A 121,370-nucleotide genomic window follows, 5' to 3' on the forward strand; every position below is an offset into this window, starting at 1 on the left:
GTTAATTTCTAATGCAAATTGATTAACAATCTCTCTCTCTCTATTTTTTTTCTATTAAGTGTTGGTACTTTGCGCACTGAAAAAATTTTCTGTTATTACTAGCCAGCTCCGGAGTATGAGGGTATGGGGAAGAGAGCAATCTCCTATGTCGACTTCACTTGTAACCAGTGGAATAACTTAGCCAAAAGTAGTCTGCTCTTAATATCTTTACTGCCCTCTAAGCTGTTGCAAGAAAGGTCAGCATTTGAAGGGGAAAGTAACAACATTACTAATAACAGTATCAATAATAATAGTCAAAATCAGGTAATAATATAGTAATAATAGCAGTGATCACAAGACGAATAACAAGAGAATGAAACTATTAACAATGATAATAATCTCTTGCATTTGAGAAGGTATTATGATGTTAAAATGCCTCCAAGTGTGTCATCTGTTTTTACAGATAACCCTCACAACAGCCTGTGAGGTGGGGAGGTATTATTATCCCCATTTTACTGATGAGGAAACTGAGGCACACCAAGGTCAGGTGACTTGCCCAAGGTCATACAAATGGTTGAGTCAAGAAGGAAACCCTGGTCCCCTGACTCTGAGTCCTGTGCTTTTTCCATTACAAATACCATCCTGCGTCTACATCTAATCCAAAGCACAGAAAAGCTGTACAGTGAAAGTCATCATACCAGTCATGTTTCTCTACTAGGAAGTGGACATGCACCAGATTCTTTCAGTTGGAGAGGCAGGTTGTATTGGGCCATCCAGTCTCTGCTCAAGTCTATTAGGTCACCAAAGGCCTCGTATTTGGGGTAAAGTTTGTGGCCATGAATAAAGCTGTCCTCTATGTAAAGTAATCTGAAATCAGTTCGCAGTTCACTGTGAGCATGGTTTATTACCAAGATTGTTTTTTTCAATTGCCCTTTAGAAGTTTTATATCAATTTTTCCTGGTAAATACTGTTTAAGAAACTGCCTCTGAGTTAAAAATTACCTCTTAGAGAATATATTACGCCTATCAAGATTTAATTTCAGAAAACAAAGTTAGACAATAGATATTAATATTAATTGATGAATAATATTAATCATGCTAATGGTATTGTGAGATATCGTATTTTTTATACTATTTTATTTATTGCATAAAGCATTATTACAATTAAGTCTCACCGTGGATCATAATTTTTATCAATAAAAAATAAACTCTGCTCTTATAAGTGCTTTTTTTGTTGAATTCTACATTTATAGTAACATTTCTCCATTGGTATCTTTTTGTTTGGGTGTATTTGCTATATTTTGTCATCATTTCTCTTTCTTAAAACTTTCTTATTTTTAATTTGTCTTCTATGTTTTTTTTGTGTGTGTGTGTGAGGAAGATCAGCCCTGAGCTAACATCCATGCTAATCCTCCTCTTTTTGCTGAGGAAGACCGGCTCTGAGCTAACATCTATTGCCAATCCTCCTCCTTTTTTTTTTTTTTTTTCCTCAAAGCCCCAGTAGATAGTTGTACATCATAGTTGCACATCCTTCTAGTTGCTGTATGTGGGACACGGCCTCAGCATGGCCGGAGAAGCGGTGCCTCGGTGCGCGCCCGGGTTCCGAACCCCAGCTGCCAGCAGCGGAACGTGCGCACTTAACTGCTAAGCCACAGGGTCGGCCCTCTTCTATGTTTTTTGGATCCCCTTCACCCTTCCTACTCTTCACCCCCTGCTTCTGACAACCACCAATCTGTTCTCCATATCTATGAGCTTGGGTTTCTGAGGTTTTTTTAGATTTCACGTATAAGAGAGATCATACAGTATTTATCTTTCTCTGTCTGACTTATTTCACTTAGCATAATGTCCTGAAGGTCCATCCATGTTGTCACAAATGGCCCTCTTCTATGTTTTTTGGATCCCCTTCACCCTTCCTACTCTTCACCCCCTGCTTCTGACAACCACCAATCTGTTCTCCATATCTATGAGCTTGGGTTTCTGAGGTTTTTTTAGATTTCACGTATAAGAGAGATCATACAGTATTTATCTTTCTCTGTCTGACTTATTTCACTTAGCATAATGTCCTGAAGGTCCATCCATGTTGTCACAAATGGCAAGATTTTATTCTTTTTTATGGCTGAATAATATTACATTGTGTATATATATCAAAATTTCTTTATCCATTCATCCGTTGAGGGACACTTAGGTTGTTTCCATATCTTGGCTATTGTAAATAATGCTGCAGTGAACATGGGGGTGCATATATCTTTTCTTTTCTTTTTTTTTTTGTGAGGAAGATCAGCCCTCAGCTAACATCCATGCTAATCCTCCTCTTTTTGCTGAGGAAGACTGGCTCTGAGCTAACATCTATTGCCAATCCTCCTCCTTTTGTTTCCCCAAAGCCCCAGTAGATACTTGTATGTCATAGTTGCACATCCTTCTAGTTGCTGTATGTGGGACACCGCCTCAGCATGGCCGGACAAGTGGTGTGACGACGTGCACCCGGGATCCAAACCCAGGCCGCCAGTAGCGGAGCGCGTGCACTTAACTGCTAAGCCATGGGGCCGGGCCCCTATCTTTTCAAATTAATGTTTTTGTTTTCTTTGGATAAATATCCAGAAGTGGAATTGCTGGCTCATATGCTACTTCTATTTTTATTTCTTTGAGGAAATTCCATACTGTTTTCCAAAGTGGCTGCACCAATTTACATTCCCACCAACAGTGCACAAGTGTTCTTTTTTCTCTACATCCTTGCCAACACTTGTTATGTCTCCTGATAGTAGCCATTTTAACTGATGTAAAGTGATAGCTCGTTGTGGTTTTGATTTGCATTTCCATCGTGACTCATGGTGTCAAGCTGACACATAAAATTAACCATCATAAGCACCGACATCACCTGGGGCTTGTTAAAAATGTGGAGTCTCAAGACTTGCCCCAGTTCTACTACATTGGAATTTGCACCTTAACAAGATGCATAGGTGATGTCAGTCTGAGAGGCCTTGGTCTTGGTGGACCAAAAAATCTCGAGCCCAGAACTGAGATTAAGGTGATTCTGGATGGCTCGTGCCCCTAAGCACCTGGTAAAATAAATAAATAAAATATAATGTAATATAATTAACAATCCTCTTAGGAGAAAGATAATAGATCTCAAATTATTTCTACAAATAATTTCTTCATACACAATGTCCAGTACACAGTCAAAGATGACAGAGCACACAAGGAGATAAGACACCATAAACTATGATCAGCAGAAACGAGACAAGGGCAACAGACATACTGAGGCTTCAGGTGTGGGATTTATCAGATATAGACTATAAAAAACTATGTTTACTGTGTTCAAGTACATAAAAGCCAAGCTTGAACATTCTGGCAGGAAACTAAAACTGTGAAAAGTGACATAGCAGGTTTGAAAAAAAGAAAAATTCTAAAATTCTCAAAAATATGATAACCGAAATTAAGAATTCAGTGAAATGGTATAACATCAGAATAGACAACTGAAGAACTGGAAGATAGGTCAGAAGAAACGCAGATCCAGAGACGGAAGGCTCCCAGGGAGTAGGGATAAGGGGAAAATGCAAATACATCTGTTTAATGTTTGCAAAGACCCTGTCTCTGTTCTACATATAAATAAGCACATATTTAATCATCCTTTTACACCTTCATACAATAGTGTGCTTTGTGCAAGTCAAAGTATACACCTTTCACTAGTTTTAACAGAAAGTACATGGAGCACTAGTGTTATGTAATCCCCTTTAACCTGATGATTGTTATTCCAATGCAAGCACAGTAACTCAGAGTGCCTCTAACCATCCCGGCCTGGCACATGCTTGCTGTTGCTGAGTCTGGACAAAAAATAAAGACCCTGATGTTTTGGGTGGGGTGAGGGTGTGGCTGACCACAGTTTCTCTGATCATTGGCCCTTCTGAGAGACCCTTAGACTGCCTTGGAGTAGGAGGCTAAGGCCGGTGGTAAATTGAGGGCAGGGAAGGTTGCCATCCTAGGAACTCAAGGGGGTTGCTTTGGAGACTTTGATAATGTGGCTGAACTTGAGATGATTAGTAAACTGTTGTAATCTGTCAACCCAGCAAAATACAACATGCTCTTAATGCTCCTTATTTTTAAGGTTTCTGTGGAAATCTATAGATTAGAAATTAAGGGGCCGGCCCCATGGCGTAGCGGTTAAGTGTGCACGCTCTGCTGCTGGTGGTCCGGGTTCGGATCCTGGGCGCACACTGACGCACCGCTTCTCCGGCCATGCTGAGGCCACGTCCCACATACAGCAACTAGAAGGATGTGCAACTATGACATACAACTATCTAGTGGGGCGTTAAGGGGAAAAAAATAAATAAAATCTTTAAAAAAAAAAGAAATTAAGTCAATTCTATGGAAATTTGGGGTTCTTGTTAACGATAACACCAGAGTTCATATTCTATAATTGGATCCAGGATGATTGGATTCCTCTTCAATTCCAGTTTATTTTGTAGCGAAGGAAAGTGTGCAGATTCCTCATGTTTGCACTGCTTTCTAGCAGAGTAAACACTATATAAACATTGCTCTGGGCTTTTTTTCTTTCTTTTTTTTTTTTTTTTTTTTGGCCATAACAGAAACTTTCTAACCATATCTCTATAAACATTTTTTAACATTTCTGGCAGTTTTCCACTTAGATTTTTTTTTCCCTTAAAAAACTTAGCTAGCTAGCAAGATGTTGAATATGGTTTTTGTTTTCTTTTTTTCCAGATTCCTTTTAAATTGAAGATGGGAATTCACTTGTTTCTTGAGCATGCCCTTAGGGGACAGGTATTACAGACTGAATGTTTGTGTTCCCCCAAAATTCATGTTGAAATCCTAACCCCTAATGTAATGGTATTAGGAGATGGGGCCTTTGAAAGGTGATTAGGCCATGAGGGTGGAGCTGTCATGAATGGGATCAGTGCCCTTAGGAGAAGGCTTTCTCCCTCTCCTCTCTGTCATGTAAGGATACAAGGAGAAGACGGCCATCTGCAAACCAGGAAGAGGGCCCTCATTAGATACCGGATCTGCCAGCACCTTGAGCTTGTAATTCCCAGTCTCCAGAACTGTGAGAAATATTCGCTGTTTAAGCCACCCAGTCTATGGTAATCTGTTATAGCAGCCCAACTGAAAAGGAGAAGGGGTCTGATAACCCAGTGACTCTCATCCTGGGGTCAGGGTGGTCTGTAGAGTGAAGAAGCCATTCCTATAGGGGAAAATGGAAATTTCCAAAACTTTCCCCCTACTTTACAGTGGACATACTCTTTTTTTTTTTTTTGTGAGGAAGATAAGCCCTGAGCTAACATCCATGCCAATCCTCCTCTTTTTGCTGAGGAAGACTGGCCCTGGGCTAACATCTGTCCCCATCTTCCTCCACTTTATACGGGACGCCGCCACAGCATGGCTTGACAAGCGGTGCGTCGGTGTGCGCCTGGGAACCGAACCCGGGCTGCCAGCAGCGGAGCGTGCGCACTTAACCGCTACGCCATGGGGCCGGCCCCTACAGTGGACATACTCTTAATAGTCGATGTCTCCTCCATTCTGGAGATCAGGTGCTCTTTTCCTTACCAGCTCTTTGGCCAATTTTCCACTTAGTGGAATCTGGCAATTCAAGAGTTATGTCCTCTTGCCTCCCATTTCTTCTTTATTTTTTGAATTCCAGTATACTTTTTAGTTGATTAGATGGATTCTGGGGACAATGGAAGAGACAAGAAAAAAGGGAAAAGTGCTTATCTGCTGCATTGTGGACTGGTGAATTTATCTTATTTTATACAGTTGGGTCAGTAGCTATTTTCATTCCCCTGTATTTGGGAAGTATCTGATTATTTTAGCTATAGCTTCCTCTGAGCTAATAATCCAATCTCTCTTTTTTCTCTCTCTCATAGTTAGATTAATAATCCAATCTCTCTTTTTTCTCTCTCTCATAGATTAATAATCCAATCTCTCTCTTTTTTCTCTCTCTCATAGTTAGATTACCTTAATCTGTACTGAGGAACTCTAGAAGGGTTAATGCCTTGAGCTGCCTTCAGTATGTGAGCAGCTAATACGAACAGTAACAGTAATTTCAGAGTAAAGACATCAAGGAAGACTCTAGAATGAGAACCACTTAGTCAAACATTGATTGATGACACAAATAATCAGATACCCTTCATAAACTATAATTTTTCCCTGAACTCAATTTTTAAGCATAAGAGGCAAATCATAAGAGAATATGCCCATTTCAGAATCCCGGAATTCATAATCACAGGGCTGGAAGGGAACCTAGAAATCATGTAAGTCAGCTCTCTTGCTCTGCAGATGAGAAAACTGAATTCCTAGGCACTAGATGACTTACACAAGGACATGGCTAAATAATAGAGAAGCTGGAATGAGAATATAGTTTTCTTGACTCCCTGGTCCAGCATTCCACCTTCCATATGTTACTGCCTCTTATAAAATTTGGTGGGGAAAACATTTCCAGGGTATATCATGAGGATCTGATAGGTAGTCCAAACCTCTATACCATAAAAACTGATGTTCCAAATTGAGTTGTACGTCTGTCTTACACATGTCCCAGATACACAGACGGTGCCCCAGCCCCGGACTCACCACCCTACTGGGACCTTCCACCTGCATCTGTCTCTCTTTCCCTCCCCCCACCCCCCAGGCACTAGTGCAGGGCCTGTATCTCCAGTGGGGATGCCTTTCCCATCCACCTCTTACTTCATCTCTCCCCTTCACTTTGTTAGTCCTAGCGTCAGCAGCTCTGTGGAAATTCTACCTCCCCCGTCTTGTGAGGTCCCCCAACCATAGGGAGCCCAAGCCCACTCACTGGCTAACTTTGTCACTGACAGTTCGCCTGGCTGGCTGGTTAGAGTTATGTCCTCTCGCCTCCCATTTCTCATTTGTTTTTTGAATTCCCGTACACTTTTTAGATGATCAGATGGATATTAGATAATCACAGATTTTAGATAATCAGATGGCTATTAGAGTTCTTCCCTCTCCCTCACTCTCCTTCCCTCTTCTGCTCCTCCAATGTCATTCCCTTCTTAAGGATCTTGCCTCTGCTGGAAGCTAGAGGGATGGAGACTCAAACTCCTTCTTGTGTCTGAGGACATTTAGCTCCCTCTACCCACAGCTGGGCTCCTTCTTTGAGATAGGGGTCTACCTCTGCCCTTGCCTCGGTTCCAGTGACTTATTTGAAGGATTAGGCCAATGCTCTCCAAATGTTTTGATGTGTGCAGCCCTATCAGTGAAAAAACATTAGAGCGTGCATTCTCAATATATTTACTTATAACTTACATATGTGTACTACTATAAATCCATATATCAAGTATACGTAGAGCTTAATTTCTCTCCAATATTTTTGAATAAAAAGAAATCTAAATAGAGGTTGTAATAGTTTCTCCTTGCATGTCCCCTTTCTGCTGTCACTCCCCTAAATTGCTGAATTGGGCAGTGGATGCTCTGGGAGCCACACATGAGATAAGTCTGTGTTCAGCAATAGTAATAACAATTGCTGCCACTTTTGGAGCACATACTGTGTGCCAGTGGTTGTCTAGTGGTTAGGATTCTGAGCTCACACCGCTGCGGCCCAGGTTCATTTCGCAGTCAGGGAACCACTCCACCCGTCTGTTGGTTGTCATACTGTGGCGCTGCGTGTTGCTGTGATGCTGAAAGCTATCCCACTGGTATTTCAAATACCAGCGGGGTCACCCATGGTGGACAGGTTTCAGCAGAGCTTCCAGACTAAGAAAGACTAGGAAGAAGGACCTGGCCACCCACTTGCGAAAAAATTGGCTGTGAAAACCCTACGAATAGCAGCAGAACATTGTCTGATATGGCACCAGGAGGTGAGAGGATGGCACAAAAAGACCAGGCAGGGTTCTGCTCTGCTGTACACAGAGTCGCTAGGAGTTAGAATCAACTGGACAGCACTAACAACAACAAACTGTGTGCCAGGCAAGGTCCCAAGCCTTTATAGAAAATGTTCCACCGAATTTTTGCAGGAGCGCTGTGTGGTAGGCACTATTGATTCTCATTTTATTCTTGAAGAAGCTGAGGCTTAGAGATGCTGAGCTTTGCCCACTGTTGGCACTAGCAAGAGGCAGGGCAGAATCAAAGCGAGGTCTCTCTGACTTGAAGCCTGTCTTAGTCCCTGTGCCCTGCTGCCTCAGGGACCCACAGCAAACATTCATTGAGTGCTAGGCACTGCGCTGGGCCCTGGACATACACAGGGAACAGGGATGCAGACTCTGTCCTCTTAAAGCTGCCGTCCTCCTGGGCTCTGACATCGTGAGGGCTCCATAGGTCTGATTGAAAAGGGCTGGATAGTGTTGAGTATGTTTTATGAGGCTTAAAAAAAAAAGATCTCTGCATTGAATTGGTTGTGGGAATGTTTTTTAAACCTTAAAATATATAATTATGAAGTATTGTAGCACATTTGGAATTCTATTGGCTTTGTGTCTTGGGGTCTTATTATCATTTATAGCATTATTTCAACGGGAAAGTGCATTTTAAGTTTCAAAAACTCAACTTATAAATTAACTTTTCACAATCTTTTCAAATGTTTGGATTTCCTGAATGGCTTACTAAGGCAAGAAAGTTATTACAGCATTTTGGAAAGATTTTCAACAAGAAGCATTGATGAAATTTTCAGATAATTAGAATACTAAGTTCTTTGAATATTCTGGTTAATTGAGATTATTACTTCAAAATACTCTAAGGTGAATACAGTCATAGGAAAAGAAAAGAAATCATTGTTCCAATTCCTTAATGAAATAAAGACCTTAAAGCCTGATGGTATATTCTCTTCTCAGCTGGAGTTTGTATTAGTATCCCTTACTCACAAAGCCCTGGCCCTTGTCAGAGTGAAGAACTAGAAGTTGAATGTATTTCTCTTCATCTCTACCACTGTCACAGATGGCGATTGACTTTGCATCCCTAAACAGTAATGGCAAATGTCACAAAAATTAATAATTATAAACTCCTGTGTTGAGAGACTATATTTGTTTTTATATAATATTGACAACACATGTTGCTTTGTAGTGTACAAGTCCTTTTCCATGTACAATTTCTTTTTGATCCTCATAGTCATCTTTTTCGCTAACGTTCTGATGATTTGTCATTGTGTAATAAACTATGTCTCGTGATTTTGTGGGTTAGAAATTTGGGAAGAACTTGGCTGGGCAATCTTTCTGTTCCATGCGGCACTGATTCCATGGAGTCACTTGCTGGCATGTGGGTGGTGGCTGGGCTGGACCAGAGGGTACAAGCTGGCTTTATTCACATGACAGTGCCTTGATGAGGATGGCTGGAAGAATGGACTCAGCTGAGCCCCTTAGCTGTTTTCTCCATGTTGTTGAGTAGTTGGACTTTATATATGGTGGCTCAGGGCTCCAAAAGTGAATATTCCAAGAGATAGAAAATGGAAGCTTCCAGAAGAGTAAGGCCTAGGCTCAGAAATTGGAACAATCTCTCTTCTGCCATATCCTATTCACCAAAGTAGTTGCTAAATTCAAGGATAGGGAACCAGGACCCTACCTCTCAATAGGAGAGGTGTCAAAAACTGTGTGGCCATCTTTAATCTGCCACAGCTAGATTTCAGGAGGTGTTATTTGCATTTTCTAGATAAGGAAACTAATACTCAGACTAATTGAGTTGATGTGCCCAGAATGGCACAGCTAGTAAGTGGGGATGGTGGGACCTATCCCAGGACTGCTGATTCCGAGGCCAGTATACATATATTGCTGGGCATCTTCTTGGACTGAAATAAATAATTTCTGAACAATGTAATACGCTAACACTGCTTCTTTTTTGCTCTTCCTCTTTTAAAAGTTATTGGGGGAGTCCAGGGCATCTGAGGTCCCAGAAGGGCCCTTAAGTGTCTGTGTTTCTGATGGTACATTTTCCCAATGCCTCTCTTTTCCAATTTGACCTATTTCCTTTCTGAGGTGGGAATGAGAAGAGGCGCAGGATAGAAAGGGTGGAAGACTTTCCATAGGAGTAGTAGCTCTGGATGCTGCCCTTAGTGTTTGCTGCTGGGTTAACATTAGCTTGAGTTCTGAGCAAGCAAGGGGCTTAACCCATGGAAGAAGCACCATTTATTTGAAATTAATGGGGCAGGAGACTAGTCAGGAAATAAATACCCATGGGGTGAAGAAATAAGTATGAGCCATTTTGTTGACCAATATAAATCAGTCCTTTGGACTCAGGTTTTAAATGAGGACACTATCCAACAAAAGCATGTTGCACAGCAGTTTTCCTGTACAGTACAAATGGCTTTTTGAAAAGTACCTCCCAGTACATGACATTTGCTCTATTGCTCAGATTTGGTCACAGGAAATCCTGGGGTTATCTCTGGCAGAAGGCACTTTGTCTTTACTAATAAGCTATGCTTCCACTTTCCTGTATCTCAATATTTCAAAAGATGCTTCTTTTCTCTTCCAGTGAAGCAATGGCTATACTAACATTTTCCTTTTCTTTTATTACAGTGGAGCCTATTGCTATATTATATAATATTATTATATAATATATTATACTATAATATTATTAATTATATAATGTACATTTTTATTTATAATTATATTGCTATAATAGCCTATTGCTATTGCTACTATAGCCTATTGCTATAGTATCCTTTAGATTTAAATTTATTCACCGAGTCTTTGCAAACACCTTGTCTCTCCTCTTTCAAAGTGCTAGGATTTGTTTTTTTTACTGCATATAAACCTGCCCCATTTTTCACCCAAGAGCAAAAGCACTGAAGAAATCTACAAAAGCACCTTGGAAATCTACATCATATGTGAGCAGGGAAAAATTCCCTTCTAAGTGCTTCTGAATATAATCATGCTGAACAGCACATCGCTTATGCAGAGCCAGGACTTCAAAGTAACAGCAAAATTAAAGTTCAATCACAGCATCGTTCACTCGGAACATTCTTGCTTTGTGGCTATCAAGTACCACGTGTACTTGCGGTGGCTAGAATTTCCATGAAAGGAACAACAGGGGTGCTAGATTGCATTGCCTAAAAGTGATGGTAGCTGTTATCACAAAGGGAAAGGAATTAAAGCAGAGGAAAGATGATAGGAGTCGAGTCAGATAAAAATCAAAGGCAGAGTGCACTTGAGCGCTACGGGGGGATATTAGTGGGACTCTGAGCTGTGCCCATCTGATGTGTCCCTTTATTATCTCCTTTACTCGCAGTGTCTGAGGTTTGGGAAATTTCTGTGATTTATGAAGTGCCCCCTAGCTTGCCTCTCTGGCAAGGAAACCAGTGTGGTTCTGTTTAGTGCCGTGGTTTCCAAGATGGGGTCTTTGATTCCTGGGGCTGCATGAGACAATTATCTGGGGTGTAGGAAAAATATGAATTAGTATTACTGTTTTATTCCATAGTATTTTAGTGTTTTAAATTTCTATTTTGGGGTTATGCTTATAGCAATGCTATTGAAAGTGAGATCACAGACAGTATCGATGTCAACTGGGAACATGTTAGAAATGCAATTCTTGGGTCTCATTGCAAACCTACTGAATCTTTGGTGCTCTGGGGGTGGGGCCCAATGAGCTGTGCTTGAACAACTCTCCAGGTGATTCTGATACCCACCAAAGTTTGAAGAGCAAACTGGTTTCTAATGTATATAACATGTTTATAAATAAACACACACGTACGGAGTTGCACTCAGAACTTTTTACCAATGGGATGCTCAAACCAAAAAGTTTGAAGATGATGCTGTGGTGGAAATATGCTGACTCAAGAACCACAAATTCTTCCTCCCTTTTTTCTATCTTGCTGATTAACCCTGGAGTGAGGAGGGTCATTTAGCTTCTTTTACTTCCTGGGTGAGCTTAAGCAGGTTACTTAATCACTCTGGAAAATGAGAATAAAGTGAGATGTCACTCTCACAGGACTGTTCTGAGAGTTCAGTGAGCTCGTGTATACTGGAAGCACATAGTGAGCCTTGAGCACAACATAGATTCTCGGTTCCTCTTTTTCCCTATAGCTGCGGACCCGACAGCATAGCAGTTTAAGTTCTTCTGCCTGCTAGGGTATATCTATTAGTCCCCAGGCCATCAGTATAAGTATGGAAGCCAAAAAAATCTCTTACAGTCTACAGACTATAACCTGATATATTACACTTTGTGAAGCCTTGACAATAAAGACCAGTGAAGAGGGCAGCTAATGAGTTTATTCAACATATTTACCCTTTCCAAGAGCTGCATGTAATTTTCCATTGATATTCCAAGCTGCAAAGAATAGCAGTGTCGGAGATGCTGTAGACTGTAGCAGTTCAACATTATGCTATTGTGAGGAACAGCTAGTAAAACCACATTCCCGATTGTCTTGACAGAGCAAGTAGCCTCTGCCTCAAGCTGTGCATGCTTCAGCCAGGCAGCCGGACACAGTTGAGTTAGTTCATGGCACATGATGAAGAGCATTGGCCAAAGCTTTTCCCTAAGAGACCTGGGAAATGCTCCTAACCTTTACTGTTCATAAGAATCACCTGGAGAGCTTGTGAAATTGGCACATTTCTGAGCTTCATCTGTGGAGAGTTTTATTCTACTGGTATGAAGTGGGCCCAGGAATCTGCTTTGTTAACAAGCTTCCCAGGTGATTCTGTTGCAAGTGGTTCATGCAGAAGCGAATTTATACACCCTGAATCGCAGATGTTTTCGAGCTGATAAGCACTTTAGAGCTCATTTGATGTACAATTTCTTAACCTTTTTCCCTTCGTAAGAGCTAAGACGATTGCCATTAAGATAAATGCATGACACATTCTCATTAATATATTCACATTTGACAAAACCACAAATGTTGGGAAGGACTAAAAAATGCCACAACCATTAGCAGCACTAATTCACTGCAGACTTGGGGCATCGATAAGGTTATGTTTTACTAAATTCCCTACTGTGGAATTTAACACTGCCTCTCAAAAAAACTTATCAGAATACAAGGGAGAGACAATAAGTGTTAACACAGGGATGACCTTGAATTCATTCATGTTTTTAAAATAATCCACTAGTAATCTCGAGTACTTTATTAGCAATAGATTTCCTGGTGATACGAATCACAATCAAGACATATCATTGTGGCAGAGCCTGCTAGTTGTCCCCTCAGATTTCTTTTCCTCTGTCACCTGTAAGAACCTACAAATTTTAGCAGGGCACATGGACACCCAGAAAAAAAGACTAAGTTTCCTAGCCTCTCTTGAAGCTAGGAGTGATCATGGGACTAAGTTCTTGACAATGGGATATAAGAGGAAGTAGTATGCGAGACTGCCAGGCAGTGTCCTTAAAGGGGCGGCTGTGCCTGTTCTTTCTGTGGCTGGAATGTGGAGGTGAAAGCTAGAGCAGCCATCTTGGACGATGATGGGGAAAACACGTGTTGAGAGTGGCAGAGGAAAGAACCCAGTAGAAGGAGGCTGGGTCCCTGAAGATGCTGGTGCTGTCATGGGAGTCTTGGGCTGCTGATGTTATGTGTGAGAGAATTACGTTTCCATCTTGTTTAAGCTGTTATTATTTCTGGCTTTCTGTCACGTGTGGCAACCCCAAGGTTGAGAGCCCCTAATGTAGCCAACCCTCTCATTTTTTAGATGAGAACACAGAAACCTGGGGAAGTGAGTGGCTTGACTGAAATCACATAGCTAGTGAGGCACAGATCTGGAAGTAGAACCTAGGTCTCTTGGCTTCTGGATCAGTGCCCTTTTTTTTTTTTTTTTTTTTTACCACCCCAGGCTTTCTCGAGTTCACTATTAGCAGCCATGCCTAGAACTGAGATCATAGTTCTGCAGCTGAATTGATATGACAGACTAAACACGTGTACCTACCTGCCTCCTATCCAAAGTCTCATTGACAAGGCAGAGAAAACACTTTTTTTTTTTTAAAGATTTTATTTATTTATTTTTTCCCCCCAAAGCCCCAGTAGATAGTTGCGTGTCACAGCTGCACATCCTTCTAGTTGCTGCATGTGGGACGCGGCCTCAGCATGGCCGGAGAAGCAGCGCGTCGGTGCGAGCCCGGGAGCCGAACCCGGGTCGCCAGCAGTGGAGCGCGCTCACCCAACCACTAAGCCACGGGGCCGGCCCGAGAAAACACTTTTTAAAAGAATAAATCCATAATAGTGTGGGGATACAAGAAATGGTACTATTAGCAGATCAGAGATTTTAAGTTTTCCTGGGAATATTACTGAGAAATTCATGAAAGGCAGAAAACAGATGGGACTGAATTGATAGATGTAGCAGCTGGCTACCTGCGTCCACATCCCCTTGCCGATCTCTGACTGTGATACCACTCAAGTGTTGCACTGCATGTCTCTCCACTTTTCTGCCTTGAGGTTTTCTCAGAAGCAGTGGGAGCTGCATCAATTCTTCTGGGGGTGTAGGGATGACAGCACTCTTGGAGACCCTTTTCCCGCTGAGGCAGGATCCAGTGGATAAGTACCCCAGCCTCACGTCTTTTGTTCCCAGCAGAGTTGAGCCCCTGTTGCCCACAGTAGCCTTGATATTGCACCCTTGATTGGCTTTTCCTCTCTGTGGTATCATTTTCCCTGCTATCTCTCTCCTGCTTCTTGGGATTGCCTCCTGAGTAAACCACCTGCGCCAAATCCTTATCTGAGGCTCTGCTTTTGTGGGAACTCAAAGTATGACAATGGAGAATCAAGGGCAGAGAAACCACAGCCTGAAACACACATAGGAGAAAATTACTAAAGAGGTAAGCAGCTTTCCAGGGGTCAAGAGATACAAAGAACAAAAGGGGACCTTGAGAATTTACCAGAGTAATTAAGTAAAGTTCTTTGTTCAGAATGCATGGGTCAACTTGGATTCCCTCTTATATTGAGCTTCTAGTGGTAGTGACTTTTCCTCAGACCAAAGGCCCCCAAACTACTTTCCAACCAAAATGAGTCTCTGTCTGTGGTGAGCTCCTAGCATGGGGGCTGGGGCTGTAGAGAGAGAGAGCAGGGCAAAAGCAAAGCCAGTGCATCACAAACACGGGCAACAGAAAGAACAAATGGAAGGGGAGCAACTGACTTGGTCATTTGGGCCCAAGATTGCTCAGTTTTCAGTAATCCTGGAGTGGCTTTTGTTCTACCAGGTGCAGTTCTACCTACCCCCTCAAGCTAAGGGGGTTAGTACCTTCAGACAGGTGAGGATAGCATCCAAGCCACAGGAGCAGGTAGGGGCTACAGGTCCCACAGGTAACGGGAGAGGGATGGGGCAGGAGGTGGCATTGGTGTCCTGAGAGTCCAGGGGGCAAACATATGCTGGACAGGGCTCCTTGAAGTTGAAACCTCTTTGGCCACCAGGCTGCAGAGGGGTAGAATTACAATCCAAGGAGAGTGACAGGTCCTGGCATACATATGACAAAGCTGGGATGGGCAAGGGGTTAGAGCAGAAAGCTGTAGGATACAGAAAGGAAGATAGAGGGTAGAGATTTGACCCAGCCTGGTGAGTTCTCTACATCTATTGTTTGTAGTGCTAAGAAATCCAGGCACTGGCCTTGAAAGCTACCCTGGAGTGTGGTGTTGAAGAGGGGGCTGGGTCCAGGTGCAGGTGAAATGACTGTGGCCTGCAATGATGTCCTGAGGCCGATTCAGGATGGAATGCAGTGAGGAGTCTTTACCTCCTATTTCAGTCTGCTCAGGCTGCCAAAACAAAATACGATAGACTGGGTAGCTTAAGCCACAGACATTTATTTCTCATGGTTTTGGAGGCTAGGAAGTCCAAGATCAAGGTACTGGCAGGTTCAGTTCAGGGTTAGTGAGGGCCCTCTTCCTGGCTTGCTGATGGCTGTCTTCTCGCTGTGTCCTCACATGGCAAAGAAAGTGATCGCTGGTGTCTCTTTCTCTTCTGTAAGGATGCTAATCCCATCAGGGGGTGCCACCCTCATGACCTCATCTGAATCTAATTATTTTCCGAAGGCTCTTCCTCTAAATACCGCAACATTGGGGGTTAGGGCTTCAACAAATGAATTTTAGAGGGACATAAACATTCAGTTCATAACAACTATCCACACCAGAACCTGACTCAGGGAGATTTGAGAAGATATTATATCCACAAAACAAGGAGAGAAAAAACCCTTCACCAATGAGTTATTAACTACCACACAGCTAAAGGTTGAGTTGTTGAGCTGGAAGATCAAGCTAAGAAGTTTGCCCAGAACTCACTAGAAATGGTTAAAGAGAACCAATGAGGAAAAAAAAGTTAAGACACATGGTGGATAGATCTAGAAGTTTATGTGTTTGTGTAGTGGTAAATAACGAAGAGAATGGAAAGGAAGAAATAATCAAAGGAATAATAGAAGAAAAATCTCTAGGGCTGAAAAAAGAGAAATCTTCTGATTGAACATATCCTCCAAATCCTGAATAGGAAGAAGGAGACTAAACCCACATTAAGAGACACCCTGGCAACATTTCAGAAATCACAGCCCTTGTTGCCACAGGATGCAGAGAGATTTCAAATTGCTTCAGACTGTGGGATTGTTATTTCTTCAGTGCCTTAACTCTTGAAATAAGTCTCCTATTCTCTGTTCTCAAGGTATAGAACAAGCAGCCAATGAACGTATCTTGATCGATGTGTCTCAAGAGGAAAATGCCCAGAAACATTATAAATTTAGATTCTAGCAATAGCATCACATATAACAGAATGTAAAACAACAGTAAGGGAGATAAACAATAATTCATAGAGGAAAATAACTATTTTATATCTGCGCGTGCTGTTGAAGCCCCACAGACAGCACACCAGGGAGACCTGCAGCTTACGCAAGCTGAGTTGATTGAAATTGCTGAGCGAGGAAAAGCACGACCTTGACCGAGTCTCAGAAGGGTCTCCAAAGGGGGAAGTGAGAGAAGGGTGCTTATAGAGTTGGGAGGGCTGGAGTTAGTCAGAGAGTGGTGGTTTAGGTCAGGGATTGATAGAATTTGTAAATCTGGCAGGTTGCTAGAACTGTCCGTGGTCTTTGGAGCACATAAATCCATGTGGAGTTATTGTTACTATGGTCTTTTCTTTGAATATATGGATCTGAAAGAGCTGGTGTTAAAATAATTTGAGTTGAGATAGTTTATGTTGCACATTATGGTTTAGTACAGTTAATCTATTTTGCAAATCACAGTACAGTTTTTTTGCAATGCAGGAAATTGTGGTTTCCACTTCTTCTTTTTTTGTGTGTGAGGAAGATCTGCCCTGAGCTAACATCTGCCAATCCTCGTCTTTTTCCTGAGGAAGACTGGCCCTGGGCTAACATCCATGCCCATCTTCCTCTACTTTATATGGGACCCCGCCACAGCATGGCTTGACAAGCGGTGCATTGGTGCACACCTGGGATCCGAACCGGTGCACCCCGGGCCGCTGCAGCGGAGCATGCACACCCAACCACTTGCGCCACCGGGCCAGCCCCTGCACTTCTTTTCTCACTGTAGTATCTAGCATAGTGTCTGGGTGGGCTCTCAATAAATGTTTGGTTGAATCAGTTAGTAAACTAATTATTAAAGGGGAATCAAGAACAAAATGAATGGACTCAAATGTCTACACACAAAAGCTTATGGCAGTGTTGCTTAATAAAAATGCAGATTCCTGGGGTCACCCCCCAGATAGTTTGATTCAGTAGGTCTGGATTTGAGGCTGGTGATTCTGATGAAAGTGGTCCACAGATTTCACTTTTGAAAAACACTAGCATAGTGGCCTGGTGATAAACAAAATGGGTTGAGATGTTAACACGTGGAAGGAAATAAAACCTCATAGGTATCTTTGAGACTTGGTAAAATAGGATTGATCATTGAACTAAAGAAATCAAGAATTATGTCCCCTTCAAAATAAGCCTGCTGATAGAAAAGGAAACAGAATGAATTGTTTATCTACAAGTACACACCTACCTAACAATCCATGCATCCTAATGTGATACACAGCGGAGAGCACTTAGTTGAGAATTAGAGAGAAATAGAAGCAATATTGTTATGGTAAAGAACTTTAGATTACAGTGTCTTAACAGTTTGAGATATGTTACTAGGTCATTTCTTATTAACAATAAAATACCTAAATTTGAGTGCTTTGTTTTTTTATTGAGATGAAATTAACATAGCATCAAATCAACCATTTGAGAGTGAACAATTCAGTGACATTTAGTGCACTCACAATATTGTGCAACCACCACCTCTAATTCCAAAACATTTTCATCACCCTACAATAAACTATCTACTCATTAAGCAGTTACTCCCCATTTTCTCCTCCCCTCAGCTCCCGGCAACCACAGATCTACACTGTCTCTATAGATTTACCATTCTGGATGTTTCAAATAAATGGAATCACGTGATCTGTGACCTTTTGTACAAGTCTGCCTTCCTTCATGGAGCAAAATGTTTCCAAGGTTCATCCATGTTTTAGTGTGTATCAGTACTTCATTCCTTTTTATGGCTAATAATATTCCATTGTATGCATATACCACAATGTTTATTCATTCATCTGTCCATGGACATTTGGGTTGTTTCCACCTTTTGGCTATTGTGAATAGTGCTGCTGTTTGTGTACAAGTATATACCTAGGAGTCTACATCTAGGAGTATATACTTTTAGGTATATACCTAGGAGTGAAATTGCTGGGTCTTATGATAATTCTATGTTTAGCTTTTTAAGGAACTGCCAAACTGTTTTCTGCAATGGCTGAGCCATTTTACATCCCCCCCAGAAATGGACGAGCCTTCCAATTTCTCCACATCCTCACCCATGCTTGTTATTTATTTATTTTTTATTATAGCCACCCTAGTGGGTGTAAAGTGATATATCATTGTGGCTTTGATTTGCATTTCCCTAATGACTAATGATATTGAGCATCTTTTCATTTGTTTGTTGGTCATTTGTATATCTTATTTGGAGAAATGTCTATTCAAGTCCTTTGCCCGTTTTTAAATTTGGTTGTTTGGTTTTTTTTGTTGTTGAGTTATAAGAATTCTTTATATATTCTGAATACCAGGCCCTTATCAGATATATGATTAGAAAATATTTCCCCCAATTTTGTAGGTTGTATTATGTTCTTTAAAAAAATTAATTGAATAAATTCAAAATTATGTTTATACTAACATTAGTTTCATTCCCTTGCATTCTTGAGTGGAAGACCTAGTTAGGGCCACGTGCATACACCCAAACCTATGGTGTACATTGCCTCACTCCTAGTCTTAATAAGTTTGTGGGAACAAGCTGCTCATAAGAACATATTTTTAAGGTGAATCATGGCAGAAAAAAGATGGAGAATGACTTTTCTAGACCAAGTATCCAGATTCAAGAATAGGATGACGTATTCCTGATTCCTGCATATCAAAAACTGGTACAAAGGTGTGAAATAATAGCAAGAGGAGAAACACCAACTAACCTGACATAGAGGAAGTCTCCCCGCCACATTGGCTTTGCTGGTCCTCAACCCTTGGATCTTGAGATACAGTGAGGGAAAGCAACCTAATTCTATAATTCTTTATCCAGATGTTGGCTTATCCAGCAGCCTCCATAGGTCAGTCTACATCTCAAGCCAGTAGAGTTTGGCTTGTTAAAAGGGGACATGAATCTCACAAAGCCTCAAATACCAGCTTCTTTAACAAAACTAATAGCAGCAGCATGAGATGTAGCATGAAGCCAAAATTCTTCAGGCCCTGGAGTTGGAGAAGAAGGATATGCCCCAAAGATTGATTGCCCTTAGTTTGGGAATAATACAAAGATCAGTGGGAAAGCAGATGTTAAGCACAGAGTGAAAACCATCTTGAACATTCAGCTATAGACTTTCATATTTGGAAAGTGCTTTGTCTTAAAGGTGGCCCACTGGCACTCAGCACGCAGATGAAGAATAAAACCTGCTGACTCTTCCTTAAAATCAACCCCACTAGCTATTCACAGCCAGACTCTAGACAAGTGAGAGCCATCTATTCATATAAGCTGGAGACTGCATATCCTCGGGGCCAGTAGAGACCGTGGATGAACGTGGTGGGTGGTGAGAGAAGTATAGAAAAGCCACTCTGTCTTCTATTGCTTTGTCACTTCTTCCAGTCACGGTGGACCAAATGACCACCAGTAGAAAGTTAATCAACTCTTGATTCGTGAAATGTTTGCTGAGTTTCTGTTAGATGCTGGAGACAGTACTAGATCATCAAAGACAGCTCCTGCTCTGAAGGTGAGGTCGCCACACAGAGTAGAGGTTTCTAACATGGAAAGATGGGGCCTGGCAGAGTGGGGAGGCCCACTGAACTTGGGAGGACGGAGAGCTGGACCAGCTTTGCTCTATGAGCCAGGACCCTCCTGGTTGCAAGTGACAGAAACCTAATTTGAATTACAAAGAGGGAATATATTGTCATGAAACCAACCCCTTGGAAGGGTAGGGGATCAGCCAGGCTTCAGAAGTGACTGGAATCAGGAACTAGATAGCCATCAAGACAAGGCCACTGCATGGGCTATTACATGTCTGGGAAGCTCTTCCCTCCCACTCAGTTTATCTACTACTCATTATTCATGTGTCTCCAGTCACCTCCTTGGGGGAGCCTCCCTCTTCCCCCACTCATTTCCCTGACTGAATCACACCCAGAGTCCTTGCTGCTCTATTCAAGACTTTGAGGCAAATTAGAAAAAGGTGACTCTTTCGAGCGGCTAGTGCCAGTGTGTGAAGAACAAGGTGCCCCTTCTTCTGGGCAAATACAGCTTCACACCAGGCCTCATGGATTGGTGAACAGACTGTAAGTGGGATTTCAGCCCACTTACCCCCTCAGCTGTGCTTCTTTGTGCAGTGCACAAACTGTACAACTGTACAAAGTAGCTGAGCCAGATCCCCTATTACATGTTCTCAGAAGATTATGTTTTTCTCCTTACTACTTGTCAAAATAGCAGTTTTACTCTGCTTGTATGATTATTTAAGGGATGTCTCCCCTGCAAGCTCGTAAGCCCCACGAGGACAACAGTTGGGTCTGTTTTTAATCAACGTGTTTTTCCTATAGCCCAGCAATGTCTGGCACATGGAAAGGCCCTTGAAAAATAATGGTTGTTTCATGAATAAATAAATGAGCAAGCAAATGACTGTTTGTTTCTTTATTTCTCTTGGACTGGCTTTTTCTATGAGGTGGGAGCCATAGTTGCTGGCAGCTTATGAACACAAACCGAGAAGGCTGCTTCTCCTTAATTCTGACTTTTAAAATTCTAGGAAGGATGCTAATAGGCCAAGCTGAGATCATATGTTCACGGGGAGTGGGAGGCACCCTGCTTGGCAACCTCTATCAAAGCTCTGTTTGATGAATGGTGGGGTGAGCAGTTCCTCAAAAGAAGAGGGGGCTCTTCCCAGCGGAAGAGAGGAGGGCTAGGCAGAAACAACTCCAGATGGCCCCCATACTGCCCTTGACTTGCCAGTAGGTCAGGTGGGCAAGTCACCTCTATGTCTGTTTCCTCACCTGTGAAAAGAGGGAACTTGCGAGCTCACCTCTGAGATGGTGCAGCCCAACATTCTATTCCCTTTATTCTGCTTCTGGTTCTCTTGCCAAATTCTGTTCTAGTGCTGCACGTGTTAAGTGGAAAAAGACATGACTGGGGGCAGCCTTAGTCAAGGAAGGCTTAATGGAGGTGAGCTTTAAGCTGAGTCGAAAGCTGAGGCGGAGTTGTCAGGGAAAGAGGAAGGAGGGGAGACTTTTAAGGATGGGAGGCTGGCTGGGGGAAGTATGTTAGCTATTGCTGTTGAGCCATTTGTTTGTCAAGAGTCTTTTTTGTTTTTTAATGTAAATATCTTTGTAAGGAGCACTGTGTTAACTCATCGATATTTTCCCCTGAATTAGTTTATCCAAGAACAGCAAGGTGATCATCCACAAGGATCTGAGGGAATGCGACATTGGACAGGTAAGTTTTGATAATCAAAATAGGTCCTGAGTACAAGCATGTTTAGGGTATGAATTAGGCTGATCGCCTTGGGGTCTGTACTTTGCATGTGTGCTGCTGGGTGGCGGGGGTGGTTTTGTTCCAGCAGTGGGAGAGTGACTCAGGGAGGCAGAGGAGAGAGAAGTGTCTCCATTCATGATGCTGAAACGGCATGAGGCTCTTCCACACACAACTGGCCCCCTGCGCATCATCATTAAGTACGATAACCTCTTGGCGCCTGTCCTTCCCCTTCCAGTTTTTCAGATGACCCCCTGTGGCTTTCTTCAAGGATGTCATTTAAGCTCGTTTCAGTCTTCCTCAATCTTCTGCCTGTTGGGGAACAGTGAGGTTTGCCTTCACTTGCTAAGGATGGGCTTCATCCTGAAAATGGGAGCGGTCTGTCCAGAAGGGCTGTCCACCAGGCACCACCATGGGAGCCCTGGGCACCTGGAAGGGGAGCTGGAAGAGGGAGAGAAGGCTCACCAAGGGGAAGTGGGAGGAGGGGACGAGTGGCGCAGCTTTGATCCGTGTACAGTGGCAATCCTTTAAAACCGCATTGCCTGTAACAACACTCTGCTACTTTGGGCCCTACTCTTCCATACCCCAACGTGCAGTCCTGTTGCTAGATCCTCAGACCTGTTTAACAAGGAAGAGAATAAAGTTCCATCCCCTGGAATTGGGGGAACTGTGTTTCATGTTACCACTAAGGATGAACAGAGAAAACACAGGACATTTGCCCTGGCCCCCTAGAACTATGCTAGATGTGACTGCCTATTCGTGCTAGAAAAATAGCTACAGCTTCCACATTAAAGGACTTGGAGTTTGTGTTGGGGGAGGGGGAATAGGGTGGGCAAGCAGCCCTCTGTACAATGCTACACAAAGAAGCCATATAGCATAGTGAATAACAATACAGATCTGAAGCCAGTCTGCTTGGGTTTAATTCTCCCGGTTCTGCCACTTACTAGCTGTATGACCTTGGGCAAGTCACTTTACCTATATGTGCCTTAGTCTCCTCACCTGTAAAATGGGTTTAACAAAAGTTTCTACCTTTTGGGATTGTTGGGAGGATTCAGTGAGTTAATACCAGCACTAGAACAGTACCCAGTGCCAAGTGAGTGGTACTTAAGTGTTTGCTAATATTTGTGTTCCCCCATCTATTTTCTGTGAATTTGAAATGTTTCCCAAAGCTAAAGTTATATAAAATTTGAATGGAGACTTAAACAGACTAAGGTTGTGGTGCTAGAGCTTTGAAGCCGGAAAAAGTGATTGTGAGGTGGAAGGATGAAGAAAAAAATGGAAGCAGTTGTAGGGGGTCAAGGTCGGAGTTTCAGGATAAACTGAGCAGACCGTGGGGGTAGAGGCAGGACGGCTGGGAAGCCTGGAGCGCAGTGGGAGCTGATCAGGCCCTTGGGTTGGGGGATGAGAGGATCAAGCAATTAGATAAGAGAGAAGGCAAAGGGCAGCTGTGGGCAGAGTTGAGCTCAGAGTCTAGGTGTGGGTGGCTGCAGAAAAAGCGGTTTTGACTGCAACCCAGTTTGAAATTGGAGGTGAGCAAAATTTGGAAAGAGAAGTTTATTTTTGGCATCTCCTCTCCAAAGAGCTCTGCTCCTCTCCTGCTCTTCATCCAGTCCCTCCACATTGCCTTGAAAATGCCACCCAGCCCCCAAGCCAAGCCTTCCCTCCTCTCCCACTGCTCCACGGCCTGAAACTTCTCACCTCACCCACCAGTTCCCTAACAAAATTCCCATTATTTGAGCGTAGGCTCGGATGTCAGAGGAAAGCTGGCGGAGTGGAACTCACCTCTCACTAACAAAATTACTGATAGGCACTGACTAGTCCCTAAAGCGCCTGGATTTTAAAAAGGAAACCCTCGTAAACTCAAATGAATGTCTAATCTAGGAATTCTTAATTTAGGGGGTGATGGGGTGGGCATAGGTGCATTTCAGGCCTTTGACAGACAGTCATCGTTTTCAGTGATTCTTAAAGGGGCTTCTGACTCCCAAAATGTTAAGGGCATTTGTTTTAACCTATTATGGCTAAGACAGTATAACAAAGAAAAATGTAAGCATTCAGGTGAGTTGGAAGAAAATATTTTTCCATTGGGTAAATTAGTGATTTGTGTGTGTGTGTGCATGTGTGTGTGCCTGCATATGTGTGTGTGTGTGTGTGTGTGTGTCTTTCCAAATTGTTTTCTCTTTTGGAACCATATCTATTTTTTGATGCTTGGATTCATTGCTTTCTCCCACCAACATGGCTCCTGTAGTAGCTTCAACTGGGGGTTCAAGTGTGAGTGTTGGGAATTGTCGTGGGGCAGCTGAGGCAGGTATATCCAGGTTGCAGGGGCTGGAATCTGCTTAGTCATAGGTTTTTCACATCCTACATCCTCTTCCTTTGTAGAACAGGAAGTTCTTACTTCCATAACATGTTATCATCACCAAGGAAGTGAGCATATATTTTCCACAGCTCCCGTCCTCCTCTTCCCTCCCCCACTTCCTATTGCAGTCTGCCGTCTCCATCCACTCTCCCAGAATGCTTCACTTTGCCATAATGAGATGCTCGGCTGCTGTGCAGCCACCGACGTCTGGAGATGGATGGGGCCTTCTGTACTGCCCTGAGAGGGATGGTAAAAAGACGTTGTATTCATGGAAGCAGGCTAGAAAAGGCAAGGAGAAATGGAAAGCCTGACAACACACAGAAGCAATTGTCCAAGTAAAATGGTTATTCTTTCTGTCCATCCCCCACTAGCTGTAATAACTGAAGCAATGCTATATTTATGAAAGTCACTATAAAGGTCATGCATTGTTTAGATTCAATTGGAAAATTATACCTTCCGAGATCGAATTTAATGGCAACATCATCAGGACTTGATTAGCTCAATGCGAATAAGGTGAAAATACCCGATTCAGAGAAGAACATATGGTAATGAATGAACACATTTTTATTCAAATCCTCTGTTAAATCCCTAGGCAGGTGTGAGTTCGGTAAAATAAAAGGCCCTGGATAAAAAATAAAAGCGTCGGTTTGAACATCCTATAGTTGTGCGGGAGAAAAAGATCAGCAAAAAAAGGCTTATTAACGCTATCCGAATAGTCATGTGTCAAGAAATCTTGGAAATTAGAAATAGTTTTAAAAATAAATGAAATTCTCTCTGTATCTAGGAGAGGCAAAAAAATTCATTGTTAAATGAAATTTAAATCGAAACACTGATGTCAAATCTCAGTATAATTAGAAAATTCTTAGCTTTTCTAAGAGATCCCTAATATGGCTGCTTCATAAAGAAATAAACCAGGATTTTCTAGATATTTAGAAATACAGATTCATTTTTACTTGAAATAGTCCCAAGCATAAAAATTAGCCAACTGCACCTCACAAAATTGCATTAGGTTCACATGGCAATATGTGGCAGCATCACATAATGGGTGCTCATGAGTTCATTCCTGCTTCCCTCTCCTACTTTCTTTTTTTTTTTTCGTGAGGAAGATCAGCCCTGAGCTAACGTCCATGCTAATACTCTTCTTTTTGCTGAGGAAGACCGGCTCTGAGCTAACATCTATCACCTATCCTCCTCCTTTTTTTTTTTTTCTCTCCCCAAAGCCCCAGTAGATAGTTGTATGTCATAGTTGCACATCCTTCTAGTTGCTGTATGTGGGACACGGCTTTAGCATGGCCGGAGAAGCGGTGCGTTGGTGCGCACCCAGGATCCGAACCCGGGCTGCCAGCAGCGGAGTGCGCGCACTTAACCGCTAAGCCACGGAACCGGCCCTTCCCTCTCTTACTTTTATAAATGCTTTTACATATTTTATTTTTTTTAGCCCTTATTTATCCCTTGAAGGTATTACTCCTATTTTCATAGATAAAAGAACTGAGGCCCAGCCAAGTTTAATGCCTGTTCAAGTGTTTAAATAGTAGGGTTTGAGTCTTAATCTAGGCTGGCCCAAGGCTAATATTGAAAGACATTTTGCCTTTGCCTCTGGTATAGCAGATTGAAAATCTTTTATATCCGTAGCTGTGGCTCTCAGGGAAAAGTAATATTACTTCAAAGTGCAAGGAAGAGAAATTATGCATTATGGGAACACAATATGTGTCTCTACTCATGTAGAATCCCCTTGTAATTTTTTACAATCTTTTTGTGTAGGATGCTCTCTTTCTGTATTTATAGGAATTTCCTATATCCATTTGCACTTCAATGATCAATCAATTTTCATTAAACTAGTTTTAAACTAGCTCAAACTCCTGCTGGACTTTGAACACCGCAGTATTGATATTGGGTACTCATTTTTTTCTTTACTGCGTAAAGTCTCACATTTCAGTTCCAAACTAGGCACGTCCTGGAGATGGAGGTTTTTGTATGCTAACTCAGTGTTCACCGCGAACTCTAGAAGGGAGGGAGGAAGCTAAGTCAATAAAACAGAGTGACTGTGGAGTCAGAGACTGGCTTACAGGAAAAGCCAGATTTGGGATGACCAGCTGGATGTGAGGGGAAGAGTTTATTCAAGGATGTGATGAGTACTGGAGAGTGTCATGACAACAGCAGCTAACATTTATTGAGCATTACTGTGTGCCAGGTACTTTTAAGTGCTTCACTTGTATTTATTCATTCATTTATTCCTCACAACATACCTATGAAGTAGGTCCTATTATTTTCACCATTTTGCAGATGAGGAAACTAAGACACAGAGGCATGAAGTAATTTGTATTAAATGGTGGAGCCAATGGGATTTTAATCCAGGCCATCTGATCCAGAAAGCCTAAATTCTGCTTCAGAAAAAATGGTAACACTGCTCCCAAGGCTAAAATGCCCAGTGTAGAGTTGGTTCCAGAAAATTCCATCTAAGGTTTTTTATATTCAGGTACATGCTATAGCCCCAACGGAGGCTGATGAAAAAATGGAAGTCTCTTGAATGTGCATTATGAGCCCACATGACAGGAGCATATCAATTCTATGGAGTAACCTGTAGTAATTACAAAGAGGTTACTTTCTTGTGTTTAATAGTCAGTGTTCTGACCTGTAGGGTAAGATAGGCAGGAAAAAAGGAAGCCGAAAATGTCTACTTCTATGCTTTTTTCATTAACCTGATAATTGGGACCTGACTGTAGGCAGGTATTGAAAAATGAAACCAACATTTTTATTACCCTAGTAGCATCTGGCTATTTGCAAAACTGTCCTATGTGTACATGTGAAAAGCAACACATGTTACAGTGTCATTCTTATGTAAATAAACGCTTAAGAGCTGAAACTCTTCTCAATAACACAGGCCTCAATGGTTAAAAGGTTAATTCCGGTAGGCTGAAGAGGCCGCCCTCTGGCACTGACAGATCAGAGTAGAGAATTGATTGGATTCAGCAGAGCCTCCTTAGATACCCTGGATAAATAATCTCGTTAATAATATACCATGAAGTGGATAGTTGCTGTTGAAATAAGGTCAAAAGGTTAAAACAAATAAGAAAGATGTAGTAGTCTGGAAATAATCTCTCTGACTCATATTTTTCATAATATATATCTACAAAGGCAGCCTGAGTTATTCAACCTGAGCCTAGATATTCAACTCCACAAAGAGGCCAGGTTTCACTTTCTATCTTTTAAAAGCACATTCACATCCATATTATTGTGTCATTATAAATAAATCTCTTGGGTATATAGGGCATATATTAACCTGATTAAAAAGAGAGGGAACTGAAGCACAGCATGGGAACATTATAACACAGGGAGTTACTTAGGGGCACATTACTTATTCGCTGAGTGGCAAATTACTGGAGCGCTTTAAGCCTCAGTTAACTTATTGTAAAGTGGGGATAACAGTAGTACCCCACTGGGGTGGTGTGAGGGTAGGTAGAATAATTTACAAGCAAAGCACTATACGAGTAGTGCCTATCACATTGGAAGCACTGAAAAAAGTTGTCATCATTTGGGTCAGCAAACTGTCAGTTGGTTATGAGTTTGGAGAAATAAACTATCCTGACCTCTATGGATAGATTTACTTTTTGTTTGTTTGTTTCCATATCCTGGAAACCCACTTAGCTTGACTTTTTGTAACTAGTGGAGTTCTATATACTCTCTCACTGTAATCTGAGGCCGAATTAATTCCTCCCTGCCATGTTTTCGTTCTCATTCTCTTCAGATCTTACCAGGGGCACATTTATCTATTTGAGCAGGCCCAACTTTATTTCAGTCTTGAGGACTACGGCATTCTCCATTCTGTACCCCCAACCCCAACACATGCAGTAAAATTGTGCTATGGTAGGATCTGTGGAATTTGGGGAAAAGTTTTAAAATTTGATTAAAGAGCTCTGCTGTTCTTTCTTTCACTAGATTTTTCCACATCAAATTTTAATCTAGGCTTAGGGTATTTAAAATATATGTGGTTAAAATGAATATTGTACAACTAATAAAATAGAAAAATTCCAATTCAATTAAGTATCAGTTGACACAAGGTAACTTCCTTTAACATTACTTTAAAGCAGTAACCAGGTGAGGCAAAATGGCATAGAGACTGCATTCCCAAATATCTCTACCCATCACAGTCCCAAGACAATTATTAACTTTTTCTCTAAGGATTTGAATATAAATGCACAGAAGCATAACATTATTATCGCAGTAAACATCCCCTTAGAGATCAAGTTTTTTGGGAATGCTACCAATGAGAAAAAATTGAAATGTATTATATATTGAAAAAATTCCTCACTGAATTTCATAAAAAAGAAGGCGCTATTCCAGCCATGAAGTAGAATTTGTATTAGATTGATATAATACCTTTCAAATGGAAAGGGAGAGTAGTTTACCGATTTTTGGAATTTGAAGCTTTAATATTGGACAGTGTGGTTCAGGGGAAAAGACCTGGTCTAGGAGTTGGGAAACTTGAGTTTAGTTAATGCTTTGTTATTAACTAGCTCAGTGACTTGGACTAGACATTTAACCCTTTTGGACCTCAAGTCTCATACTCTTAAAATGAGGAAGTTGGATTTGATAATCTCCAGGGTTCCTTCCAGATCTAAAATTTCACATTACAGTCAACATTCAGTTCACTGTAAGAAACTGTAAACTAGTACCTACCATTTGAAAGCACTATACTGGGTGTTAGGGACATAAAGATAAATATAACAAGTTTCCTGCCATCAAAGCTTTATAATCTTGTGGATTATTAAAATGACAGGGTAATATTTGCAGAATATTATATAGTCATTTCATTATACCCGTTTTATTATTCATAAAACATGTGGGGCAGTGAGGCTTAGCAGACTAAGAATGAGCTTTGCTTCTCAATCTCCAGCCTGTAGCTGACCCACTACAAGGATCTGTGTAAATTACTCTCTAAGTCTGTTTTTTATTGGAAAATAATCATACTAACCCAACTGAAAGTGATGCTGAGAAATAACAAAGGTTGTACATTCTGTAAATTTTTATGGACATCATGTGCCATGATGGGTGCTAGGGGCAGAGCAGCTGGCAGGTCATCATGTAGCTTAACCATTACATACACTATTACAAAGTTTGCTGCAAATAAATCAATATGGCAAATGGCTACCTAAAACAAATTAATTGTGGGCTTATTTTAATTTAGAGGTGTCAAGAAGCAAGCCCATTTCTGTGTAAAATAACATGTGTCTCGGCCCTTGAAGTACCATGATAAGCAGTAAAAAAAAAAAAAAAAACTACAAACGTACAAATATTACATATACAAAATATTATGAACTTGTATAAACTATATATAATTTATTATTTCCTAAGTGTAGACTAGATTGAAAACATAAACGGGATGAAGAATGTAAGAGCAGCTTTTCTGCTCAGAGTAAGGACTGACATTCTTGCAATTAGATCTGCCCATCAAGGAAGGGCCTGAGAGTCCAGAGGTACCTACCCATCTCTGTGGGGCCTAGCTAAGGCTCTGCCAGGTGACAGGTCACCAATATGGATGAGATTCTTGTCTCGAGAAGGAACCTGAAGTGGATAAATTCAGGTTCAATTCTGAGATTCTATGATTAGGCAAAGCGATTCATAAATGTTTGAATGATAGAAATAAGATAAATATAAAATTATAAGGATGTAATTTATTAATGAGACATTAGGGATTAACAGGCTTGGAGTATATTACAACTGGAGTGGTGTGGGACAGAGGAACTGGTTTAATCCCATTCTTTCAAATATCTTATTTTTTATATAACATTTACCCCCGATTTGAAACCTAAATTTCGGAACCCTGAAACTCAAAAGCCTTGGTTGTAGAAATCTAAAACCAAAACGACTGATGTTTTGTTACCAGTTGTTTGTGGTGTCATCCATTCTCTGAGGCAGGATCTGTATAATGCTCTGGCTGCCGGCTGGGGCAGGGCTTTGGCATACAGGGAAGTGGTGTTACATGTGCTGCGGTTGGGGTAGGAGGGGGAGATCCTCCATTCATATCTCAAAATAGTATTCTGCTGCAATAATATGGTGAGTGCGATGAGCTGGTTTGAAACCACTGATAAAACTGGTTGGCAGTCATGAAAATGGTGCAAATTCTTGATTTAGGAAACTCAGTCGTCAGAATTCACCTAAATTTACGCCTTCCTCTGCCAAATAATAGACAATTTTGTTTTCTGGACGGCCTCTCAGCGCCAATGGCAGATTCTCTTAGCTTACGCTCGTTGTCCTTCGAGGGCTGGTGACCCGGCCCCTAGACTTGCCGACGTGCCACACTGAGCCAGAATCTCAGAGCGTGGCCCTGGATTTCCTGTATGTAGTCTGAGGCGGACAGATGTGTCTATGACGGACAATGCCTGTAGCATTCGAAGCCTTTAGAACAGCCCATTTGTAACGAAGGGACAAGAAGTGTGTTGACTCTGGAAAAGAAGTGCATTTCGAAAACGGGGAGAGAATGGATTCTTGTACAAGAAATGGGAATTTGTTCTTCACCAGAGGATTTGCTGGAAATGAAGACGCAGCAGTTCTTTATCCAGTTTCCAGCTGTAGGAAACAGCTAGCAAGAGAAGTCCCAGTCCAAGTTCGGCGCGAACTGGGCTCCTGCAGAGAGCCGCTCTGAGGCGTGCGAGACAAGCGGGAGGCCCCGCCGCGTCGCGCCAGGCGCGAGGGATGCGCTGACTCCCCGACTCCGTGCAGCGGGATCCAAGCTGCCCCAACCGCGCTTCCTCTCCTCGGTTCTTCGGGTAACACTTCGCGTGCTTTGTTTCAGACGCCGACCCATCTTTCTCGGTTGGTCTGCAGCTCCACCAATCCCGCCCGCGACAGGGCGGGGCTTTAGGGTCAAGGTGGACCAATTACCCTGCCTCGCCGCTACACGCGCTTTCGGACCCCCGGGGATGAGTGACAGCAACCGGGGCCAACCTGCTACTCAAGAGCGTGGCCTCCGCCAGGGGCGTTACGGGGACGAGGGGCCAGGACCAATCCTCTTAGACCTCAGGGGGCGGGGCCTCTTTGCCAGCTCCAGACCCGCGGTCTCTGCGCTCCTGTTGTCAAATGAGAGACGCGGCGGGGCGGCCCTTCAACCGAGGATCAGCCAATGGAGGAGGCGAGGTGGGCGGGCCGGGAGTGCCTGGCGGCGGGTCCTCAGCTCCGAGCCGAGGTGCGGCGAGCCGGTGGGGGGACCGCGAGGCAAGCGCGGGAGCCTGGGCGGCGAGCGGGCTGTGAGCTGCCCGAAAATGCACTCGGATGCCGCCGCTGTCAGTGAGTAACAGAGCTAGCGGGTCGGGGCCGGGCGGCTGCCAGCACTCTCCACTCGGCTCCCGCAGTCCCCGCCCCGCGCCTCCGGTCCCAAAACGCGCCGGGAGCCCCTGCCCGGGAGCCACCCCTTCCCCTCCCGGGGCCGGGGCGGGCGGTGACGCTGAGGGCGGCGCGGGGGGGGGGCGGGCCGTGGGGGGAAGGGGCCGGCCTGCCGGGGGAGGGCGGAGGTGAGGGGGGTGGGGACTGGCTGCATTTCAGTGTTGGGGGAAGGGGAGGCGGGACGTGCGATGAAGGGCCGGGACCGGAGTGTCCGGGGTGAATGGAGGTGGAGGCGGCGGCGGGCGCTAGCGGGCAGGGCCAGGGGGTGGCACCGGCACGGGGAGAGAGGGAGGGAGGGAGCCAGCGAGCGAGCGGGGCGCAGGGGTGAGGATTTCCTAGGGGCTGAGTGGTGCGGGCGGCTCGGTGAGAAAGGCGGGTGAGTGCGAGGGGAGCGCGGGGGCGGGGACAATGGGAAGAAGGGCTGGATGGCGGGGGTGGGGGAACAATGAGGTGGGGGAATGGGGGCAGCGGCCGAGCGGGGCAGGAGGGCGGGCAAGGAGATGAGGGCTGATGTAACGGGAGAGCGAGATGGTGGGAGGGGTTGGGGTGCGATGGGATAGTTGGGGAGTCCGGCGGGCAGAAGGGGCATGGGAAGGGTGGTGGGATAACTGGGAGTGGTGAGAGGGGGCAGACGTTGGGGTAATAGGATGGAGCAGGTGTTGGGAAGATAGGGTAATTGGGAGCAAGAGGAGAGAAAGGAGGGTTTGGGGTGATAGGATGGGGGCAGGGGTAGAGGAGGTGCGGTGCGGGTGAAGAGCTAGTTGGGAGGAAAGGGAGGTTGGGAGGGGCGGGGGCAGGGGGAGAACTGTCATGTCCAGATTAGGTCAGCGCGGGGCTGCCGGGGAAGGTGTCAGACTCTGTGTTTGTGGGAGGTGTCCCCGCTCCTCCCCCGATCAAGGCAGGGTCCCTGGAGGGGGGAGCCCTGATCTTCGGGATGCGGGGAGAGGAGTGGGCGGGGCTGAGGTGGAGGGGGGGAGGTGCCCCGAGGTTGGCGCTGGCTGCGGTTCCCCCCGAGCGGCGGGAAGCGAGGTTAGCGCTGGCGCGGGCTCCGGCTGCGGGACTGGGAGGCGGGGCAGGGGCGCGGGCTGCGGGTTTTCCGCGGTGGGAGCCGGAGGGGTCGGGCCCTGGAGGCCAGGTGTGGGGCTTTGTGCAGGGGAGGTGTCGGGGTCCCTGTCGGTCCGTGGATTTGGTAGTCTGTGACGCAGTTGTCTAATTTCTGGTCGTCAGGTGTGGAGGCTGGTGCCTCGGGACCCGCTTCCCTGCAGGGAGCGCCGGGCCAGAGGCCCCGCGCAGCGCCCCGCGGGGCGCGACCTCTCCCAGGCGTGCGGGAAGGGCGCTTTAGGGGTTTCCTTTAGGATCTGGCTCCAGTCGCCGGGTGTGAAGGGGAAAGGCGGTCCCGTGGATTTATGGGACTTGTAGTCCGGGCCGCGGTTGGGTTGGGTGCACGTGGGTAACTGTGGAAACGAGTCCCAGAATGCAGTGCGCCGCTCAGAGCCTCCCGGCTCTGCTACCTCGTGCTTTATGCCCGGCGGACCCGAGCGCGCTCTCTGGAGGCGCTCCTGTTCCCTGGGACTGGAGAGGTTTACGAGCCCCCTCCTTGTGTCAGCGGGTGGGGGAGAACCAAGCCCAGTGCAGTCCTTTCTCGCTTGAGTTCTTGAACCCCGAATCGATTCTTTCCCCCTGCATTTGGTGGCCTTCTTTGTAGAGTAAATGCTTAGTCTTGAACCATCTAGCACATAAGGTGTGGGGAAAACATTCAAGATGCAACACAATCTAAAGCAGCGTCTAGGATGGTGTATTGTGGATGCAAACACTAGGTTAAAAGGTTCGGTCTTATATAAGGACTTATCTGGGAACGCGGTGGAGACAAATGTAACCCTTGTGAAGTTAATATAAATTATGTTTGTATTTCGTGGGTTGTTTGGATTGCCCAGGGATAAAGGGACTTTTTGAAAAAAGATGGTCTTGAAATGAGTTGAGTGATGGAGGCGGCTTAATGAAATTTAGGGTGGAAATGAAAAAGCCAGCATGAAGATGAGTAAAGGGAATATAGGATGTCTTCAGTTTTCCAAGAAGCCTGTGACGCAAATGAGACTAGAGGAACATAAACTCAGTGGAGGACCTTAAGAGGTTTTCGTATTTTGTTTTTAGGTGTGGTCTATAATTCTTTCTCTCTGCCTCTTTAATATTAGAGACCGTCCTGTCAGTCTGTAGACCCCCCAACATCGCATCCTTTGCTGGTCCCCTTTACCAGTTATATGCGATGACTCCAAAATCTGTAATGTAGAGGGCCATAAGATTAGCTCAGAGATGACGTTATTTTTCTGTGATATGTAAGGGATTATGAAAGTATTGGTAGTATAGTCACTAGAAGAATATTATAGGGGCTGGCCCCGTGGCTTAGCGGTTAAGTGCGTGCGCTCTGCTGCTGGCGGCCCGGGTTCGGATCCTGGGCGCGCACCGACACACCGCTTCTCCAGCCATGCTGAGGCCGTGTCCCACATGCAGTAACTAGAAGGATGTGCAGCGATGACATACAACTATCTACTGGGGCTTTGGGGGAAAAAAATAAATAAATAAAATTAAAAAAAAAAAAAAAAAAAGAATATTATAATGACTCTAATGATAGAAATTTTACCAAGAAGTCCTAAGATTTGGAAACTTTCTAGTATGGTTACAAATATACGGAACTTGCATACCTGATTGAATGATGGTTCTTTTGGTAATAGCTGAGAAATTGGGCAATGTGTGGCTTTTTTGGGAAATGATTTATATCTCTCTTCTATTTTACTTAAGCTTGTGGTGAAATATCCCGGAAACCATTTGTGATATGTAAATATGTACTATGGACATGTTTTTTAAAATGTGCATTTAATCCTGGAATTTGCTGTTGTAAAGGGTAAAGTGTATGAGGTTGAACACAGGACTTGTAATTGTCATCAAGCTGGTGTTTTTAAAGAAAATATTAGGCTAGTCATTTCTTTCCCTTTTTCTTTTTTCTGTTACATCCCAAAGGGCTCTTTACACATACACAGCACCCCCCTCCCCCACCCGTATGTTCCTCTTTGATTTTTGGCCTTTGGGGAAGTCCTTGATTTTCTTGTGAACTTAGTTAGCTATGCATTTAAACAGATGTTTCTTACACTTTACCTAGATTTTTTTGAGTCTTATATTGGGAAGGATTTTTAGGTTATCTTGGCTATAACAATGTCAGAAAAGAAAGTCTCCCGCATTTTCTCTACCTTAGAGGACTTCTGTACATTTACTGTTTTCCTCTATTCCTGCCTCCAAGAAATGCCCCTACTAACACTTGATCACATTTTTTCAAATGTTATTTATCATTATATCCTTTCCTGTTTTCATCTTTAGCTGTTCCCAGTAACTCTTATAAGCTTATTGCTTTCTTCCTGACTATTAATACATGTTTGAATTATTCTCATCCCAATAATAATAGTCTTGTTAACTCAGCAGTATAAAAATCAGCCTGTCAGAAACTGACCTCATGATGACCTCTGTTGTATCAGGATGCCTTTGAAAAGTAAAAATACTCAATGAAAAAATGGCTTAAGTAATAGAGCTTATTATTGTCTGATAATAAAAAGTCTAGAGATAGATGATTCCAAGGCTGGTGCAGTGTCATAATGATGTCTTTTAAGTATCTTGGCTCTCTGCATCCTTTTCATCCTCTATTCTTAGTATTTTGGCTTATCAGAAGCCTCAGGCTCATTGCCTCCTGTTTGCAATATGGTTGCTGCAGCACCAGACATCATGCCTGTGTAAGAAAGGGAGGGAAGAATATTTCCTTATAACTCCCTGTTGACAGAAAGGAGTCTTTTCCAGAAGGCACCTTGGAGACTTCCCCTTCGGTCTCATTGGGTAGAAGGAATCTCATGCCACTGCTAGTTGTGAGGGAGGCTGAGAAAGTGAAAGTCTGACATTTTTCAGCTTCTCTTGTGGAATGTGTCCTTTGCTAGGGTGGAAGAAGGGTAAGGAGAATGCTCTGGGCTGGCAGCCTACAGGTTATATCCCTGAACCAGCTACTTTGTCCAACTGTCTCTCTCTTGGTCTCAATCTTTTTAATCTGTTGATTTATTTTCTGTTTCATTCTAAAATAATTAGAGGTGACTTACTAAATATAGATAAAATCCTTTCAACAGAAGCAAAATAAACTATAGATTTATAGGCTGCACATAAGTGCTTGCCATACGTTAGAAATAGGCATATATTTGGCTCTGAGCTTCCTAGTAGCCAAAACAAAGAGGAAAACAAGACCAATTAATTTTATTCATTTGGTTAATGAAACTGCAGTTCATTGAATAATGCAAGCTGGAAGCCTAGACATTTCTCATGCTCTCTTTCCCTGGCTGGGAGTGAGAGTGCCTCTCTTCCCAGGCCTATCCTTTCTTTCCCATACATATTGTCATTGCCTAGGTCTGATCCATCCTTTCTTACATTGTAATTACCAGTAATCCTTTCATCAGGCTCAGCCTCCTCTAACTTTATGTTTTCCATCTCCAGTTGAATCATCTTTGTCCTTATGATTCCCCTGCCCCAAAACCTTCAGGGCTCCCAGTTGCTTACTGAAATACAGACCCCTGAGAACCGGGGGTTGAACCAGCTTCTGTAGTTTAAGCTCAGTTTCTTCCCCCTGGACTCTCCCTCCTCACCCACGGCCCTCAGTGCAACTTTGCTTCATTGAGTTCCTTGTTCCCTCTCTAGCCGACTCTGTCTCTCTCTCGAATCTCCAAAGTACTGTTTACTTCTGTTCTCAGTTTTATCTTATATAACAGTAGCTGCTTGTTTACTTATTTGTCCCCTGCACAATTAGATTATTACCCCCTTGAGATCTGGGACTGTGTCTTACTTATTATCCACTTTATGGTCCAGAATGATGCCTTGCTTAAGTCCTCAAATGTGTATTGAATTGGACTTAAATGGTCAACTCTTGGGGCTGGCCCCACGGCCTAGTGGTTAAGTTTGGCACGTTCTGCCTTGGCGGCTCCAGGTTCGGTTCCCGGGTGCGGACCTACACCACTTGTCGGTGGCCATGCTGTGGCAGTGACCCACATACAAAACGGAGGAAGATTGGCACAGATGTTAGCTCAGGATGAGTCTTCCTCAAGCAGAAAGAGGAAGGTTGGCAACAGATGTTAGGTCAGGGCCAATCTTCCTCAGCAAAAAACAAAACAAAATACAACAAAAATGGTCAGCTCTTGAATAGTTAGTGAATTATCTGGAAAATTTTAATTCTTCCTCTTTCTCTCTGGCACGCTTCTGACTTGTCTTTCATTATCTTTGGATTTTTCTTCAGGGAATAAAAACTTTCACAGAGAAAACATTCTCTGCTTTTTTTTTCACAAAGTCAGATGTATGCAAACCAATTTAAATAATATATCTTTTTAAATACATGCAGATACCAGTTTTGAAGAATGTATGGCATGGAGAAATTCTCAAGGAGAGAGTAAAATGCCAGTGATGTACTGGGGGACCAGGAGTCTGTGTCAAAGTGCAGTGTCCATTTCAGATCTGGAATGTAACAGTCCTGTGTGAAGGAGGCTTGACAGGTCTGACCTTAAGGGGCCTAGAGTATTTCTGCTTTCTGCCTCTTTTTGTTTTATGACCAGGTTCTGGTCCTAAGGGTTTATTTCTGGATGTTAACAATACATTGAGATCGCTGAAAGGCATTCTTCGTTTAGAAAGTAAGCTTTGTTAGTTGGAGGTGAATTTTCTCAGAATCTGGCATTAATGCTGATGTCTTTTTGTAGTTGGTCAGCTTGAATTGGTGTTAATAGCTTTTCATTGCTTGTTTCTTATTCTGAGATTCAGGTTAAGAGAAGTACCTCTTGAGAATTCTTGTAAGCAGAACATACATTTAAAAATATGTTTTAAGGTCCGGCCCTGTGGCTTGGTGGTTAAGTGCGTGCGCTGCGATGCTGGTGGCCCGGGTTCGGATCCCGGGTGCGCATCGAGGCACCACTTCTCCGTTCATCCTGAGGCCGAGTCCCACATACAGCAACTAGAAGGATGTGCAGCTGCGACACACAACTATCCACTGGGGCTTTGGGGGGAAAAAATAAAATAAATAAAAAAATCTTTAAAAAAAAAAATATGTTTTAAGTAGAAAAAGGTATTGGAGTACGTTTTAAATAGAATCATGTATGTTAGCAATCATTGCATGACTGTTTCAGATGTAAGGATCTTTTTTCCAAAGTGTCCAGTATTCTAGCAGAGTAGGTATCTGCTGGTTTAGATTTGAATTTTTTCTTTTGAATGGATAATTCCTGTTAGTGAGTTATTTTCAATCTAGGAAGGTAGGCTTGTAGTTTTTGAAACTAATTATTATACTGAGTAAAACACTAAATTATATGAAAAAGACCTTCATTCTCCCCAAATAGCATTACCTCTGGGTATGATTCTTTTTAGTTCCATCTCTGAGGATTTTTTTCTTGCGAATATTTTTTTTGAACACCCTTCCTTACTTGCTGGCCTGTGTCACTGTTCGCAGAGGTGTGCCATCCATCTCTGTCTGTGGTTGGCATTGTCAGTCTTCAGGGCCCTGGCTCCTCCTGATTGAGGAATTCCTGCCTTCGTGGGCAGAGCTGCTCAGACCCCGCCCCGCAGTGTGAATCTGAAGCTGGAGGCAAGTGATAGGAGGCCTGGAGGCCATTTGGAGAGGATGAACAGTGGTGGCAGCTGTTTCTAGAGGCTGTGGGGGCTGCAGTCCCAGGGGCCAGGTGGGGCCAGGCTGTGTCTGTAGTGTACTCTGCTGTGTGCCCTTAGGCATTGTTTTGGGTGTGTTGCCCATACATTTGGTTCTCTGGATTTCCTAAGAGATTCTGTGAATTTTCCAATAGCCCTTTAAAAAAAAAAATCACTGTTCTGTTTAAAGTAGCTAATTGGTCTCTGATGCTCACAATTAAGAATTCTGACAGATTCAACATCCAGACCTGTCACTGGTCAATATGTGGCAGAGCCCTTGTGGAGAAGAGGAGAGATCTGCCTTTGCACCCTGGTTGGACTGTTCAGAGTCCGGGTGTCCTGGCCAGAGATGACCCAAAGAACTGCAGGAGCACATAGGCGATGGCGGTTGTGAGGGCTGCCGTTGCTGGTGGTCAGGCGCGACTCTGAGCCCCACAGCAGCCACCCCACTGGATCTCACTATGTGGAGCTCTTTACTGCTGTCTTTTCCTAATTACCTGTTTGTCCCTAAAAAAAAAAAAGTCGAGAGCTGTGATGTTCAGGAGCTAATGTATAACTTCTTGTGTATCTTTTTGGATTTGACTTGGGAATTTTAGCTATGGAAATAATATTTGTGGCTTTTTTTGGTGGGATATTTGTTTAGCTAAAATTCGTATCTGATAGTCCTAATTGCGTTTTAGTCAACTTTGTTGAATATAATTTACATACTATAAAATTGTACTTATTTTAAGTGTACAGTTTGATGAATTTTGATAAATGTCTCTACTACTGTAACCACTACTAAAATTAAGATATAGAACATTTTCGTTACCCCAAAAAGTTCCCCTTTGCCCCCTCACTGTACTTCCCTACCTCACACCACAATTTTTGGCTTTTAATATATGTCATCTTCGGCCTCCTCCATCTTAGTTAATGATTTGTCATTTTGCTGTTCATGGGGATATTACAGAGTAAAAAGTATGATCAATCTCTCTTTTTTTTTTACTGAACTGTTAAATCCAAAGAAAAGCTATCAGTGCTGTATAAATTATAAATCTGGTAATTAATACTTTACCATGTGGAACTGTCTAGAGTTAGATGACTTGTTCTCTTGAAAGGTTTTCCAGTGTATGGCTTTTCTCCAAAGACATACAATGCTAGGATTTGCTCCGTGGATGTGATGATGTCTTTTAATTGTTATCTGGGTCAGGTTGGGAGGCAGGAAAGCATAGCAGTTAATTGTGCACCCTAGAATCAAAATGTCTGGGTTTGGATCCTTGCTCTGCCATCTCTTAGCTGTGTGACCATGGGTAAGTTACTCCCCTTCTCTGTGCGCTTCAGAGTCCTCATGTATAAGAAATAGGTACTGCAGGGTGTGGAGTTGTTCAGTCAACCAGTATTTATTAAGCACCTGCTATATATCAGTCCCTGTTCCTCATCTTGCATGAAGTTTTCATTCTAGTGTTGGGGAGGTAATAATAAACAGGTAAATCATGTGGTATGTCACATGCTGTTAAGTTCTGTAGAGAAAAATAAGGCAGGGAAGGGGGAGAGCACCTGCACCCCTACGTGTGAGGGGGGAGGGGAAGAGGAGCAGGAGTGGGAGCAGACGATGCTGTGATTTTAAATAGCATGGTCAGGGAAGGCCTCACCAGGAAAGTTTTAGGGTAGGACCTGATGGGGGTGAGGGGGCAGTCCACGCAGAGGGAACACAAATACAGAGGCTCTGAGGGGAGCAGGCCTGTGTTTGAGGAACATCAAAGAGGCTGGGGTGCTTGGAGTGGAGGTGGGGGTTGGGCAGAGAGAAAGAAGTAGGAGGCAAGAGCAGAAGTGATCCCGAGGATTAAATGGGGTAAAACACATCAAGTGTTTAGAGAAGTGTTTGGCACTTTTCTGTTTTGTTGCTAGTGATTACTGTGTAATGACAGTCTCCTCATTAGCCTTTAAAAGGAGACCCTCAAGAGGAAGAGAGGTTAGAAGAAAGAAAAGAACCAAGTGAGCATTCCCTCCCTTAGCCATTCAGCAAACATTTGAGGTTTTTCTTGTTGTCAGGCACTGCTGTAACAAACATGGCTGAGCCAGGGTCCTTGTGTTTAAGGAGCTTCCTTCCAGTAGGTTCAGTGGCAGAGGCCAAGAAATAATGGACGGTTGGAGTATGGGACAATGACAACTGGATGGTTAGATGGATGCCCAGGGCACTTTGGGAACAAATGGGGAGTCATTAAAATTAGACTTCAGGGAAGGGTTAGCAATTCCCAGGTGGGTTTAGCTTTTGGAATTTTATTGTGTGAAGAAAAGGGTCTGTGTGTGCCTGGGGGGTGCTGTCCAAGCAGAGGGAACAGCATGGGTGAGAAGACAAAACTGTGGCAGTGGAATGGTAGTTGGTAGGCCAGAGGGAAGGGGAGGAGAGGGGACGGGGAGCCTGAGCCACATGGGGAAGGGCTGAAAAGAGGCACCAGGGAGAGGCACCGTGCATGGAAGGAAAGTGGGAGAAGGAAAGAGAGAAGCCAGAGAAGGTGGGGCGTGGGGAGAGAGGAGGGACTGACACACAAACGGTCATTATTCTGGGGCAGCTCCAGCTGCTCTGCCTGCATTAACTCATTTAATCCTCACCAGGACACTCTGAAGTGGGTTAGGTACTGTTTTCATCCCCATTTTACAGAGGAGGAAGCTGAGGTGCCGAAGGGTGTTAACTGAGCTTCTCAAGGTCACACAGCTTGTAAGTGGTGAATTGAGATTCTGACTCCAGGGTCTAAGTGCCCCATCCCTGCCTATGAAATAATACTCAACGTCCTATTTATGCTTTTCCTTTAATCCTTATGGTAACCCTGCAGGTATACTGGAATTCCATATTTTGTCACTGGCCTATGAATGATAACACAGTGCCAGTTGATATAATTATCTCCATTTTGCTTTTGGTTCTTTCCTTCTTGGAATGGGTCCCAACAGGATCAGGATCCAGGATGAATTCCTCTTTTCCCACTCCTCTTCTTTCCCTCATTTCTGCCATCTTACTCACAATGACAGTGGGCATTTAGAAACAGATTCTCACCGGACAACTGATGGTGGCAAAGCAAAGTATTTCCCTACTTTTCCTGAACTCACTAATGACATATAGTCGCTTTTAGTCTTCTTAGATTTTATTTTAAATAGACGTCTATTAAATGCTTTTTAAACACACGCTTTTTATATTATTTTTAAATACAGGAGATATCTAACAGTGTTGCAGAAAAACCAGAAAACATAAAACTTACCTTTTAGGAGAGCTCCTAATGTAGTTTTTTTTTTTTTTCCCTTTTTTGTCCCCGAAGCCCCAGTAGATAGTTGTACGTCATAGTTGCACATCCTTCTAGTTGCTGTATGTGGGACGCGGCCTCAGCGTGGCCTGACAAGCGGTGCATCGGTGCACGCCCGGGATCCGAACCAGGGGCCGCCAGTAGCGGAGCGCGGGCACTTAACCGCTAAGCCACGAGGCCGCCCTGTAATGTAGTTTTGTGTAACATCTTTGAAATTATTTTCTTCTCTTTTTCTGTAGTTGAGGGTGAGTTTAAGTCTTGTTCCCCTCTAAGATTTCTTTCTACAGATGTCATTCCCACAGACCAAGATTAGACCACAGATTACCTGTTCTCAATTAAACAGGAAGCTGAGGGTAGTTGTACATTCAAGTCTAGGCAACTGGCTACTGAAGTCCGTTTTAAAGACCTGATACCTTGTTATCCCTTCTGCTCTGTCTTTACTTTTTGATCTTCTAGTTTCCTCTGTCTTAGTCTCTTCCACATTCTAATGATAATAGGGATTAGAATATTGAACCTTTTTTGGTGCCAGCACTGTGCTGGGTGCTTAGCATGTTCCATCTTGTTTAATCCTTGCAGTAGCCTTGTGAAGAGGGGCCTGTTACTCTGGCTCTGCAGATGAGGACACTGAGGCTCAGTGAGGTTGGGTCACGGGCGGGGTCACTCAGCTAGGACGCCAGCCCAGGGCTTTCTGATGCTGGTGCTGTACTCAACCTAAATCTGGCCTCTTGTAACATTAGTGAGACTAAAGGGTGGTTTTTACTCTGAACTGCCGAGTGGATCTGTGTTTTTCAGTGGGTAGGGTGGGGTGAAGGGCATGAATCTAGGGCCCTTTGTTCCTTGTCACATTTGGAGTGCAGCCAGACCCGGTGTCCTGAAGTGGCCGACTCCTTTGAGATGGCACCAGCAGGCACAGGCTGTGCGGTGGATGACGGGTGCTAGGTGGCACGCTGGCTCTCTTGGGTGGGTGGTTTCTCCTCCCAGCCTCTTTATGGGTCCTGTGAGCGTTAGGAGGAAAAAGCCAGCAGCCATATGCTTGGATGGCTTTAACTTTGGATCGTGTGTTCAGTGAAAACGCTGAGTCACCTGTGATGACCTGCTTCCCTCCCCTTATCAACGTTCCCCTTTCCAGGGCTCACCTTTTTGGCTTTTGTCCATTATAAATAGCAAATATTTATTGGTGAGGAGAATGATGTTAACACCTTCCTCTCTGCCATTTGGTTTCTTTTCATTTTCGCCTGGCTTTTCAGCCTTGAAAAGCCTGGATCTTGATCCTTTTTTCATGTGCTGGTGGAGTACTGGGGAGTGAGGTGGATTCCTGTCTGTGCTGTGCTGAGGTTGTTCCAGGAGTGCATTGGCCGTGGAGGGTTGGGGGTTGAGTCAGGGTGGGGCTAGAACTCCCCTCTCTGGTTGCACATTAGGATCATCTGGGCTGCTTGAGAAAGGATCGACCACTCCCATTTTTATTTAATTGATCTGGGTTGGTGCCCTGGCAGTGGCATTTTTTTTCAAGATTCTCAGGTGATTCTGATGTGCAGCCACTGGATTAGTTTTAAATAGCTAAATTTGTGAGCTGGGTTTGGTTTGGGCTGTTGGGGAAGGGGACTCAAAAGATGCAGCAGCTCTTCTACGGGCCCTGCCCTCGGAGGATAGCACAGACCCTTCCTGCTCACCATGTGACATTATAGCCAGGGCTCAGGTAGCGCTTACTGTGTGCCAGGCTCTGTTCTAAGCGCATTGCAGCATTAACTCATTTAATCCTCACAGTATGCTTATGAGGCAGGCACTGTTATTCATTTTATAGATGAAGAGATTCCTACTTCTGGCAGTGAAGGGCATGTAATATGAAGCTGTCCGACAAACCTAGCTTTTGGTTTTTCCTAGTTTTGTGGTATAAAAAACTCATTTCAAATCTTTGTGTTTTAATAATTTGGCCTTAAATGTGAATATATTTGTTTTTACGAATGAGACATATACCTGTGCCATCTCGTATAGGTAAATGACTGTCAGCTGGGATGCATAGGTGTAAATTGATATTGTAGATCATTTAAAACTACTTTTTATAGTGTCAAAAAAAAGTTGACTTCTCTTTATAGTAGATTTTATATTTCAAGTCATTTTGAGGTAGAATTCATTTTAATGATCTTTTTTACTTAAAATTGCATTTTGTACTTTTTTTTTTGCTGAGGAAGAGTCACCCTGAGCTAACGTGTTGCTGATCTTCCTCTATTTTGTATGTGTGCTGCCGCCACAGCATGGCCGCTGACAGACAAGTGGTATAGGTCCGCACCTGGGAACCGAACCCAGGCCACTGAAGCGGAACACGCTGAACTTAACCACTAGGCCGTTGGACCTGGCCCACTTTTTATACTTTTCTTTTAAAATCACATGTACTATGTATGTGCGAGCTCATATGTAGATGTGCTCTGACTCCTGATCTGGCCTGCTCTTTACACTCTGGCTACTGTAACCTTCCAGGATACTAAGCAAATCAGCATTTTAAACATGCTCAAGTCTCACCATCGTAAAACCCAAATGGAACATTCCCTCAATCCCATGTGCATTTCTAGTCTCCCTTTCACAGTCAAACTTCTGGAACAAGTTGTTAAGCTTGACTTAGTGTGTCCCTCACCTCCTGGTCTATCCTTAGCCCTCTTCGTTCTGACCTCAGTTCTGGCATTGAAGTCTTCGCTGAGGTCACGGAGTAACATCCACGTTGCTGGATCCATTGACGACTTTTAAAGCATTCATTCCCATATTCACTGGTCTCTGTCATGTGTTAGGCTAGCTATGCTAGGTATGGGGATACAGTGGTGAGCAAAGCAAAAGAAAGTCCCTGCCCTCCTGGAGCTTGGGCTTGAGGGAGAGTGACAAAGGACAAAGATTATTGATATTATAAAATATAACGTCAGCGTCACAAAAGACCTCATGGTGTATGATTCCATTGATATAAAATGCCTAGGATGGGCAAATCTGTAGAGATGGAAAGTGTGTTAGTGGTTACCTAGTGCTGAAGAGGCACGGGCAGGGATGGGGAGGTATTCCTAGTGGGGTGAGAAAAATACCTGAAGATTAGACTATGGTGATGGTTGCATAACTGTGAATTTACTAAAAACCATTAAATCGTGCACTTTAAATGGGTGTATTGTGTGGTATGTGAATTATATCTCGATAAAGCTGTTAAAGAATGTCAGAAAGTGACGAGTACTATGCAGAAATCTAAATCTGGTGGAGATGGATAGGGAAGTCAGAGGAGACCTCTCTGGTGAGGTGACATTTGAGTAGATATTTCAGTGAAGTCAACTGTCAGGCCTTGGAAACATCAGAGGTCATCAAGGCAGAAGGTATATTAAATGCAGACGCCCTGAGGTAGGAATTCACTTGAGTATTCAAGGAAGAGTGTGGCTGGAATGGAGTGAGCAAGGATAATGGAATGAGATGACTTAGGTCAGATCATGTAGGGCCTTGTAAGGACTTGTTAAGGATGTGGATGTTTTTCTTTTATGCTGCAGTAACAAATCCAGAATCTCAGGGGTTGAAATCAAAGGTTGTTAATATCCTTTGCAGGTTGGCAGGGGTCTCCGCTTGACATCATTGACATTCTCATTCTCAGTCTATCTGAAACCCATAGGAAAGAGGCCTCCTGTTGCTAGAAGGAAGGAGACAAGGCAAACCTAAAAAATGGCTCTCAAATACAGAACACTGTTGGCTTTAACAACGAAGTTTTTTTCTTTTTCCATATCACTGAGCAAAATTGATGTTTCAGGATGGGCCATGTAACCTGTTGCTTAGAGAACTCCTAAGCATTCTGTGTTGAATCCCATTAGAGAGGCCTTGCCCTGCTCGACTGGATCGTGTTCTTTTTCTGTCCCAGAAACATTTAGGATGAATGCTGATATTGATAACCTTTAATTTTGTCTAGTTTTGTTTCAATATTTTGGCACTAACATGGTCATTATTCTGCACCACCCCACCAGAGCCTTTACTGGTTTAGTTTATCATTTTCGTTGTCATCAAATATCTGTGCATAGTGATGCATTAAAAACTTTTATACTTGAGAGCATTGCTCACTGACTCACCCACTGGAGTTTAAGCTAATAATAAAGTATTTTTATGACTCGATAGTGACCAGAAGAAAGAAGTGTACTTGAAATAGAAATAACATTGGTGTTATTGGTGATATATTTTCTGCACATTTTTTCTCTTTTTTTTTAAAAAAAAAAACTTGGTAAGTTGTTTTAGATTTAGCCAGTTTTAGAACTTTTTTTTTTTTTTTATGAGGAAGATCATCCCTGAGCTGACATCTATTGCCAATCCTCCTCCTTTTTTTCTCTTTTTCTCCCCAAAGCCCCAGTTGGTAGTTGTATGTCATAGTTGCACATCCTTCTAGTTGCTGTATGTGGGACGCCGCCTCAGCATCAGCATGGCCGGACAAGCGGTGCGTCGGTGCGCGCCTGGGATCCCAACCCAGGCTGCCAGTAGCTAGTAGCGGAGCGGGCGCACCCAACACTAAGCCACGGGGCTGGCCCTTAGCCAGTTTTAGTAACTTTTTAAAAAATATTACTCTTAAGTTTGTGTGCTTGATTATTAACAACTTTAGGTGGGAAATGCTGATTTTTCCCTTTATGGAACATGAAGATCAATTTTTGCTCTCGTTAGAAATAAGCTAGAAGGAGGAATGGACTTTGAATTGGGAATTAGAAGATGTGCATTATTCCCGGCTTGGCCACAGCTAGCTGTCTGACCCTGCTTGAGCTAATAAAACGAGGAGAATTGGACAAAAGGACATGGAATGTTGAATGGTACTCTCTCATCTCCCGAATGCTGTCTTAGTGGTTTTTCCTTACGGTACCATCACATACATTTTATATAGAAGTTAGTTCTAAAGTCCATATGTAAGGTGACGATCACCTGTATTAAAAATATTGCTGGAAATACGTTCAGATGGTGCCCATTGGAGATGGTTTCGGATACAGGCAGCTCTTCCTCCAGCGTTGGAACGGATGGCTGGCTCTGGAGTTGAGCACCAGTTGAAGCAGCTGGCTTGCATTTAGGGACCATGTTTTATTAAAAAAAAAATCTTTAAATACTAGACTCCTAGAGTGTTGTGAGATGCACAAAATGTGATTGGCACATGGAAACTGAGGCGGACCGAGTGACTGTGGGATTCGTGTTGCCCATCTCCTGCTCATTAAGTAGAAGGGAAGGCAGTTCTGGGACAACTGAAATTTTTTTGTTCTCTCTCCCTCCTTTTTTTTTTTTTTTTTGCCAAGTGAATAAAGTTGAATTTGTGTGAGTTAAATGTGGATGTTCTGCAATCCTGCTGTACTCAGGATTTCTCTTCTCCGCTTGTATTGCTGCTGTCTAACTTAAGGCCCTAATCATTTCCTACTTCAGTCTCTTCCAGTAGTCTTCATGAAAGGCCACTCTAAATCCGGGCCACCCATCATCCATGCCACACGTTTGCCATAGAGGGATCTTTCTAAAAAACTCCGGGTTTTAACACTTCCACGGCACCCAGAGCCATAGCAGTGCTTCTCAAACTTCTCCACCAGCATTCCGCTGTGGCAGAAGTTCAGTAAATTAGGTACTCGCAGGGTGCTTGGAGCGTAGTTTGGTGTGGTGAAATTTCTTTAAAGTCTTGTGCCATAATCATGTTTTTGTTTTTATGTAAAAGTGTTGTAGGCAAATTACCATTGAGTAAAATTGATGCTGCTTGAATGCACCATGTTTGTTTGTTACATTTGCATGCCTTTGGGTGGCTCAGCTGGAAATACAAGTCCTTAGGAGATTAAATCTAAACTCTTAAGCAGGGTTCACAGATCCTTGTTTTCTGACCTCTGCCTTCCTTTTGAGTCTCCTCTTTTATCATGCTGCTTCTCACATTTGAAGATCTAATGGTGTGGATGCACTTGAAATGCCCTGAATATATCGAATTTAAGACTTAGTGCCTTTGTACCTGCCTCCATTCATTCATTGAGTGTTTACTGAGCACCTAATATGTGCCAGGCATTGTTCTAGGTACTAGGGATACAGCAGTGGACAAGACCAAGTCCTGACCTTCATGAAGCCTGCATTCTAATGGGAGAGGAAGATGACAAACAACTATAAACAACTGTATAATATAAAGAAAAGTAAAATAAAAAGAAAGGTAAAGCAGTGTAAGGTGATAAAAGAGTAAAGAGGGAGTCCTGTTGTTGGTCTGGCAAGTTTCTGTAAGAAGGTGATATTTACATGGCAACCTGATGAAGTGTGAGAGCAGGCCATGTTACTATGTTATTATGAGAGGGAAGAGGGCTCAAGGCAAAGACAACAGCGTGTGCAGAGGCCCTGAGGTACGAGTGTGCTTGGAGTGTTCACAGAACAGCAGGAAGGTCACTGTGACTGAGAAGAGGGAGCGAAGGGAAGGTGAGTAGGAGATAAGATTGGATAGATGGATAGAGGCAGAATGTGCAGGGCCCTGAGTCTGCAAGGATTTTTCATTCGTGTTGAATGCCTTCCCCTTCCATCTGTAACTATTGGGTGAGGTTGGAACTAATTTTAATTTGTTCACATTTGCTTCTCCATTTACTAAATAATTATCTCTTTGCCATTGATTTGAAAGGCCATTTTATCATACGTTAATTGTATGTGTGTTTAGACATACATATATATTCATGCGTACATACATATGTTTATCAACTCTTTTCCATTGATTTTTCTTCTTGCACATGTACCATACTATTAAAATTACTGTACCTTTATATCAGGCGTTGGCAAACAATAGTCCATGAACCAAATCTGGCCCACCACCTAGTTTTCATAAATAAAGTTTTATTGGAACACAGCCACACTCTCTTGTTTATGTATTGCTTGTGGCTGCTTTATGAGTTACAATGGCAGAGTAGTTGCAACAAAGATGGTATCGTCCACAAAGCCTGAAATATTTACCATCTGGCCCCCTACAGAGAGTTTATCAACCTCTGCTTTACGCTATGTATTGGTATCTGATAGGGTAAGTTGTTCCTCATTCTTCTTTTTCAACAATTTCTTGGCAACTCTAGCATGTTTGTTCTTTCAGATGAACTTCAATCTGCCAAGTTTCCCTGACTCCCTTTTCCACACCTCTTTTTTGGGTGGGGATCTGGGAGGCCGAGAGAATAGGAATTTGACTGCATTTATTTTGTAGTTTAGTAAAGGGAGAAGTGATCACTTTACAATACTAGGTCCTTCCATTCCAGGAATGTAATATCTCTACGTTTATGTCTTTTGGTAAACTTTTATTGTTTCTTCATCGTATGTTGTGTATTTAAGTTTATTCCTGTAAGGATTATTGCTTTTTGTTGCTATTGTAATTGAGATCACCTCCCAGCTATGTTTAACAAGTGACTATTTATGGTATAAAGGAGAGGTTTTGATTTTTATGTATTTAAATTGTTTTTGACCCTCTTATGGAAGTAAACTCTTTTAGGACTGTTGATTTTTAAATTTGATTCTTTGGGTTGACAGTCGTTGTCTGAACTTACTGATAATTGTTTCATTCCTAACATTTGTGTCTCCATCTATACTGTGGGATTCTATGCCTGGGTGGTTTGGGGGAATGGATTTAGACCGTCTCACTGGCATTCATTTTTTTTCTTTTATATTATGCAGGTCACAGCAAATGGTAATTACAAAAAAACTCCCCAAATCAGAAAACTTGATGCCCGGTCTACATTTGTTGGTAGTTTTAAGAATACCTGGAAGACAGTTTAGGCAAGCTGTTTATTAAGCAGGTTGTGCCTTTTTGCAGAGCCATTTGTTACAGGATATAGGGTTTGCATGTCACGCTGGACTTGTAAACCTGTGTGACATGCAAACCCAGTCACTGCTTTACTGTGGAGAGCCATTTGATCTTGGAATAAAATTGATTTAACCTAGCATTTATCCTTTGGAATTGAAATATGAGCAGAAGGAGATTTTTATGAATCAGTTAGTGCTTTCCTAAATACGTTCTCTGTAAAGCATTTGATCTTTACCCTTAATATCTGTTCCTTAAGGATGTGAAATCTATTTTAGATTTCAAGGTCTGTTACTTGCTCTGAGCACTGAATAGATGAACCATAAATTCAATATATGTTAACCTTTATGGGTTAATCTTTTAATGCCATTTTTGTCCTTTTTCCCTGAATTTGTGTCTCCGCCTTAGCTTCTTGGTGAAACTAAAGATAAATTATTTGTGTTGCTGGTTCCTTTTCTTTTTCCTGTTTATTTTTTTTTTTTTTTTTTTTTTTTGGTGAGGTGATGATGGAGTGGTAATGGTAGTAGACATTGGATATGGAAATGGAGAATTGCTGACATACGTGATGTGTGAAATGAACTTTGTTACTCTCGTTGCCTGTGAAGTGAAACTCCGTATTTAGAACCTGGTCCTAAATGCTCGTGTATATTTTTTCCGCTGTGTTGAGATTCACTTGGACCATCATTATGAACATCAGCTGGTGGTGTATGAACATAGCAATGCCATCATGGTCTGTAGAGATGTATCAGGCCGCATGCGTCAGTCATAGAAGAAGCTCCAACTCTGGGGTTTTTGATGTAGGGCTTTACTTGGACCTACGGAAGTTAGAGACCATTTTAGATAACTGTGGGGTGTGGAAAATGGTATAAGCGAATTTAGTGATAATGATATCTTTTATTGAGCACTTATTGTGGTCCAGGCATTGTAATGGTTGTCTGCCACATCTAGGCATTGTAATCTCTTTTTACAGGTGAGGACGTCAAGATTTCAGTTAAATACCTGGTAGACCTGAGGTTCAAACCAACTGTCAGACTCCACAGTCGGGTTGTAAAGCGCAGTGGTATTTTGGCAGGAACTGTGTGTGTGTGTGTGTGTGTGTGTTGAAGAATTTTGCAGTTTTGATTCATTTAGATTCTCTTATTGCATTTTGACAATTGAATTAACATCAGGGTGGTAGAAAAAGCTTGAATGATCTTTGGCAAGACACTTTCTTCTCTCCTATGTGGCCTCAGTGAAAAGAGAATCTAGATCCTTAAGTTTTCTCAGTTTCATTTTTGTTTTTTGGAGGGCTCAGGAGTTTAATTTTTATTTCAAGATCAAAATGGAATGTTATCATTTGTCTTCCTATTTTTAAATTGAGAGAGTACAAAGAGAGGGGTTGTGGCTTAGTAGTAGATGCAGGGGAGGGGGCGGCGTGTGTGTAAGCTCCCCATTGCCTCTTGCGGGTCAGGAGAGGATGGTGCTTCTAGCTTTAGAGACCCCATCCATGTTTATTAAATACAAACGTAAGTAAATAAATACACACACGTACATACACTCACACACCCCAAATGCTTTTTAAACCTTTTCTCTGCAGTTGTACTAATTAAGATGGAAAATCAAGGTTCTGTGCCATGTTCTGTCATCATTTACCTTAAATATGGCTAAACCATTCAGATGCTAAACAGTTAACACTTGTCTATATTCAAGGCCCATTTAGAGCCTGAGACCCTGCCCTGATTGTCTCTGAGCCAACGACTCTGGTTCTTTGGACCATTCTTGATGGCTGTGACTGTGGTGGCAGGCTGTTGTGCCGCTGGATGGGCCCATGTACGTGTACAGGTGTGGCCTGCTGCTCCTGACAGGGGCGTGTGAATCTCAGGGGCTCTGCTGCCTGCCAGCCCGTCTGCCCTGCAGACCAGCCCAGAGCTGGCTTCCTGGCACGATTTAGAAAAGAAAGTACATAACACTTTCTAAATACTGGCAGGGAAGTCAGCTAGCTTTCCAGATTCAGAGCAGCAGCCCAGAGAGTCCAGGCCCTGCACAGACAACTTGTATTGTAGCGTCTGCTCTTTGGGTCTGTTCTTTGCATTTGATACATGTCCCAAATAAAATATTCCAGTGAAGGGTGATTTTTTTTCTTTTTTATCAGAATAGCATAACTTGGAGAGTTACAGTATCTTTTCAAGGTTACTTTCAGACTAACCTTTATGGTCGTAAAGAAAAGGAGCTAATGTAAATCCTGATATTTTATAAAAATACTTCTATTGATGCTTATTCAAATATGAAGTTATTCATAGAATTTTAACTTGTATTTACATAGCCTAATATGTATGCAAACATACTTACCTTTACAAAAAACATTTGAAATTAGAGATTCAAAAGCCTAATGGTTTAACTTAAAGTTTTATGTTGTGCAGGATTCTAAGATGGAGCAACTTAGTTCGTATTGTGTGTGTGATTTAGTGCGTAATTCTGAAATTGTTAGAGATGATATGTGGCACTTTCTTTGATTGGGACATGTTTCTCTAGGAGTGTGATTTCTGCTCCTGTGTGTCTGTTCTGGGGCATATTTCAATATTGCAGGGCAGGTAGCTGTAGGTTCCATCACAGGGCTCTGGCCTTGGGTTGGGAGCTTGCAGCCTCATTGTTTGATTTGTCTATTTCTTTAATGGGAGGGGGAGGGGCTCAGATCCCCTTTTTTTGCGTTCTCTGTTGTAAAAGAGCCAACAAAAAAAATACATTGTAAGAAATGCTGAATGGTTGCGATGCTTTTATTTTCTTGCCAGGAGCTTGATATTGTACTGGTAATTCTGGGGAATAGAAAGGGAAAGAGAAAGTGAACATGCTTCATTTGAGATCTGTCTTCTATTTGTGTGACTTGTTTAATTTGTTAACATTGTTGACATTTTTCTCTTAAGATCAAGTTCATTGCTGGTAGGATTTTACAACTACTGAAGTATTTTTTTTTCCCTTACAAGTCAAATGAAAATTTCATGAACTTTAACATTTGGTTGGGAATTTAACTTTATTGTCAGACTCGATTTCTAGGAGATAGGCCAGTAGTTGCACGTTGGATTTTATTTAATAAATATCAAATTAATGGAGATAGTATTCGATTGTATCAAAACATTCGTTTATCTTGGCTTCTGAGCTTTCTTTTTACAGTCTTTTTGCAGTACGGGAAATAAATAACACTGAATTTTCCCCTTTTTCTTTTAAAGACTTTCAGCTGAACTCTCATCTCTCAACACTGGCAAATATTCATAAGATCTACCACACCCTTAATAAACTAGTAAGTCCATCTTTTAAAGACAAAAGTACCAACTGTTTAAAGTAATCCTTCTAAGTGTATTTGATAAAAATTTAGATTACGGATATTAAGATATCAGCTGCTTATGAAAATACTGAATTTCAAAACTTGCTGTATATAGTATGTGATTTCTTGGTAATAATGAACATATTTCTTGCAGAATCTAACGGAAGACGTTGGCCAAGACGATCACCAAACAGGTATCTGTAAATGCTTAACACTACTTAATTTTAAACAAACTTCCTGATTTAAAGTGATGAAGGAGAGATACTAGCTGAGAATGTTCTATGTTGTTGTAATACACTCTATTAACAAGTTGTTACCTTGTTGAGGATGTTTTTCAGGGTGTACGAAGGCAGCCATGTTACAGCTCCTTCCCAGGAGGAAATCTGCACTGGGGCTCTGGTTTAGGACAGAGTACTTCAGTCCGTTGAAAGGATTCTCCCCAGTGGTTACAAGATATTGTTTCTCTACTGAAGTATTTTAGTGTATACTAAAAAGTTACTACAGTAATGCAGTTTGAGAGGTATTCCATAAACGTTTGTTGAATTGAGATGACAAATGATTTGATAGGTAGGTAGGGTTGTGTGTGTGTGTTGTATAGGCCCTGAGGATTTACGAATGGGAAAATTGAAACTTAATTATTGCACACGATTGTCTAGCCCTGTGGTCTCAAGCTTTAGCTAGCATTTTAATCACCTGGGGAGGGCTTGTTAAAACAGATTGCTAAGCTCCACCCCTAGACTTTCTGATTCTGTGGATTTGGGATGGGGCCCCAGAGTTTGCATTTCTAACAAACTCCCAGATGATGCTGATGCAGCTGGTCTGGAGACCACACTGTGAGAACCACTTCTCTAAACTGTTGATAATTATAAAGTTTAGAAACTTGCATTTGATCTACAGTTATTAAAACTTCCAGCAAAATTTATTAAAATATATTTTAAATTTTTGAAAATTACCATAGTAATATATGCATACGTGCTTGTTGGAGAATTTTGAATAGCACAAAAGTAAACGGAGTAAAAAGTGACAGTCCTCCTTCATGTCTCCCAATCCAGCCTTCCTTCAGTATGCCATTTATTTATTTATTTATTATTTGTTTTTTTGAGGAAGATTAGCCCTGAGTTAACATCCATTCCAATCCTCCTCTTTTTGCTGAGGAACACTGGCCCTGAGCTAACATCTATTGCCAATCCTCCTCCTTTTTTTCCCCTTTTTCTCCCCAAAGCCCCACTAGATAGTTGTATGTCATAGTTGCACATCCTTCTAGTTGCCGTATGTGGGATGCGGCCTCAGCATGGCCTGACAAGCAGTGCGTCAGTGCTCGCCCAGGATCTGAACCCGGCCGCCAGTAGCGGAGCACCCACACTTAACCACTAAGCCACGGGGCCGGCCCCCAATACGCCATTTAATATTTATCCTTTCACACATTTTTATTCATGCATATATTTTTATAGTACTGTTTTTTTTATTTAGCAGCAATGAGATCATACTGTACATAATATACAGCGTTTTCCTTTTTTCATTTAATGGTATATCTTGGAGGTTGTTGGGATTTAGAACTCTCCCCCTCTCCCCTCCAAATGGGTTCAGAATGAATTGAAAATTAGGCACAAGATGGAGATTGAAGTAACAGTTGTGTTAGGAAACACAGCTTAGATGTGCAGCCAGAATGTAGAGGCTTTTTAGTATTTCACCTGAATTAGATAGCTGTACACCCAATCACTGTCACAACTAGATAAGCACAGGCCAGTACACCCACTGTCCCCTCTCTAACCCACCACTTAAGACAGTGGAAGGATCTGAGCTTCTGCTGGCAGGCGGTTTTGAAAGGGAGTTCAGAAGGGTCTGGGCTCCTCTGCTCAATTCTTTCTCCCTGGATCACCAATTACATCAGAAACTCCTCCTTCCAGGGGAAGGAGTGAGAGGAGTGGGCAGCCACTGTGCCAGTAGTGTTCTGGAAGGCCAGGCCACAGAGGCTCCCTTCACCTGATCTTTCTGTGTCAGTAAATATAGATCAACTCAGGGATAGTCAAAAACAATTTCCTTAATAATTTTAATGTATGCACATGGTTTTAAAAGAAATGTCAAAAAGGTATAAAACAAAAAGTGAAGGTTTCTGTTTCATTTTATGACCTCTAGCTCCCATCCCCCAATAGTACCCCACATTTGACTCTCCAGAGGTAACTCTTACATTCTTATATTTGTTTCCCAAATGATGATGATGATGATAGTTTCTTCCCCAAGTACAGTATACATTTGTATGTGCTTTTTGTTTTTGTCACTCAGTGTATCTTGGAGATCTTTGCATAGTGGCACATTTATAGAGCATCTGCTTTATGTTTTTACATCTACACAATTTTCTAGTTCATGGATATATCATACTGTGTTTCTCCAGCCTCCTACTGGTATACATTTAAGTGTGTTTAATTGTTAGCTACTACCAATAATGCTGAAATAAGATTTTTCAGGGCCAGTTTTAATAGTTAAGAAATAAAGCACAATTCTCTCCTATTCTGGAACAATATGTTGGTGGGCTTTGAGGATTTTTTAAACTTAAGAGTTGATGTAGTTTTGATTTTTTTTTTTCTTTTGGTGAGGAAGATAGGCCCTGAGCTAACATCTGTTGCCAATCTTCCTCTATTTTGTATATTGGAGGCTGCCACAGCATGGCTCGATGAGCAGCGTGTAGGTCCATGCCCAGGGTCCAAACCTGCGAACCCCGGGCTGCCAACGTGGAGCACCACGTTGGAGCACAACCACTATGCCACCACGCCGGCCCCTAGTTTTGATTTTTAAAACTGAATTTTGTGTTTCTAAAGCCTCTGGATTGTCTTTCTCTTAGCTGAGGTAATAAAACCTCTAAGTTCTGGATCTTGTACATTATATAGTTAACTTTGAACTTTGGATTTAAATCAGTATTGTTACCATAGTAATTTCACATCTAAATATTTAACCTGGATGTGGCAATTTAATAACTGTAAGCTATAATTAAGGAACCCGAAAGTGTAAAGTGTGTTTGGTCTCATGCCTCCTCTTTTGCCCTTGGGGACAGTGGATGATATGTCTGATGTTTGGAATATAACACGCTGGTGCAATGCCTGGTACCTTGTAAGTGCTGGTCAGTGTCAATTAGAGTTAGTAATTTCTTACAATAGTCCACTTCATTACTATTTCCTCATTTGGTTATAGCATCACTTGTGATTGCCATAGCTGACAGAGTATACTTTAAAAATTAAACAGCATAAAGTCTATAATGTTTGGAAGTCTGGGAAAATTAATCACTGTAGTGCTGCTTCGAATCATTTGTCCCAACAGTAGTCTGAGCAGTATCTGTAACAAACTGTGTGTGGAAGAGCCAGACCTAAGTGCAAAAGAGGCTGGCATCTTCTTACTCTGTCTCCTGCAACACTTTTCTTTGGTGCTCTCAATCTTCCTCCCGCCAAAAAAAAAAAAAGAGACAAGGAGAGTTAATTTTGGAGAAATAGCCCAAAATACACAATACGGGGAGTGAATAAAAAGTGACAAACAGAGAGGACCAAAAAAATGAGTAAGGAAGAAGATGATAGATGTTGGAAGTCAATATTATTTACAAAAAAGGAAATTTTTTTTGTCTTAAATAGATAAAAATTACACATTTAGACACTAATATTTCACTCAAGCAAGCAAGTAGTTCAGTGATCTGTTCAAGAAAATGAAATAAAATATTGGTTACTGGTAAAATGTCTTAAAATGAAATCCATTTATCAACTTAAATTACTATATCTTTGTGACATTGTTCAGTGAAAAGTGAGGTGAAATGGTTATATAAAAAGTATTGAAGTGGCAGAATGAACTGTGTGAAATGTTAAGTGAAACAAGGTTATGATACAGCAAACTCAATAGCGTGAAAAATTAGACAGTGAGATTTTTGTATTGGAACATGCATTTATGCTATGTTTGGAAGAGTCAGAAAATTTCTCTAATTTTATAAACCTCTTGGGGATGGCTAGAAATTGGGCACACAATTTAATATCTTACAGAAAATGAATCCTGAATAGAATTTTTTCAACTTGAGACCCACAAGCGAAAGATTTACGGAAAAAAAGGCAGTGGAGCACCTACTTAGATGCCATTTATTAAGAAAAGCATGCTTAGTTAGGTTATCATCACAACAGCAACCTGGATAGACAGGAAAGGGCCTTTGGTCTGATCCAGGTGAACTCAAGTTCCTCTGTAAAATTGATTTTATGGGACCAAATATTAGAATAAACATGTTGAAAAATATTGGCAGTGTTTCTGGTTGTTTAATGTAGAAGAATGGCTGTATTCATTGACTACCCAATTTGTTTGAAAATACAGTTGGTCAGTTAATAAAATAGTTCATTGTTCTCTTTAAACCCTCCACCAAAAAGAAATGAACCTGAACTCAAATCTTAACCCTTGCGTAAAAAATATAAACAATTTTTATTGCCTTTCTAAGGATCATATAAACACCCCAGCATCAAGAAAGAGCTTGGAATGATGGGAGAGTTGGGAGTGTTGATTTCAGACTCACTGTCCGTCTATGTAGGTGGACTGATAATATTAAGGAGCGTGAATTATAGTTTAGGATTACTAGTTGAGATTATTCTTCTCCTGCTCTTCTTTCTTCATTATTATTATTGTCAAAAGGCTTTTCTTCTTTGATATGTACCTGCCAAGTATTTCTAATGAGATTTATGATGGGTCCCGAAAGTGTTTTTTATCACTGCTTTTTCTTGGGTGATTGGCAAAGCATGAAAACTTGCAGCTCTGATCATTTCAAATGAATTTCTGGATTTCTTAAAGTTCGTTAGGAAGTCACTTTTATTTGTTAGGTATTTATTGATCTAGGAACTTTCATTGCTCAACTTTATCGGCCAGTTTTCTTATCTGTAGGATGGTAATAACAACCCCTCAAGTTTGTGAAGATAACTTTGAAAGTGCTTTGTAGTTATTATTTAAAACATCACCTTAATATTTTGCCTCTACCTGTAATGTGAGAAAGCTCATTCTTTGAAGCAGATAAACATTGTTGTTTATATTATTTGCTCATTAAATTTTTTTTTTTTTTTTTGGTGAGGAAGATTGGCCCTGAGCTAACATCCGTGCCAGTCTTCCTCTATTTTGTATGTGGGATGCTCAGTTAAGTATTTTTATTATAAAAACACTTATCACAGTTATTTTGAGAAGCAAACATTCTCAAATATTTGAAAAAAATTCCTACCTGCTGGGAAACAAAGTCAAGTGCTTGTTTTACTGACAAATGGGGGAAAAAATTCTGAATGATGGTGTATTATCTATTCATAGATGTTTTAAATCACTGCAAATGTACTGATTTTTTAGCAGAACTTGATTTACACATGTGTTAGGAACACATTTATTCAACAAATATTTATAGAGTCCACTGTAGGACTCACAATAATGTATATATCTTATTATTACTGTACTAAGATACTGTATATGCACAGGTGGACCCAAGTGGGGCCCTGCAGACCAAGGTGTGCCTTTTTTTTTTTTTTTTTAAAGATTTTATTTATTCATTTTTTTCCCCCCAAAGCCCCAGTAGATAGTTGTATGTCATAGGTTCACATCCTTCTAGTTGCTGTACGTGGGACTCGGCCTCACGTTGGACGGAGAAGTGGTGCCTTGGGGCGTGCCCGGGATCTGAACCCGGGCCGCCAGCATCAGAGCGCACGCACTTAACCGCTAAGCCACGGAGCCGGCCCCCAAGGTGTGCCTTTATATGTGCACTTAAAAACCCTAATTGTTGGGGCTGGCCCGGTGGTGTAGTGCTTAAATGCGCGCGCTCCGTTGCTGGCAGCCCGGGTTTGGATCCCGGGCGCGCACCGATGCTCCGCTTGTCAGGCTGTGCTGTGGCAGCATCCCACATAAAGTGGAGGAAGATGGGCGTGGATGTTAGCTCAGGGCCAGTCTTCCTCAGCAAAAAGAGGAGGATTGGCATGGATGTTAGCTCAGGGCTGATCTTCCTCACACACAAAAAAACCCTAATTGTTGCTCTTGCTCAGGTCGCATCCCTGGAGCCATGTTGCCACAGGGGGAGCAGGTTTGGGGCAAACAAGCTTTGAATTGTGCGCGCTCTGTGTATTTTGTTGATTTCGTTCATGTTGGCAAATTATCTTAAGTAAACTTGTTTTCCTCAGCATTAAAAAGTTGCTTTTTACATAGCCTGAAACTTTCCACTGTCATCATGGGTTCTAGGCTTCTACCTGTGGAGCTGTGACGTGTAGTCTTTGTAACCTCACTGGGTGAGTTTGACTCATCCTTCCTGGGAGGCGGGGGTGAGAGGGTCGTGAGCCAGTGAGGGCCCGAGCTGTACCCGGCATCAGTGAGGTGAACAGACGTCACTTCTTTGTGAAAGATGGCCCCCTAGCATCGCTTACGCTGATGATTGGATGGAGAAAGCTAAACAAAAAGCCGTGGTTCTTAGCTAATAGTTAAAAGTTTTGAATAAATGGAAGAATAAAATGCCAAATTTGGGATGATTTGGGGCCCAAATGTCAATGTTTTACTACACAGACATGAGAAAAAGTGGTTTGTGAAACTTTTTAACAGAAAGCATTCATCAATAAGGAAAAAAATGAGAAAGTTGAAAAAGTTGGTTAACTTATGACGTTAGTGTGTTTACCAAAAACGTGATACTCTTAACAAGTAGGATTCAGTGAAAGCCAGACATTGTATGTTTCTGTGCAGAAGCAGATAGTAGAAGAGCTAGTGGATTAATCTTTATTGGTGAAGACACTGTTTTGTTTTGTTTTTTTTTTGTGAGAAAGATCAGCCCTGAGCTAACATCCATGCCAGTCCTCCTCTTTTTGCTGAGGAAGACTGGCCCTGGGCTCACATCCGTGCCCATCTTCCTCCACTTTATACGGGATGCCACCAAAGCTCAGCCTGACAAACGGTGCGTCGGTGTGCGCCTGGGATGCGAACCCCGGCGGCCAGCAGCAGAGCGCGCGCACACTTAACTGCTGTGCCACCGGGCCGACCCTGGTAAAGACGCTGTTTTATTGCTCATCGTCCCACGAGCTGAGGAGATAAGTGCATTTTCCTCTGTGTTCTGCAAACACTGGTGAAAGGGAGAGGTTACTGCCAGACCAGGTGCTTGGAACGGAACCATGACCAGTACTGGAAGAAAATGTCTTTTCTTCACGCATACACATCCAAGGAGGGAGAAACAAGCCTGAAGTTTAAGACAGATTGTTATTTCTGAGCAGTGTGGCAGACTTGCCACCTAGGTGGGGCGTACTTTTTCATTCTGCAAGCCCCACTACAAGGCATTAATGGATAAGAATAACAATAAATCCTTTTTCTGCAAAAGCTTGGGTCACTCTGCAACTCTTTGGACCTTTTTGTATGCTTTAGTGTTGTTTGTAAACTGGACCACCATTTTATATGGAAGGTGAGTGGGGTGTGTGTGGTGTGGGCAGCACCCTCTCTGGCTCTTTCTTTTTCAGTTCTTGCTGCTGTTGTCGGGAGGGAGATGTGGGTGTGCCTTATGTCTGAAGAACTCTCTACTTCTGCTCTTGGAAGGACAGGGCCTGGTTGGGCCCCTGAGAAAGGTGGCTGAGGGTTGTCCTTTTAGCCCTGTTTGGGGTCTGCTTCTGTACTACAGGAGTAAGCAGGATTCTCAGGCTCATGTGTTGTCCAGTGCCTGGCACTGGGTAGATACCTCATTTGGGCAGTAGTCCTGCTTTATAACAGAAAAGGTGCTTTTGGCTGGCATGTTCCTGAAGTGTTTCACCCTGGGAACTTCGCACAGTGGTGGAAGCCTAACTGTGAACTGGGATTTAGGTTCCAGCCCTGATCATTGCTCTTACCAGGATCATGACTATTAGCTACTGGCAGCTGTCTCCCTGCCTTCAGAGCAGGTTTCTTGAAATAGTTGTCCATGTTCACGTGTTCACTCCCTCACCTCACGTCCTTCCCCAGCCCATTGAAATCTAGCCTGCCCCCTCACCAACCTGTTGCTGCTGGACTTGCTTGCTCAGTCCAGTGTGTGCCTTCACTCCTTCCCTGAGCTGACCTCTGTGTGCACACTCTCTCCTCCTTTGGCTTCTAGAAGAGGGTACTCTCTTAGATTTTTCTCTCAACCCAGGTTTTTACCTTCTTTTCCCAGCCCCTTCAATATCCACACTCCCCAGGGCTCTGTCCTTGGTTCTGTGGTTCTCAGTCTCTGCTTTGATGGCCTAGTAGGGGCAGCAGGGAGTAGTGGCTGAGAGCTTGGGCTTTGCTACTGGGCTGCTTGGGTTCAGTCATCAATTTCACTTACTGCTTTCCAGTAAGTGACTCTGCGTCAATTTCTTCATTTGTGAAAATGGGGCTGTTAACGATACCCACGTCATAGGGTTGTTGTGAGGGTTCAGTCGCAGAGGTCCAGCCTGAGCACTGCCTGCAAACCTCCCTTATGGCCCTCAGAAAGTGTATATCCCCGTCATCTACCTACACACAACGCTTGGCACATAAACTCAGTGGATGTTTTTTCCTCATAAAAATCCTGAGAGGTAGATACCACAGTTCTCATTCTTCAAATGATGAACCGGCATAGGTCAGTGATTGACCAAGCTACATAGTTAGGTGAAGAGCTGGAGCTCATTCACTGGATGCAGATCATCCAAATGCAAGCACCTCTGTGCTCTCTCCTGTCCCGGTGACTCGCTCAGAGCCCAGGGCCTACCAAGGGGCCAGTGGAGGAAGAGATGTGGAGTCCAGAATTCACCACTTAACACTTCTGAGACCTTGGAAGGAAACTCGAATGCCTGAGCCTTAGCTTTTCCCATCTGTCAACTAGAGATGATTATCTCTGCCCTGCCTGTCATTCAGGGTTATTGTGAGAACCAAATGACACAATATGTATGATGGCACTTGTGCCAAGATGGAGTATTTTAATTATCTTTTATTGTTTTGTAATTTATAATGGTTTAAGTCAGTCTGAAGCGAGACTGTCTGGGTTTGAATCCCAATTTTGCTGCTTACCTAACCTCTCTCTGCCTCCATTTTCTCATCTGCATAGGCAATAATGCCAGTTCTCTTTTCATAAGCTTGTTATGAGGTTGAGTTAATACTTATAAGCGTTAAGAACAAGGCCTGGCTCACAGTAAGGTCTCAATAAGTGTTCCATGTTGTTATTGTCTGTTGTTCTTACATTTTATTATTTTTTACCGAATGCAAGTTTGGTAAAAACTTGAAAATCCTGACTAAAAGTGGCAGAATCTTCTTCAAGTGGCTGAAACAAACTAAAAATTATTAGGAAATTTTGCTCAAGATTATGTCAGGCTTCTGCCCCAAAAATCCAAATCCTGTTTTTTAAAAATCAGATATCGCTTGAAGCTTAAGAGTGTTGGGACTTGTGTGCTTGTGTGTATTTTAGATTCAAGGTTACCGGTTGAGCTGGCCTTGCCTAATGAAGTACGTACATGAGATAGCGGTGCAGTTCCTTCTGAGGGAACAGTGGCGTGTAAAAGGAGCTGAAGGCTCAGATGATTTATATTAGTATTTTTGGAGAGTGAATTTAAGTGGTGATAACTTCCTTTTCTGGTATAGTTTGCGAGGGGGGGGAGTATTAACTTATTTGTGTCATTGCAAGGTTTATTTCTTGACTAGAACATTTTCTCAAAGAGGAACTAAAAACTATTTTTTCACTTTATAGCATTTAAAGATAACATCTAAACCCTTTACAATACAAACCATGGACGTTTTAATTGGGGGGTGATATTCTTTGGAGGTGTTGTGCTCTGGCATTCCTTACTGTTGTGCTCTTGGCCTCTGTGTTTGTAGGAAGTCTGCGGTCTTGCAGTTCTTCGGACTGCTTTAGTAAAGTGATGCCGCCAAGGAAAAAGAGAAGACCTGCCTCTGGAGATGATTTATCTGCCAAGAAGAGTAGACACGATAGGTATGTTGCAGAGACAGGAGATCAAAATTGACCACATGCGTGTCGAAGATGCACGTTTCTACCTAATCCAGTGTTAGTCTTCTAAGTGTACAGATGCCAACTGGAATATTGTTTTGGTTCTGCCAGGTGAACTTTCAAAGTGTAATTATTTAGCGATACTTATTTTATGTATGGGTTTATAAAACAAAAACAAATTAGGAAATTTGAGTTCTTAGAAATTAACATTTTATCTTAGTCCATTGATCCACCAAAACTGGTGTAGAGTTTCCTTCTTTCCTTTTAAGGGCTTGCTGTCTTTGCCTTTTGGGGACCACAGGATTAGTATGTATCTGTTCTTTAAGAGGGTCTCACTCGCTAAGTACAACCACAGGAATCCCACACTTGCCTTTGCAAGGGGCTTGGGCTGGGTGGCTGGAGAGAGCTGCCTGTACTGAATGCTCAAAGCCTGCCTGGAATAGTAGCCGAGCTGAGGTTCATTCTCAGAAGAGTGAGAATGTGTTAGAAACTGTGAAAAACAAAGACTGTTTAAAACCACTTCTCTTTTACACAAGTGAACTGCTAAATTTGGTAACTTCAAAGGTCTTTTTAATTTCAGGCATCTTTATTGTTTCACTCTGATTGTAAAAAGTTATTTTTTCTTCTCTTTCTTTTTTTTAAACAATGAACAACAAATATCATAGTTTTAATTTTTTCTGCCTTTTTCCATCTTCCTCTATTCTGGCTCTGCAGGTCGCTTCACTAATGAGCCTGAATTTCCACATTTTTAATCAAGGGGATTAGATGCGATTTTTCTGTTTCTTTCTTGCTGTGATACTTCATATGCTGTAAGTCAGTTGGAGGGTTAGAGATGGACTCTGAAAATGTGAAAATAATGTCGCTATTCATATCCCAAATGGTAGAAAATATTATCTGAAAGAAGATAGCAGTGATTTAGAAGATAATCACTGAACATAATCACAGAAGATAATGTCTAGACCAGTGATTTTCAGCTCTGTGAAGCCAGGTTATTTGATACGTCTTTGGTGGTGTAGATGTGATTATCGGGGAATTGTTAAATTCTAATAATCACATGGCATTTCGTGACTATACATAACAGTTGTCCACCACAGTCTAATATAATTTAGTATGATAAAGCCAGTTTAAAAACTGGTAGTGGAGTTGCAGAAGGGTGTGAGGTACTTTTAGTGATAGCATTTCAGTGGTCACCCAAGGGATGGGGATCTCTAGCATTATCTGAGTTTCTTTCTTGGTCTTTTTTTTTTAAAACAACTTTATTTACGTACTGTAACTTTCTTTCATTTTAAGTATACAATTCAGTGATTTCTTAATAAGTTGTTAGAGTTGTGCAACTACCGCTACAAACCAATTTTAGAAGATTTCCGTCACCCCAGTTAGATCCTCATGGCCATTCTGTTCCCAGCCCAGCCCCAGGCAACCACAAATCCACTTTCTGTCTCCACAGATTTGCCTTTTCCGGATTTTTGGTATAAATAGTCTTTTTGTATCTCAATTCTTTCTCTTAGCCTAATGTTTTTGAGGTTCATCCATGTAATAGCATGTATCAGTATTTTCTTTTATTTGCTGAATGGTATTCCATTGTCCTTTTTTTATGTAGAGTATTTTTAGTTATTCCAACATTGCAGTGTCATATATAGGTCACCAGGTTATTGACCAGTTACAGACTTTGAGCTGAGATAGGAATGTCCAGGCCCAGGCCTGGAGCATATCTGTTTGAACTCTTGACCAGTATCCACCTCTGTTTCTAGGTAGTATGACTACCTTTTATAGAAGAAACACAAAACTGGTGGTTTGCAGTTTCAGTATCTTAACACCCTGTAACCTTATTCTTTTTTTGGTATTAAAACCCAGAATCTCTAATCAGAGGTATATACAGATATTCTGGTGAATGTCTAGGTCATGAATAAGTGCTCATTAAAAAAGAACTATATATGATTTTTATATTATATACAATGTAAATAAAAACTATATTCAAAAATGTTTATGTATATAACTATTTGTGCAGTTTATATATAAGTAAGGGATAAAAAGTATATATACTCATTTTTCTATTGAAATGACTATTTTAAAGGTAATGCCTCCTCTCCCCTTCCCAAGTAGTGAATATCTTGGTTCTGAGCCCCAGGTCATCCTGAAATAAGGCATTCCTGCAGAAGGTCACACACACAGTGTTGCAGGAGGGGGATGCTGTGTTTTCTGATTCAGTTCTCCAGTCTATGCTGGCTGTTTCCACAATACTAGCGGATTATAAGATAATGGCAGAAGCCAGGGTTTCTCTATGCTTTTCTCTCCTGAGATTTTTTCTTGGAGGCTTGGACATAATTTGATGTTTCTTTTTATTTGCTTAATGTTCCCTCGAGGTGTCTAATATTGACAGGTTCTTCCTTAGACTGTGCTTTGTGCCCAGCCTGACTTGTAAGACACAGAAGTAGGAGAGCTTAATGCAGAGACATGAGTGAGTTCTAGGGCCATGAATTGAAGAAAACACTGTTGGCATTTCTTGCTGTATCTCACTATTATTCTGTAGTTAGTTCTGGCTACTGAGGTTGAAGGGAGTATATCAAATACCTGTTCTATTCAGTTCTTACTGATTATTTGTTAATCAGAGAAAAACCTGTATTAAGTGTTTACTATTTAATTCTATATTGGGTAGGACTGTGTTTAAAACTGTAGTTATAAAAAGTTGAAGCTTCCAAATGCAGGAAGTAAAATGTTTAAAATATACTTGAAATAGTGATTGAATAGATGTCTGGTTTGAGTAAAATAAAAACTATCTGCTACTTAAGAAGAACTCTGTATGTTTACTTTAAATAACTTAAAACTGCTTTCTCAATTTCTAGCATGTATAGAAAATATGATTCAACTAGAATAAAGACTGAAGAAGAAGCCTTTTCAAGTAAGAGGTGCTTAGAGTGGTTCTATGAATATGCAGGTAGGTAATCATATCATCTGCAACTGATCCTCATGAAAATAGGGGGTACCTTAGAGGAGATTAAAGAATTAAAAAATGTGTACTTTTTGAATTTGGTGTGTGTTTCTCCCTGTTCCCAGTAGGGAAGGAACATAGTTGAAACAAATCACCAATGTCCTATTTATAGCCAGCAGCTAAGCCAAAGAATTCGGAACACTAGAAGGGAACTGAAAAGATGAAATGCACTTGGGAGAGATACTTCAGATTGCTAGGAAACCTATTTAGAATGCTGGTAATGGGTGATTATTTGGTTTACACATCAAAGTTAAAATAAGCTTTGCTGCTTTGAACCTTTATGTAGTGCAACGGAATTTCTTATGTCGTGTCTCTATTTTGAAAGATCATTTGGCAGAAAATGTTTATTCTGTCATTTAAAACGTCTTAAATTCAGTCCCATTTTTGCAACTTATTATAATTGGTTAGATAATGTAATCCTGAAACCTAGCGGTTTTTGTTATTGTTGCTGTGTATGGTATAAAAAGAGAAAAAAGAAAATTTTTCAGACCAGTTTGAGCTGAGGCCCTTTTCCCTTTCCTCTTCTCCACCTTATTTCTGTCCCTCTCATAACCCGTCAGCTTGATTATTCCAGCAACCTTCACACCAATTTTCCTGTCATCAGTCTCTGCTCCCAACCAGGTTCCATGTGCCTCCTGTGGTCATATTTAAAAAAAAAAATAAACTGAACAGATCATACATGTCATTCCCAACAATCCACTCCACCCTCGGCCACTCCTTAAAAACCCCTGCTACCACAGGATGAAAGACAACTAACTTGCTGCCGACCCTTTGCCTGGACATTTTTCCATCTGACAAGCTGCAGTCCATCTTTTAAGGTCCCTAATTAGCTTAATAGCCTTGTTTGTACTTCCAGGACATTTTTCATAACTAGTTTTAATACCCTTTTATAAAGTGAGGATTCCTCCTGTGGCAACTTTTCTCTCTACCACTACCCTTTTTCTGATAAGAGCCTCGCTCTTTTGGCCACAGAGATTGTTCCAGGGGCCTGGCAGGTAACCCAGGCCAGGCCAATCAGATAAAATTTCCTGGGATTTTCAGATTGAAGCTGGGAGAAATGTGTCTTTCTTTTCTAGTGGTGGACTTGATAGAATGTGCTCCTGATTCCTCTAGTTCTTTGGATTTTTTGAGCTACCCCAACATCTTTCTAGTGAATTTTCCTTCACTACTTGAAATTAGTTTGAGCTGGATTTTGTTTGCCGGGCATGGACACTAGTATAAACACTTATAAAGTATTAGAATTATCTGTTTTCGTGTTTACGTTGTGAGAATGTGAGTCTCTTGAAGACATTTTGGATTCTTAGTAAAGTGATTGGCACTTTCCAGGTGTTCAGTATACGGATGATGAATGAATGAAGAGTCTTCTCATATTGGTATCACTTTGATTATGAAGATTTTTTGCTTTCTTATGTTGGTTCACATTTATTATTATGAAAATGTATTATAAAAAGGAAGTTTTAAACAGAGAAAAAGTACACTTAATCCCACCATCCGTAGCACAGTTATTTTTATTTTTTTGTATGTCTTCCTTTACAAGCAAGTAGAAATTTTTCCATAGTATAAGCCACAGTTCTGTTTTCTTTGAAAAGAGAGCAGGCTATAATTTTCCTTCTTGTTTGCTTTTCTCTGGCTGCAGAAAGGTGACATTTGGGATAAAGATTAAGCCACATTCTTTAGGTTCCTTGAGATCCCTGCTGGGTGATTCCTTGGTTTCAGCCCTGCAAGAAGCTTCTGTGGGTGTGGCTATCCCTATTTTTACCCCCCCCCCCCTTTTTTTGCCTCTTTTCCTCTATGTTATCAGTAGGGAAGATGGCTTGAATTAGGAATAATTAAAAACCCCAACTGGTAGCTGCTTTCACTTTTATATCCCAACTTCATGAATAAAAACTGTAGATCAGTATTATTCAAGAAAAACTAGTGAGAACAGACAGGATAACTGACAGGTTGTGGGGTAGGACGAGTCTGGGAGCAGGCTGTGAGGCCACAGGGTCCCCCCCTTCCCCCAAATGCTAGAATGAGGAAGGCTTTACCACCCATGGTGTGTTCCTTTTCCCTAGGAGAGAGCCAGCTGGTTTTGGCTGACTCCCCACACTTTAATCCAGAGTGAAGTGGAGGGGCCTCAGGGGCCTTTGGGAGTGCAGTTGTTTCCCATGGATGGACCTTGAGTTCTTTCCAGGGTGCTCAGTTCCACTCCTCTCCCTGCCTTCTGCTTTCCATGGTCCTGCGGCCTGAGCCCTGCTCCTCCCGGCTTCTGCCTGGCCAGTCAACCCCAGCCCTCCTTTGCATATTGTAGGGTGCAGCCTCTCACCTTTTTAAAACCCTGTCAACTCAAATTCTGATTTTCAGAAATTTAATAAATGAAACCCGCTCTGCTGGGGGTTTTCTCCAGGTTTACTCTTATACTTTGTACTTTGGTGCTTTAGTTCTCTTTGACTTGAGAAAGGATTGGTGGGCGGAAGGAGGGAGAGTATGTTGTTCAGACCTCCATCTGAAACTGGGATCCCATTTTCTTTTCTTTAGAATGAAAATAACCAGTTTTACATACATCGTTTATCTAATAACTTCCACTTTCTGAAATACATCTAAGAATAAGGAAATTAATCCAAGTACAGAGCTATCAACATTGATTTCAGAATTACACTAAAGCTCACATATGTCGGTCATAAACGGTTCTATAAGTCCTGACTGTAGGCCCTTAGTCTCATCTCTATTTTGGATTAAGTTCTATGGCAGAATTGTTTTTTGTTTTACCAAAATGAGTTTAGGGACCAGGAGGAGGTGCTACGTGCCAAATGTTCTATCAGCAAAGGAAGAGAAGTTAAAAACTACCAAAGGGGACAGTGTGGCCCCATTTGCCTCAGTGATACACAGCATGGTATCATTATGGAAACTTTACCATGATGGTCTTGGGCCATCATGAAAAGGTTAAATGTATTTAGTTAGGGGTTCCTGTTTAAAATGGCAGGGAAAGTGGGAGAACTACTTTTTTCTAGATTATTGTCAGTCTATCTGCCTCCCAAATACACCTCCAGTATCTTGTCACCAGGGTATTCCATAGCTTATTATTTCAGATATAATTTTTTTTAAACCATCTCCCTCAAACCCCACTTCTAACCCACTTTGTGTTAGCCAGTGGCATATTTGTTAGAATTAAGATTGCTTAATTCTACAGGTCAGTTGATAAATTTAGTGTAAATACAACCATAATCCCAATGAACAATGTGATTACAACTAGATCTAAATGTATGCATGGGAAACATAACAAGAAAAAAGGAAAAGTTGTTTTAGGTAGCTGGATTATGGGTAGCTTTTAAATGATGTTGATTGGCAAGGTATATTTTAATATTTTTAGGATAAAATATTACTTTTGGCAGAGTCATACCATTACAAATAATACTGTTAAAAACTTGCTCCTTTAAAACACACAGGGGCCGGCCCTGTGCCTTAGTGGGTGAGTGCACGCACTCCGCTCCTGGAGGCCTGGGTTCAGATCCCAGGCGCGCACTGACGCACCGCTTGTCCGGCCATGCTGAGGGGGCATCCCACATACAGCAACTAGAAGGATGTGCAACTATGACATACAACTATCTACTGGGGCTTTGGGAAGAAAAAGGAGGAGGATTAGCAATAGATGTTAGCTCAGGGCTGGTCTTCCTCAGCAAAAAGAGGAGGACTGGCATGGATGTTAGCTCAGGGCTGATCTTCCTCACAAAAAAATAAAATAATAATAATAAAACACACAGAGGCAAGTGTATACAAGTAATATGACAATGGCATTGCATAAAATGTGGAAAAAGGAAAAAAGTGTGGATAACTTAACATTACCACTGCATAGGATACCTCAGCAAACCTTCTTTGAGGGCTCGCTATGTGCCAGGCTCTGGGGTGCAGTCAACAGAAGCACTGTGCTCAGAGCTCATTTCATAGTGTGACAAACAGACAAAGAAATTGAGAGGCGTCGCCTTTTTAGAATATTGACAGAGAGAGGAGCGGTAGCCAGGTTGGAGGGTGCCAGAGTGGGAGAGCAAGCTGGGAGACACCCAGGCCTTGTGCACTGGCATGGGAAATGCAGGTGGCTTGCTAGGCTCAAGAAAAGGTTGCAGTAAAAGAACTTTTTTAAATCAAGAAGAATAGAAACCAAAGACAGAGGAATTGTAAAAGATTATATAATAAAGTAACTTTTTTTCTCTCAGCTCTATGCAGCTACCTCCCAAAGAGTCCTATCAGTAGATACCAAAAAAGCATCTGTTCCTAAACACAAAACCTCTTAGCAAAATCGGAATACATGGATATTTCCATATGAGAATAATTATTCTTTAATCTCATAGCCTAAGTACTTTACAGTAATGGAATGATGAAAAGGACTATGAAACATAGAGAGACATACATATTCGCATACGATGAAGTAACGTAAAATGTGACAGCCAACAAGAATAAAGTAGATGTATAGGTACTCTCACAGTAAGATTATCACACACATTCAGTGAAAAAAGCAAGGTGTAGAATTTATAGGTACTGCATGAACCTATGTGTGTAAACAAGTTTAAAATTGTTTCATTGTATACTTGCACATACCTAAATACATAGCGAAAAGGTCTGGGAGGATACATGCCTAACTGGTAAGGAAAAGGAGAAGGCAGGCTTTCTCTTTTTCCTCTATTTTACTGGGACTTTCTCTAATTGAACATTTTATAGTGTGAATGTAATAATGTATCATTTGTGTAATATATACATGAGCTGCACATGTGGGTATAGGTACTCTCAAACCCAAAGCTAGCAACGTTTCACATGATAAAATGCTAAAATGCTACATGCGTTCCTGTGTGAGTCAAGAATGAGCTAAGGATGCCCGCTCCCACTATTTTATTTGCCATTGTTTTGAAAGTTATTAGCCAGTGTTGGTAGATAAGAGAAAGAGACAAGGGGCATGAATATAGCAAAGGAGGAGGCAAAAAACGACCGTTCACTGAAGATGAAATGATTAAATTATTGTCTACCTGGAAAGCCAACGAGAATACCTGGAAAGCCAAACTTAGAAACACTAAATAAATATGTATATATTCCATGCATACAGAATTCTATAAAATGGCTTATTTGGGGAAGGGTTCTTAAAGAAACTCTTTAATAAACAGTTGTCTATGGGGAGTAGGGAGAGGTTAGAGGGGAAACTTTTGCTTTTCAAACATTTTTATTTTTCATTTTCACTTTTAATTGAAATTTTTCTATCATGTTTATGTGTTAATGTAGCCCAAAAAACCTAAATTAAAAATTAAGTAAACTGTTATTTGATTTTTCCCTAATAATCGAGATAAAAAAATTAAGAATATGTAGAAAAACTTATAAAATAAAAGGAGAAAAAAAGAAATCCCAGAAAAAGGTAACATTTGAATTTATGAAACAAACCGTTTTGTAACAAAATAGCGCATTTATGATTAAAAGAGAATTAACAGCATGCAGAGCAAGTATTTGCTCTGGCCAGGTTGTGAGAAAGAGCCTGAGTTTGGACTTTAGGGGGAGTCAAGGATTTGAAGCAGAGAAGTATTCATCCTTTGTTGAAAACAACCATCTTATACTTTTATGGTGGTCTAGTTATTACTTTGTATTGAAATTACTCTTAGGCTTTGTCTCTCTTTCTGGAGGACAGGGACCATGTTTTATTCATCTTTAGCAACTTCTACAGTGCATAGTTCCAGGATGTGTCCGGTAAATGCTATCTGAATGAAACTGAGACATATTAAGATAGTAGATTCTGCTGGACTTGGCCAGTTGCTAGTTCTAGAGGCTATCGGAAGTTTGTAGAGTGATTCCTATATTCTGGTACTCATTCAGTAAACTTTATTGAGCAACTGCTTCATGCCAGGTGGTGTGCTGAGGTTATAAGAAGAATAAAATAGCTCTTACTCTTGAGGAACTTAAAGGGAAAGATAGATGAGCTGGAAAGACAGATGTGGAAAGACAGATGTGTTAAATGTGAGAAAACCGTTCTTAGCATTGCTTGGGGTCACAGAGGACTGCCTGACCCAGCCTCTGCTGGTGGGGGTGGGGAGGTTGGGAGGACTGCCTGTCTGAGTTAGTCTTAAAGACTGAGTATGTTAGCTAGGTAGATGGGGAGGGGAGAGGAAGAGGGGCTAAGGCCACAAAGAGTAGTATGGTGATGGGTGTGTGTCCGGATGTGTGTGCAGAGCAAACCACAGGTAAGTAAGTGTTTCTGGATCTTAATTTTTATTCATTCAGCAATATTTATTGATTCATTTAGTTTCAAGAAACTTGATTTGAAGGTGGAAAGGTATGAGGCTGAAGAGGAAGGGAGGTACTAGATCATAGGGAACCTTATTTGATGAAGTTCAAAGACTTCGGACTTTATCTTCAGGTAGTTGGGAGCCATTGAAGGATTTTAAGCCAGCACGGGGTTTATGTATGAGATAGACCCTTTAGGTGACTATGTGCAGGATGGGTCAGTAGGGGACAAGGCTCTAGAATTAGGGAGATCTTGAGGAGACTGCTGGTTTAATCTAAGTGAGAGAGTGAAGCCTGGACAGGTCAGTGCAGGATAGGTGCACTTAAGAAATATTTGGAAGGTAAAATTGGCAGTATACTTGATAATTGATTGGATGCGGAGAGTGTAGAAGAAGGGAGGAATCCAGGATGACTCCCAAGTTTCTGTTTTTGATGGTGCCACCAGTTGAGACAGAATACAGGAGTATAAGCGAGAGATGATCGGCTGAGTGAGGTGGTTGCTGAAAATGTGAAATGCAGGAGGAGGAGTAGATTTGAGGCAGAAGATAAGTTTAGTTGTGGCAGTTAAACAGGAGGTGGGGTTAGCCAGATGGTGATGTGGTAGACAGTCCAAAGTAAGGGCAAAGTGTGGGCTAGAAAGAGATCTGGGTAGTACCTGAAACCTCGAGTATGACTGACATTTCGTGGGGAGACTGTGTTGAATGGACTAGAAGAGGTTTAAGCATGGAACTCTGCACATCTAATTTAGCAAGTTGGGAGAAGCAAAGGAGCCCGTAAAGAAGCCGAAAGAGGAGAGAGAGGAAAACCAGATGAGAGAGGGTACTTCCGGAAGCCATGGGAGGAGACAGTTTTGTAAAGAAAGAGCTGCTTCAAAATTTCGGATATCACAGAAAGGTCAAATAAACTAAAGCTTGACTGAGTCTGTTAGGTTCAGCAGATAGAGGGTTATTGGTGACCTTGGCAAGAAGAGGGTTAATGGAGAGAGAGGAGCAGAAAGCAAATTGCAGTGGTTGAAGAATGAAGGGGAGATGAAGTAGAGATGGGGCACGTGGACAGTTCTTTAAGGAAGAAACAGCTGAAGCTAGAGTGGGAAGAAGGAGGCTTCATTGCCTCATCAGGAACAAAAAGACTACCTGATTTTTTTTTTCTATGTAAAAGAAACAATTATGTTATTTCCCAGTTAATTTTATAAAGAATATTATGTAGTTCTTTGCTCTGATTCCAAAAATTATTGTATGTGTTGAAATTATTACCAAAATAAGAATAGAGCTTTAAGCTACTTTAAAGAGCAGGAATTGAACTCATGTAGCCTTATCTTTAGACACAGATGATCTGTACCATATATCCATAGGTTGAAGGACATGACGATAAATTGACTTAAACGATTGTGCAGAGCAGAATCCTTTAAAGACATAACTGAATCTCCAGAATAGTTTTCAGTTTATGCTTGGTGATTTCTTTCTTCAGAAAGGAGTTATGGCCTTTAAGTGTTACTTGATTTTAGTTACCTTAATAATGAATATTTTGACAGTATAACACTACTACAGTAGTAATAGTGTGCATGGTTAGATTTAATTTATATAAAATTGCATTTCATCACAGGTACTGATGATGTTGTAGGTCCTGAAGGCATGGAGAAATTTTGTGAAGACATTGGTGTCGAACCAGAAAATGTAAGTCTAACTTACTAAGTTGGGTGAATTAGTTGATTATTTTTCTTAAATCTTTTGTCCCTAAACAAATAAAGCAAGAATAAAGAATGGTATGTTAGTTTTCATGAGACAATATAAAACATAAGTTCCAATTCTAATTTGATATGCGAGCAAAATTTTTTGTTGTAATTGGTGTGGTGTAACTACAGTCAGTTATGTTTTCTCTCATTTAATTTCTTATATCTAAAAGGTACAGTAATAAAAAGTAATTACACTAGATGCTTAGAAAGGCTTGTGTACCGGCAAGGATAGATCAACTGGGGGACTGAGTCACAGGGCATTGTGTACCCTTGTCTCCCTCTGTAGTTGTTCCAGCCTAATGTAGTTTGTCCAGAACTTTGAATAATTAATTATTCATAAGGGTTTGAGTAGGTTGTAATTATCAAGAATTTTTCACAGCTCTTTCACTTCTTATTTAAGTTAGCTCAGAAGGTGATTGCTTTTGAGTGTAAAGACCTTAAGTATTTCCTTTAAAAAATTTAATTATAAGTTATTTTATAGTCTTAGTAGTTTTGTCTAATTATCGTGTTATTGTTGAATATTTTTTCCTGTTCCCACATCTTCTTTCATGTTAAAATGAAAAATTGTGCTCATACAAGTATCCTGGCTCATTAACTATACAGTTTAATATTACATTAGCTTCCAATTTAACAAATATGTCTTACATGCTAAATGAATTTATGATCTGGAAGAGATCTCAAGAGATCATCCCTTTCACTCAGACTATTTGCAAGATATCTGGTGCCCATGCGTATATGTCATGCTTTTAAAGAAAACTGGGAAATGAAACTTCACATTTTTTTCTTGAAACTTTTTTACTCTTACAATTTCTATGTCCCCCCCCCCAATAATACTTTAAATTTTTTAAAGAGCCTTTGGAATGTCTTTAACTCATTACATGGATTTTTATCTTGTATTTTTTATTTTAATGTGATCTAGTTCAGGTATCTTGATAAATTATTCAACTTGGTGTAAAGGTTTGGGGACAATGGGTCAATAGTATTTTGCCTGATATAGTCTATAGACTAGTCATAGACGTAGAAAAGGCCATTTTACTGACTTTAAGAAGGGAGTTTTCTGATGGGAGCTGGGCCAGCTTGACGGAGTGTTTTCTTTTTTTTTTTATAATTTTTATTTATTTATTTTTTTCCCCCAAAGCCCCAGTAGATAGTTGTATGTCACAGTTGCAGATCCTTCTAGTTGCTGTATGTGGGACGTGGCCTCAGCATGGCTAGAGAAGTGGTGCGTTGGTGTGCGCCCCGGATCCGAACCCAGGGCCGCCAGCAGCAGAGCACACATACTCAACCGCTAAGCCACAGGGCCGGCCCGTGGCGGAGTGTTTTCTGAACAGTATAATAAGAGAGGCGAGAGTGAGTTTGGCCTGAGAGGGGATCCAGAGGTTCCACCTAGAGGACAGTAATCAGCATGTGATCAGGGGGGTGGGCAACAGGGCCTGACTGAGGAGATGGGGAAGCAAGGGTCAGGCTGCAGGTGTGAGAGGGATTAGGTGAGCGGTTTACTCTCCGAGGTGGAAAGGTCTGTCTGGGGAGGGAGTGCTAATGTTCATTCTGTCTGAAGAAAAAGGGAGGCACAGCTTGTCCAAGTTCCTCACCCCCGAATACTGGTACTCAATAAAAGATAGCTGCTAGCATTATTCGCCATAGCCAAGAAGTGGAAGCAACCTAAGTGTCCCTCGACTGATGATTGGATTAAGAAAATGTGGTGTATATATATACAATGGAATACTACTCAGCCATAAAAAAAAGACAAAATCGTCCCATTTGCAACAACATGGATGGGCCTGGAGCATATTATGTTAAGTAAAATAAGCCAGAAAGAGAAAGACAAACACTGTATGATCTCACTCATATGTGGATTATAAACCAACACATGGACAGAGAAAACTGTACTGTGGTTACCAGGGGCAGTGGAGGTGGGGGGTGGGCACAAGGGGTGAAGGGAGTCATATATATGGTGATGGACAAACAAAAATGTACAACCCAAAATTTCACAATGTTAAAAACCATTAAAACATCAATAAAAAAAAAAAAAGATAGCTGCTAGTACTCTCCTTTAGTTCTCTATTTCTGTAGCAATAGAAATAGTCTTGAAATGTTGAATTCCATTGAAGACTAAAAGACCAAATTCAGAATATTACTCCAAAATATTTATTACTGTACTTCAGTTCTAGGATGCCACCAATAGAAGTTTTATTATTTTCTATCGTCACTAAGAAAGAAAAAAATGTTGCTAAATAAACTCTCATATGTCTTTAATTGTGGATTCATCCCAATTTCAGAGACATTTGAAAAACAGCATTAGAAAAAGAAGTGGTAAAATAGTGTTTTAAAGCTTTGTCTGCATTGATGAGTAAGCACTTTGAAGTATTTAAAACTCTCACCTTGTCTGATATTTATAGGTCATGAAATCTAAGCAGGCTTGTAAAATTCAAGTCTACTTTCATTTACTAAGGTTACAGCAAATTCTTTAAGTAGCTAGTGTCCTTATTAGCTATCTTAATAAAAATTCCATTTCATGTAAAGAAATACCCATTGTGAATATCTGCTTGTCTGTTTAGCCATATTTCATGCATATTTGTGTGTGTGTTCCTGTGCCCTAACCATTTTTTTAACTTAAGTGTTTATGTGGAATTTTAATCTTTCTAATAGAGGATTGAGTATAAATATAGTTTGAGAAGATACCGGGCTTGAATTAGAAAATGTGGGTTAGTTCAACCAGGTAAATTGAGATACAGGAGTCAGAATTCTAAGAAAAGCTGAAGGATGAGGAGAAAATCCACTAATGTGTGAATAGCGTGAAGAACATGTAACCTCTTTGGAAAATTCTTCTGAGTAGCTCATTGGTCTCTTAAGTTCCCATTTTTTAACCTATTTAACAATCATATTTTGTGATGATGCACATAATATGTAGAAATATTGGTTTACTCTAATCAGTCCTAGTAATCTAGCTAATAATCTAGATTTTTTAAATCTAAAAAACCTAGTGACTTTTGAAAAATTGATATATATTGATTTAATTGATATTTGATGAAAGGTCCTAGAGATTTAGTGGGTTCTCACTGACATTAATTTCCAAAATGGAAAACCATGGAGTCAGCATTAAGAGAAAGCTTTTCGTTAATCTTGTGGTTAAATTAGAGCTGGAGGTTTTTAGTGTACAAACTAGCTTTTTGGCAAACAAATGGACAGACCTTCTGAACCTCCTAAAAACTATTGTTCTAGAGTCCTTAATGTACACGTTGGCTCTTGGAGGCTAACTAAATCATCTAAAATTATTTCTAACTGCCTGCCTACCTCATTATTTCATGTTATATCATCCCCACTCCTTTTACCACCACCCCATCTGACCCAGTTGGGTACACGGATGATGAGTCTAATGGTTTGGGACAGTTCTTCTAGTTGCAATGAAGCCTTAGTTCCTGTGTAAAGAAATCAAATCAACTGCCAAATGTGGAGTATGCTAACCCCTGGCCAACTTATTACACAAACATCTATTTTCTTCCCATTGCCTTTTTTTGTTACAGCAAATGGAGACAGTCCATCAACAGTGTATACGTGATCCCCAGTATAAGACTTTGGGTGTCCCTTATGTATGAACGATTGTGCAGAGATAGCCAGCCCCGTAGAAAGGCAGGGTGGTCCTAAGAAGGCCCTGTCCCTCTTCTTTACCTCTCTAAGACTGACATACTTTCTTTTTTAGTTACTTCTCATCTTATCTTGGGTCTTGGAGGTAGTAGAGATGGGAAGGCTTCCTCCTCTTCCCCCAGTCATGGATGGCCTCAGCTCTGTCCCTATGCACACCCCTGGATAGCTTGAAGTTGGCTGCACCTTTGAAATGTAATTTTGTCTTTACACCTCCAGGTGTTTATTAAAGTCACCATCAGTATCTCTGTGCCATCTTTTCTCTAAAGCAGCTAAGTGAAAAAATGATAAGCAGTACCATAAACTAGAGTTGTCACAGCTCCTGATATCTGCCGAGTTTCAGAAGATTGATCAAAGCAGGAGTGGTGCCCCACTGAAAAGTGATCGTGCTGCGCCACTCATCCTCTGCTCATTCCAGGCCCAGTGCTGTTTAAGTAGGCTGTGGGGCTACTTTAAAGTAATTTTCCACCGTGTATATAGTCGAGTTCACAAACATTAATGTATTTGTGATACAGCTGCACTGTATATGTCCCATCACCCACCTTTTTATTTTTTAATACTCGGTTCCACACTTTGCTCTCTTCACTTAATAAACCTTGGAGACTGTTCCCTCTTTGTACTGATAGCTCTACTTCATTTGTCTTAATGGTGGCATAGTATTCCTTTGTATGGAATGTATTCAGCAAAGAAGTATTTAGTCCTTTATTAATAGGCGTTTGTTTGTTTTCAATCTTTTACTACTACAAATAGTACTGCAGTAAATATTGTTAACTATGCCTCTTTGTGTACATGTGCAGGTATGTCTATAAGATAACTTTCCATAGGTGGAATTGCTGAGTCAATAACTCATTTTAGTTTTGATAGATATTGCAAAATTGCCTTCTGGAGAGGTTAATCATTGACACTTCCACCATCATGCATCATAAGGGTTCATGTTTCTCCAAACCTTTGTCAACAGACTGAATTATCAGACTTTTAGATGCCAAACTAGAACTCATATATATATATTTTTTTTGCTGAGGAACATTTGCCCTGAGCTAACATCTGTTGCCAATCTTCCTCTTTTTTTTTTTTTTTGAGGAAGCTCAGCCCTGAGCTAACGTCTGTGCCAATCTTCTTCCCTTTGTATGTGGGTTGCCGCCACAGCATGGCTGATGAGTGGTCTAGGTCCGTGCCCAGAATCCAAACCCATGAACCTGGGCTGCCAAAGCAGAGCGTGCAGAACTTAACCGCTACGTCATGAGGCCGGCCCCTAGAACTCATTTTTGAAGTTACCCCATTCATATTTCAATGACTAAACTACTGTGAACAGAAGCATTTGGTAAGATGTTAATCAGTTTCATTGCTGAGATCTGTCGTTCTGATTTGACTGGTCTATTTTTTTTTTTTTTTTAAACAGGTAGTTATGCTTGTCCTAGCTTGGAAATTGGATGCACAAAACATGGGTTATTTTACTCTACAGGAATGGTTAAAAGGAATGACTTCTCTACAGTAAGTCCTGAGGCTGCACTGGGTGGGGGGTATCCCTGCTCTCCCAAGCTGACTGCCTCCTCCTTGGATCTCAGCAAGCCTGGGGTGGGGAACTAGAGGAAAGCCAGGTGATCTGGGCAGGCTTCACCTGTGGCCATAGTTGTAAAGACCAAGCCTTGTTTTCATATGATGAGGAGGGCTATTATGGATGAATTTTAACAATTGAAATTTTTATATAATGTGTATTGTTTATTTTCCTATTCTTCTAGAGCACCTGTGCTCAATAAAAATAGACCAACCATTTCTCGTATATGTGGGCCACATATGTAGTTTTAAAATTTTCTAATAGCCACATTAAATACAGTAAAAAGAAACAGGTAAAATTAATTTTAATATATTTTATTTAAACCAAAATACCATCATTCCAACATGTAATCAATATTTTTAAAATCAATGAATGATTTCACATTCTTTTTTCATATTAAGTCTTCAGAGTTTGGTGTATATTTTACATTGATGGTACATCTCAATTTGCATTAGCTGCATTTCAAGTGCTCGGTAGCCACATGTGTCTAGTGGCTACTGGATTATCGCAGGTTTAGAGCTTAAAAAACAAAGGTTTATTAGCATCTGGCGTATAGTTAGTGAGAAAATATTGAATAAAGTATAACTTATAAGTGAAAATATTTGATATCTTCTATTTTGTATATTCTGATTTTAGCTTTGGGCAAAATTGGGACTTCATTATTCTAGTGATTAAAAAAATAATAATGATAATAATAAAGATTCTACTTGTATTACCTGGCCCAGAATAAGAAAACAGTTAGTGGTTTTATGTGTTCACTTTGTGCTTGTATGTGTGTGTGTGTGTCTATGTATGTGTGTTTGCTAAGAGTTTCATTCAAGAAAACATATGTTATTCTATATTATGCATTGAAGGATACGGTTGAGGTGGGTGACCAAACATTTCAATTGGTGTTGGAAGATGAAGTGCTAATTCTCAGCTGTGATCTAAAGTACTTGGAATGACTTCCCTTTTTCTTTTCACTTTAACTAAGAATAATAGACTTTGATTTTTACTAGATTAAAATTGGAATTGAAATGATTTTATGGTTTTATTTAAGTAATTTTGGAATTTGTCAGCTTTTAGTGTCATTGTCCAATTGTTATTGGCAAATAAGTTGCTTTGTTTGCATTGTGCTTTGGTGTGTATGAAGCCTGTTCACTGTTCTCTCATTTGAGCCTCACGGCTACCTTGTGAGGAAGACGGATCAGGCTTTATCCTGCACATTTTACAAATGAGGAAACTGAGGCTTAGAGGGGATATGTGATTTGTGAAAGGAAGGGGCAGAGACGGAAGAAAACTCAGGACTTCTGATTCTTAAGTCACGTTCTTCCTCTAACAACTATTGTCTGATGGCAAATGAGTTTTAGGTAAAAGCCAAATCACCCTTTTACAAATACACTTTCCTCTCAGAGTGCTCTAGAATTTTACTGTTAAGTCTCTGAAATATCTTTAAGATTGTGTTTCTCATGTTGAGGAACATCTCCATATGATTTTAAGCCTATTAACTCTTTCATTGATTCCCTCTTACCTTTCTTGGTTGCTTTCCGAATAGGGCACATGATGGCTACTCTTTTTAAGTGTCTTTATAATGATGAATGCATGGCCATTTCAAGATTTTATTTCAAGGCTTCAGAAGAATGGTAGGACACGTTTTTATTTGTCTTAACAGGATATAATGTCCATTTTTGTATAGTTCTAGACTCTTTTTTACATTTGCCTTTACAAAAGAACATTGCAAGATGCCAGGCTTTGCCCATGTGTTTTGAGGGGGGCCACACCTCCTGGGAGGTGAAATAATGCTTTCCTGGGAGAGATCTGCATGTACCTTCTAGGAGGGGTACGACACACTCTGCAGGCTCTTTGTTGGGAACTCTGCTTGCCACTTTGTGTGACACAGGTGGTGGCAGATGGGTTCCTGTAGAATGCTGCCATTTGGTCCTTGCAATTCAGGGTGTAGTGACAAGCCTGATCCACTGTAAAGGCATTGAAGTGTCTGCTTTCTTTTTCTGATATGAAGCTCTGAGATTGGTTTCCTCATCAATGAGGTGGAGATAATTACTCAGAATAACCTTTAAGGTTCTTTGTAGTTCAAAAATAGTCCAATTTCAAATTTTAAGAACCTTTGCTCCACTCTTTCTCCAGCCTCCCTAGATTCATAATTTGTTCAGCAAATATTTGAATAGCAGTGATGTACCAACCATAGTATTCCAGGTCCTGGGGAAACAAAACCCATGAGTAAGACAAAGTCTTGTTTGGGTCAGGGGCTTGGAAGCAATGTTCAGGCAAAAGATCCAAAAGTAATAAGGTCACTTCTCTTTAGCTACTTGAATTAACTGAATAAGTACTGTATTTGTAAGGTACGTGCACCCAATAAATAAAACTCAGAGGCTGCTTGTTTATGTGCTCTAAAGATGGAAAGTAGTCCATCTTCTTAATTATTTGTTTTGTCTTGTATTTTGGATTTTTTATTGCTCATTTTTCGTTTTATTAAACCTGTCCAGTGAAATGTTTTGGACTCAAATTAGAATTAAAGTGTATATGACAAAACCTGTATTTGTATATGTTAGTACTTTTGATTAAAATGCTAAGTTTTTAAAAAAATTGTTACAGTACAGTGGGAGTGGGCTAGAAATAGAGAGCCCATGGTTTTGGAATCAGAGTTTTGAATCAGTTCTGCCGCTTCCTGGGTGTCTCTGGTAGTGTCTCTAAAACCAGGAAGGCGGAGTGATGAACTTGGCTTACCCCTGGGCATTCAGCGCTCAGTCTCCTTGATGCCGTCTGCAGGAGCTGTGTGTGTGGCCTGTCCAGGCCAGTGTTTGTGAACGTGGTGAGGTGACAACAGCTGGTGGGGAACCTCCATCCCTAAGCTCCCTAGACCGTTTTCAGTCAGAGCAGGCATAGCTCGTTTTATTGACTATTTGGTTTATTTATTGCTTCATTCCAGCATGTGAATTTAAGCTTGTGGGGATGTTTAAGCTAAACAAAACAAGTGTGTCAGGTTTGAGGGTAACTGCGTAGAACTGATGATGGGCTGGAAAAATACCTTTGGGCTGATTAAGTGAGGGAAGGGGGTCTTTCCCCCGGGGAATGGGAGAGAATTACCTCTGATTTGATAACCTTTGAGGATTATTGCCCTGATTTCTGTTGCTTCTGCGTCTGTTACAGCAGCAGAACTCTAAAGAAATGATCCCACATTATGTGCATATTTTGTTTTGGGAAATGATGCTCCTTAGTGGTGTGCCACTGTCACTCTACGACTTCTGTGAGTTTTCTCGCAGGGGAAGATGGTGAAGATGTGGCTGCTTTCCGAAAAGTCTTAGGCTGGTCACTTCAACTTCCCGAGCCTGTTTCTTCCTGGGCCCTTTGTTAGAACTGAGTCCCTCTGCAGATGTTCTTGTTGAGTGGCCACTAGATGGCAGCCTATGGTTCAGACTGGGTGACTCATCAGCTTGTTTCCTTAATGGGAGTTAGTCCAGGGCCCCTTTTAAAGCAGATGAAGCTCTTTCTTGACAATATTAGCTCTAACTCATGTAACCATCCTTAATAGGTACATGAAGTGAAGTATTACCTGGTGCATTTTATGCTTAAAACATTGAGAACTGTTAGTTTTCTACACTCCGAACGAGTCTCTGAGCATCTTTCTAGACAGAGGGACATCTATGCCAGGATGGCTGGACTCGCTCCAGTCATGCTGTAGAATTCACATTTCGATTTCCAGCTCTACCCAAAGACTCGCAGCTCTTTATTTTCTTTTAGCTGTGTCGCGGTTATCTAAATGAGTGGTTCCTGCTCTTGAATCTGCTGAAACAAGCAGCTGCTCTTGCCCTCATTGGGCAGGGCTAAACTAAAGCGCCGGCCAAAATCTGGCCAATTCCTGTGGCTTTGGCCCTTGACCTTCCTTTCCAGTGAAGATCAGGGAGCTGGGCCTTATATGGTTTTGAGTTAGCTGGTTTCCCTCCTCTTCGACCCTTCTCCTTATTATTATTTTTGATAAATTATTATTTATATATACGGTAAAAGAAAAATCAAACTGTATAGCAGAGTGCCCAGTGCAAAGTAGGCGTGGCTCTCACTCCTGCCTCCCAGACTCCCACTTACTGCTTTCTTGTGTATTTTTCTACCATCTATCACCCTTCATTTGGATTCTGGCCCTAGATCTCTAACTAGGCTTCAATATCTCTTTTTGTTTTCTTCCCCAACCCTTCTCCAGGGAGATCCAAGTCTCTCCCCTGGTAGAAGGTGGCTTCCATTGTTTCTAGGATTCAGTAAGCAAACAAAACATTGTGGACCACAAAAACCCTTTATTGTCTGGCCCCACCTCCCTTTCAGCCTCATCTTGTACCACTTCCCCTCTTATTCTACCCAATCTACTCACAATGGTTTTGTTTTAGTGTTTGGACTTGCCGTGCTCCCTTCTGCCACTGGGCCTTTGCACGTGCTGTTCCTTTTATCTGGAAAGCCCTCCCCTCTAAAAACATCTAGTTTCTGCTTATCTTTCAGCTCTCAGCTTACATGATGGTCCCTTAAAGGAGCCTTTTCTGACTTCTAAAATAATCTAAATCTTTTTTTAGTTTTCAGACATCAAGAAGAAATAAAGGACATTCTATATTGTTATAGACTCATAGAATAAAAAATTTACTCTAATTTTTGGCTTTTAGATATTTTATCTCACTAGATCACAGGGACTTTTTTGTAGTTAGCTACAAAAAAGAAGCTTTCACAAATTTATTGCTAAAAATAGATCCGTGTGCTCTATTATGAACCATATTTTAGTTTATAGAGTATGTAAAATATTTACATTGGTCATACTTGTAATATGTATTATTTATACTTAGTAGTAGGTAAAAGAAATATAGGAAATATAGGAGGAGAAATATAAGGAAACACATCCAGCATTGAAAAGCTTTACTATCGCTGGTGAAAATGGTGACTCTTGGTTCTCATTTTTAAGGGCTAGATATTAAGAACAGAAAATTAGTTTGTAAAAATAACCAATTAGTCTAGATCCTTAGGAAAAATAAACAGTGTGTCATTTACCTGTAAAAATAGGTTATCATCAGCAGGGCTCTCTGGAGAAATGGCTGATTTCAAGTCTGGAGTGGGGAGATCACAGGGTGAGCTGGAGTGTCTTGTGCCAGAGATCAAGGACATGCTCACAGACTGATGGGGACATCTGAGAAGGACACTGGAGTCAGCCTGAAGGAGCCCCTGCCCAAATGAGGACAATTTGTACATCAAAAAGAATAAATACAGTAACAGATTATAACACGGAATAAAAGCAGAAGTCCTTAAGTCCAGAAAATAAGAAAGGTAGTGAGTAGAACTCTTCTTTATAGAAGAATTCCAGCCAGTAAGTTGAAAAGGCATGATAGAGTTAGAAAAAGTCACCATTTTGCATCTTCAAATGTAAAATCGATTCAGGCAGGTATCATCAATGGATGCTAAAACCACTGGCTGAAGATTGCTGAGGAACAGGATAGTCACAGTCTCAAGATACCACCCCACAGATTATGTACTATTTCAAAGGGGGAAAAAGTACCTTTACACGGAGAATCTGGTGGACACTACCTTAACCAAATGAATCAACTTAATGTCACCAATAATGGGACAGACTGACATTATGAGCCTCCTCGTGGGGTGCACTGAGAAAGGGCATCACGTGTAGTATTCCTGTCAAGTGCCTAACCTAGATATAATCATAGGGAAATTATCTGACAAATTGAGATTCTGATCTTGTCGCTTCAAAATTGACATTGTCAAGAAAGACAGAAAAAAGACGGGACACCCTTCTAGAGACTAAGGGGATATGACAGCTAAGAGCAATGCATGAGCCTTGGTTGTATCCTGGATCGAAAAAAAGCAGCAACTATAAGAAAAAATTTGGGGAACAATTGAGATATTTGCATATGGGTCGTATATTAGCTCAGAAAGTTAACAATGATACCATATTAAGAATGATAATGGTATTTAAGTGTTTAGGGGTGAAGGGTCACTGTATTTGCAATTTACTTTCAAATGGTACAGGAAAAAAATGCACGGATGTGAGAGAGAGCACAATGTGGCAATGTTCATTGTGAACGGAGGGGATGGGTATATGGGTGCTTATTTACTATTCTTTAAACTTCTCTGTACATTTGAAATTTTTAAAAATAAAAAGTGTAGGAAGAAATAGGTCATCATGGCTCTAGGGTTTTATTCTGTCTTTTGGTATTGTGTTTTTTATTACTGCCCCAATTAAGAAAAAAACTCAGATTATAATTTGCCTTTATTCTGTTTTTCTAGATGTGATACAACAGAAAAACTCAGAAATACTTTGGATTACTTAAGATCATTGTTAAATGATTCTACAAACTTTAAACTTATTTACAGATATGCATTTGACTTTGCACGGGTGAGTTCTCTGGAGCCTATCCAGATGTTTCCCTCTCCTCTCTCCCCTTCTTTATTGCCTTTTGAAGTTTGTTTTTACATGGGTTACTCCCAGGATGCTAGTTAGAATTTCTTTGTACGTGAACGCTGTCTAAACTAACTCTGATTCTGGGCAAAAATGTCGTATGTTAAGCAAAAAGCTATAGTGGCAGACCTTTAATAGCTCTTGCGATTGGCTTAGAAGTAATTTATAAAGGGATATGTAATAGTCACTGTTCTAAATGTCTCTTGGATAAGCTTGGAAAAGCTTTTCCTTCTCATGAAACAACAAACCTTCACCTGTTGAGTTTATTGGAATAAGCTAATCAGATCTAATCCAGTTTCACTTTGGGTGCTATATTGTATTTGGAAATCATTTTAATTTCAAATCTAAGCTAATTTCAGTGAACGTTATTCAGACAGTTTCTAATCATCGTTTTGAAAAGCGATCATCTTGTCACGTGGTGAGCCAGGTCCAAATGTGTGACAGTGGTTCTATTGGAGTGAAATAAAGTCTTGTTTTTCAGCCTGGTCACCACAGGTGGTGAATTTGGAGGCACCCGTTGGTGTTGTATTCCTTCACACACAATCCACAGCCCATACAATTAAACTTTATTCAAGACGGTGTTTTCTGTTATGTTTGTGTGTTTGGTGGATTCGGGTGACTAGACTTTCTTGATTGATTGCATTTTTTTAATGATTTTTTTTTAAAGCAGAGAACTCAGTGACAAATGATTTTTTTCCTACCACTAAGCTGATTTTTTTCACTTTTTACCTGCTTTGGCTCTGCTAGTTCAGCAAAGGTTTATTTGGTGGTGAATTTTGGTGCATCTGGTGACCTTTTACATTGTTGCAACTGTCAGATAAAATCACAGCTTGCATGAAAATTTATAGATGTTAGAAATGATATGGTGAAATTCAGATACAGTGTTTTACTAAATGGCATTTGCGTAATTGTATATAGAAGTTATTTGCCAGATGCTTTTAGAATAGATGCATAGTTTCTAGGATTAAATATTTTATTACATGAGATATTTTTTCCTCTCAAAATCAGCTATTTCTTATTGTATGGGTGAAAGTTTGTTTAGAAGCATTATACCTTCTCACCAAAATAAGCCCTATTTTCTAACTTCCCTGTTTGGGGGTCAGATTTTCCCACTATCTGCTGTCTTGGACCCAGGTTCCATTTTACTGCTCCCTGGCTTTCCAGCCCACTCTTGGTCAGTCACGGAGGCCCATCTCACAAGGGCTTCTTTGGTTGTTTCTTTCTTGGTGTTTCTACCACAGTGTTGCCTTCCTGAGGCCCATTTTACTCCTCGACTGCACTGCTGTGGTAGCCTTCTTTCCACATTCTTTCCCTTCTCATCCAGCATTCACATCAGTAGGGTGTCATTCATCTGCCTTCAGCCCCAGGGTCACTCAGCTACCTTCAAGCTCATGAAGGCTTCAGTGCCCACTGCCTTTATGTTAACGTAGCACTTCACATGTGGACGGTACAGCTGCTCCCACAGCAGCTCTGAGTGACAGACAGGGATGGTTTCAGTCTGCTGCACAGAGGAGGAAAGTGGGCCTCAGAGAAGTGGAGAAGTTGGACTGGGGTCACATTGTTAATCAACAGTAGATCCAGAACTCAAACCCAGGTTCTGGCTCCAAGTCCAGTCTGTGGGTCACTCCAGGGCCTCACAGTCGAGTCCCAAGCTTCCTCTCCCACATGATACCTAGATTGTGGTGGCGTCAGATTAGCTGCTCACTGAACCTGCCGCCTGCCTTTTCGGCACCTTCTGCTTTCTGCCTTTTGTTGTGCTCGGCCTCTCCCTGGACCCCTATTTGCACTCCCACAGCTCTCTCCAGTGTCAGGCTTCTGGGCCCTAGGCACATGCCTCCACTTTTCACACAGCCTCCCCGGTTCCTCCTGTCCTGGAGGACACTCTTACATGGCCCTGATATCTCGTCTAGCTTGGTTTTGCAGTTTGGGGACAGGCCTTGATTTTTTCTAACAGATTAAGGGACTGCATGTTTTCTTTCTTCATATCCCCAGTAGCAGCCCACAGAGTTCTTTGATTTTAAGGGGAGTATCAGCAAATATCAGTGTATTAAGCCCTTTTATGTAATGATGAATAAGCACCCATACTCAATTACTAACGAATAGATTCAGTTCAGCTGAGACATGCTCTGAGATGAATTTGTTATTGAATCCTTTGTTTTGTTTTGTTTAGCTGTACCCCACAAGTTTTGAGATGTTGTGTTCATTTGCATTCAGTTCAAAATATCTTCCAGTTTCCCTTGTGATTTCTTTTTTGACCCATTGGTTATTTAGAAATGTGTTGTTTGTGTTATTTTCCAAGTATTTAGGATTTTCCAAGAAATCTTTCTGTTATTGATACCTAGTTTAATTCTGTTGTGGTCAGAGAACATACCTTGTATAATTTCAGTCCGCTTACATGTATGGAGTCTTGATTTATGGTCCAGAATGTGGTCTGCAGTGATGAACGTTTTGTGGGTACCTGAGAAGAGTGAATATTCTGCTGCTGTTAGTGGAGTGGTTTATAAATGTCAATTAGGTCAGGCTGGTGGTTCTTCTGTATCCTTATTGATTTCCACCCACTGTTCTATCAGTTTCTGAGAGAGGAATGTTGAACTCTCCAACTATAATGATTTTTCCTATCGCTTCGATTATTTTTTTGTTTCATGTATCTTGAAGTGTGAATATTTGGTTTAGATACACTTAGTATTGTTATGTCCTCTTGAAGAATTGACCCTTTAGCATTATGAAATGTCTTTATCTCTGTGATGTTCCTTGTTCTGAAGTCTACTTTGTCTGATACAAATATAGCCATTCCTGCTTTCTTTTGATTGAGTCTGCATGCTATGTCTTTTTCCATCCTTTTACTTTAAACCTATTTGTGTCCTTATATTTGAAGTGGGTTTCTTATAGATGGCATATAGTTAGGTCTGACAATATTTATCTTAATTGAGATACTTAAAGCATTTACATTTAATGTGACTATTGGTATGGTTAAGTTTACATCTCCTATATTGCTATTTTTTCTCCTATTTGTCCCATTTGTTTTTTTTCTTTTTTTGGTGAGGAAGATTAGCCGTGAACTAACATCTCTTGCCAGTCCTCCTCTTTTTGCTGAGGAAGATCAGCCCTGAACTAACATCCGTGCCTATCTTCCTCTACTTTATATGTGAGATGCCTGCCACAGCACGGCTTGATAAGCGGTGCTTAGGTCCGTACCCAGGATCCGAACCTGCGAACCCCGGGCTGCTGAAGTGGAGCATGCGAACTTAACCACTACGCCACTGGGCTGGCCCCTGTCCTATCTGATTTGTTCTTCTTCTTTTTATGACTTCTTTTGGATTGAGTTTTTTTAATGATTCCATTTTAATCATTCCATTCCACTATCACCTTATTAGCTATTTAATTTTCTTGTGGTTGCTCTAGATTTTACAGTATACATCTTTAAATTTCACAATCTATCTTAAAATAATATTATACTGGGGCCGGCCTGGTGGCACAGCAGTTACGTGCGCGCAGTCCGCTTTGGCGGCCCGAGGGTTCGCAGGTTTGGGTCCTGGACGGGCAACAACGCACCGCTTGTCAAGCCATGCTGTGGCAGCGTCTCATATAAAGTGGAGGAAGATGGGCACGGATGTTAGCCCAGGGCCAATCTTCCTCAGCAAAAAGAGGAGGATTGGCATTGGATGTTAGCTCAGGGCTGATGTTCCCCACAAAAAATTAAAAAAAAAAAAAATGAAGTACATTTAAAAAAAAAATTATACTGCTTCGTGTGTAACACAGGAACATTTACAACAGTTTACTTTCATTTTGCCCTCCCATACTTTTTGATGTTGTTTTACTTACACATATGTGCTATAAATCTCACAATATATTGTCTTAGTTTATTCAGGCTGCTGTAACAAAATACCAGAGTCTAAATAGCTCATAAATAACAGAAATTTATTTCTCACAGTTCTGGAGCCTGGGAAGTCCAGATCAAGGTGGCAGCAGATTAGGTGTCTTGTGAGGGCTCACTTCCTAGCTGGCTGTCTTTTCACTGTAACCTCATATGGCAGAGGGAGGAGGGATCTCTTTTATAAGGGCACTAATGCACAATCGTGAGGGCTCTGCCCTCATGACCTAATCACCTTCCAAAGGCACCACCTCCTAATGCCATCACCTTTGGGGTTAGGATTTCTACATACGAATTTTAGGGGAACACAAACATTCAGACTGTAGCATGTATTATCGTTTTTGTTTTAAATAGGCAAAAATATCTTTTATATTTACTGAAATATATACCATTTCAGTGCTCTTTACTCCTTTTGTGTAGATTCAGATTTCTATCTGGTATCATTTGCCTTCTGCCTAAAAAATTTCCTTTAATGTTTCTCATAGTACAGAGAACTGTACTGGTGATAAATTCTCTAAGCTGTTATTTTGCCTTCAATTTAGAAGGTACTTCTGAATAAAAGATTCTAGAATGACCGTTTATTCCTTCAGTACTTCAATGATAGCCATTGTCTTCTGTCTGTTGTAGTTTCTGATGATAAGTCTGGTGTCATTCATTATTCCTCTGAACATAGTGTCTTGTTTTGTTTTCTAACTGTTTTTATTCTCTTTTCACTGCTTTTCAGCAAGTTGATTATGATGTACCTTGGCATAATTTTCCTTATGTTTATTCTGGTTGGGGTTTGTTGAGTTTTTTGGATCTGTGGACTTATAGTTTGTATTAAGTCGGGAAAATTTTCAGCTGCTATTTCTTCAAATATTTTTTCTGTTCCCCCTCTGCCCTCCTTCTGGGACTATAGTCATGCCTACGTTAGATGCTTGATAGTGTCCCACAAGCCACTGATGCTTGGTGTGTTCAGTTTTTGTATGTTTTCCTCCTTTGTGTTTCCCTTTGCATAATATTTATTACTATATCTTATAATATTAATCTTTTCTTCTGCAGTATCTAATCTGCTGTTAATCTTAGCCAGTGTATTTTTCATTTCAGATACTATATTTTTCATCTCTAGAAGTTCAATTTGAGTCTTTTTTATATCCATTTCTCTCCTCATCATGATACTGTTTTCTTTTACCTTCTTGAACATCTAGAACATGTTTATAACAGGTTTGTTAACAACTTTGCCTTCTGGTTCCATCATCTCTGTCATTTCTGGGTCTAGTCTATTGGTTAATTTTTATCTTGGTTATGGGTCATAGTTTACAGCTTCTCTGTATTCCTAGTAATTTTTTTTTGATCGGATGCTGGATATTGTGAATTTTTTGTTGTTGGTTGCTGGGTTTTGTTATATTCCTTTGGATAATGTTGAATTTTTAAATTTTTCTGGTGTACAGTTATGTTACTTAGAATCAGACTGATCCTTGAAAAGGACTGGTCCAGAGCAGCCTTGAGTCTGGGGATGATTTAGCCCTGCTAGTAAAACAATACCTTTTTAAAAATTCTACCCATGGCCCTGTGTATTATGAGATATTTCCGCTCTTGCTGGTCGGAATATATAGACTATTCCCAGCCTTGTGTGAGCTCTGGGAGTTTCTTACTCTTTTGCAGTGATTCTTTCCCCACACTCAGGTGGTTTCCTCTCACATACACACAGATAAATCCTTGGCCAACGACTGGGGAGACACTCTGTAGATCTCCAGGTCTCTCTCTCTGCATCTCCCATCTTGCTAGTATTTTGCCCCACAAATTATAGCCACTTTTGCCTCCTTGAACTCCAAACTGTGTCTTTTCCAGCTCAGCAAGTCCACTGGGCTCAGTTTGGGCCCCCCTTCCTATGTTGTGGCCTAGAAACTGCCTCCACACAGTCAGCACATCATCATAGGGCTGACCTTCTGCTTCCTTTTTCTCAGGGGTCATGGTCCTGTGCTGCCTGTTGTTTGCTGTGTGAGAGCCATCATTTCATATATTTTGTTCAGTTTTCTGGTTGTTTGAAATGAAAGGTTCCAGAAATCTGGTTTCTCTAACTCCATCTTGATTGGAAGTAGGACTCAAAGCCCCTTTTTTCCCTCCAATCTTTATTTTTTTTCCTACTAGAAGAAAGACTCCTAGAGGTAATATCTTATAATTAACAGCAGACCTTTTAAAATCAAACTTTTAATAGAAATTAAACTTTGTTATACTTTTAATATTCTAAATATTCTCCATCGCAAATAACAATGGCATATATTAAATATTCTGAATTATACTTCAGTATACCAGGAGAGAAACTATAGTACATTACCATAAAGATGTTAAAATGGCCCCTTTAACCTCTCTCCACCAAGATTATAGTCCTAAGGGTGTGATTGTTTTTTCCCTCACCTTTGAACCTTGTAGCCAATTGAAAATAGTACTTAGCTGTAAAGGCGTATTATTTTTCTACTGATTTTATTTTGACCTGAACTTATTTATAGTCTTATGGATATCATAGACTCATGAAACTTCAGAGCTGAAAGAAACCATAAGAGATCACTTGGTCCAGTCTTGTCATTATGCAGATGATGAAACTGAGAGCCAGAGAGAAGGAGATGACATGAGGGCCCGAGCCTTGCCTCTGAGGTGCAGGCCACCATCCTCTCCTCGAGCTACACCACCTTCCCTGACTCAAAACTGTCACCATCACATGAGAACATGATGTAATCCATGCGGAAATAGACGTATAATGATGTACACCTGAAATTCATATGTTATAAACCACTGTTACAGCGATAAATGAAAAACAAACAAACGAAAAACTGTCACCATCCTATGGTATCTTGTTACAGGAAGATGGTGGGATGTAAATTCAGAGGCTAAAATGGCCAGTTCTTTCATACAAGTGGAATTTTGTCTGAGTATTCTCATGCATAGGATTTTTTTTCCCAATGTAAGTTTTATTATATAAGCAAACGTTGTATGGATTCATTGAAATAAAACAGCCATTTCTTCCTTGATTCCTTTTTTCAAAAGGACCTAGTGAGAGTAAGATTGGACAAAGGGAAGGAGAAAAAAGACTAAATATAGTAATTTTTTGTTGATCTGGGAATAGTGATTAAGTATCAGTTAAATTTGGTGTTTCTACGTTTTCTGTGGCAGAGGCAGGGTACCATGCTGAAAATCACAGAGAGAGTTGACGCTTGGAATCTTGAGAAGGATCAAGGTCGGGCTGAGTGAGGTGCTGATGGCAGCAGCGTCTTGGCCCGGCTAAGAGTAGACACCATGAATTTCCAGTGATGCCGCTGTCGGGGTTTGTTTTCTAGCAGTGCAGTCCAGCCTTGATGCCGAAAGGAGAGAATAATGGGAGAGACTGAGAGTGAGAAGTGTGTGGGGCTTGGAGGGCAGAAGGCAGTTGAGAGGAGCCCTCCTAGAGTGGTTGAGGTGGATCCAGACGGAATCGGGAAGGAAGTGAAGTTAGGAGAAGCTGCTAGATAGAGAGAAGGGAGGCCTTCGGGGTGAAGGAAAAAGAATGGCGGTGAGCAAGAGAAGAATGGGAGATTTGTCTAGGGGGGGTGGGGAGTCCTTGCTTTTTTACTCCTTGAAATAAAGCTTTAAGTGGTTTTGTGGAGGCAGAGACACTTGTGGGAATCCCTCCTACTGAGAGGTGGTCTTGTGGCGGTTAGTGTGTCACAAGTCCGTCCTCACAGCCTTGCCGTGATGCTCACTTTCCCAGCAGTGGGTACCAGTGCTTTTATTTACCGTTTCTGAGGGATGTTTCAGGAAGATGTAAGGTCACACAGATTAAAGCTCAGGTATCGTCTTCCCTCTAAGTAAAACCACAGCTAAGTCATTTCTGTTTAAACTAGACATGATATGGATGTTAGTCGTAGAATTTGCTAAGGAAAATATTGCTGGGTCTTGTGTTCAGCAACCCCTGTTATCAGATTATCCTGTCTGACTCCAACCTAAATCTGTCGTGACCATTTGATTCACTCCCTCTTCTAACTTGACTCAGTTTCTCACTTCTTAACCAATGTATTTCTCTAGTTTCCCTCTCCACACAGCCCCCCACCACACACCACACACCACACACACACACACACACACACACACACACACACACGCTCCTCTCTACTTTTTTCTCATATTTTCGTTGTAAATTATGAAGGAAACAGAAGGTGAGCCTGGGTGAGGACAAAAGTGGGAAGAATATGCAGTCATCTAATCCCAAGTTTTATCTTAAAGATGGTTACTGCAGAGTCATGCAGGTTTGCTCAGCAGTTATCTGTAAAGCTAATTGGACTGTATGTCTCTTAGTATTTAAATCTCTCTGCCTCACTCTCAGGGAAGTGGTATATGGCACACACTCAGGCTTGGAATCAGACTTCTGGTTCAAGTCCCTGCTCTACCACTGCTTGACTGTCATTTAACTCCCTGTGCCTCAGTTTTCTTACTCATAAATTGGGGATTATAATAATGGTTATCCTAACAGAGTTGTTGTATTAAATGGTTTTAAGTATAAGGCACTTAGAACAATTTCTGGCTCAGATTAAGTTGTCAGTAAATGTTAACCATAGAATTAGAAATAGTTGTTGAAGTATTCTTCACTGATATTACTTAGGTGTCTGCAAATCTCAAGTTTCAAATAATGACTGACTTACCAAGAGTAGTGCTTACAGTAATAGAATCCATGCCAGATAAAATGACAAGGAAAGGCTGTGCCTGTTGGCAGATTTTTTTTCTTTTGTTTTAAAGGAAATGTCAATAGTTGAGCTTAATTAATCGCCTTGTAAACATTGTTATCTGTAAACTAATGCTGGGTAGGTCCTAAGAGCGTACTTAGTAGTTTCATTTTCCCCAAAGGGAGGACACTCTTGAGTTTTATGACTTTTTGCTTGTTTTTAATGTGTATTTAAAAAAAAAACAACTCCCATTCAAAAAATTGATTTGCTATACGTATTTTCAGTTTTATAAACTGAACCAAATTAAGATTCGAGTTCTTGAGGGGCCAGTCTCGTGGCTTAGCGGTTAAGTGTGTGTGCTCCACTACTGGCGGCCCGGGTTTGGATCCCGGGTATGCGCGGACGCACCGCTTGTCTGGCCATGCTGAGGCCGCGTCCCAGATACAGCAACTAGAAGGATGTGCAACTATGACATACAACTATTTACTGGGGCTTTGGGGAGAAAAAGGGGAAAAAAAGGAGGAGGATTGGCAATAGATGTTAGCTCAGAGCCGATCTTCCTCAGCAAAAAGAGGAGGATTGGCGTGGATATTAGCTCAGGGCTGATCTTCCTCATAAAAAAAAAAAAAAAGATTCCAGTTCTTTAGCGCTATTTTTCCTTATATTTGTTTACTTAGGTAGCTGTGTTAAGGAGGACTGCATTTTCTCTTTATTTTTTGTGGTCCATGTGGTCTCAAATGAGAATTCTGTGATGTACATCATAGGTCTTCAATTAGGGCCTTTTGGTTTCATGTATCAATTTCTGATTTGATTGTCACCATTATATGTTTGTGAATCATGGTCACTTATATACTATTTCTTGAGTTCATCTAGTCTCTCTCAAAAATCTTAGGGATTTTTTTTTTGGTGTTGAAGATTTTTTTTCTTTCTAATTTTAATAATTCAAGGTTCCCCTTTTCACGTACAAGTCTCAAGCTATTAAAACTTTGTGAAAATTGGAAATAGATCATCTGAAACCATTGGGGGCCTCTGATAGAGCATATCTGGATAACTAGATGTTCGAAGATTCATTTTTGTAGTTTATGTATATTTACAACTAACGGTTTAATTACTCTTTCAGTTATTGTTTCTTAAGTCACTTGTGCCATTTAAGGAAAAAAAGGCTTAATTTTCACATTTTACAGGAAGACCTGTACTAGAACAGTCTTACATAACAAAGGCACTATTTTTTTTTTTCATGTTCGAACTTTAAATCAGACCTTAATAAAACTTCATTATTCTCTGCTCTACACTAGCTGGTATTAGTCTTTAGCTTCAGGAGTGCGTTTATTCCATATACAGACATAACTTCTTAGAATATGCAGAGTAGGATCCTTTGGTTTTACAGCCGTACCACTCAGAGGCCTGATCTCATCTCTAACTGCTTTTTTTAAATCTGTATTTAAGGAGGACAACAAGGAAGAATCTAGTTGTGTTTTGTAGGAGGTTAATACATCTTTAGTGTATAGAACCTGTTCAGTTCCTATTATTATTTGAAAAATAAAATTGTTTTTGAATTTGTTACTTTAGAAAATGAAAGTTTATGAGATACATATCTATGCATCTTGGGTCAAGAGGTGGACAGGGAGAAAAGTTGCATTTCTTCTCCTTTAACCTTGATGGGCCTTCTGGGGATGCTGATTGACTCTTGACTGTCTCAAGGTACTTTCTGCTTAGATTCTAACCTTGAGATGCAGAAATCTGCCCCTTGCTCCTTGGTGCTCCATGAGCAGAGGGTCGCAGGGTCAGTGTTGACAGTGTGAGGAGCTTACGAGGAGCTTCTGGATATCTTTGCTGTACTCTTGAATATGTTAAGGTGACTTTTTTTAATGCGCATTATGTTGGTGGCTGCTTCATAGCATCCTGGGAGATTCATTTCACTTTTGAGAACCCTTTTGCAGAGAATGCCATTAGGATCATCGTCAGAGAACCTCCTGGGCGTGTCTCCGTTTTGCTGTTTAGCAGACATTTGCTGTGGGATCTCTCAACTGTGCTGTTCCCAGGAATTTTGTGTGTTTCCAGTTATGGCCATTTGCGCTTGGCCTCAAATCCACCCACAGGCAATGTTGGTTATCAGTGAGATGCCGCTGTTCAGATCGTGAGTGCATCCATAATGTCTTTCTCTTATTTGCTAGGCAGAAGATGGTGTTAGTGATTGCGAGCTGCTGGCTGGCACCCTTGCAGAGCAGGAGTCAGTGAGTGCTGTTCAGCTTTCCGGTGCTGTGAGTCTGATGCCTTTCCCTCATGTTTTGGCATCACTGCCAAACACGTGCATTGAAATCCTTCATGATCATCAGTTTGTCAGATGATTATATTGTTGCCAAGAGTCTGTCCAGGTCCTTTGTATCTTTTTTTTTTTGTCACCTTAGTGTATGTCCATTGTAATGGGGACAGAGGCATTGATGATGTTGGAAGAAGGCATAACATGTATCAAGGCAAGACTAGCGACTTTAGATTTAGTGAATCATTAACAAACTCCTCAAAGGGAAAGCTTTTCCAGAGCGCCAGTGCCGTCAGCCCAGTGCTGCATGAGCTGTTGTTCAACAGATGAACTTTGGCCCAGTCCTGTGGTGCTGCATGTGTTTTTAGCAGTTTGCTCATTTTTCTTGTGGAGTGCTTCACAGTGTGGTCTGCTGTTGCCGTCTGCCGCACCTATGTTACAGGGTAAAAGAAAGTTTTCCATTTGCTCGCACAGTGCATTGCAGAAGTATGAGCCCATGAAATGCAACAAACCGATGAGGCTTGATTGACAAAAAGTGGGCAATGTCTAGAGCACCTTTTCTACTGTCCTTCTCTCCAAGGGAGTGAGGACTGCAGCCCTGGGCAGGATGGTGTGCATGGCCAAGTGACAGGCAGAGAGTGCTGTGGAAAGGAAGCCATCCCTGTTTGCACTGAATTGTGGGATTGGGATACTTTGCCATCATCAGACTTTAAGTTGTGTGGCCTGTAACAGAGAAGGGTGACTCGGAGACATCTGACTTGGTCTGTTTGTGAACAGTCATTAAGCTTTACGACGGTGACCAAAAGACAGGCCTTTTGCACATCTTCCTGTATCTTCATCTACTTTGTTTGCTGTTGTGGAGTGAGGCCCTTACATTTGCTGTATTGTTTAAGTCCTTCACTTTTAAAATCAGTGTCATGGCCAGAAATTCTCTGTTTCCTAAAGAGCACTTCACTGTTAAGAGTCCTTGAGGTAATCATTTATTTCATCGGGAGATGTGTACGGGCTGCATAGGTGGCTGACAGTGGTGATCACAACATCATCCCTTCATCTGGTGAACGTTTAGATTCCACCCCACATGGGACAGCCAGGCACTTTCTCCCTTTGTAGAAAAGTACTTTTGCAAATTTCCACTGTAGTTCAGATACCACGAGAAGGCTAGCTTTATTTCTTTTCTGGTTTCCTTATGAAATGTTGTCTTTCACTTGGCTTCTAGTTAGGGATATTCGCTAGGAGATTTCACATCTAACAAATCCAAGGTAAGGAGGACTGTAATAGGTGGACAGACTACTTTCCCCCGGAGTGGGTGGATGAATATGTACATCCTCTTACTAGGAGAGAATCTCCAGAGCCCCGTTTATTATGAGCTGAATTTAATTCCAACATTTTTAGGTACAAGAAAAACATTTACCAGTGAAATAAAATTGTTGGAAAAGTGATTTTTATTAAGGAAACCTGATTCCTACGCATGGAAATTGAAACCTTTAAACTCCATTTAGTTAAGTTATGGGCTTTGGGGTCAACAATTATGATTTTGATGATGATCATAAATGTCAAACAGCAAGTGATTGAGTTATAGATTTTTATTTATCCCATCAAATAATCATAGATATTTTTACTATATAATTAATTGACTTTGCATTAGGTTGATCACTCAGTTGACATGAATCTTTCTCACAGTAAGTTTATGTAATACTGAAACCATTAAGCCTTCTATGGTGTTTGACTACCTGCCCTCCCCCATCTTAGTCTTGATTCAGGGTTTTTGTGGTGTATGATAAATGAGCTGTTTTACTAATTTCTTGTTGAAGTGAAATAGAAGTTTGGATTATTGGAATTTATTATTTGGGGGCATCTGGCTTATCCTTGTTTTTGTTTGTTAAACAGGAAAAGGACCAGCGCAGCCTAGACATAAACACTGCCAAGTGCATGTTGGGACTGTTATTAGGAAAAATCTGGCCCCTTTTTCCAGTTTTTCACCAATTCTTAGAGGTACCAAATTGTTATTTTATGGAATGTATGTTTGCTTGCTTAGAACTACCAAGTATACTTTATTTAACTATTTTATGTAATTTTCTGTTTGTTGTACTTTTCTGCCTATAGGAATAATGGTGACATGGTTGCTGTTTTCTCTGTGAATGCATTTACTGTTGTGCTGCCTCTCTCCCCTTATAAATGCAGAAACAGCTACAGCTCTGCCTCTCCTTTCTCATCCCCATTTTAAAAGCTTTACTTTTGTTTAGATTTCCTGTTCTTTATAACAATAGTAAAACAAGATTTACTTTCTTTTGTGGCTTTAGATGAATTTCCACTTTTATTAAGCAAAAGTTAAAAAACAGCCGTCTGCCTTCTTGCTAAAATTAGTTTGTAATGTATCCTTATCTACTCTTATCTCCAAGTAACTTCGGGACCTAGATGAATGTAAGTGTTAGGCAAACTGACAATATGTCTTTAAGTTTTCTTCACATTTATATTAGAAGTAATCCAGCATTTTACTCCATCCTTGTTTGTTTGCATTAAGTATTAATGATCAAAAATTTTGAGCTGCTGGTTATTAGGAGCTGGTTTCGATGCAGTGTAATAGTGTAGGACCTGGAGGTGTTTGAGCTATAAGTCTGAGTTACTTGGGTTGTCATGTTTGGCATCCTTCTTGCCCTCCAGCCCCAAACCCCTTTTAAAAACGCCCTTGGCTTGAAAGGAGGAGGGTGTTGGGTCTTTGAGAAAATCCCAGGCCTTACTCTGACTCCTGCTTCGCTCTTGAAATAGACTTGCTTACAACTTGCTTTATTTAATGGTCCAGAAAAACTTCCAACTGATATATGATTCTTTGAGGACTGCTGTTAAAAATGACTTTTTTTTTTTTATTGATGTTTTAATGGTTTCTAACATTGTGAAATTTTGGGTTGTACATTTTTGTTTGTCCATCACCATATATATGACTCCCTTCACCCCTTGTGCCCACCCCCCACCCCCCACCCCCACTGCCCCTGCTAACCACAGTCCAGTTTTCTCTGTCCATGTGTTGGTTTATATTCCACATATGAGTGAGATCATACAGTGTTTGTCTTTCTCTTTCTGGCTTAAAAATGACTTTTAACATTACTAATTGGAACTCCTCGAGAGGTATAAAAACTAGTTTTCATATAAGAAGTCTTTGTTTACGTGACAATCCATATCTACAGATGATCTATTCCAATTTCTCTGACAACTCCATGAAATGTTAGCTTTATTTGGAAAATAAGTAGAAACAAGTTCTTGTTCTCAGAGAGTTCAGCAGAATTTGAGCCCAAGTGTGACGGGTTCTTGAGCTGAAAGAGCTTGCCGCAAGCAAAGTTGACTTCACCATTCCAGGAGCATCATCAACTGTTTCATTGACTGTTTTTTGCCTTTAGTTGCTTAAAACTTAAACCTGTAGTCTGTGCTTTGTCCTCTCCTTATATTAGTTTGCGTTTTTCTTTTAAAAGGATGCAGTAATCCTTTCATTTGAGTTTTTCTTACGTTTGCATCCTCAAAACCATTGACTCAACTCTTGGCTTCTTATGTACTTGCATTGTTTTCCAGTGTTCCTGATTTTAGTGGTTAGGATTTAAAAATTGTTGGATCTGGATTTTATTTTTAAATCTTTGTACAGCAATACTGTATTTTAATATATGCATATGGCATATTTCTTGTCTAAGAGGAAGAGAAAAAATACTTCATGGCTATTGTGATTTCTTTTATGATCAGATTCAAATTTTGCATTATTAGAACAGCAGTTTTCTTCCGTGGCTAGAACACGTAGTTCTGAGACCGCTTACAGCACTTAAGAAGCTCTCGTCCAGTCCCCTCCTGCTGCGTGTGCTCTCAGCTGACAGTGTGACAGTGAGCGTGCCACTTGTCAGGGGTTCTTCATGGGAGCTGCTCTTCATTTTGCACTTACTTGAAGCCAGGCACTGAACGAAGTGCTTTACATAAATTACATAACTTATCTCTCTTAATCCTTGCAACATCTCTGTGAAGAAGATATTATCCCCATTTTATATAAAAGGGCTAGTGCAGTCTAGAAATTTCGCTTCTAGGGATATAAAATTGTGTTTCTTTTATGTGCTTGTCATTTTGTGTTGAGCCCCCATAATATTTTCGTAATGAAAATTGTCATTGTAAGTTCTACTCTTGCTTTCTCTCACCCTCTCCTAAATGGTGCTTAACACCCCTCAAATGGAAAGAGTCAACCTTCATGAACTTTCTTAAGTTGATTCAGACAGCAGTTGAAACCATCCCATTTGTTAATTGTGTCAGTAATTCATGTTACTCTTCCCTCCATCAGCAATCAAAATATAAAGTTATTAACAAAGACCAGTGGTGCAATGTGCTCGAGTTTAGCAGAACGATTAATCTTGACCTCAGCAACTACGATGAAGATGGAGCGTGTAAGTACCGGTCCTGGGTGTTCACTCACTCTTTCCCTCACTACGTTTGCACATCTTCCTCCTGTGAAGAGCCTCACAGCCCTTTTGTTCTCTCTCTCTCCAGGGCCAGTTTTGTTGGATGAGTTTGTGGAGTGGTATAAAGACAAACAGATGTCCTAGGACTTGATGCATAGCAGCGCGAGAGTCACTGTTACCACAGTTACGTCAACCATTAGCCATAAATTGCTGTTTGTATCAAAGCGCATGCTGCTTTTCTTGCACTGTCTCCCTTTTGCAGGGACGTTTTGGTGTTTGCTATTGAATGGGCTGGCTCTGCCTGCTGTGTGGCATTGTTCTCTTGGAAGGCTGCTTTGCAGTTGTATTTACACTACAGATTGGTGAATTTGCCAACGTCCTCACTGTGATTATGTGTATATTGCTGTTTAAATTTTGTATATGTGTATAAAAAAAAAAGCTTCACCTAGAGATTATTTCTGCAAAAATGTATTGTAAAAATAATTTTTGTGGCATATTTCTAGTCCCTTTTTTCAAATGAACCAATTATACTTTATTTGGTCTCAAATGTAGCATTTCAGAAAATAAGACAACTGTTACCATAAGCAAGTTTTGCCAGAGTTTACCTTATTGTTTAAGAGGCCAACTTTTGGAAGGGAGGTGGGAGTCATAACTTTTCAGAGGCATATGCCAAATATAATTTGGTCTACTTAAATATTAGCGTTTTTAAATGATGCAAGTTGTAATTATTTGAACATATAGACATGTACCGTGCCACAAATCATTTCCACCATGCAAGGTATAGGTTTTTATTTTCTAATGTTAAAGCTGTGGTAGTTTGAATATAGGTACAAATGAACAAATTAAAGTTGCACCTTTTTTTAAATGGGTTTTATACTCTTATAAACTTTCTTTAGTGTTTTTTTTCTTTCTTTCTTTTGCATTCTTCTAGTCAGTGCTGGGTCTGCTGATGCTTTCTATGCCATTCTAAGTGAAATTTATTTTGCCTCCTCCGTGAAAACCTAATGGTTTGCTAGCAATTTATAACTGCAGAGCACTTTTAGTTGTGGCTTGAATTTTGAGTTAAGCTTTCATGGTGTCTAATTTTCTAGTTTTTTGGAAAAAGAACTATACCGTAAGTGAGAGGTGTTTTGTTTTGTTCTTTCCTTTTTTGTTTCTTTCGTGCTAGGCTTTTCCTGGCAGCTTGTCCATTGCAGGCAGTGGGCAGGAAACCACCAGCATTGAGCTAACTCTGTTACACGGTAGGACCTTTCTTGGAAGGGCCACTCGTCATTACCTGAGTAATTTGTACAGAAAGGTGATAGCCATTATTTATGTGGATGAGGAAGCAAGAGTAAACAAGACGGTATTTTTAGGTTTGTATTTTATGTCTTGTTTTTTTCTTTCCTTGCCTTACCCTTCTTGAGGAATTGTATAGATAACATGTTGTCCCCTCAACTTTCTGGTGCTATTGAATGACTAATTTAGTCCCTAAAGTTTTGTGGAAAAACAAGGCTAATGATTTAAACCAAGTAAAAAAGTGGTGCATTTGAACAAGTGAATGCTACAGTTGTGAGCAAGATCCGTGATTGAACATATAATGATTGGACGAGGTTTGGATTATTTCAAAATCTGGCCAAAAAGTCTTTTGGATTAAATGTGAACTTTGAAATGGCGTGAAATGAGTAAAGCACACAGACAGTGCTACTCTCGACCACTATTTCACAGTTTCTTTGCAAACAGTGTTCTGATTTTCATATTATTTTTTTCCCTAACTGAACCACCAAAGACAGAAATTTTGTGTGTATATACAGTGTGTGTGCATATACAAAATCATGGTATGGTAGAATGAAATTACTTCCTTTTTCTACCAAATAGAAAAGTTTGGTTTGCTGTGAAATAAACCAGAAGTTTGAAAAACTCTGTAGTGGTTAAGCATACTTAATCATTCCTTGTTTAGGAATTACAGACTCACTTCTACCTTACACATTCATACCAGTTTGCACAAATTAATGTCTCGAAAGAATAGAAGATGTTGACGGCAAGCACAGCTCTTGAGACCGAGGTGTTGAAAGGGGTTCCCTTCTGACAGGTGCCTGTGGAGTTCAGTGGCGATAGGCCATAGGCAGGTTCGAATCTGTGGAGGACTTGATTCATTTTCAAAAGGATCCCATAAAGTTAAAAAAATCACACTTTAAAGGCAGCAGTTCTTAAATTTGATCAACTTTAGTTTTGTTTAAAGCAAATATAAAATCATAGATGAAATTATCTTAAAAGCTATTGTTAGAAACTGGCGAAGTTTTTAAACACTAAGCACAGTGAATCCTAAAATAAAAGTGTTGTTACAGGGGTGATGTTACATTTCATCACAATGAACATTTTGATGATGGAGGAAAATCCAAGTAAAAAGTAGTTTATGATGAATAATATGAAAGTAAGTATTCCACAGGAATAAACTTGCATATTTAGAAAACTCCAAATAATCTTTAAACTGTCTTGAAAAATAAACCTCTGTGAGTGCAGAATGCTTGCCCTTGGTTTTCTTGATTTTATGCAGTTATTTTTAAAGGGAGAAAAAGGGGTCAGACAGAGTAATAAGATACGTTTTCTTAAGAATACCCCTAAGTTATGTAAAACTGAGCAATCATGAAGCGCTTGTTTACTGGCTAGTGTTAAAGAAATTAGGGTGCCTTCTTCTGGTTCTTCTTTGTTAGCTAAGTCTACGCCCTCTCTCTCTTTCCATTGTGTTTGGAACTCCGCATTGCAATACTCTGTCGCATTGGAATACAACTGTTAGATGTTTACCGCTGAGGTAGGTCAGAGATTTGGTCGTTTGATTTGCCGTGAACGCCCACTCTAACGGTACACACAGCTTTTTTGGAGCATGAACTCGGAATTAAGTTTTTATAAATCTGACTAGACAAACCCCTAGATTCTGGTTTAACAACAGATTTCTGTTGCCTGTCAGTGTCCATTTTATCAGTGCTTTTGAAGTTTATACAGAGAGCTTTAAAAGTTAGTTTGTGTCCTTGGTTTCTATTCTTACAACTGCTAAAATACCTCTGTAAGCCTTACCTTTTATTCTTTCATATGTTGTATAATAACTGTATAGAATTCATTGACCAACTAAAATGTTGGGTGTCTGTAAATGAGACCAAAACGTGGGTTGCTTTTTTTCGTAAAATAACTTCTCTTGGAGGTTACTGTTAAATGAACAGCAGCTAACCTGTAACTGTGAATGCTTCTTGTCGTCAGTATTTGCATTACACTCATAAACGTGTGCAAGTCCTGTGACTCCCAGCTTAACTGAAATACTGTTATGCCACCGAACTTGAGTATAGCAAACTGGTTTTAGGTTTAATGGAATTGATGTAAAATGATATCCCAAAAATAAAAAGTATTTGTGTTTGGTTTCAGAACTGATTTGTGAATTCTTTCTTCTCTTCTCTGGCTGTTTCTTCAAAAACCACATAGGTTAGCTTTAAAATATTTTATTTTGTATTCGTTTTTGTTTTTTCCCAACTCTTTATATTGAAAAACGTCAAAGCTACAGAAAAACATACAAAAATAATATAATGAACACCCATATACCAATCACCTAGGTTTTCTAGTTGTTAATGTTTTGCCACGTTTTCTGTGCCACTCAGAGTGTGTGTGTGTGTGTGTGTACTTCTCTCTATAGATATGTGGCAGTAGTCTTTTTTCTGAACCATTTGAGAGTAAGTTACATTATGACACTTCACACCTAGTATTTTGAAACAAGGACATTCTTATAACCACAATACAATGATCACACTCATGAAATTTAACATTGGTACAATACTGTTACCTAATATACAGTCCAGATTAAAATCTCCCCATTTGTACCAATAATGGCCTTGATAGCTATTTTATTTTTAATCCAGGGACAAGCATAGCATTTAGTCATCATGTTTCTTTAGTCTCTTTTAATCTAGAACAGTTCCAGATACAGTATTTTAGTGTTTTGATTAAAGACAGTATAAACACTCCTCAGCAAAAAAAAAAAAAAAATTAAAAATTTACCACCATATGTTGCATATTTCTAAACATCGTGCTAATAATTGAGTACTTACTATGTGCCCGGAGTCAGGCAGAAATGACCATTTTTACTACCTCCAGGGCTACCCCCCAGTTAGTTTGTAATTGTGTGTAAGCCCTGGTTACCACTCTGTAAAATGGTCTTACATCGTTGTCAGCTCCCTGGTGGCAGGATGCTGGCAGACAGAGTGGATGCTCAGGAAACGTACATGGATGGAAGCAAGTAACAGAGTTCCCACTTGGCAAAAAATTGTCAGGACCTGAGAGAAACCTTGTGTAAAGATTAGAGAATCCAGGAAACACTGATACAGACTTGAAGATTTTTAGAAGCTTGAAAGCAGGAGAGGAGGTAGAAAACAAGATTCCTAAAAAACAGAATCCAGGTGCACATTGTTTAAATTGGTGATGTAGGTGGTTCTTTCAACTATAATTTGGGCCAAAAGCTGAGGACCAAACGAAGAAAATCTCTGTTCTTCTGGACACCCACAAAGATTGGGAATGGATGGTGGGTGGAGATAAAGGAAAAAGCTTAATCCTAAACTGACAGAAGTGGGAGATGACAAACCTTAGGATAGGGAATTCTTAACCTGGGCTACAGCAAACATAGAAAGTCATGAGGCACATTATCCAGTAGAAGGAAATGGGGTCATGTGATGTATTCTCCAGGCAATACTTGTAGTGCACGTAAAAGTTAATAGGAATTAAAATCAAGTTTTCCAGCAATGTAATTGGAACAAGATAGACTGGAGAGAGGTCAAGTCACTAATGCCAGCTCAAGACAACCCATGACAGAACAAAGAGGAAGATTGCTCTAAAGGAAAGGCATTTGTAAAGATAGCTTTTTGAAATAATGGACGAAGAGGAAAGTGAACTAAAAAATGAAAAACATTACCCACAGAGAAAAATGGAAGATCATTGGGTCAGTCCCAGGGCCAAAGTGAGGAGGGGTGGCTGGCCCCATGGCCTAATGAGTAAGTTCAGCGTGCTCTGCTTCTGTGGCCTGGGTTTGGTTTCTGGGCACGGACCTACACCACTTGTCAGCAGCCATGCTCTGGCTGTGACCCACATACAAAATGGAGGAAGATTGGCACAGATGTTAGCTCAGAGCGAATCTTCCTCAACAAAAAAAAAAAAAAAAAGGAAAATTAGCTACTTCTGGGCAACAACTTTTCTTGATTTATTTGAACCTACAGGAAGGCAGGACATGTTTTCCACAGTGCTGTAATGTGCGTTACATCACACTGAAATGTTATCCTCAAATCTTGATGTAAAGAATAACTTTTAGGCAGAAGATAAGAGCTTTTATGATTCCTTTAGAAAAGAATTGCCTTCGGAACTTCATTATAGCTAGAAAGGAAAAATAACTTGTCATGTGCGGAAATAACACATCAAGCTTTTTGGCCCTGTCTTCTTATGGAAGCTTGTAGGGCAGAATATATTCCCAAATAGGGCACATTTACCACTTTTGGCACATTCAGCAGAAAACAGTTTGGTTTTTCTCCCCCTGAATTTGTTCTTAACATTTATTTTCAATTGCCTTAACAAAAAATAAAATCATCCTATGTATAGAAGTACTTGCTAGAAATCCTGGTAAGTAGGCTATGCTGAGAATAACAGTTGGAAACTGAAAAACAAAAATCGACCGTAGTAATTAAGTGGAAATTTTTAAAAACATCATTTAAAATATAAATCTCTTCTCTCGAAGAAATGCATTCAGTTCTGGGAAAGAAATTCCTTTACAATCACTCTGAAGAGGGTGGATGGTGAAGAACCCTGGCAAGGAGAAAGTAAGCTGAAGAGGGTTTGTTTGTTCCTCTGACACTTTCCAGCAGCGACATCTCAGAATTGCCTAGATGTGAATATCTGAAATTCAAACTAGTGTTCTCTAGAAATCTTAGGATACATGTGTGACGATAAAGAGAGCTGCAGCTGTACTCATTACCAGTGAACTAACTCACTGAAAAGTTTTGGGCCAACTTTTCGATAGTTTATTGAAACCCACTGCATTTTGTCTCAACTTGCTTACTATTTATTTTGGCTTCATTACTTGTGGTGGCTCCTATGTATGCCATCTTAAGAACTGGACCAGGACAAAGGTTATGATCCAATCACAGATATTCCCAAAATCATTTAATAAAATCATAGGTGCCTTTTTACAACCTATTTTGCGTGTCTCAAAGTGCTCATAAATCATTCAAGTCCTTATTCTTCGTACATGAAACTTGATTTTCAGATTCTCAGTATAATCATTGCCTGTATCAACAAACTTTAATTGTGTGTTAGGCAGAATTCCTCTGTGAAATTGGGAACATGAGCATTAAAATTTGTAAGCGTGCAGAGGGGACTGGGGTAAATAGAAAATCACCAGATCGAAGAATTAGGAAAGACCTCTGGATGGAAGGTCTTGTGCCCATTGGGTGTAAGTGGCATCAACCACTTATAAATGGTAGACCAGGAAGACACCAACTCAGTTGGAGCTGAGAGTTCCTTTTGGAGAGTACAGCGTTATAGAGGGGGACTCAGCACAAGACACTCCTTAGGGAGGTCTAGCAGTGTACACAAAGATAGCGATAGAGGCAGCAGAGAGGTTAGGCTTTTCAGGACAGAAGAGTTTGTGGTTGAGAGAGCAATATAACTGATGAAAAGATGCCAACAGAAGAAATATTCTTTAATGATGAAAGATGTGGAATGTACTGAGGCAGCTACATAAAGCAGGAGATGATAAAGCATGTTCCCTGTGGAGGAACTGCTGCTCAGACCTTCCGAGTTCACCATGGGGATGTCCAGCCATAGTTGAAAACCCCACACAGTGCAAGGATTCTACCAGGCATGAAATGCTCTGTTCACCTTCTCACGGGGGTTTAACTCTCTGCCCTCCTCTGAAGACTTGGGCCATAAGCCTGCCCACTCACCAGATGGAAGTAACTGGTGCGGGACACCCCAGCACGTTCCCCACAGGGTGGGGAATGGGAAGGTCAGTTTTCCAGGAGCATCCCTCCCCAGGCCCAGCCTCCCCTGCTTTCGTAGAGGGGAGGACACCCATGAGGAGGAAGATCCCAAGATTCTGAGAGGGGAGTGGGAAGCCAAGGGGCTGGGAGGTGAGAAGAGTCAGACAGTATGGCCCAGAGATTGGGTGGAGGGGAACCTCAGTGAGGAGAGACAGGGAGCAAGCTGGGCTGAGGTGTAGATGAGGCTGGGAGGACAGTGCTGGGAGAGAAGGAAGCTCACCTGCTAGCAAATTTCGGAGACCCAAAGCTCGTACTGTGTTTGGATTGTCAAACTGCAAGAGAAGCAAAAATTTGGGGTCTTAGAATTGCAATTCAGAGAGCACAGATTCAGGTAGAAACCCAAAATGTGTCCCACTAGGAAGTAAAGTCAGAGGCTTTTAAAGGCAAAGAAGAAAGGAGGTTGTATTAGAAAAAATTTTAATTGAAGTTGGAGGCAGAGAGCTAGTCTTGGCTAAACGCTGATTGACTATTGATTCTATCTTCAGAAAAGTCCTCGATCCTCAGTCTTTGTGATCAGGATGTCCATTCTCCTGCCGACTTCTCAAACAATTGCTTGTAAAACAATTGCTGTCTTGGCCCAGTCCAAAGGTTTGGCCCAGCTCAAGGTTCAAGACATCAAAGTAGTTCTTCTGGAAAGGCAGCTCTGACTCCATTTTAAAATGGCTCCACTGTAGTCAATTTTGACAGGATCAAATCTCCCGTAGAGGCGTTGACTGCCAGCATTCAGTTACAGGGAGAGCGTGCAGGCTAGTGGGGACCCTGTGCTCTCTCCTCTTCATCAGAATTGACAATTTTCCTACAGCCTATGTTTTTCTGTGCAGTTAGATTGTCAAAATCTTTGCAGCTAAGCAGTTGCGATGCTTAGGTCACCCCTGTCCCCACCTCCCAAAATAGCAGGGTTATTTTTTTAACCCTGCTAAAAGAATAGGTTGCTAAAAGGCACCTGCGACCATCCCCCTCTTGTTCCAGCATGGAAATTTGAAGATAAGAGAGCAGACTTTTGTGGGTCTTTTCAGGCAAAGTACTTTTTGAATTCTGACCACTATGAGATGGTATTGCAGGTGACAGACTCAGGATACAGAACAAGAAAAAATTAGACTTTTTATCTTTCTGGTTCAACACGGTCATCTTCATTATGTTAGCACTGATATCGTGTGCACACACATGGATTTTGTTGTGAGAATTGGTTGCCAGCAAGACGTAAAGGAGTCAAGGGATGTAGTCAAAAAGGCCAGCTGGTGGTTTATTGGCATCATTTAGCTCCTTTCTGAAGAGAAGGTGGCCATTGGGCAGTGTGCTTTACACTGATCTCCTTGAACAGCTTTCAACGATCATGGCAAATATATGGAGAAAACTGAGCTTCAGAGCGTTTAGGTAACGTCCTAAGTCACATAGCTGGAAGGTGGGGAGCTGAGGTTTACACTCAGTTGGGTGTTCCTACCCCAGCAATTTGCTGAGGAGGCCACATGGTCTGGAGAAATGTTTGCCAGGAGTAGGAGAGTTGAGGCAAGTGAGCCCTCTCTGCTGCTTGGTTCTCTGATGGACTTACTGGTGCCCCTCTCCTGCTAATTTTATAGAGAGTTTGGGGAAAACACAGAGTTCAGGGACTGGCCAATTTTTCAGAGGTGGGAATGTTTAGGGATTGGTTGAGCTTCAGCCAAGGAACTGAGGTCACTGGAGTGATGCTATTTCTGATTGGCCTGCTTTCAGAAGTATGGGGCTGTCTTTCAAAGGCATAGTCTGATGTGTGTGTTTTTTCCAACAGCACCAAGCTGTTAACTAAGTTCTGACACTACCTGGAGGTAGCATCAAATCCCACAGGTTAAGGGCGCAGTCCCACAAAACTGCTCCCCCCTTCAGATGCCAATCAAAAGTTCAAGTTGTCACCTGTGCTTCTCACCAACTGGCTATAAATTGGAGGTTCCCACATCCCTTCCTCAAGTTTGATTAATTTGCTACAATGGCTCATAGAACTCAGAGAAACATTTACTTACATTTACCAGTTTATTATAAGAGGATGTAACTCAGGATCAGCCAGATGAAAGAGATGCATAGGGCAAGGTATGTGGGAAGGGGCGCAGAGCTTCCATGCTCCCTGAGGGTGCCACTCTCCTTGAATCTCCATGTGTTCAGCAACCTGGAAGCTCTCTGAACCCCATCCTTTGGGGTTTTTATGGTGGCTTTATTAGATAGGCATAATTGGTTGCATCATTGGCCATTGGTGATTGAACTCAATCTCCAGGCCCTCTATGGAGGTGGGAGGGGAGGTGGGACTGAAAGTTCCAACCCTCTAATCACGTGGTTGGTTCTCCTGGCAATCAGCCCTCATCCTTAGGTGACCTAGGGGCTTTCCAGAAGTCACCTCATTAATGTAACAAAAGACAGCTTACTCACTCTCATTACTTAGGATATTCCACGAGTTTTAGGAGCTCTGGGCCAGGAACAGGACAAAGACCAAATACATATTTCTTACTCTAAATCACAATATTACACATGATTACTTGATACATAGCTGTCATTGATCAATTGGGATAAATTTAAAACCAGTTCTGGTGGTTACATGTTACTATGGCCAGTGAATAATCGACTTGTTGTCCTTCTTTCTTGAATTTGGAGTATAGGAACTTTTCATTCTCAAGATAAAGGGGAGAGAGGAGGTGATGGATGGAATGAAGGAAGCAGGAGGAGGGACTCTAAAGCATAGGTGGACAGGGCAGTTTTCCTCTGAGACAAGCAGAGGGCAGGAGATGATGGTAAATGGATACGAGGAGGTAGTCACGAGTCCTCACCTCATGGCCTTGATTTCCTCAGGGACTGATTCAAAGATTTCTACTGAGAGGGAGAAAGGAGAAGAAGTAGGAGGTTCAAGGAGAGATGCAAGTGTGGCAGAGCCCCTGAGGAGAGTGAGAAAAGATGACTAGGGAATAGGTCTCATTGACCTGAGAGAAATAAAATGTAAAAATAGGACTAAGCTATGTAACTGGCACAGCAAGAAGTTATGGATCCAGGATGTCGACATTAGATCCAGGTGATATGGCTGACAGGCTCCAGTCCCCAGCCTAAATTGGTGTAAAAGGTAGCAGGATTTGGGCTTTGGGCTCCTCTGACTTGGGATATTCCTCTCTCTTTGTAGACTGCTGAGACCACCCACCTCTGGATGTATCTTCTGAGAAAGAAGGGAGACCCAGTGAAGCCATGTCCACTGGCTTGAACTATCCCATATCCTCGAATGCTTGCATATACTTTACACTGTTTTCTAGGTAAAGGGATGGTAAAACAAAGTGGAGTTGCCCTTCCTATCAGTCTTCAAATCCGGACCAGCCCTATGGTCAGCCGTGTCCCTGTGGAACGGTCAACAGAATTGGGCAGAATGACCTTATGTGTAAGAAGGTAGCAGGGAAAACTCCTAAATTACTAGAGTGGTGTAATCCATCCAGTGGCTTTCTGTGGCTTTTGAGCTGCAGGCACAATGAAAGATGGGCATCTGTGGCATTATTCTAGGGTGTTAGAGAGTATCGCCTTGTGGGTTAAAAAGGAAAAGTGGGACAAGGGGCATGCTGTGTCTCAGAATTACAATACCAGGAATACCAGATTGCTCCTTACTAATTTGGAACAAACATCAGAAGAGGTCAAAATCTTCCAAGGTTACAGCAAGCCTTTAGCAGGGAGTAGGATGCTAAGGTAGAAGGGCAATATATGACCACTTAGGTAAAGAGGACTCACCTAGTGGTGCTCCACTTTCCTCCCATGGGCCATCTTTAGGGCTAGATACCTGCAGGAGATCCTGAAGGATGTTCTGGAGGGTGGAAATGTAGGAGACCAAGAGTCTAACTAGGTTGGAGACAAGCACTCCTATGTGGAGCAGTCTAGAAGTAGAACTCATGGTGAGTGGGAGGAAACTGAAGAATGGGTCTGGTGGCCTTACTCCAGGACTATGACATCATCATAGGCATGACAACACTTTTAAGAAATAGAGAAAGAAGAAGCAGAGGTTGATCTTCCCCATCATTGTCCAACCTTGTACTCCTCAACCTCAAGCTTTGGACACTAGCTGGATGAGCTCCATGGACCCATGTGGTCCCAATATCAGGGCTATGAGAAGATGAGGGGCTGTACCTCAAGGTGTTAGTAAAGTAGAGGGGTTGTAAAACATATAGTGAGGGTTTCTTCAATATGAGAAGTAAAATGATAGTTGGGTAGCCCCTGTCACTTTCCAGATGTGTCTCTTATTCAGTGAGAAAGCTGAAAGGACACTTCACATAAGAGCCAGAGAATCCTTGAGAAGCCTGACCATTGTCTGGGTGGTTGTGATTGTGGGGGACCAGCCAGAATGCATTGTGGACATATTAGGAAACAAGGGGAGAGGTGACAGTTTCTTCTCTTATGTAAAGACCCATGTCAGGATGGTGGATAGGGTCCACTCAAAACTTCTCGCTTTGTCCCAACTATCCCATTAGTTTAACACTTTTTGTTACCCATATTCCAGGCAGAGTGGAGGAAACCACAGGCCTCATCAAAAACAAAAGTTGTGGTTGGGGTAGAGGAAGACATGTATATCCCACTATATAACACATTTCCACATTCATGACTTGCTCAGGCTGAACTTGGGGTCTCTCTTTGAGGCAATTGGGCAAGAGCAGAGAATGTGCTTTATTGGCTTATATTTTCAGAAAGCTCTTGAGAAAAACCATCAGATGCCACAATTAATGTAAAAGTTAGCTATAAGATCTTCCATAATTTGCAGAGACAAAAGGCCCTGGGAAATAAGACCAATTCTTATTCTAAAATAATGACATTCTTGGGAAGTGTGTGGGTAACATATGAAGTTTTGCTTCCTACAGTGGCTAAGTTGTCTTGGACAATCTCCTGCTAAAAATAACTAGAAAAGTTAGGCAAAATATTTTTCAAATCTATTGGAAGGGATTGAAAAGCTACTAGGGAAGTGAACATTTGTTAGGCAAAGTTCTAGAAGAAGAAAGAAGCCAAGAGAGATGAGCCTAGTATTTGAGGCCACTTTTCCCCTTCAGGCAATTGTCAATTCTAAAAGTGAAAGCAGACGCTGAGTGGCTCAGAAGACCTTTTGAAGGTCTCACTGGGATGGGGTGACAAAATTAGAGTTCAGAGTCTGCCAAGGAGGATGGGCTCTGGTAAACCCCCAGACTTACAGTTAAGACCTTGAGAAGCTATAGGGGTCTGTGAGTAAGGATGAGCTAGATATAGACCAGTACTCACAGGACCAAAGCTCTGTTCCAAATCAATTCAATCCCTGATGGGATTAAGGTGATTGCCCTGAGTCTAACTGCCTGACAGAACTAGAAGCACATTCTCTCCGGAAAAATGCATCATCCACGAGTGATTTATATATGAAGTAAAATTCTGTTCACTTGTGAAAAAAGAATTCAAATTTAAAGCAATGAGATGTAATTTGTCTTCAGTAAAGCTAACAGATTAAAAAAATCACACAAAATCTAGTGATACTGACATGAATGTTTTTATACTATACTAGATATGATTATCTTTGGTTTCTGCTGAGACTTACTTCTAAGCTTGATCTTGCTGTGTTTTTTGAACATATGAGTTCACACTTCTCCAGCTGTGGCTGACTGGACCAGGAGTATACACTTGCCCCAAGGGTACCAATCCATAGGCTTGGCTGAGCCTTTCATATTCTCTTCCTCAAGAATTTGAACTAAGATATACTGAATCAGTCAGGAGGAAATAAATGGGAATGAGATCTATAATGTTATGAAGATTTGGGGTAGATTGACTTTTACATTGTTTATTTGTCAATAATAAGTCAGAAGTAAAAGCTGATTAGCAAAGAGCAGCAGTAAGAAGCAGTATGAGATGGGCAGTTCCCTGAGAGATGGATGGGGCAGCTTTAGTCCCCAAAGGTCCAGGTCCAGAACCCATTTTCCCAGCTGTCTTTGCTCCACTTTTTGATGTCTATTTTTGAATATCTATAAAACTATTGAAGCCTTGACATAGGCTTTCTTTATTAATTAAAAAAAATATCATACATAACCTCACACAATGTCTACAATTTCTTTTACACAATGTTAGCAATCATTAAAAAATAAACAGGCCTACAAAGCGGACAAGACTTTTTTTTTTAAAGGGAAATATCAACAGAAAAAAGACTCTTAGAAGATTCAGATATTAGGGTTATCTGACATGGACATTAATAACTATAAATTAATATTTATAAGACAGAATTTCAGCAGAGAACTGGAAGCTATAAAAAAGAATTGAATGTAAATTCTAGAACTGAAAAATTCAATAGAAAAAATTAACAACTCAATGGATTGTATTTAACAGAAGATTAAACACAATATAGACAGAGTTAGTCAATAGAAGATATATGAGAAAAAATCCAAACTAAAGCACAGAGACACTAAAAAGAAAATAGAAAGACAAGTCAAGAGATTTATGGCATAGTGAAAAGTTTTAAAATACACATAATTTGAATCTTGGAAAAAGAGGAGAGAGAAAGCAGCAGAAGCAATATTTAAAGAAATAATATTCAAGAATTTTCCAAAACTAATGAAAGACAACAAGCCCCAATTCAAGAGTGCTACAAACACCCAAGAAGGACAAATATGAAGAAAGAAAACAAGCATGTACCAGTAAAACTTCTGAAAAAACAAAGAAAATCTTAAAAAGCAGCCACACCTATAGGTAGCAACTATAAAACACTGTAGAGGGCTGGCCCCGTGGCTTAACGGTTAAGTGCACGCGCTCCGCTGCTGGCGGCCCGGGTTCGGATCCTGGGCGCGCACCGAAGCACTGCTTCTCCGGCCGTGCTGAGGCCACATCCCACATACAGCAACTAGAAGGATGTGCAGCTATGACATACAACTGTCTGCTGGGGCTTTGGGAGAAAAATAAATAAATAAAATTATAACAAACAAACAAACAAAAACCACTGTAGACAAATTAAAAACAAACAACCTGAAGGCACTGGAGAGTATGCAAAAACAGGCAGAGTCTGAAGGGAACTTGACACCTGGATTAAGAGAATGGCACAGAAAAAGTTTTCCATTTTTTAATAGCTTTTAGTCTAGAGCATGCCACAGTCTGCACCACTCGGGGTGAGTTAAACTTGGATAGAAACACTGCAGTCTTTCAAATAATCAGAGGACACATATCTGGGCCACCATAGCCTCTAGAAAGTGAGGAGGGGAATCCCAGAAACAGAGCCAGAAAGGAGAAAATCCAAATTCTGAGTATACTCTGCCCAAATCTTCAACTAATCCCTGAACCATGCATGTGCAGGGCAGTTTGCAAGTAGCTAGCTAAAAATAAAACTACTGAAATAAATTTTGAGTTACCGCACAATAGACAGAGTTTGCCATTTGAATTGAAGCAAGTTAATCAACACTTTTTGGAGGAATTTAACAGAATCCAGAGTTTCCACAACAAAACAATCACAATATCCAGGATACAATACAAAATTGCTTAACATATGAAGAACCAGGAAAATATAACCCAGTTTCAAAAGATAAGACTATCAGCAGAGACTGGTCTTGAGATGATCCAGATGTTATAATTAGTGGACAAGAATTTTAAAGTGGATATTGTAACTAGCTCAAAGAACATAAAGGAAAATATGGCCACAATAAGGGAAATGATAGGAAATCTCAACAGAGAACTAGGAACTTTAAAATACAACCAAATGGGAATTTTGGGCCTAAATAATACAATACCTGAAATAAAAAAATTCACAGGGGAAAGATTCAATATAAATGAAGATAGATCAGTGAAAATTAATCCAGTGTGAAGAACAGAAAAAAAAAGACAAACAAAACGAATAGAACCTCACACATCTATGAGACAATAGCGAAGATCTAACATACATATAATTGGAGTTTCAGAAGGAAAGAAGAGAAAGAATGAGGCAAAAAAAAAAAAAAAAAAAAGGAACTAAAGGCTAGTATTTCCCCAAATTTGGTGAAACGCCTACATTTACAGATTTAAGAAGTTCAGGAAACCCAAAACAGGATAAATATGAATAAAATTATGCCTAGGTACATCATAGTCAAACTGCTGAAAACCAAAGACAAAGAGAAAAATCACAAAATCAGCCAGGGTGAAAAATAATAATACATTATATACAGGGGAACAACCATTTCAATAACTACCACTTCTCATCAAATGCAATGAAGTTGAGAAGACATTGGACCAATACTTACAATGTGCTAAAATTAAAAACAAGCTTGTTCACTCAGAATTTCTACACCAGGCAAAATAAAGACAATTTCAGATAACTGAAAAGCAAGAGAATATGTTCCCAGCAGTTTTGCAGTACAAGAAATGTTAAAGGAAATTGTGGAGGCTGAATTGAAATCTTATCAGATGTAAATGGTAAAGAATGTAGGACAAGTTAATAAAAGAGTAGCAATGGAGTAATCCAAAATAATTAATCAAAATGAGGATAAGAAAAGAGATAAAATGATCATAGAACACATAATACAAGTATAATACAAATAGTAAGATGGTACATGTAAGCCCAAATATATCAGTAATTAGATTCATTGAAAATGGATGTATTACTCCACTTGAGAGACAAAGACCTTCAGAATAACACCACCACCCTAACTATATGCTGCCTACAAGAGACAAATCTTAAATACCAGAATATTTAAATAACAGGGTAGGTAAAGATAGGTGATCGCAAACATTAACAAAGAGAATGTTGGTAAAGCAATTCTACCATCAAAGTAGATTTCAAGGCAACTGATGTTACTGAAGATAAGGAGAGATATTTCATGATGGTAAAATGTTCAATCCATCAAGAAAATATAACAATTCTAAATCTTACACACCTAATAACGTTGACTTCAAAATATAAGAAGCAAAAAGTGACAGAACCAAAAGGAGAAATAGACAAATCCACATAGTTGAAGATTTTATCAGCTCTCTCTCACTAACTAACAGAACAAGCAGACAAATAGACATTAAGTTTATTCAACATTTGGATAACACAATTATCAAACGATTTAATTGACTTAGCACACTGCTTTTAACAACTTCAGAATAGGCAATTTTTCAAGTGTACGGAAAACAATACCAAAACTAACCATACACTGGTTCAAAAAGCAAGTCTCAACAGATTTCCAATAAAGTACCAAAACAGCAAAACTAAATAATGGTCTCAGAAGTCAGGATAGTGATTACCCTTGGGAAGGAGGATAATGAGGGAAGAGGACAAGAAGTGGGCATCTGGGATGCTGAGTATGTTCTGTTTCTCAGCCTGAGTGCTGGTCACGTGGCTATATTCAGTGTGTGAAAATGTATTGCACTGTATATTTATGTGCACTTTTCTGTATGTTCAGCTTAATAAGAAGTTAACAACAACAGCAAAACTTTCCTACAAAACGAAATAAAGCAAGGGGCTGGCCCAGTGGCATAGTGGTTAAGTTCATGTGCTCCACTTTGGCGGCCTGGGGTTTGCAGTTTCGGATCCTGGGCACAGACCTACATACCACTTGGCGAGCCATGCTGTGGCGGCGTCCCATATAAAGTAGGGGAACATGGGCACAGATGTTAGCCCAGGGCTAATCTTCCTCACACATACACACACACACACACATAAAAACAAAATAAAGCAAAACTTCAAGCCTAGGGAGCTCCACCAAAGAATTTAAGAAGAGATAACACTAATATTTTGAATCTTGTTTTATAACGTCAGTGTAACCTAAGAACTTTACAAGAAAGAACGTTGTAGGCCAATTTCTTTTGTGACATAGGTGGAAAAATCTTAAACAGAATATCAAATTGAATTGAGCAAAAACATAAAGATCATCAAATTGGGTTTATTCCAGGAATGAAAGCTATTTTAACTTTTGCAAATCAATCATTGCAATCTACTGTATTTATAAAATAAAGAAAAGATTTCATACAATTAGGCATCTGAGATTCATTAATTAAGCATCTGATGATTCATACAGTTAATCATCTGAGAAATGCAAATTAGAATCCCAGTGGGACACCTCTGCTCTAACTCTAGAATGGCTAAAATTAAAAATAAAATGACTGACAAAACCCAGTTTTGGTGAGGATATGGAGCAACTGAAACTCTTGTATATGGCCAGCATGAGTGTACTTTGGTACAAATACCATGGAAAATTGTTTGGCATTTTCTACTAAAGTTTAACATACACATACTCTGTGATTCATCATTTCCCCACTAGGTATGTACTCATGGGTACTATATAAGGTTCAAAAACAGGAAAACTAATTTATGGTGGTAGAAGTCAGGACAGTGGTTACTTCTGAGGAAGAGGGAAGGAATCATTATTTGGAGAGAGGGACTGAGTGGAGGGTGAAGTTCTAAGGTTCTGGTAGTGACTTATTTGTCTTAGGATGATGGTTGTAAGATTTCTTCACTTTGTGATAACTCATGGAGCTTACACTTAAAATTTGTTCCTTTTCTGGGTATATGTATTCTACTTCAATAAAAGAATTTATATTAATGTGATAGCATAGGAAATTGTCCATTTTACTGAAATTCTAAGTCTTTGAATTACAATACAAACACTGTCCTGGGTTCTTGTTCTGAAAGGCAGCAACAATTCATCCTATGAGTCCATCCAAGAATCAGGCCAGTGAGCACAATGCAGAGCTGTAGATGTGGTATGTGAAGCAACCAGATCCCTGGGCTGTCACAATGGAACCACAGAGCTACCAGGGACCTCAAGGACCAGAAGATGATTTAGCAAAGTCCTTTATGGGGCAGGGCCTTCAAAGAAGGCTCAGTTAACAAATACCCTATGAGAACTCTCAGATGTTCTTCCTCTGCTAACTGGTAGAGGACAACTTATGGATCACAAGCAATTGAGACATGAGAGGTTTGCCACCAAAATCATCGGATATAACATCTGCCACGTGCATTCTATGACCCACGCCTGTCCTAAGCTCTTTGCAGTCAATAACTTACTTAGTCCTCACTACAACTTATTATTCTCATTCCACAGATAAAAATATCAGAGGCACAGATGGGTGTAGCAATTTCCCTAAGATTACACAGATAAGAAGTGAAGAGGCAAGATTTGAACCCAGGCCATCTGGCTACAGAGCACGTACTCAACTTCTATCCACACAACTCCTCCAGGCTAATTAGCAGCTTTACAAACTGCTCGTGCATACATGCTCAGTAATGGTATGGAAGGAATACAATTTTTTATGCACTAGAAGAATGTTCTTCCTGCCCAAAGAAAATATTATTTTTATCTCCACTGGTTATAGTTAAAACTCATCTGTGTGGAAAGCTTTTGCTTTTCCACATGGCAGCTTTTCAACAGAAAACTCTTCCTCCTGTCTAGTCAAAGGGGAAGCTTGAAATTAAGGGAGGCTGCTGACCAACTAGAAGATTCTGTGACAATAGACATCTAGAGTCTGGCTGTGGCAGTGAATAACTCTACCCATTTCTGGAAGCAATAGGAGCCCTCTCTCTGCAAAGCCCTCTTCTGCTCAAGACCTTGGCTGGTTCAAACCCTAATTCTTTAGGAAGAAGGGAGATTATAGACGGCGTATCATTTTGCAACACCAGACTCTTCTCTGTGGGAGTTGCCGATGGGCAACTGGGCCAATGTGGGAGCCAGCAATCCAGATTTTGGCACTTCCCCCCTCCTTTAAGCTGTTAAGAACATTCTGCATTTCCAAAGTTTCAAATTTCTGCTTGATCTGACCTCATCTTATAGCAAGTGAAAGCTAGTTACTTATTCAAATTAAGTTCTATGCAACTGAATGGACAGTGTCCAAGAAGTTCACTGACAGCTAAAATATTACCCATCCTATCATTATGACTCGTTTCTTTCTGTAAATGTGTTTTTGGAAATGTTTGATTAAAGAAAGTGATTCGGGAGAAGACAAGTAGAACCCTGACATGGCTCAGATTGTTCAGGGGTGCCGGGCTGTCTGGGAACTCTATGATTCCAACCCAGGTAACTGTTGGGTGTCAGCAGATGGCAAAGAGTTTGTTTGCTGGAATGAAACTCCACTGAAGCCAGTGTGAATTGTTGTAACTGATGCAGTGTTTCTGCTTGTCCAGGCAGCGATCTCAACACATGAGACCTGCTATGCATCACTCATCTCACGCAATTTAATTATATGAATTCTAATTTAAAGGATACTCTTAGACACCGACTTGGTGCCTCAAGCAACTAAAATTTTTTAGCATCGAATAGGTAGAGAGATAGAAATGCCGAGTTTACAATGAGCCAGCACTTCCCGGATTTCTAATTTCTGTTTCGTGGAGAGGAGCTGATTCAAGTTCTCTCAATGGGACAGATTTTGTTCCGTTGTGTTGATGTCATGTCCTCAAACTGCAGCAGCAACCAACAACACGTAACTGGGATGGCTTATTGCTATGACTTAGTGATAAATAAGATTTTGTGTCTTTCTATAATTTTAAAAGCTTTTAATCAAAGGAATATATGAACATGGTTATGAATTGTATAATTCAGAAAGGATTCTAATGAAAACCAACAGTCATCTGTCCACTCATTCCCAACTCAGTTGACTCCATATAGTGTTTTTATATCCCAGAGAGTTCTCTTGTTGTTTGATAGTTTGTCCCTCAGTTTATCTGTTGACTACCAAATCATTTTGTTCAGTTGGTTTATCATGGTCTTTCTCTTCAATGTTTTAGGCCTTAATCAAATAAGTGATGATCTGCCCAAAATTCTGCAAATTCACAACTTTTCTTGAACCTATCAGAGAGCTGAGGTTGCAGGTCAACCAACTAACTTGAAATCTAAAGATGGGCACTTCCAAAGAGGAGTGGGCTGTGAGCACTTTCTTGGCCAGGGCAGATGCTGCTAGATGCATACAAGCTGGTAAGAAGAATCCAACTAAGATTTTTAATGAATTGCTGAAGGCCAAGTGTGACTAGTATAAGAATATAGAACCCCTTGGAGCTACAGAATGTTCACAGAATGTGTACAGAATTTGCAGGTTCTTCACTGGACCTGACCAGGTGCTCACAAGAAACACTGGGGAAAGGGTGAGGATGGTTTGTGTCATGGCCAAGGAACACTGAGCTGAGGAGTCAACTCTTATAGCAAGCCTGCTCTTTGTCTGGGGGAAGATGTTATCTCATCCCTCAGGCTGCTGCCTGCAAACACAACTCTGAGAAGTGGCCAGGGAAGGAGGGTGAGAGCCTTGCATTCTTGGCACACCCAGGAAGAACTTGCAGGGACCCACAGGGCAGATCGCCTCTCCCAACAAGGTCAAGAACCCGTCTCGGAGGACCCGGCCCAGGGAGTTCTTTCACTGAATAGGGAAGATCCTTTTCCTGCCCAGGATGCCTAGGCCGTTGGCTTGCTGTTGAGGACAGGAGGATATGAAAGAGTGGAAGTGAAAGGTTGGAACGTGCCCCTTCTGGTCTTGAGGGCTTCTGGGAGGTGATAAGAGAGGACGTAGGAGGGGAGGAGTGAGATGTGCTTCCTCAATATGGAGGGAGGAACTTGGGTTGGAGGAGACCAGGAAGATGCTGAGGGTGTCAATTGGGACTCTGGGAGGGGCGTCATCTCAGACGCCCCCCCTACACCAACCTGAGGTCACCAGAGCTAAGCAGACTCAGCTGTGCAGCAGGTTAGGAGATGGGGGGCTGGAAATTAGCTTTCTAGAGCTGATCTTTGTGCCGTGTGGGGTGGCTCAGACCCAAACAATCCCACAATGACCCAGAAGTGGGTGTATTGGACCTAATTTATGTGCGTCTCCAGATTCCTTTGGTCAAGTGCTCTTGCTCCCAGTCGTGGGGCTGCTGCCAGCCACACTGGACCCGTTCCATCCCCTGTCACTCTTTTCTTAGTGTAGACGGCTCAGGCCAGGTACGGTGGCCACTTGGCCAGCTCAGCCTGCAGCGGCATGGCCTGAGAACGCACCTGGACTCAGACCATGCTGTTGACCTCACTCTCTAACTGTCCAAAATGTGTGCCCCATGGGAGCCACTGCAGCTAAAGCCAGAGCCCCACCATTTTCAAGTTCAGATGCAG

The 121,370-nt window shown here is 41.0% G+C and overlaps 1 protein-coding gene across 5 annotated transcripts; it reads left to right on the forward strand.

The window, feature by feature from the left end:
- Window positions 1-31,318: 31,318 nt before the first annotated feature.
- DCUN1D4 (defective in cullin neddylation 1 domain containing 4) lies at window positions 31,319-103,722 on the forward strand. 5 transcript variants are annotated; one of them, XM_087434303.1, is made up of 12 exons: window positions 31,319-31,462; window positions 52,492-52,562; window positions 52,741-52,780; window positions 62,376-62,490; window positions 65,349-65,440; window positions 73,334-73,404; window positions 78,505-78,596; window positions 84,925-85,033; window positions 95,815-95,901; window positions 97,788-97,892; window positions 100,207-100,309; window positions 100,413-103,722. In XM_087434303.1, the coding sequence occupies exons 1-12, from the start codon at window positions 31,438-31,440 to the stop codon at window positions 100,466-100,468; spliced, it is 966 nt and encodes a 321-aa protein (XP_087290429.1). In that variant the 5' UTR covers window positions 31,319-31,437; the 3' UTR covers window positions 100,469-103,722. The 5 variants fall into 5 exon arrangements, with proteins under 5 accessions (XP_087290429.1, XP_087290426.1, XP_087290427.1 ...); XM_087434300.1 differs by lacking the exon at window positions 31,319-31,462 and adding an exon at window positions 47,219-47,937; XM_087434301.1 differs by lacking the exon at window positions 31,319-31,462 and adding an exon at window positions 47,221-47,937 and having other exon boundaries at window positions 95,815-95,874.
- The last annotated feature ends 17,648 nt before the right edge of the window (window positions 103,723-121,370 follow it).

This window comes from Ceratotherium simum, chromosome 8 (assembly GCF_057802395.1).
Source record: "Ceratotherium simum simum isolate JZ-2026a chromosome 8, ASM5780239v1, whole genome shotgun sequence".
Lineage (NCBI taxonomy): Eukaryota > Metazoa > Chordata > Mammalia > Perissodactyla > Rhinocerotidae > Ceratotherium > Ceratotherium simum.

What these genes read in the sequence shown, in the direction of transcription:
- DCUN1D4 (XM_087434300.1), top strand. Translation starts at nt 47,775, where the DNA reads ATGAAGTGTGAGAGCAGGCCATGTTACTATGTTATTATGAGAGGGAAG. An exon ending in AAGAAGAGTAGACACGATAG is followed by an intron (nt 62,491 to 65,348) that starts GTATGTTGCAGA and finishes CTCAATTTCTAG; the next exon opens with CATGTATAGAAAATATGATT. An exon ending in GTGGTTCTATGAATATGCAG is followed by an intron (nt 65,441 to 73,333) that starts GTAGGTAATCAT and finishes ATTTCATCACAG; the next exon opens with GTACTGATGATGTTGTAGGT.